Source organism: Podarcis muralis, chromosome 16 (genome assembly GCF_964188315.1).
Source record: "Podarcis muralis chromosome 16, rPodMur119.hap1.1, whole genome shotgun sequence".
NCBI classification, from domain to species: Eukaryota; Metazoa; Chordata; class Lepidosauria; order Squamata; family Lacertidae; genus Podarcis; species Podarcis muralis.
In genome coordinates, this window is record NC_135670.1 from 8,720,803 (window position 1) to 8,861,333 (window position 140,531).

Sequence of the window (140,531 nt, forward strand, 5' to 3'; positions counted from 1 at the left end):
GGGTAGCTACTGCCACAACTGCTCTCATGCATGGCGGTAAACCTTGTTCTGTAGGCGTCAGGCGCTCAGATAGGTATGCCACGGGCTGCTGCCAGCTTCCCAATTTTTGGCATAGCACTCCCTTTGCTGTTCCCTGGTCTTCATCCACAAACAGGGAGAAAGGCTTCTCAGGATTTGGGATGCCCAGCGCTGGTGCTTGCTGCAATGCCTTTTTCAAATCCTTGAAGGCATGCTGTTGCTTTTTCCTAAGTGGCCTCGCCCTCCTCTTCTTCTCCTAACGGTGGACTTCCCGTCTTCAGGGCCATCAACTTCTCTGCCTGGTACTTCTCCTTTTTTCTTCTGGGTCTCTTTTTCTCTCTGATTATAAGTGGTTTGGGCTATTTCTAACATCCATTTCAGGGTGTGGCCCATAAAAACCTTCATTTTTCTTGGTGGATATCGGGCGCTGCCTGGGCTACAAAAGACAGTTTTTATGATAGGGGCATTGGCAGCCTCATCTGGGTCCACAGGGATATACTGGCGGTAGGCTTCCTTCAGCCTCTTTAAGTAGGCTCCAGGGGCCTCCTCTGTCCCTTGTACTATTTCTCTGGCCTCCACGAAGTTGGTGAGTTTTCTGGCTGCCCTCCTCATGCCATTTAAGACATTCTGGCGATAAGTGGTGAGGGTATTTTGCCCTTCAGTGATCTGATAATCCCAATTCAGTGTAGTTTCAGGATATCCTGCTGCAACAGCTTGATCTCCTGCCCCCTGCGCTCTCATGTGTGCTCGGGCTTCAGCATGAATTCGCCTAGCCTCTTCTGTAGCTAGCAGGGCATCCATCAAATATTACACATCATAAAAAGTGGGGTTGTATGTTTTAAAAATTCCCTCAAACAGCTTAATTATTTTGGCAGGGTTTTCTTCAAATGAAGGGTTTTGGTTCCTCCAATTACAAACATCTGCACTAGAGAAGGGACATGTTGAACTGTATGAGTTCTATTGGGCACCACCCCATTAGGTCCCGCGGGGGCCGGAGGGTCATACACTCTATGGAGAGGCATCACTCTGGCCGCGCCCTTCTCCTGTGCTTTATGTGCCCTATGGAGGGTCACTCTTTTCACTGCCTTCCCCACTCTTTCTGCCACTTTCTTCTCTGTTCCCCTATACATCCCGCTGTTTTTAACATATGGGGACTGACGTCCACTTCTCATAAAGTTCCACATACTTTTTCAAACATTCTGCCTGTTCCTCTGTTCATATCTTTCCATCACTTGTCAACTTAATCAATCTTCCTACAAATGCCTCATCCTCATCATCCTCTTCTCGTTCCTCCCTTTCTCCATCTTCGCCCAGGTCTTAACAATGCATTGTCCACGGGATTGGGGCTGGGCCATCTGCTCCCTGTGGCGGGGGTGGTGCCAGGGCTGTTGCCAGGGCATAAGGCGGTGGGGGCATCAAAACTTTTATCTTCTTCCCTCTCTGAATCCTGGAGGACTGGGGGGTTGTCCTCCTGTTTTCCTGACTGAGCAGATACTGCTGCCTGAGACTTTTTGGCAGCATGACTTCAGCCGGGGGGGGGGGGGGGTTCTGTTCCACATTGGTCTTCCATGTGGAAATGTAGGGGATTTGATCAGGGTGGACATTCAAAATGTTCTGATATAATGGATTAATGAGTTGCAAATCAAGGGTCCCGGTGGACGGCCAATTTGTTCTTTTTGGTGGGCCAATCTAATTCACAATGTCCTCATCTTCCCCTCTCATCAGCTTGAATCTCCAAAAGCATTTCAAAGGGGTACTTTTACTTTGGCCAGAACCCATTTCTTCCAGATACTTCGCTACTATTCACAGTAAAAATTCTCTCACACAACAGACCTGCCAGAAAATGCACAACCCTGCAATCACCCAAGGGGAACGCTAAGCCCTGGCCCACACTTCACAATTCAGTCACTAGAGTATCTTGACATGCAACATACAACATACAAAACACACCAATATAATTTCAACATGTAACACACTAAACACACCAAAATAACTTCAGCATGCAATACACAAAACACACCAAAATAACTTCAGCATGCAATACTCAAAACACACCAAAAAAATCACAATATATATATATCCCTCCCTCTTCTGTTCCAAATTTTTGCTGGTGGCACTCTCCTGCACAACCAGTCCCCTTTTTACCAAACCTTACTGGTGGCATAACACTGCCACGCCCTTTTTTCCCTTCCTGGTGGCCCTCTGCACAACCAGGTGAGGCTTGATCAGACCTCGCCCCCCTTTTCCTTGGGGGCCCATGCCCTTTCCCTTGGGCTTACCGTTTTCCGCTGCGGACCTGTCCCCTCGGCGCCGTCCTCTTTGTTTTTCTCCCTCAACAAGATGTCTCCACTGCAGGACAGTGTGGCCGGCTTCCCCCACAAAACAGGCGGGGTGCGCGCTGAAGCCTGCAAACGCTGCTGAGCTGTTCACCTTGGTTGAGCCTGGCCCTCTGGTCCGTATTGGGGAGAGGGCTGATCCCGGACGAGCCCCCAAAGAAATGAAGCCTTATTTACCTAGGGATCCATCAGCCACGCCATCCCCGGACCTTGGAGGGAACAAAAGTACCAGGAAAGCAAAATCTTCTTTGGAGAAAAAGTTTATTAAAATCTGTCCACAGAAACATTCTGTACACAGAGACAGCCAGCTAGATAGCTCCTGAAAATAAACTGGCTGTAAAGAAATACGCATCTACAGACTTCTTATACTCTTCTGAACACTCTCCCCCCTCCCATACCTTCTCAAATTATTCCCTTACATAGCACATCTATATTGCTTGCTAAACACATTTTATTGCTTGCTAAACATTCCCGTCTTTCTGCTAGCTAAGCAATCTCTCCTCTCTCCTTCGTACACGTGTCTTCATCTTTGCATTAGTAAGCATAAGGCAGGAAAAGGGGCCTCTTTAAGCAGCTGGGTAGGAAATGAACTTTTGACCTGCCCGCCAAATTTAGTAGGTCTGGTTAGTTACTGCTAACAGCAGCGGTTTCTTGCTAGCTGACTAGGCAGGAAACGACCTTCTGACCTGTAGCTAACATCAGCAGTTTCAGATAGCTGGTTAGACAGGAAACGGCCTCCTGACCTGTCTGATTTAGACTTTGCAAATAACTGCTGTCTTTGCTAACTGTCTGGCCGAAATTTGCAGAAGTAAGATTAGCTCAGAGATTTACTTAGGAATTTACTTAGGTGCAGATAATATGGTGAACAACTCTTCTTAGGTACAAAGTACAAGGCACAGAAAATATTGAGAGAAACCTTTCCCATCTCCCTTTACATATACTTTATCTTTTCTTACCTATATATAAACCTTGAACTTCTGCTGTATTTATGTTACCTTTTATGTGATTGTTAACCAAAATTCTTATCAAAAATTATTAACAAAAAATATGCTAAGGACTTTGGACTTCCTGTCAATTCCCGTTGTATAATTTTATTTTGATAGTGAATGTACCGACCATTATTACTCTATTCTTTATATATTCTCTAATACATTCTTACAGCTTGTACCATTGATCTTATTTCTCATATGTTTCTTTATCCAAAGTCAATCAAGTGCTGTCATAGACGATAAACCTCCAGCATATTTTTGCAGATATCTCTTATATTTGTCCCATTTTTTCCCTTCCAAATTCTTGTCTTGAATTACCCCTTAAACTGTTGGTCAATTGCGCCATTTCCATATATTCTTGAAGCTTATTCTGCCACTCCATTCAAGTCAGAACATTTTCCCCTTTCCAATTTTTTGCTACTAGTGTTCTGGCTGCTGCCATCGTGGTGTATAAAAATATTTCTCTTAAGTTTTTCGGGATATCTTTACCAACAATACTTAGCAGAAGCGCTTCTGGTTTTTTAAAAAAATGTTATTCCAAAGATTTTTCTTCAGCTCTTCGTATATCAGGCCTCAAAATTCTCTTATTTTTCTACACATCCACCACATGTGGTTCATGTCTCCATTGCTTTCCCCACACCCCACACCTCCAGTAATTGCTCGCAATATCTTTATAAATATTGGAGAGCCTTGACTGTGTGATAAGTATTTTAAGGTCTTATATATGTAATAAATGTTCATAAATGTACCAAGCAAACACGTACATAAATATATAAACCACATGTCTGAAAACCCCACAGAAAAAATTTCCTGAACAAATTGACCTCAATTATTTCTCTGCAAGGTCAAAGTGGGAAACCTCCCCATTGTCTTTTCCCTTCACAAATCCTGTCTTAAGGGCACATTTAAGATATGAATAAGGTGTGAGCCTGTGAGCTGGCTCAGAAACTAAGTATTTATCATTACAAAAGACTGGCCAGGCTCCCCAGGCAATCCAATCAAGTGACAATTAAACAGGTAACCTGTCAGACGAGATAAACAAGTCACTCAGATTTCTGCTGTAGACCGCCTTTTCTGCGATGTAGGTATGATGTATCTGGGGGTTGGTCTTAGGTTACACCCCTTCTGTGATGTATGTATGATGTATGGAGTGGTGGTCTTGAGCTCCAGGGCAGGGAATTTAAAATGTCTATATAAGGCCTTGTGCGCCATTGTTCGGGGTTCCTCCCTCCTGCGTGTGGTGAGTGAGGACCCTGTTGCAAGAGATCAATAAAGATCAAGCTTACTAGCTTTTCTGCTTCTCAATATTCTCTGGTTGGCCTCTGATATTTTCTCCTACCAATAGGGAACCTACGTGAGGGCTCTATATGGGCTCTTGGATACCCCATAAGGGGGAAAAGGGCAAATTTTTGTTTACAGCAACTGTCCTACCAGTCTTAATGAACAGGCTGTGGCTGCCTGCAGAGTCCTGAGCAGGGAGAGGTCTTGGCCAGCCCAGCCCACCGGAGATTCCCTTACCCAGAAATGGATAGTCTCCCTGCTGAATCCACAAGCTTCCCCACAGCTCAATGCATGCAAACTGAACCGACAAATTAACACAGGAATGTCAGGCTGTGTAAATCGGGCCAAGATGCAAAGAGCTGCATGCTTAGCTCTGCCAACACCCAAAGGGTGCTTTGGGGACTCCAGTTCTTGAACCCCCAGCAATGCATGCCGTGTTGCTGAATCGCTCTGGAAACGGCATGGCAGAGGTGCTCATAAAGTTGTTCTGCAAGAGGGCAAAATGGTTAGGAGCAGAACCTCCACAGTAAAGAGCATTCTATCTTTTTTTTAAGGGCAACTGACAAAGGAGGACCCGCTCTTTCTCCATCCCTGAAAACACACACAAACAATTCCATGGGATGTGTACGTAGTTTGCCGAACCCCATCCTTGATTTTCAGAAATCTGTAATTAACTCAGGGTGGAGAAGGACTATCCTGCAAGTCAGGGGCAGACCTGGTTCCTCTCTACTTGGCGACACCTCCTTCTTGTCCCTCCTTTCTACTCCTGCTCGGCAATGAAGATTGGCTGGGGGGAAGGCTTCTACGGAGGCTTTTCTAAAAGCCAAATTGTGGGATGGGCGGAGGGGGCTCCCATTTCAGCCTCTGAACTGCAATACACAGTTGAGCCATGCGACGGCAGCGTTGCCCCAGTTTCAAGGCACTACGAGTGAAGTTTTCCAGTTTGGAAGATTATCGAGCTATTCTCAAAATAAATAAAAAATTCCTTCCAGTAGTACCTTAGAGACCAACTAAGTTTGTTATTGGTATGAGCTTTCGTGTGCATGCACACTTCTTCAGCTACCAATAACAAACTTAGCTGGTCTCTAAGGTGCTACTGGAAGGAATTTTTAAATTTTGTTTCGACTACGGCAGACCAACTCGGCTACCTACCTGTAATTAAAGCTATTCTCAATGACAAATACTGATGTGAATGCAGCAACCCAAATGTGCACCTTATTTTGGTACGTTTAATTTTAATTTAACTGTATCTTTTTTGCTATTTCTGATATGTTCTTGAATTATGTGTTTTTGATAAATATATATATATATATATATATGCAAAATAAGGACAGACTTTGCTTGTGTGCTCAAGACATCGATTCTATAAAACATATTTTGCTGCACTGTGCGAAATATGAGCAAGCCAGGGCTGAACCGATATTACCCTTGCTGGTATATTTCCCGGGAAAATCAGAGGCTCACTATGTCAGGTTCCTATTGGAAGACCGGACAAACGCTAGAACATTAGCAGTGGCGAAGTTTTTATCGGTGGTTGCAAAAACCAACGATCCCTATCTTTAAGTCTGAACAAAATGCTTGTTTAACCTGGAGGTAGGCTGCCTGAATTGTGCATTGCTTTGTAACGATTTGTTGGGTCTCTGGACCGTAATAAAGATTGATGATGAGCAAAATATAAAATAGGTAGTGTATGAACATCAGAGGAGCCTTGCTGGATCAGACCAGAGGTAGACTGCTCCTGGAGATGCAGGTTCCATTCCTATCATGGCTATTAGCACAAGGGAAGCTGAGGTGGGCCTAACCAAAGGGCCATCTAGTCCCAGTATCCTATTTCCCACAGTGAATGAAGCCCACAAGCAGTGGCTAAGAGGCGCAGCCGTCTCGTGCCTGTTGCTTCCCCCGAATGTTACTCAAGAGGTCTGATGCCCTCGTCCATGCAGGTTCTACTTAACATAAGGTTACCAGATTTTTTTCAATGAATCCGGGGACACTTTTCAACTTGAATGGATTTTGAATGGGGACTGATTTGTAAATCCGGGGACTGACCCCGGGAAACGGGGATGTCTGGTAACCTTAACAATCATGACAGCATAGCTTTGAGTGTGCGTATAGGAGCAGTTTTTGAATTCTGGTGCTAGAGGAGACTCTTGAGAGTCCCATGGACTGCAAGAAGATCCAACCTCTCCATTCTGAAGGAAATCAGCCCTGAGTGCTCACTGGAAGGACAGATCCTGAAGCTGAGGCTCCAAGACTTTGGCCACCTCATGAGAAGAGAAGACTCCCCGGAAAAGACCCTGATGTTGGGAAAGATGGAGGGCACAAGGAGAAGGGGACGACAGAGGACGAGATGGTTGGATAGTGTTCTCCAAGCTGCGAACATGAGCTTGACCAAACTGCGGGAGGCAGTGGAAGACAGGAGTGCCTGGCGTGCTCTGGTCCAGGGGGTCACGAAGAGTCAGACACGACTAAACGACTAAACAACAACAACAAATAGGAGCAGGTGGTGGCTTCTTATTTACAACAACCAGGCCGGGGGGGGGGGGGTTGACTGTAAAGATTCCTCTTCCTTCCTCTTGGTGTTGCCCTTGTAGAACTCAGCAAGGAGTACAGCTAATCGGTCTGCTCTGCCTCTCATTGCCTCTGGCGCCCCCTAGTGCCAGTCTCCCTGCCTTCCACCCTACCAGTGTCCAATGGCCACCAACCACTGCTGATGTAAAATGTAAAGGTAAAGGACCCCTGGACGGTTACGTCCAGGCAAAGGTGACTATGGGGTTCCAGCGCTCATCTCGCTTTCAAGTCGAGGGGGCCTGCGTTTGTCCACAGACAGCTTTCCGGGTCATGTGGCCAGCATGACTAAAACACTTCTGGCGCAACGGGACACCGTGACGGAAACCAGAGTGCACGGAAATGCCGTTTACCTTCCCACTGCAGCAGTACCTATTTATCTAGTTGCTCTGGTGTGCTTTCAAACTGCTAGGTTGGCAGGAGCCTGGGACAGAGCAATGGGAACTCACCCCGTTGCGGGGATTCCAACCGCCGACCTTCTGATCGGCAAGCCCAAGAGGCTCAGTGATTTAGACCACAGCGCCACCCCAATGATGTGTTGGTTCCAGGTTTAAGTGGGGACCCTGAGAAAAGCACATTCTGGTGGCAGTCCCTGGAAAGCTTAGCTTGGCAGTGCCTCCTCACTTTGTTAAATCCGTACCCTTCTTTTCCAGGAAATGGCGCTCAGGGAGATCTGCAAAGGAAAGGATCTGAGCTGATGGTTGGGAGGGGATTCCCTTCTCATCCCCTGGGAGATGTCAAGTGTGGCACCTATTTACTGGCATAGGCCCAACTTAGGAAGTGGAACCAGACACTGCGGTCAAGGCGAAAGTGTCCCCAGACGAGATTTCCAGACGGTCGTCACCCTCGTGGAGTGGGGGGTTGCGAGTAGCCGATCTGCCGTCTTGAAAGCCACAAGCACGGCCAACAAACCAGCCAGAGGTTTCACTTGCGAGGGCAAAAAAACAGACCCTGCCCCACGAGCTTCAGTCTGCCCACAGAACTCACCGGGGAGAAGAAGAAGAGTTTGGATTTGATATCCCGCCTTTCACTCCCTTTTAAGGAGTCTCAAAGCGGCTAACATTCTCCTTTCCCTTCCTCCCCCACAACAAACACTCTGTGAGGTGTGTGGGGCTGAGAGACTTCAGAGAAGTGTGACTGGCCCAAGGTCACCCAGCAGCTGCATGTGGAGGAGCAGGGAAGCGAACCCGGTTCACCAGATTACGAGACTACCGCTCTTAACCACTACACCACACTGGAAGACGGGGACAAAACTAGAATTGGTTTGTTTGTTTATTAGATTTCTAGCCCACCTTTTCTTCAAGGAGCTCAAGGTGGCCACATACAAGTGTTTCCCCCTCCCTGTTTCCCCCTCACAACAACCCTATGGGCTGTGTTGATATTTGGTCATCAGATGCATAAAACACTGAGGAAGGGGCACATGACCCCAGGCCCTAAGAACTTAAAAGCAGGATCGGACCAGTTGCCCATCTTAGCCCAGCATCCCCTTCTTGGAGGATGGCACTGGTCTAGATTAAAGGTAAAGGTAAAGGGACCCCTGACCATTATTAGGTCCAGTCGTGACTGACTCTGGGGTTGTGGTGCTCATCTCGCTTTATTGGCCGAGGGAGCCGGCGTACAGCTTCCGGGTCATGTGGCCAGCATGACTAAGCCGCTTCTGGCGAACCAGAGCAGCGCATGGAAACGCCGTTTACCTTCCTGCCAGAGCGGTACCTATTTATCTACTTGCACTTTGAGGTGCTTTCGAACTGCTAGGTTGGCAGGAGCAGGGACTGAGCAACGGGAGCTCACCCCGTCGCGGGGATTCGAACCACCGACCTTCTGATCGGCAAGTCCTAGGCTCTGTGGTTCAACCCACAGCACCACCCACGTCCCACCGGTCTAGATTACGATGCACTAAATTCCTCCCATATGGCTGTGAGTGTGTCTTCCCTCTGTGGAAATGAACGGTAACCATTCATTCATATGGGAGGAAGCAAAAGAGGATCACTGTGGATAATATTGGGGGGGTGGCCGCAGGGGTCCTAAGCTCCCTCCTGCCCCTGTCGACCACAGAATCTGAGACGAGAAGATTCTCTCCCCTCCCCACAGAATCTCAGATCCTTATAACATCCAATAGAACTTAATGGGGGCCCCCGGGGGTCAGCACTGCTGCCGCCACACCCTTTCATCTGCACAGCAGATCGGTCACACTAGATTAGGGGTGGGAAACCAGTGGGGAACTACTGGACTTCAACTCCCATCCTCCTGGATAGCTCGGCTGGTTAAGAGCGTGGGGCTGATAACGCCAAGGTTGTGGGTTCGATTCCCGTACGGGACAGCTGCATAATCCTGCATCGCAGGAATGTGAACCAAGTGATCGTGAGGATCCCTTCCAACTCTATGGTTCCTCCAGGCCCTATCAGCCACACCGGCTGGGAGTCCAACCACATCAGGAAGGCCACTGTTTCCCCCAGCCCTGTGGCAGAATGAATTTATTTATACATAAATTACAGTGCAGAAGGAAAGGAGGGAGGGCCGATCCACAAGAAACAGAAGGTCCTGATCCCAGAGATCTTGGGGGGAGGGAAGTGGGGGGGGGAGGAGTCAATGAGCAGAGAGGGGTAGAATGCGGGGAAGATCCGCTGCTGATCCATGGCTGTTTCACGAGCGTAAAGGTATACCTTCCCCAGTCCAGCGTTTCTCCAGTCAGATCCCAGTTCTGAATCCAGGTGTGTGTACATGGGGATGGGGGAGTCAGGGGGGCGCTAGTGGGTCTTGCTCGGTGTAGCGACTGGGTAGCGCAGCATCATATGCTCAGCCACTTTGAAAGGCAGCTTCTCGCTGGAGTAATAGCACACCACCTCGGGGACGCTGTCAAAGAGGCCGCTGGACTGGTCAAGCGTGTACTTGTGATCCTTGGTCTGGGCCACGATGATGTGGACGCATCCTTGGCTGGTCCTGGGTGTGGAGGGGGACAAAATTGGGTGTGTGTGAACGGGATGCTTGCATTCCCTGCTCCCCTCTCAATCCTTCCTGCTGGGTGCAAAGGCACCTGTGGCTTAGTGCCCCTCCAAGTTGAAACTCCCAGCCCAATTGATATATTCGCATTACAGTCATAAAGTAAAGGTAAAGGGACCCCTGACCATTAGATCCAGTTGCGGACGACTCTGGGGTTGCGGCGCTCATCTCGCTTTATTGGCCGAGGGAGCTGGCATACAGCCTCCGGGTCATGTGGCCAGCATGACTAAGCCGCTTCTGGCAAACCAGAGCAGCACACGGAAACGCCGTTTACCTTCCCACCAGAGTGGTACCTATTTATCTACTTGCACTTTGAGGTGCTTTCGAACTGCTAGGTTGGCAGGAGCAGGGACCGAGCAACGGGAGCTCACCCCGTCATGGGGATTCGAACCGCCGACCTTCTGATCGGCAAGTCCTAGGCTCTGTGATATAACCCACAGCACCACCCACGTCCTATTACAGTCATACCTCGGGTTAAAGTCGCTTCAGGTTGAGCGTTTTCAGGTTGCACTCCACGGTGACCCGGAAGTAACGGAACCTGTTACTTCTGGGTTTTGCCGCTCACGCATGCGCAGACGCTCAAAATGATGTCACATGCATGCGCAGAAGCGGCGAATTGCGACCCGCACATGCGCAGATGCAGGTTGCGTTCTGCTCTGGATGTGAATGAAGCCCCAGAACGGATCCTGTTCGCATGCAGAGATACCACTGTATTCGCGCTTTAAAAAGGAAACGTGCTGACTGTCAGAGAGACTGAAAATGATACAGCCGTACCTTGGTTCTCAAATGTAATCTGTTCCCGAAGTCCGTTCGACTTCTGAAATGTTCGAAAACCAAGGCGCGGCTTCCGATTGGCTGCAGGAGCTTCCTGCACTCAAGCAGACGTCGCACCAGACGTTTGGCTTCCGAAAAACATTTGTAAACCGGAACACTTACTTCCGGATTTTTGGCGTTTGGGAGCCAAAACGTATGAGTACCAAGGCGTTTGAGAACCAAGGTGCGACTGTGTATGTAAGCTGAGTCCCATCAATGGAAAAGGCGGGATATATATACCGTATTTACACAATGCATCAACGAATCTAATGCGCACCTCAGTTTTTAAAACCTTGAGACCCCAAAAAAGTATTTGCTACGTCAGCGGTGCTTTTCAAGCTTGCAATCGAATCTAATGCGACCTGAATATTCGCAATGTAATTTGGCCAAAAAAAGGTGCACATTACATTTGAATAAATATGGTGTGTGTGTGTGTGTGTGTGTGTGTGTGTGTGTGTATTCCTCTCCTATACCTGGGATTTGACGTCATTCTGCCTCATGTGGATGGTTGTGTAGGTCGTTTGGGAATATTATTGACTTCTTACAATAAAAGGGTTGGGGAAAAAATATAAATAAATAAATTCTGATGTGTGCCGATATGGACCACTTTTCTTCTGAAGGAACAAACCAAGCCAATAAAAAAGTGGCTGCAGGTGAGGCCCGGATCCAGAACACAGAATCACTGGGATGAAGGGAGTTGTAGTTCATCAACGTTCTTATAATAATAATAATAATAAATTATTTATTTATTTATTTATATCCCGCCCTCCCCAGCCAAAGCCGGGCTCAAGAGTGGCTCTTGGAGCTCCAGCTGCCATCAGCTCCCAGCCAACGTGGCCAAAGGTCAGGGATGATGGGAATTAGGGTCCAGCAGGATGGCAGTGTTCCATCTCAGCATTCAGCAAAGTATAAAAAAAGGGGGGGAAAGGCCTTTTCTTTTTACGGAACGGAGTCGGGAAATGCAAAGGGGCTCAGGACCCCCAGGAGACCCGGTGCCAGGGGGTCCCTTCTAGGTCCCTGGCCTGCTTCTCGATGCCTTAGCCCTCCCCTGCCACAACCCAACACTTTCCCCCCTCGCCCTCTATTTTCAAATCCCCCTCCCTTCCCAGCTCCGATTGTTTCCAATCCAGGGCCTCAGCATCCTGAGGAAGGAAGTGTGGGCCGCACCCGGCCAGCGATCCTCCGTTGAGGAGCCAGTGCTGGAAAGGGGGGCGGCAGAGCTACACAAGCAAGGTCAGAAAGGCGAAAGGATTCCGGGAATCTGGGTGGGCAGGGTAGAGAACGAGGCAGGGGTGGTTGAATGGATCTCCTTTTCCTCCTTGGTCCTGCAGCCCCCGCTCCCATCTCAGGTTCCCCTCTCTCAATTTTCTTGCAAAATGCAAGGGAGCGTGGCTGTGGCTATTTGGACAGATAAAAAGGTAAAGGTACCCCTGGCCGTACGGGCCAGTCTTGCCAGACTCTGGGGTTGTGCGCCCATCTCACTCAAGAGGCCGGGGGCCAGCGCTGTCCGGAGACACTTCCGGGTCACGTGGCCAGCGTGACAAGCTGCATCTGGCGAGCCAGTGCAGCACACGGAAACGCCGTTTGCCTTCCCGCTAGTAAGCGGTCCCTATTTATCTACTTGCACTTAGGGGTGCTTTCGAACTGCTAGGTTGGCAGGCGCTGGGACCGAACGACGGGAGCGCACCCCGCCGCGGGGATTCGAACCGCCGACCTTTCGATCGGCAAGCCCTAGGCGCGGAGGCTTTTACCCACAGCGCCACCCACGTCCCATTTGTCCCATTTGGACAAATTTGGACAGATGGTGGTGCGTTAACTAGAGGCAGCCATCAATCAGTGGTTCAGGACGCCTGCCCTGCATGCAGAAGGTCACAGGTTAGATCCCCGTCGTCTCCAGGTAGGGCTGGGAATGCCCCTCCATTTTTAAACCCTGCAGAGCTACTGCCAGTCAGTGTAGACAACACTGAGCCAGCGGGATGAGGCCGGTTCCTAAGTCCCTCTTTAAATTAACCCTTTGTTCAGAAGCATGAGGACTAGAACCTTATTATATTCAAGGGAAGGGCTATAGCTCAGTGGTAGAGCATCTGCCTTGCACGCAGAAGGTCCCAGGTTCGATTCCTGGCACCCCCCAAGGAGGCAGAGAGGAATGCTGCTAGCCTGGGCCGACAACACTGACCCAATGGCTTGGCATGGGAGATCTGGGAGTGAGTCGACTTCAGATCAGAGTCCGCTTTGCCCCCATCCAGCCCTCCTGCCTCGGAGAACAGGCACTCACTTGAGGGCGATGGAGTACTTGCTGGTCGCTGTCTCGCTGGTGCGGACCAGGTAGCCGGCTTCTCGGCACGGCTGCAGCCGGCTCTCTGCCTCGGTTCGAGTGATGGCGCCGTGAAACCAGCTGCAGGGAAAGGAGAAGGGTCAGCTTCAGCGTTGCTTCTGAATACCAGTTGATGGAAACCTCAGGAGGGGAGAGACCGAGAGCTCGTGGGCACCTGGTGGGCTATTGTCAGCTCAGTTGGTAGAGCAGGCGACTCCTAATCGCAGGGCTGTGGGTTCGAGTCTCACACTGGGCGAAAGATTCCTGCATTGCAGGAGGTTGGTTCCCAAACTCAATCCGTTCTGGACGTGCCGACTGTCGGAGAGACTGAAAATGGTACAGTCATACCTTGGTTCTCAAACGTAATCTGTTCCGGAAGTCCGTTCGACTTCCAAAATGTTCGCAAACCAAGGCACAGCTTCTGATTGGCTGATTGCCCCCCCCCCAAACAATGCTGACATTGGCTTCCAAAAAGCGTTCGCAAACCAGGACACTTACTTCCGGGTTTGCGACGTTCAGGAGCCGATTTGTTTGGGAGCTAAGCTATTCGGGAACCAAGATATACCAGGTGTTTCTCGTGGTCCCTTCCAATTCTATGAATCTATGATCTGCTCATGAAAGATCAGGATGCCGAACTGGACAGGCCTCTGGCCTGATCCAGCAGGGCTTTGCTTACCACAGAGCAGTGGTTCCCAGTGAGCAAAGTACTACAGACCCCGTTTTTCAAAAGCCAAGCCATGGACCTCCTGCTTCTGAAAACTGCAATAACTCACCCCAGCGCCTCTCAGCAGCCTGAGCAAAGCCAAGCCACACCTCCTACTCACAAGGAGACCCTTCCCAGAGCCCAAAGGGGATCTCCTCGCCGCTGGCTCAAGCCCTGCTGCTTGCCCAGGTGGGCCGCTGACCTGATGCTGTTTTGCATTCTCATCTCCCATCAGCCCCAGCCAGCATGGTCCAACGGTCAGGGATGATGGGAGTTCTAGTTCAAGAGCACCCGGTGGGCACCGGGCTCCCCATTCAGGCGCTTGACAACAGTCAGTGCTCACCAGAATAATGCCTGTTGCCAGAATGTCCATAAATTTATGGAAGTTATTCATCCACACCAGGCATCCCCAAACTCAGCCCTCCAGCTGTTTTGGGACTACAATTCCCATCATCCCTAGCTAACAGGACCAGTGGTCAGGAATGATGGGAATTGTAGTCCCAAAACAGCTGGAGGGCCAAGTTTGGGGATGCCTGATCCACACATATATTTGCATTAGTTTTTTGGGTCTTAAAATAAACAAGAAGGGGAAGAGGAACCTGCTTCTTATCAAACCTCTCTGCCTTGTCGCCTGGACAAATTTCTTAACTCGCCATAAGTGATCAGGCAATGTTGGGACTGCGTTCCAGGTATACTGCTTTTAAACATGGAGGCTTCGCTTTCAGTGGAAAGCCGTCAATAACCCTGTCTATCATGGAGTTTTCCAAAACTGCCCCCTCCCAACCTTGCTCTTTTTAAAGCGCTACTTATCCTAAGTCGCCATAGCAACATCCCATGGCAATTAACTTCGCAGGTTCATTATGCTTTCTCATGAAAAGCTTTCCCCTTCTCCGTCCTTGAAAGCTGCCTGCCAATCAGCCTATTCATGAGATGGACCTGCGCCTCCGTGTTTGGAGAAAGAAGGAAGAACAAAACCCTCCCCAATTCATTTTGCTCTCTGCCTGGGGTCCATCGGTTTATAAAACACTAAGGTGGCTTTTATTGCAGGCTGGGTTTAAAAAATAATAATACCCCCAAAACAGTAGAGCTAAAGCACTGACTGTGTGTCTTCCCTCACCCCATTGAGTTGCATCCTTTTCACACTGCAGGTAGGAGCTCACATGGATTAACTAGAGATTCTTAAGAGTTGGAAAAGGACCCTAGTCATCTAGTCCAGCTCTCTGGACAAGACAGGAATCTTTCAACTTGCAGCGTTCTAGATGGATTCTGCCTAAATCAAAGGGTGGAGAACCTTCAGCCCATGGCCAGGAAATGGAATACTGCTTCCAGCTTCGAGTACAAATGGTCCCATGAGATCAGAGCAAGCCTCTAGTCCACAGTGAGGAACAGCATAGCACTCAGCTGCTTACTAGCTGAGCTGTTCAGATCCTATGATAAATGCGCAAACTTTGCTCAAGATCTTATATAGTGGTACCTCGGGTTACATATGCTTCAGGTTACATACGCTTCTGGTTACAGACTCTGCTAACACGGAAATAGTACCTTGGGTTAAGAACTTTGCTTCAGGATGAGAACAGAAATTGTGCTCTGGCAGCGCGGCAGCAGCAGGAGGCCCCATTAGCTAAAGTGGTGCTTCAGGTTAAGAACAGTTTCAGGTTAAGTACGGACCTCCGGAACGAATTAAGTACTTAACCCAAGGTACCACTGTACATGCTCCATAACCACCAGCGAACTCTGTCAATGTACCTCCTGGTTCTACTCTGGGGGACAGAAACTTACTTTTGTTTTTGTTTTTTTCAAATAAACAAGGGAGATTTTCAGGGCTCTGAATTTAGGTGATGCATTCCAAGGAGGGGCTGTGTAACGCCACGCATAGGAGACCCCCCCCCCCCAAAATCTCGACGTTTTAAAAGGCTGGTAAAAGCAGGGGAGGATAAGACCACACCAAGTGTATTCTGCACAATAAAAGCAGGACATTTTAAATAAAGCATGCCTGTTCGGTACATAATTCCTGAATTTATTCTGTTTCCTCAGTTGGGAAGAACTTGGAACGCATTTGCTGGGAAGGTGGAAGGGAAGGCAAGGAAAATATCCACAGACAGACAGGCTTGGTGAAATTCGCAAGGAATCTTGTGCCACTTAATGAGAACTAGCAACTTGCTTTCTTCTGGTTTTTTTTTTAAATGAATGCTGGGGGATGTTGAACTACATCCCAGACTATCAGATTCTAAGAGGCCTGCAGAGGTAGAGAATATACACAGCTATGGTGCTGAGGCTATCTTTTGGCTGCTGGATACTTACGGCTGTTTCTCCAAGGCAAGAGAAGGATCCACACGGTCCCCATCTGGGTCTGGCTCTGCCACTGCCATAGGCTTCACCATCTTAGAGGGCCAGCTTCGCTGGCGCCGATGCTGCTGTTGCCGCGGCTGTGCTGGAGCCTCATCCTTGGACGATGGGGGTCTCTCTGGCCCGTCAAACTGCACTGGAAGGAAAGGGGAAGAGTCTTCACGGATGCGCCACACATCCACCAATGGGAGTCCAGCGCTGCCAGTGACTTGCAAGTTATTATTAATTGCATCTGTAGATCATCTGGTGTCATAATTATGACCGGCGACTGATGGGTGGGTGCCAAAGTCAGCCCTCTGGAGTAGGCTTATGGAATTTATTCATCTACACATAGATTTACATGAGTTAGGTAAAGGTAAAGGGACCCCTGACCATTAGGTCCAGTCGTGACCGACTCTGAGGTTGTGGCGCTCGTCTCGCTTTATCGGCAGAGGGAGCCGGCGTACAGCTTCCGGGTCATGTGGCCAGCATGACTAAGCCGCTTCTGCCGAACCAGAGCAGTGCACGGAAATGCCGTTTACCTTCCCGCCGGAGTGGTACCTATTTATCTACTTGCACTTTGACGTGCTTTTGAACTGCTAGGTTGGCAGGAGCAGGGACTGAGCAACAGAAGCTAACCCCGTTGCGGGGATTCGAACCGCCAACCTTCTGATCAGCAAGTCCTAGGCTCTGTAGTTTAACCCACAGTGCCACCCGTGTCCCCTTACGTGAGTTATTTGGGTCTTAAACAGAACGGAAGAAGAACAGCTTCTGGTTAAACTTCTCTGCCTGGTCACCTGGACAAATTTCTGAGCTCACCATAGGTGACCAGGCAAATAAACCTGAGACAACGCACCCCACGCCCAACCCTAATCTCCGCATGTGCACACTGTCTCTTACCTGAGAGAGCTTTAACGATTTGATCTTTCTTCCATTCCCAGGGCTGTTCGTACTCAGCTGGCGGCCGCTCGTCATTCTCTGGGAGTCGGGCCTCTGGCTTGGGCCCCGCTTCTGCCGGTTCGTAGGGGGTGTCATAGAGCTGTGGCGGTTTGGCCCCTTGGCGCTTAATAGTTGTAGTTGTAGCAGCAGCAGCAGCAGCAGCAGCAGGGGGGTCTCCTTTGGCCTCCCCCGGCTCATCCAACAGCAGGATGGCTTTGACAAGAGGGTCTTTTGAACCCCGCCTGCGGATTTCTGGGAAGAAAACGGGGTGGAAAGGTCAGGGTTTCTCTGCACCCATCACCGTTTGTGTAAAAGGTACCCATCCCCCCCCCCTGGGTACCACATTTGTGTGTGTGTGTGTGTGTGTGTGTGCAAGCACGCTCTATGCTTAGCATAGAGATCAGAAGGCTGGTGGTTCAAATCCCCACGACAGGGGTGAGCTCCCGTTGCTCTGTCCCAGCTCCTGCCAACCTAGCAGTTTGGAAGCACACAAGTGCAAGTAGATAAATAGGTACCGCTGTGGCGGGAAGGTAAACGGCATTTCCGTGCGCTCTGGCTTCCGTCATGGTGTCCCGTTGCGCCAGAGGCGGTTTAGTCATGCTGGCCACATGACCCAGAAAGCTGTCTGTGGACAAACGCCAGCTTCCTCGGCCTGAAAGCGAGATGAGCACCACAACCCCATAGTCACCTTTGACTGGACTTACCGTATTTTTCGCTCTGTAAGACGCACTTTTTTCCTCCTAAAAAGTAAGGGGAAATGTCTGTGCATCTTATGGAGCGAATGTGTGGTCCCTGGAGCCAACTCGCCGGAGTGCGGCACGCTCCTGGGCTGCTCTTTGCGGGTGGGGAGGGGAGCCACGCTGCTCTGCCGACAGCCTCTGCTTTCCCCTGAAGCCCCGGGAAGGTTTGGGGGCAGCGGGCAGGCTGTGCGCTCCTGGGCTGCTCTTTGGGAGTGGAGAGCAGCAAATTGCTGTCTCTCAGTGCCTCCTAATTCAAAGGCTTGATTGCCTGACTAGATTCTGAGCTCCATTTGAAGTTTAAAAATATTAAGTTTGGGGATTTCTTCAAGCGGCAGTTTTGCGGAAATAGTCATAAATACATGCAAAGCATCTCCACAAACCAGTAATAGTGAGCTCAGCTAAAACCAAGCAGGCATCTGGCTCAGTAACAGTTTAAACTGCAGAGCTATAACCGGACATCCTGTGTGTTTGTGTGTGGACCATGTTCCTAGCAGCTAATCTTTATTGCTGAAAAGAGGCACTGATATTCCACTCCAAATCTATCATTCATTATACAAATTCTTACAAGTACAGTCCACCTATACCAAACCAAAAACATTGTGTTCTCTTGGTATTGAATGGAAGCTATTTATCTGCCCTCTTTTCCTCCTCTGTTCTTTGCTCAGTCACTCCATTTTGAATCTTCCTTTCAAAACAACCATGCCTGTTTTGAGAAAACTTCACAGATTTAGGAACTGGAGCGCAATCATTTGATCTCTTTGCTGTTCCTCTATACTCCAAGCACTTCTCGTTTGCACAGCCCTGGTTTCTCTCCCTGACTATTACCATTCTTGATTAATAACAGCAAAATGCTCAAATTTTAGTTTATGTGACCGCTGCCAATACTGACTTCCAAGTGATAATGAAAAGAGCTACACTGTAATGGAATGTCTATCCTTTCCCCATTCTCTTCATTTGGACAGGAGCCACCCGCTTTGCTGTTTTAAATAGTTTAGTACAACATTTGAGTCAGAATTTTTTTCTTCTTGTTTCCCTGCTCTAAAAACTAGGTGCGTCTTATGGTCAGGTGCGTCTTATGGTGTGAAAAATACAGTAATCATCCAGGGGTCCTTTGCCTTTATTATGCATATGTGTGAGTGCGAGTGAGTGAAAAAGAGCAATTTCTCTGTGTGTATGTACCCCACTCAATCTAATGGGTCCTTTGTTGCCAGTCAAAGTAGACAAAAGTGTTGTTGTTTTTTTAATAAATTTTATAGCAGAGATGCACTTAGTTCCAGGACTGCAGGGTGAACAAGCTAGCAACCCTGTTAGGTTTCTCTTATGCCTAATTCCTCAACATGAAATGGGTTGTGCCGCAGGGAACAGCTAGAACAATGCCTCGTGGGTTGTCATTCCATGATACTTTCCACCCGATTCTGATTTTTCCTAGAACAAACACTGCTTCCGTTTTGTGACCTGTCCACTTATGTACTTTAGTACAGTATTCTAGTAAAGATTTTTGAATTCCTTGCTTCCGATTCATCTGGTTTTCTCCTCAGAACTCAAAACACGGGTGAGGCAAAGTTGAGTTAGAGTCTGACTCAGTATGAGGCAGCTTCCCAAAATCTAGGAAGGGACCCCGAGGGTTATCTAGTCCAACCCCCTGCAATGCAGGAATATTTTGCCCAGCGTGGGGCTTAAACACACCAAGCCTGAGATTAAAAGTCAAGTGAGACAAGCTTCCCACGTTCCTTATTAAACCAACCCTTTATGGGTTTTCTACCCGGACACTGAGGTCCAGCACGGAGGGCCTTCTGGCGGTTTCCTCACTGCAAGAAGCCAAGTTACAGGGAACCAGGCAGAGGGCCTTCTTGGTAGTGGCACCCGCCCTGTGGAACGCCCTCCCACCAGATGTCAAAGAGAACAACAACTACCAGACTTTTAGAAGATGTCTGAAGGCAGCCCTGTTCAGGGAAGTTCTTAATGTTTGATATATTATGGTATTTTAATATTTTTTTGGAAGCCGCCCAGAGTGGCTGGGGAAGCCCAGCCAGATGGGCAGGGTATAAATAATAAATTATTATTATTATAAACGTATTTTTTATTAAAGATTTCCTGGTTTACAAAAGCATGTGCAATGTCTCTTTTTTTCAAGTTACATTTTCTAAAGATCAGTTTCGTTCGTTGAGACGTTAGTGCAGGGCTTGGCAAGGTTTATCATGCCTGGGCCGGTTCACTCCTGCGGAGATCGCTTCGTGCGCCAGATCACATCTGCGCAGACACAATTTTTGGCGTTTGAGTCTGCGCAGATGCGATTTCCGGTGCCGCAGAAGCGAGTCCCTGCTCTGCGCTGCGCCGCTTTAGCACAGCGTGTGGGGACTCACTGAGCGGACGGCTCAGTTTGGGGGTGGCTTGTGGGCCGTTTAAACGACCCCCGAGGGCTGCTTGTGGTCCATGGGCCGCAAGTTGCCGACCCCTGCATTAGTGTTACATTAGGAAGAAAAGGGGGAAAGAGGTGGAGGGGGGAATGGTGAGTGGGTTGGGGTCGGGTGGCAATATTTCTATTTTACTTAATGTATGTGTGGGGTTTGGTGTCAGCGTTGCTCGTGCTGTTCATTTGTGTTTCTTTGGTGGTGAGAGAGGTTGGGGTTGGCCTAGGATGTGGTTGTTTGTTTGTGACCGGCTATGGTGAACTTTGTTTTCCTGTGTGAATGGAGCCCGGTTTTCTGAACGCGAAGGGCGGGGTATAAATAAAAAATTATTATTATTATTTTTGAATCAGGTTAGCCATATTGGATGCTGTTGGTGGGTTCTTGTCGTCGTCTTGTTGGGCTGCGTATGTGATAAAGGGGAGCCATAGGCGTCTTCTTCCATTTGTCCCCATGTCAGTTTAGAGTTTATTGGTTAGTTTTTCTAAGGAGGCTTTTCCCCATACTATTTGGTACCATTGGTCCATGCTGACAGGTCTCTCCAGTGTCTGGCTATGATGTTAAAATCAAGCCTTTATGTGAAGCCATGGGGACTAGAAACTCCTTTTATTTCCAGGGAAAGAGCCATCGTCCAGTGGGAGAGCATCTGCATTGCACGGTCCCGGGTTCAAATCCCGGGAGCATCCCCAGGGAGGGCTGGGAGAGAGAGATAGAGACAGACTCCCTGGCCAAAATCCTGGATAGATGCTGCCAGTCAGTGCACGCAACACTAGTAAGGTGGACCCAGCTTTCAGACTCTGTGCAAATCAGCTTCCTCTGTTCTTGACAGGAAGGGCTGGACTGCCTCCTACCTGGCGGTGGGTCAAAACCAGGAGAGGCGAATGTAGGATCTGGGAAACCCTCTCACTCGAAACCAGCGTCTGAGGTAAAAGCGCCCATATCCTGCGCACGGACGCCACCTCCACCAACAATGCCCCACATCGCCTCCGGCTTCCGGCGCTACCATTTCCTGTTATTCTGTGTCAGCTCCGGGTGGGAACGCCAGGGGCCTGAGAGCCCAGGACAGGCATCCGGCTGGTTGCTAGGCAACCGGCCAGGTTTGAGGCCTGTTTGTTTTTACAAAAAAGGCAGGGGTCCATCAGGGCAGGGCCTGAGGTGGGGTGGGGTGGGTCAGAGGTCCAGGGCCCCACGCGGCAGAATGAGGCCCCTCAGGTGCTAACTGACTAGAGCAAGTTAGAAATAAGGCCCTGAATTACACACTTGAAGCAGTAAATGGCACCGCTTTAAATTGTCATGGCTTCCCCCAGAGGATCCTGGGAAAGGTAGCTTGCGATGGGCGCTGAGAGTTGTGAAGAAATCCTTCTCTCCGCTCACTGCACAGAGCTGCCATTCTCAGCGTGCTTTTAACATACCCTCCAACATTTCTCTGATGAAAATAGGGATGTCCTAGTCTATTATTATTATTATTATTATTATTATTATTATTATTATTATTATTAATACCCCGTCCACTCGGGATGGCTTCCAAAGTATATAAAAACATAATAAAACCTTTATAAACTTCCAATCCCAGAGCTACCATTCTCAGCGTGCTTTTAACATACCCTCCAACATTTCTCTGCTGAAAATAGGGATGTCCTATTCTATTATTATTATTATTATTATTATTTATACCCCGTCCACTCAGGATGGCTTCCAACGTATATAAAAACATAATAAAACCTTTATAAACTTCCAATCCCAGAGCTACCATTCCAGCGTGCTTTTAACATACCCTCCAACGTTTCTCTGATGAAAATAGGGATGTCCTAGTCTATTATTATTATTATTATTATTATTATTATTATTAATACCCCGTCCACTCGGGATGGCTTCCAACGTATATAAAAACATAATAAAACCTTTATAAACTTCCAATCCCAGGGCTACCATTCTCAGCGTGCTTTTAACATACCCTCCAACATTTCTCTGCTGAAAATAGGGATGTCCTATTCTATTATTATTATTATTATTATTATTATTTATACCCCGTCCACTCAGGATGGCTTCCAACGTATATAAAAACATAATAAAACCTTTATAAACTTCCAATCCCAGAGCTACCATTCTCAGCGTGCTTTTAACATACCCTCCAACATTTCTCTGATGAAAATAGGGATGTCCTATTAATAATAATAATAATAATAATAATAATAATAATAATAATAATAATTTTATTATTTATACTCCGTCCATCTGACTGGGTTGCCCCAGCCACTCGGGGCGGCTTCCAACATATATAAAAACATAATAAAACCTTTATAAATTTCCCCATACAGGGCTGCCTTCAGTTTTCTTCTAAAGGTTATATAGTTACTTATCTCCTTGGCTGGGGGGGTTCACATAATTCCATACCCTCCAACATTTCTCTGATGAAAATAGGGATGCCCTAAGGAAAAGGACATTCTGGGATCAAATCTGAAACTGGGACGGCTTCTGTAAATCCGGGACTGTCCCTGGAAAATAGGGGCACTTGGAGGGTTACTCTGAGAGAAGTAAATGACTTTTCTCAGGATTTTCTCCAACATTTTACCAATCAGAATAGACACGTCCCCTCCAACATTTCTCTGATGAAAATAGGGACGTCCTAAGGAAAAGAGGAATATTCTGGGATCAAATCAGAAACTGGGACAGCTTCTATAAATCCGGGACTGCCCCTGGAAAATAGGGACAATTGGAGGGTCTGCTTTAACAAGCAACCCTTCTTCCTTTGGGAATTGTAGTTCTTGGTTAGGGGACCCCCTCTTCCCCTCAATGGAGCTACAATTCCCAGAGTTCGTAGGGGCAAGGTCCCAGTATTCACTGGGAAGGAAACCATGATCTTTAAACGCACGCTGCAGATGCACTCAAAAAGCACCATAATATTCTATCACTCTCTCTGCCCTTGCAAAGCGACCTTGCGAAAAAAGATGACCTGAGATAAAAGTTAGCTACTGTAAAACAAGCATGCTGCTTTTAATTTGAGAAAGCAAATTTTTGGCACAGCTGGGAGACAGGGCACAAATCTGGTGGCGGCTGAGGGGCAGGGGAGGGGGGTGTCTAACGGGAAAAAGAAATCTGGGTCAGGAAACCAGCTCTCTCCTTTCCTGCCTCTCTGCTGGAAGAGATAAGGTTGTGGGGGAGTTGTTTTGTTTTGTTTTAATTTTGGTGGGAAGAGAAAAGGAGCAGCTGGGGTGCGAGTGACCCCCAGCAGGGTGGGTCAAGGGGTCCCAACCTCACACTGACAATGTGGGAAATAGGGGATCGGTGGAGATTCGGGCCGCTTGAAATCTGAATTTAATAACATGAAACCATGCCCACATTGGCTGCTTCCAGGTGCTGTAGTCTGGGAGATTTTTCAGACCTAGGGCCACATTCCCTTCTGGGTGACCTCATGGGGGCCGCATGGCAGTGGTGGGTGGGGCCTGGGGCAAAAGTGGGCGGAGCAAAAGGTTTAAATTTTGTAGAGTAGACTAGCTTCTATACACACCCCCAGGGCCGGATTTAGGTTTGATGAGGCCCTGAGCTACTGAAGGTAATGGGGCCCTTTATATGTCCAGCTGTCCTTTGTCAACAACAAATTGTCACTTTTTTGTGTTGAATATATGCTATATGGTAATTTATGGACCTAATAGGTATCTAAAGCCATTTGCACATAACAAAATATGTATTTTATCAAAGTAATTGATATAGAAATGAGCAAACCAGTGATATTTTAGGGAGCAGGCTAGCAGGCGGGGCCCATTACTTACATCATAGGAGCCTACACAACACAAAACACTGTTGCTGTATGTAGGTTTTATCTTATTTTTTTTATCTTATATTTTGGAAATGTACATCCAGATTTTTTTCCTTTAAATTTTTTTGGGGGCCCCCAAGAGAGTGGGACCCTAAGCTATAGCTTGTTTAGCTTACACATACATCTGTCACTGCACACCCCTGTATCTAAATCATGGCTAAACCACCGCCCCAGCCATTGTAGATGGAACCGCTTCTTCTGCACAGCCAGAGCTTAGCTTGTGGGACTCCCTGCCACAAGATCTGGTAACTGACCAGGCACTCAAATGATGGGAAGTTGGAACGCAGGAAGTGGTACAGTGGTTAATTCCAACTCAGTGGTCTTATGGGATGTGGGTGAGATCTTTAGATCATTGGTAGGAAAACTGAAAACTGGTAGGAAAATTGAAGCTGAGGCTCCAATACTTTGGCCACCTCATGAGAAGAGAAGACTCCCTGGAAAAGACCCTGATGCTGGGAAAGATGGAGGGCACAAGGAGAAGGGGACGACAGAGGACGAGATGGTTGGACAGCATGAGCCACCAGCATGAGTTTGACCAAACTGCAGGAGGCAGTGGAAGACAGGAGTGCTCTGGTCCATGGGGTCATGAAGAGTCGGACACAACTAAACGACAACAACAACACAGGAAAACTGATGGTCAGGGATGATGGGTGCCAGGGTCCCAACCTCCTCCAGAAGGCCATGGGTGCCCCACCTTTGTTCTAGGGTGCAGCCTTTGTCCTCACAGGGAAACTATGAAGGCCAACTTGGTCCTGGCCAAGAACCTGTATGAACCCTAAAGAAAATGTCCCAGAATTCTTGACAACAACCAAGGTTCTCATGACAAACTAGCAAGGATTCCTCAGCAAACGTCGTGGCCGGATTTTCCTCCAGCGAGACACCTCAAAAAACATTGCATTTGACTGATCAGTCAGTCGTGAGTGAGGTGGCGGCGTTGGCGTTGGCATATAAACAACTGGGCTGGCAAACCAAGGCCTGCCAGCTTTCTTTGCCTCCGCCCCTCGGGGTGTCGAGAAAGGAAACGTTAAAAAGATGACCTTTCTTTGGAACAATTAACGGCGGCTCCAGTTTTCCAAACTGCTAAGCTGTCTCACGGTCCGTTCGATGTCGCCAAGAGGGCACGGACAGACAGATGGACTCCAGAAAGGGACATGGGCAGGTGATGCCAACTCTCCCCTTGTCTCGGGATTTTGAGGCTGGCGTGGCCTCCTAATGCCCCCCCCCCCCGGCAGACACGCCCGGACACTTACCGGTGATCATCTGCTGGGCATCGTATGGCTCCATATAGCCGTCATTTTCTCCTAGCCTTTCGGCGTCTCGCTGACCCTTAGTGCGCTTGGCATCGTACGGGTCAGCGTAATCTTCCAGGATAATAACCTTGACAGCAAAGGGAAGTGGTGCAAAGGCAGCGTTAAGCAAGCAGGTGATGCTTATTTCACAGAACTGTCGAGCTGGAAGGGACCCAAAGGCTCATCTAGTCCACCCCCCTGAAATGCGTATTTGTGTGTGGCTCCTCTCATGTGGCCAACATCCCACCCCAGGCCCTGTCTGCACATTACGTTTTAAGCACTACAATAGTACTTTAAACAGCCCTGGCTCCTCCCGCCAAGAATCCTGGGAACTGTAGTTTGTTCAGGGTGCTGAAAATTGGTGACTCCTGCCCTCGTATTTCCTTCCCGGAACTACAATTCCCGGAGTGGTTTAGCCATCCATCCCTCTTCCCAGGAAACTCTCCTGAGGCCACACCTTCTCAGCCACACCCCCTCCCCAAGCCACATCCGCTGGTCTGGGAAAAGGTTGCCCTCTTTTAAAGGACGGCACTATTTTGGTGGTTTCCTTGTTTTTCATTTATGTGTCTTATTGTAAAGCACCCTGTTGTGCAAATGGCAGCGTATAAATCACCTGAATTACAAATAAATCAATAGATAGCGGGGCCTGCAACAAAATGTTGCGGTATAGAGTGTGCTTGTTCTGGGTTCCTGCCAGTCAGCCAGCCATGTCCCCTTTCAGGTGCTCCATTCCATTCCCCCTCATGTTTTCAGGTGGCCACTGAGCATGCTCAGTCCTCATTCAGCAGTTTCTGCCTCTTCCCCACCCTCTTTTTCTAGAGATTATCGTGTCCTTCTGCAAAGCTCGAGACCCCCTTCCAGGTAAACCTGCTGCCACCATCCTGATGTGTGGCTGGTGCTGTTTTGGCTACGTAATGACTGGCACGCTCCCCCGAACATTGTAAGCAGAAGGACCAATGACAATAGTACCCCCCATAAATGATAGGAGCACCTCAGAGTTTAAGTAACAATTTTTACTTAAAGCAGAAGTTCTGGGGAGGTTGCTTATCAAATTATGTATACTGATGGTGCTGTGCAAACAAAGAACGGAACTATTTATATTTCTGTATACGGGATTAAAAACCGCAGGACTTTCTCCTTTCATATAAAGTGCTGTTCGGACGTCCTTCAAAACAGAACCCCAGAAAGCAGATTAATTATTTTAGGCTTTTCGTTTTGCTTTTAAGGAGCCCTTTTATAATTTCCCACCACGTTCTATCTGCAGCCGACAGCCTGAGCCCATCCCTGAACTAAGGGCGCCCTTCTCTTCAGACGCTGGGCAGCTCAAAGAGCCACCCACTCTCTTCCTCGCCTCTTATTCTCACTCTGCATAACAAGAAACATGGTGGTTTTGAGTCCAGCTAAATTAAGCGTAGCATCAAGGCTCTCACAAATCGAGCAATTGCTTATATCTCTCCCCCCCCCCCATGTGATTAATTAGCTGGTGCAGGGAGTGGAAGAGAGGCAAAGGAATTGGAAGCACATCCACCACAGATGAAAGATGCAAGGGCGAGGGGTGCCCGCGAGGTTAATTGGGTAGCAAAACCAAAAGTGGCATTAAGCAGTGTCAAGTTGGTATAGGCAGAGAGTCCTTAGAAGGTCATCTTCTTTTGGCAACTGAGAAAGGGCACGGAGAATGAATGCGGCCTACCCATTATAAGCCTGCCCAATGGGCATACGCTGGCATCACCATGGAAAGGGTATCGGCGTGAGCAGAATCCTTACCGTCTCCTGTTTAGCCTTCTCTGACTCGGGAGCTGCAACCAGGGGGGGACTCGGGGCGCTCCCAGGGTAGTTCTTTCCGTTTTTCTCGTGAGCATCCACTTTGATGAGCCGGTTGATGTAGGTCCCGCAGCCGGCGTTGCCTTTGGGCGCCCCCCGTGCCGGTTCGTCCGCGGGGGCCCCATCCACCCGCGAATTCTTGCGCATCTTCCCCGCGGCAGCTTGCAGCAGGCCCTGGAGGTTGTCCCGCGAAAGCCGGCCGCTTCCGCCATCTTTCCCTGGCAGAAGCAGGGTCCGCTGGCTGCCCAGCTCAGTAGCAGAGTTTTTCCGGTTCTTCCCGGGCAGAGAAGCCGCTGTGCCCGCTTCGGGAGGACCTAGGCTCTTGCGCGAGGCACTGCACAGCTTCCCAAGGTTGGCAGCGCTGCCCGGCTTGGCTCTCTCCGAAACCGTTTTCAGGCTGGACGGAAACTCTTTGAACCACTTGGCGGCCATGGGGGGCAGAGGGCACCAGACGGCAGCAGGGGTCAAGGAAAAGCTGAGTTTGGGGTACCGCTGGGGAAAGGACAGAGGCCTGCGCCAAGGCTGGCACAGGCTGTCTCGGGAGCCTGAGATGGAGGCCTCAAACTGGCCACGCGCCCCCTGACAACCCAGCCACGTAACTCGGAGAAGGGCAGCCAGAGGCGAGCGGAGGCCCAGCGCCCAAAGGATAGGAAAGGCATTCCCTGGGCAAAGGAGGTGAGGAGCTGGCCAGGATTGGGGCCAATACCTGGTCACCTTGTTCCACCCAATTCCTCTTTCTCCCAAGGAATTAAAAGCCACCACTTCCAACTGAATAGTAAAGGGGTTTAAAAGGAAGCAGAACTGGCCAGAGGAGAGGGAAGCAGCAATTTGGGTGGATCGGTAAAACAGTTACACCTACGGAAATATAAAACTCATCCAACAATATGAGCAACTGGGAGAGCGCATGGAGGTGGAGGACCCCTGGGCCCCACTTTTAATGCCTCATTTGCCCAGCTCTGTAGCCCCCCCCAAAAGTGGGTAGACAACTTTCTCTCTCTCTGCCAACAAGGAGGTGAGCTGGGAGTCAAAGTAGTCAGAATTTTAAATTGTAACTAGGAGGGGCTTTGGAAGGAAGGGCAACTAGGGGGTGAGATCAAGCAAGTTATATCTCCTAAACGCTTTGCAGCAGACAGAAAGGGTCTTAAATTTTCATTTTTGGAAAGGCAGAAAGACATAGACTTTTCCTAATAAGAGGCAGGGGAGAAAAATCTTTTGTGGGAGATCCAGCTAGCAGGAAGAATTGGGGCTTCTTGGTCTTGGGGGTGGGAGGGGGCCAGAAAACAAGAGGCGGATGCCTCTCAAGGCTGCCACTATTAGGGGCATGGAAAGGGGTCTTTCCAAGAGGGGGATCCTTTTACACGGCGGGATAGGGGGCGGCAAAGGATCACCCCTCCCTCTCCTTCACCCAGCCCTGGGGTGGGGTCGCTCCATGGCGCCCTCGGGCTCCGCTGTTTGGTTTTGCTTTTACCTGCTTTTGCTCGACGGGACCCCCGGCCGCTGCTTTTCCACGCCGTCCCAAGGCGCCTCTCCCGCCGCTGCTGCCGGACAGGGAAGGCGAGAGGGCGGCTGGCTCTGGCAAGAAGCCTCCCCGCCCAGATCCGGAGGGGGCGGCCTGGCGAGCCGCGAGGGGTCCGGCCTCGGGGCGCGGATGAGAGAGGCGAGGAGCGGAGCCCGGGCGCGCAACTCGCGCGTTTTCACGGGGCTTGTGCGCCAGCTTTTCTTAAAGGTTTAAGGAGCTACAGGCTATGATTGTTATTATTTAGTAAACATGCACTTTACAAAAAAAAGTTGCGTGGTGAATTATAAACATTACTTCTCCATCCTCCCCTTTCTTCCTCCTTTTCTATAGATTGTCTCCAACTCAAAGTAAACCCCTTGAAATTAATGGATCGAGTTAGTCATGCCCATCAGTTTCTTTTCTTATTATATTCATTTATATTCATTTATATTATTTTGCCAGATTTTAACATTTTCGATTTCGACTCCCTTCCCCCTCCTCCTGAGGTTCCTTACATTTTTTTAAATCTTTTCCTGCATGCTCCAAATTATCTTAACTTATTCTTTTATTCGTCTGTTCTGATATATATCATCTATCTATCTATCTATCTATCTATCTATCTATCTGTCTGTCTGTCTGCAGGTTTTTGCAATAATCCTGCCAATGTCTTAATCTGTTTACAACTTGCTTGTAAATACACAATAAACCACTTCCATTCCTTTCTAAAGAGTTTGTTTGTTATCTTTTATTTGTTATTCTTCCAGTAAGTTTCGCCATTTCTGCATACTCCATTAATTTCTGTATCCAATCTTTCGTCGAGACCTCTTCATCTTTCCACTTTTGGGCAAATCACATTCTTGCGGCTGTAGTAGCATGCATAAAAAAACAAACAACTATACTGTTTGGGTAGTTCTAATCCTATAATTCTCAAGAAAATGCCCATCAGTTCCAAGGGGTTTACTCTAAGTAGTTGTAACACGGGAGACAGGTTCTTTCTGTCCATCCACCCATGAATATTCTCATCCATCACTTCATGTACAAATATTCATGTGTTCTTCCATACAGATATATTCCATCCATCCACATATATATTTCATCATTGTCATATATATCTACACTTTCTTCCTTTCGTCTGTCTAAATGCAACATGTCTGCCTCTTCATCAACCACCTGTTTGACTTTCTGTCTATTCACCTGGTCCAGTCATGCTTATACAAGTCTGTCTATCCATCCATGTCCCCCCATGTCCATATCTATCGGTCATCCGTATATGTATCTGTTTGTCTCTCCATCCATCCATGTCTGTGTCCGCACATCCCTCCATGTCCAGGTCTGCCTCTAGCCGTCCTTGTCGAAATTGGTCTGTCCGTCCATGCCCATTGATCGAGGTACAATACCAATTCATCCATCCATCCATAGACAGACAGATTTGTACCTGCCCATCCACCCACATACAAATCTACCTCTCCAGTCTTCCATTTCCATCCATTCAGATGCATGTGTCTGTTTATCCATATGTTGTTTAGTCGTTTAGTCGTGTCCAACTCTTCGTGACCCCATGGACCAGAGCACGCCAGGCACTCCTGTCTTCCACGTTTATCCATATAATAATAACCATTTTATTATTTGTACCCCACTCATCTGACTGGGTTGCCCCAGCTGCTCCAATGTATGCGGGGGGACGGGACAGATTTGTACATGTGTCCACCCATCAACGTACAGATCTGTCTGTCCATCCATCTCCCGGTTCTTAGTCCAACACACTTGAACCACTACACCACAAACGGCTCCCAATATATTGTGTTTGTTTGTTGTTACTTACATATTTGCTTAAACTGGAAATTTTCATTTTTGAAACTGTAGTTTTGCTTGTTTACCTTACGACAGCACGGGCATTTTTGTCTTTTATTGGATCCGTCTTACATGCTATCAAAAGTTTTGCATATTGCCATTCCCACCCCCACCCCAAATTTTTTAATACTTTGTTCCCTGCTCTGGGATTGAAAGGATTCAATGAAGAGCAAGCTATAAATATTGTTTTCTTTTTAAGTCCCTGTCTATACCAGCCTGTTAATCTCTGTAAAAACGCGTCCAGCTCTAGCCATTGATAATCACCATAGTAAAGGGACCAGCATATTAATTTCTTTCCTAAGCACTTCGTGTTTTAAAATATGCATATTTATTCAAAGCATTGTACATATTCATTCTTCCAGGCCGTCGCCACAGACTGTAATGCAGAAAGATAAGAAGGAGGGAGCTTTTGCAAATGAGCCCAGACTGGGGACTCCAAAAGTGCTATTTAAAAACAAAATGTTGCCATCTGCTGCATACATTTAAAGCACACCCGATGCACATTTAAAGGACATGACTCGCCCCCACAGAAACCTGGGAACTGTAGTTTGTTAAGGGTGCTGGGAATGGTAGCTGTTAGGATTTTTTGTGGGAACTCATGCTTATTAAATGCACGTTGAATGCACTTTATACAGAACTTGCTCGCGAGTAAACAAGAGGGACAGGGTGGGTGAAATCTGACACATGTTTTCTTGTTATAAATTCCACCGTGCTGCTGAATTCTGGATCCTGTCTTGGAAAGCCACGATCCTATGCATAGGTTTATTTGGGAAGCTCAATTGGGTTTTGGCACAGCGACGATCTCAGGAGCAAATCCCACTGCCACGCATGAGGCTTACTCCCGAGTAAAAGCATGCACTGACCTGGGACATGCAACCGTCATCTGAGGCCCTTCTTTGTGTGTCTTCTCTGTGAGAGGTCCAGAGAGTGGCAACATGAGAACAGGACCTTTTCTGCAGTGGCTCCCTATATGTGGAATGTTGCCTCCAATGGGGTTCACTTGGCACCTTCATTACATGTCTTTAGGCACCAGGCAAAAACTTTCCTCTTCTCCCAGGCCTTGGGCTGCATAAACAATCTATGGCCTTTTAAACTATGTGTGTGAGGATTATTGTTTTCATTTGTTACTATGGGATGTACAGTATTTTTGTGTTCTTATATTGCAAAGTTCCCTGTGACCCTTGATTGAGGTATAGAAATTATTATTATTATTATTATCCTTTGAGCAGGGCTGGGTTTAGGTTTGATGAGGCCCTAAGCTACTGAAGGTAATGAGGCCCTTTTTATGTCCAGCTGTCCTTTGTCAACAACAAATTGTCACCGTTTTTTGTGTTGCATATATGCTATATGGCAATTTATGGACCTAATAAGTATCTACACAACACAGAACACTGTTGCTGTAAGTAAGTTTTACTTTATTTGTTTTTTATCTTATATTTTGGAAATGTACATCCAGTTTTTTTGCCTTTAAATTTTTTGGGGGCTTCCAAGAGACTTGGGGCCCTAAACCAGGCATGTCCAAAGTCCGTTTTGGGGGCCTAATCTGGATCTGGCTCCTGTGGCATTTATTTCCTGGGGTAAAATCCCCCCCCAAAAAAACCTCAACAACTTCAATCCTTAAAAAAGGTCAAAAACTTTGGTTGGCCGGCCCCCACAGCCCTTCACTTCATCAAGTCTGGCCCTCTTTGAAAAAAGTTTGGACACCACTGTAAGCTATAGCTTGTATAGTTTATACGTAAATCCGGCACTGCCTTTGAGTAAAAAATGTTTGCTCTGGAATTGTGCTCTGCGTGTTTTGCAAGCCAAGCCATTTGTGCACAGCCTTCGCTCGTTTGCTTTGCTTTGCTCGGCTAATTAGAATCGCAGAATTGCAGAGTTGAAAGGGACCCCAAGGGTCATCCAGCCCAACCCCCTGCGAAACAGGAATCTTTTACCCAACATGGGGCTCCAACCCATGAGATTTAAGCGTCTCATGCTTTCCCGGCTGAGCGATCCCAGATCTGCCCCGCGAAATTATTTCACTGGATCCACGGCGCGTTTGCAAAAACCTCCATTTAAGAGTTTGTAAAAGCCACGCGTCCCTCGCGCAAAAAAAATCGAAAATTGCCCTGGCGAGCGGGGAGGGACTTCTTCCTTTTCCTTTTTGCAAGCACGTCTCTCGTTTGCAAACCCCCCCCCCCCCCCGCCTAGTAGCTCTTCCTGCACGAGAAACTCCGGCGCGGAGAAACATTCCCGCCTCTGCAAAATAAAAACCGGCGCACCGCAATCCATTACAGCTGCAAGATCTGTGGCGCCACTATTGAAATTGAATAAAAGGAGCGGCGTGGTGGTGCATTGCATGGCGCGAGTGCTGCAGGTGCGTTTTAGCCAGCAAGGACTGGGGGACCTGCTGGTAAGAGCGCTAAACAGAAACGGCACCCTGGTATCCGGGTTTTGCAACTCTCCCTCTCCAATAAAAGTCCCGCGGGACGGAGGAATGCGGATTGATTCCGGATTCGAAGCGCGCACGGCAGCTGCGTCCGCACGCCGCCCTGCCAGCGTTGCAGCGCGCTCAGGTATGGCCCAGAGAAAGTGTGGGGAGTTTGCCCTAGTCCTTGACGCTGCGGGTTCCTCTTCTCCTGAAATGGCTAGAAATCTTAAGAGGATAGGGACCATCTCTATATTTAATTCGCCTTGGAAGGGGGGCGGTGCGTGTCCTTTTACATGCTGGTGGTGGGGAGGTCATGGGGAATCTTCCTTCCTGCTTCCTGCTCTTTCTCCAGTCCTTCCACCCACCCTATTTTCTTCTCCCTCTGTCTATTGCTTAGGGTGGAGAACCTGTGACCCATTAGAGGTGTTAGGTAAAGGGACCCCTGACCATTCGGTCCAGTCATGGCCGACTCTGGGGTTGCAGTGCTCATCTCGCTCTATAGGCTGAGGGAGCCGGCGTACAGCTTCCGGGTCATGTGGCCAGCATGACTAAGCCGCTTCTGGCGAACCAGAGCAGCACATGGAAATGCCATTTACCTTCCCGCCTGAGCGGTACCTATTTATCTACTTGCACTTTGTCGTGCTTTCGAACTGCTAGGTTGGCAGGAGCAGGGACAGAGCAACGGGAGCTCACCCCGTCGCGGGGATTCGAACTGCCGACCTTCTGATCGGCAAACCCTAGGCTCTGTGGTTTAACCCACAGCGCCACCCGCGTCCCTATTAGAGGTGGTACCGTACTTTAATTTATTGTCCCGTCTTGTCATCCCAAGGCCCCAGAGGGAGCTGCAACACTACAAAGTAAAAATGCAGTTTTGAGCAACAGATTCCTGTTTTGCAGGGGGTTAGACTAATAATAATAATAATAATAATAATAATAATAATAATAATAATAATAATAAAATTATTATTGGGGTCCCTTCCAACAACCATTCTGTTATTCTGCTATTCTAATTAGCTGATCATAAACAAGCATCTGAGCTAAGGCTGTACCCAGATGCTGGGCTTGTAAAATATTAGTACCACGATCGCAGACCAGAGCTTTTTTTACTCAAAAGGATATTATGATTATTTTGATTATTATTATTACAATTTGCAATATAAACACACACACACAGGCCATGCTTCCTGGGGCAGATGGGAATTGTAGTTAATTAACATCTGGATGACCACACAGTCCTCATATCTCTTTCACAACCTGAAAGGTTGTTGTCAGGCAGTTTTGTGGGTTTTCTTTCTTAATACTTGCGAAGCTAAATATTGGGGGTTTTCCCTTTTAAATTTTTGAAACTTTATTGTGACATATTGACTGTTAGTAACCACCACAAGGTTAAATATTTTCACCTAATGAGCCCTTCCCCCATAGTATTTAGAAAATACTATCTTGTTTTTTGGGTGGCTCCATTTTGCTCCCAAAATGATTGGCACTGCGCCACTCACATTTACTCTTGGAAGGGAAAATGATGAAAGGCCATTCCAGTAACTTTATTTCTTCCTGGTGGCTGTTGTTGTTGTTGTTGTTTAAATTGATAATAATTACTTCTGGTCTCCTTTTCAGGTTGATGTCTCCATGGACCCTTTGAAGATGTGAGTATTTGGAGTAGAGGATAAGATGTGGCTCAGAGAAGGCCTTAGATATCCAAGCAATGGCTGAATGTGAGCTAGTATCAGGGATGCGGACTTATAAAAAATATTGGGGGGGCCCGGGAAAGCTCATGAATAATAAATAAGCTCATGAATATGCAAATAAAGTGGCGCCGCCTCCTCGTGAGCGAATAGGGGAGAGCGTGCTGCGCCTATTAATCAGCTCCAAAGGAAATTGGGTGGAGCTTTTGCTCGGGAGGGAGGGCAGGAGGCATGCAGCCCGCCCCTCCCTGTGCATTTTGGGCTGGGGGAGGGGCGGCGATGGCGCTCTGCTGGAGGGGCGCCGGAGATTATTGGGGGGGCGGAGCCCCCCAAACGAATTTTTGAGGGGGCTCGGGCCCCCTCAAGCCCCATGGAGTCGGCGCCTATGGCTAGTATAATTACAAATAAATGTGGATTTTGTTCCTCAGCCTGAAATAAGGAGGTTGGCTGTCATGGCCTTTTTAGTGGTGGCTCCCAGATGGTAGAACGATCTTCCCCAGAGAGGCTCACCTTTTGCCTATGAAGTCCCCCCCCCCCCTTTGGTGTCGAGTGAAGTTTTTAAAAAGAATCCCAGCCCTTTTAACATCATCCTAGGCATAGTTCCATCCTTATTTTCAGACCGTGATATATCAATACATCACAACGTTTAGCCGGTGATATATTGCGATGTGGAAAACCAGATATCGCCCAGCCCTATTACTGAGATGTTAAATTTCTGCCTTTTATGGTGGTTGAGAGTGCAATTTTATTTCTGCGGAGTTTTCCATCTCTCTGTGTGATTGTGTCAGGGCTGAGGAACCTTTGACCCTCCAGCGGCAGCTGGGCTCCATAGGAAGTTGCCTTAGTTGGACCAAAGTTTGTAAGCCAGCAACAATCTATGGTTTCAGTTGATTAAACAAACCACAGTGAAGCTGCTGGGACAGAGTTGAAACATATAATACTGAGCCGTGATTTAATAAACCATGACTCAGGTTGATGTGCAAGACAGGCCAAATTTTGCTGCGATGAATGTGTGTTACCCTATTTCTTTCCCCTTCGGGAATAATTTTTCTATCCAACACGCATGACATCTAAGGTTTCTCTGAACTTGCTTCTCAGGTCAAACCCTGGCAACGAGAGGAATAATGGCAAAACTCTGAAGAAGCATGTCAAAGCAGCTCCACCAAGGCATCCTGGTAGGTTTGTGCTGCTCAGTTTTTGAAAATGTTTGGTTGGGGAGTAATAAACAAATGGCATCTGCAACACAGTGTTGCAGCGTGGAGGATTTCCTTATTTACTGCCTTTGGGTGGCGCTGTGGGTTAAACCACAGAGCCCAGGACTCGCCAATCAGAAGGTCGGCAGTTCGAATCCCCGAGACGAGGTGAGCTCCCATTGCTTGGTCCCTGCTCCTGCCAACCTAGCAGTTCGAAAGCACGTCAAAGTGCAAGTAGATAAATAGGTACCGCTCTGGTGGGAAGGTAAACGGCGTTTCCGTGCACTGCTCTGGTTCACCAGAAGCGGCTTAGTCATTCCGGCCACATGACCCGGAAGCTGTACGCTGGCTTCCTCGGCCAGTAAAGCGAGATGAGCGCCGCAACCCCAGAGTCGGCCACGACTGGACCTAATGGTCAGGGGTCCCTTTACCTTTATAGCCCAGCTCTCCTCCAAGGAGCTCAAGGCGGCATACAGAGTTCTCCTCCCCATGTGACCCTCACAACAACCCTGTGAGGTAGGTTAGGCTGAAAGTGAGTGACTGGCCTGAGGCCCCCCTAATGAACTCCATGTCTGAGTGCGGATTTGAGTCCTGGTCTCTCCAAAGTCCTAATCCGACATTCTAACCACTGTACTGCACCGACCAGAGAATGGTGCAATGTTTAGTGTTCCTTTTAAGGTTGATTCCTGCCAGCCATGCCCTCTGCCAGGATGCTCCATTCCGTCCCCTCTCCCTGACTTCCACTGGCTTCTGAACATAGATAAGTCCTCCCTGGGCTTTTCTGCTTTGCTTTCTTAGCTCCCGGATTCAATCCCCTTAGGTGGGAGATCAATAAAGAGATTTCTCCCTCCCCTCCACTTTAAACAAATAAATTAAATAACAAACTTCCCCCTATGTGTGTGTATGTGTGTATATATATATATATATATATATAAATACAGGGAAGGAAGGGGAAGAAAACACCTTTTACCTTTTCTGCTTTACAGAAACTTTCCTTAACATTTTTATATATTTACAATTTTTTTGACAAAGTAATAATAATTAATTAATTAATGTACAGTCGTACCTTGCAAGTCGAACGGGATCCATTCCGGAAGTCCGTTCAACTTCCAAAGCATTCGAAAACCAAAGCTCGGTTTCTGATTGGCTGCAGGAAGCTCCTGCAGCCAATCGGAAGCCGCATTGGATGTTCGGCTTCCAAAAGAACTGGAACACTCACTTCCGGGTTTGGATCATTTGGGAGCCAAAACGTTCGAGAACTAGGCTGTTCGAAAAGCAGGTATTTAAAAAGCAACTGTATTTAAAAAGAAGGGGCAAGTGCAAATGGGCCAACGTTTGAAATTAATAGGGAAATAATGGAGAATGGGAACAGGAAAGGGTCTGTCTGTATGAGAGGCAGGTCAGAGTGGCTTTTCTCAGGGTGGGAGAAGCTCTCCCAGATGGGAAGTGGGAAGATTCAACTTATCTGTATGTGTGAAGATTAAGATAAAATGGTGACTGAGGGCCACATAGATATATTTATAATTTTGTGTTTTATGTCGATCATTAATGTATTTTACTTTATTTTTTCTTTGGGTTTATCCTGTTAGATCTACCGTATTTTTCGCCCTATAGGACGCACTTTTCCCCCTCCAAAAATGAAGGGGAAATCTGTGTGCGTCCTATGGGGCGAATACAGGCTTTCGCTGAAGCTTGGAGAGCGAAAGGGGTCGGTGCGCACGGACCCCTCTCGCTCTCCAGGCTTCAGGAAGCTATCAGCAAGCCTGGGGAGCCCGCAGGAGTTCCCGCAGGGCTCTCTAGGCTGCGGATAGCAGCCTGCCGCCCGGCGCGCGGGGCGCCCTGAAGCAGAGTGCCCCGCGCACAGGGCAGACATCCGCAGCGTGGGGAGCCCTGCAGGAGTTCCCGCAGGGCTCCCTAGGCTGCGAATAGCAGCCTGCTGCACAGAGCGCGGGGTGCGCTGAAGCAGAGCGCCCCGTGCGCCGGGCAGACATCGGCCAGCCCCACAAGCTTGGGGGACAGCGGGGAGGCAGAGCGCCGTCATACCGCTGTCCCCCAACCTGGTTTCGGGGGGGAAATAAAGGGGAAAAAATTTCCTTTATTTCCCCCCCCAAAAAAACTAGGTGCGTCCTATGGGACGAAAAATACGGTATTTATTATTATTATTCCCGTTTGTTTAGTTTGAATTTTATGGCATCTTCGGTTGAAAACCTTTAATAAAATTGATGCAAAAGAGAGAGAATGTGAAGCTATTAGCATAGTGAAGAGAGATTTGTATGCATTGCCCAATATATTGAACTTCTCTGTCTGGCCCTCGGGACTCCCTCCAGGCTGTGCCCCACACTTCCCTGTTTGCACCCTCCTTAAGACTTTCTGCTGCCTTACCAAACTTTGATAATGCTTCCTGATTTGCCTGGATGGAGGCACATAAGAAAAAAACATTTTGAAAAAATATGGTTCCGGAACTGAAATATTAATAGATAATGTGTAAAATGTGCAGGGGTAAGCAAGGAAATAATAAAAGAATAAATGGAATAATTATTAAACTACAACAACACAACAAGATGGAAGAAGTAAAAAAAATATTGAGATCACACATGGGTGAAGGGGAGTGGGGGGTATAGGGGAATTTATAAAAATTTCCAATATAATATTTCTAATCACATTGCATTTATATACAGTAAAGGGAAGTCTATAGCAATTAGGTATATTTTAATTTAGTCAACTACGCAATAAGCTTATGTTACAAAACGAATATGGATTTTGAATTAGATGTTTGCAATTCTTTTTCAGTTTTGGAATAAAGTTTTAAAAAGAAAAAACATTTTGGTTTCCCTGCAGAGATTTATGCCCCGTTCCCTCCCCCAAACCAATCTGGCTGCAAAATCTTGGGCTGTTTTTAAGGATTGTGTGTGTGTTGTGTGTTTCTTTGGCACCCATTTCAGGAAAACGGGAACCGCGGTGCTCGTTTCTCCTCCCAGCCCTCTCGGCTGGGTTTTCTTTCCACACAATGTGCCTGCAGGCTTCTGAACAGGGCATAATCCTTTACGGCCAAACATTTCTCCCCTCGTTGGGGTCAGAAGTCAGAAAGCCATTGTCCGGTTATTTATAGCTGTGTCCTGTCTCTGAATTATCTTTGTTCGTTTGGGGCAGGCGGGTTGGAAAGCAGCCGACAAGTGGCAGGCAGGCAGGCCGGCTGGAGGTTTTGTGCTTGTGCCGGAGCCATTTTTACTGGGCGAGGGGGTTAGTGCGCTCAGCTGTGCAACATCCAAGTTCTCCACCCCCCACCCACATCCTAGGGGTGGATGGTGGGGCACAAGGCAAGGAGCCCAAATGTGGGTGGAGCGAAAGCTGGCGATTGGTGGAGCCAGAGCCCATCAGAGGAAGTGCCAGTTTAGGCCACATTCACAGCATAATGCGCATTTAGAGCGCATGGCTTCGCCCCAGAGAATCCTGGGAACTGACATTTACCCCTCACAGGGGATTAGGCCAAATCTACTCCTACATCCTTCTGACAGTGACTGACCAGGGCCACGGGTGGCGCTGTGGGTTAAACCACAGAGCCTAGGGCTTGCCGATCAGAAGGTTGGCGGTTCGAATCCCCACGACGGGGTGAGCTCCCGTTGCTCGGTCCCAGCTCCTGCCAACCTAGCAGTTCGAAAGCACAAAGTGCAAGTAGATAAATAGGTACCACTCCGGTGGGAAGGTAAACGGCGTTTCCATGCGCTGCTCTGGTTCGCCAGAAGCGGCTTAGTCATGCTGGCCACATGACCCGGAAGATGTACACCGGCTCTCTCGGCCAATAAAGCGAGATGAGTGCCGCAACCCCACAGTCGTCTGCGACTGGACCTAATGGTCAGGGGTCCAATTACCTTTAATACCACTTAAATGGTCATGGCTTCCCCCAAAGAGTTCTGGGAACTGTAGTTTGTTCAGGGTGCTGAGAGTTGTTAGGAGACCCCCAATTCCCCTGGCACAGCTACAATTCCCAGAGTGGATTAATCAGTCAATCCCTCTTCACGGGGGACTATGGGAATTGTAGCTTGGGGGAGGGAATAGGGGGGCCCCTAACAACTCTCAGCACCCTGAACAAATTGCAGTTTCCCAGGATTCTTTGGGGGAAGCCGCATCTGTTTAAAGCGGTATGATACTGCTTTAAATATGTATACAGTGGTACCTCAGGTTAAGAACTTAATTTGTTCTGGAGGTCTGTTCTCAACCTGAGGTACCACTTTAGCTAATGGGGCCTCCTGCCGCTGCTACACCGCCGCCGCATGATTTCTGTTCTCATCCTGAAGCAAAGTTCTTAACCCGAGGTAATATTTCTGGGTTAGCGGAATCTGTAACCTGAAGTGTATGTAACCTGAAGCATCTGTAACCCGAGATACCACTGTACTGCAGATGGGGCCTTAGGGTGTCAAACCAAACCCCTTATTTGTGGGGAGTGGGAGACATCTCTCAAAAATTCCTCTGGTTTTCTCCTTCCAGGGTCCTTCAAGAAAAAAGAATCTGAACTTTTTGTCGGCAATCTCCCGTTGGATATCAAGGAGGTGAGGCTTGGTGCTTTCTGTTTCGGAATATATTTCTTGCGGACACTTCCGCCGACTGCCTTTGTCTCGTGATGTATATTAAGCCGCGAAAAATGGGTCTGTGATATGGTCTAGATACTCCCATGTTTTGGTTTTCACCTAAGTTGTCTTCTACAACCCTCCTCTTTAAACCAACACCCCCATCATAAATGTGTCTCTCTTACAAGGATGTATATTGGGCAAGGGAAATGTCAGTTCTCTGTCCAGTGAGAAGGTGGGACCTGGGCATGGGTTGCCTCTGTCTACAACCCAGGACATGCGTGGTCATGTGACACGGTCATGTGGCGCAGCTTTGTGGGCATAATCTGGCTCAGAAGGCTCCGCCTTTACCCCTTCTAGCCCGCCTTCACCCCAGTCCATCTGCACTATGTACCGTATTTTTCGCTCTATATGGCGCACCTTTTCCCCTCCAAAAATTAAGGGGAAATGTGTGTGCGTCCTATGGAGTGAATGCAGGCTCCTTGGCTTCAGCAATAGCAACGCAAAGCCTCCGAAGCCCAGAGGGTGTGCTCCCTCTGTGCTCCGGAGGCTTCGTGTTGCTTTCACTGAAGCCTGGATAGCGAGAGGGGTCGGTGCGCACCGACCCCTCTCACTCTCCAGGCTTCAGGGATAGCCACCTGAAGCCTTCGGCGCGCAGCGCGAGTTCCCGCTGCGCTCCGGAGGCTTCGGGTTCCTTTTGCTGAAGCCAGGAGAGCAAGACTCTCCTGGCTTCAGCAGAGAGGGAGAGCTGTGCAGCGCCCCTTCAGCGAAGCAGAAGGAGAAATGGAAGGGGCTCCGTTTCTCCTGCCGCTTCGCTGAAGGGGCGCTGAGCAGAGAGGGGGAGATTTTTTTTTCTTGTTCTCCCCCTCTGAAACTAGGTGCGTCCTATGGTCAGGTGCGTCCTATAGAGCGAAAAATACAGTACTTAACGCACTACCATGCCACATTAAAGGGTCACAGCTTCCCCCAAAGAATCCTGGGAAATGTTGTTGGTTAAGGGTGCTAGACCCCTGTTCCCTTCACAGAACTATACACAACTGAGCTATCACCTGGGATAGCTCAGTTGGTAAAGCAGGAGGCACTTAATGTCAGGGTCGTGGGTTCAAGTTCCACGTTGGCCAGAAAGATTCCTGCATTGCATGTTGTGTGTATATATAAATTTATGATGGTATGTAAAGTAACACAGTAGCTTACAGCTCGGAAGCTAAATAACTCTTCTAGGTGATTGGTAACTTCTTTGTAAAGACTATACAATGTCCAGGCTCTTTATATTCAAAAGAACTCTACTTTCATAAACATATAACCAAGAAGAATACATTTACAATCTGATGCTTATTCACTTTGTTCCTTATCAAGAGCTCCTGTGCAGGTTTCTCCCAATTAACATTTCTGTTTTCTAGCCGTATCACTTGGTCCAGTCCGATGTCCATAGCAATGTATCACAGCCACTTGGTTGGGTGCCCATACTGCATCATGAATGGAGATTGTTTCTACCAACATACGTGTGCAAAACTCGTGAGGCTGAATCCCTGGGAAAGGGGAGGGAAAGAGGACCTGGAAAATAGATATAAACTCTTTGTAAAATGCTTTCAGGTGTGCTTGCTGTGAATCAATCACGCAGGTGCCTTTCTGCTACTCCGGATAGCAGGAATAAAGACTCTTTCTCTGAATTAACCCCTTCCCCGGGAGCAATGCTCTTCCTACCCGTGAGAAAGGCCTTAAAGGCTACAGTTTCACCTCAGACAGATCACACGGACACACACTGTCCTCAGCAGAGCAGCCATTCTCCTCACATACGCACAGAGAGGAGCAGAAAGCAGTTAAAAAAAACGACAGTTACTGGAATAACAGTCACAACGGAACGGAATGCCTCTCATCTCATGTGACTCAGCCAATCACACGAGGGCTACTGCCAAAGGGGAGAAAAAGCCCATGTTAAAAATACACAGTAATTTAACATAAGTAAATATTCCCATTTAAAGAATTTTTTACCATTATCCTTAACGTTGCATTACTGGATAGCTCAGTTGGTTAGAGTGTGGTGCTGGTAACGCCAAGGTTGCAGGTTCGACCCCTGTAAGGGGCAGCTGCATATTCCTGCATTTTGGGGGGTTGGACTAGATGATCCTCGGGGTCCCTTCCAACTCTCCGATTCTGTGAGTAGCCGAGTGATCAGTCCTTCTTCCCAAGGGATTCTGGGAATTGCAGCTGGGGGGGGGCGGTCACCTGGCGCTCAGCCTCTTAAACAAAAGCTCCACCTCCCAGGATTCCTTGGGAGGAAGACATGACTGTTTAAAGTGCTCAGTACTGCTTTAAATTCACCCTGCAGGCGAGGCCTTAAAACTCAGGGACTTGCCTCTAAATGTACCCCTTTGTGTGCTGTAATTCAGTGTTCCCCAACCTTGGGCCTCCAGCTGTTTTTGGACTACAACTCCCATCATCCCTCGCTAGCAAGACCAGTGGTCAAGGATGATGGGAATTGTAGTCCAAAAACAGCTGGAGGCCCAAGGTTGGGGAACACTGCAGTGTAATTCAACTGCAGGGATCTCTCTTGGTTTAACCCGGGAGTGATTTTCAGGGCGGGGTGTCTATCCCATTGAATCTTCCCCTCTTGTTTCTATCTTAGACAGAGTTAGCGCTTGTGTTCCGGGAGTTTGGTGTGAAGACAGTCAAGAAGCACAAGACAACTTTTAACAGGTACACCCTGCGCTAAACGGGAGGTGTTGGAAGAAACCTTTGATGACCCTCCGTTCAGGGATTGGGGAACGTCCGCCCTCCCGCGAGTGAGGAGATTTCACCCCTCCCATATCCAAGAATCTGCTGATGTTCTCTGCTGATTCTCCAGAGAGGAGGGGGGCGGTTTCTGCTCACTACTTATTCCACTCCAGCCTCACATCAAAGAGAGAGAGAGAGAGACTGAGTGTTAGAGAGAGGTCGTGTGTATAGATAAGGTTGCTGCTAAGAGCAGCTGCAGATACTCAGTGCAGTTCAGCATTTTTGCTTAGACCTCATTTAGCTCTAGTTGTGTATTAGGGACGCGGGTGGCGCTGTGGGTAAAAGCCTCAGCGCCTAGGGCTTGCCGATCGAAAGGTTGGCGGTTCGAATCCCCGCGGCGGGGTGCGCTCCCGTTGCTTGGTCCCAGCGCCTGCCAACCTAGCAGTTCGAAAGCACCCCCGGGTGCAAGTAGATAAATAGGGACCGCTTTCTAGCGGGAAGGTAAACGGTGTTTCCGTGTGCGGCTCTGGCTCGCCAGAGCAGCGATGTCACGCTGGCCACGTGACCCGGAAGTGTCTCCGGACAGCGCTGGCCCCCGGCCTCTTGAGTGAGATGGGCGCACAACCCTAGAGTCTGGCAAGACTGGCCCGTACGGGCAGGGGTACCTTTACCTTTACCTTTCTAGTTGTGTATTATAGTTGTAGATAGAATAAAGAAGATATTCTACAGAGCTGCTCTCCGAGTCGTTTATGCTCTGCTATACTCTGCTGTGCGACGACTGTCTACTTGTTGGAGTGAATCCGGTGCTCACAACTCGTAAGCTGTGAGTCCACAGCACTTTGACCTGTTCCTGTGCAGAAGGTGGTCTCTGGAAGTGCTACCCCAGCTCGCCTAGCCCAGTCGGGGCTGAAGTGGATGAGTCCAGTTGGTGGCACTGGCTCAAGGGCGATGCTGACAGCGAGGGAGATCCTCTTTGGCCTTGCAAGGTCTTCCCATTATGGGCGGAGAGCCTGGGGGGCTGAATGCATTCCCTTCCACCTGTGGTGATGTTCAGATGAAGGATGAGGACAGGGAGAGACTATGCCCTGCCTGCTTTGGGGGTCTTTGCCTCCTTTTATCTGGCTCCACCTCCTTTGACTTGGACGCATCCTGCTGCCCCCAGTAGGTTGCTGTTGCCCACTGTCCCCCAAGAGTGGGAGGACTGTGGCCCCCGAGACCGACCGATCTGGCCCTCGCAGCTCTCCCTAGACCACGCCTCTCACTCACCTGCTTCGTACTATCCATGCTTGCTTTTGTCTGGCTGGGACTTGTAAAACCATACAGTCATACCTCGGGTTGAAGTCGCTTCAGGTTAAGCCTTTTCGGGTTGTTCTCTGCGGCGACCTGAAAGTAACAGAGCACATTACTTCCAGGTTTTGCCACATGCGCAGATGCTCAAAATGACGCCACGCGCATGCCTGGAAGCGGTGAATTGCCAAACGCGGGGACGCAGGTTGCGTTCGCTTCAGGATGCGAATGGGGCTCTGGAACGGATCCCATTCGCATCCAGAGGTACCACAGTGGTACCTCAGGTTAAGTACTTAATTCGTTCCGGAGGTCTGTTCTTAACCTGAAACTGTTCTTAACCTGAAGCACCACTTTAGCTAATGGGGCCTCCCGCTGCTGCCGCACAATTTCTGTTCTCATCCTGAAGCAAAGTTCTTAACCCGAGGTAATATTAACCTGGGGTTAGCGGAGTCTGTATGTAACCTGAAGTGTATGTAACCCGAGGCACCACTGTATATACTTGGTGGCCCCTCCCACTTTTGCCTCTGGCCCTGCCCACCACTGGCGTGTGGTTCCGGAAGGGCATGTAGCCCTTTGTCCACTCATGTCCTTAGCCCACGCTGAGCATTTCTCGTTCCCCGGCTCTTTTTTCTGGAGAGATTGAAATGCCAACATGGCCCAACAGCTGACGTCGCTTCTCCTTCTCCGCAGCTTTGGGTTTCTGGAGCTGGCGTCCGCCGACATGGTCAAACTCGCCATCAAGCGGATGAACGGCAGCCTGGTTCACGGGCGACGCATAACAGTGGCCGTTGCGGAGGACAGGAGGCCCCGCGAGCCCACAAACACGGACACAGAGATGCCGGTAAATATTCCTGCCTCACTTTTAGCATCGTCTAGAATGACAAGGTCCCCTGGCCAGAACCCCTCTGACATGATTTTCTATCTCCTCGCAGACACAGATAAGTATGTGACCTGGTGTGTAGCACTCTTTGCAACTGCCGCTCGGAAAATTAGAGCAAATTAGATAGCCAAGGTAGCCACCAACTGTAAAGGAGATGAATTTATTTGACCCTATCTGCATCAAGCTATGGGACGCGGGTGGCGCTGTGGGTTAAATCACAGAGCCTAGGGCTTGCCGATCATAAGGTCAGCGGTTGAATCCCCGCGACGGGGTGAGCTCCCGTTGCTCGGTCCCTGCTCCTGCCAACCTAGCAGTTCGAAAGCATGTCAAGGTGCAAGTAGATAAATAGGTATCACTCCAGCGGGAATGTAAATGGCGTTTCTGAGCGCTGCTCTGGTTCACCAAAAGCGGCATGCTGGCCACATGACTCAGAAGCTGCACGCCGGCTCCCTTGGCCAATAAAGCGAGATGAGCGCCGCAACCCCAGAGTCGGTCATGACTGGACCTAACGGTCAGGGATCCCTTTACCTTTACATCAAGCTACATTTTATCCTTATCGCCAAACTCCGAATATAATTGCGCACTGTATTAATTAACATCATTTTTTAATATATTAGTGGCCATGTGATAATTTTAGCTCATAAATTTTATTGTTTAATGTCTTAATTTGTATATTAAGGTACTTTTAAGTACTTTTAGAGTAGGTAATGTCTTGATAACATAAATGTTTTAAGTTTTTTGTATCAATCCAGTACAGTAGTACCTCGGGTTAAGTATTTAATTTGTTCCGGAGGTCTGTTCTTAACCTGAAACTGTTCTTAACATTAAGCACCACTTTAGCTAATGGGGCCTCCCTCTGCTGCCGCAGCGTTAGTGGAGTCTGTAACCTGAAACGTATGTAACCTGAAACGTATGTAACCCGAGGTATCACTGTATATTTTGTTTTAATTGTTGAATGATTCTGTGTACATTGCAGCAGACTTGGGCTATGTGCAGTAAAACTGAATGACTGGCTGGCATCGTCTACACTGGGCTTCCACAACCTCAGCCCTCCAGATGTTTTGAGACTACAATTCCCATCATCCCTGACCACTGGTCCTGCTTGCTAGGGATCATGGGAGTTGTAGGCCAAAAAAACACCTGGAGGGCTGAGATTGAGGAAGCCTGGTCCACACTGACTGGCAGAAGCTCTCTCCTGGTTTTCAGCCAGGGTCCTTCTCTCCCAGCCCTACCTAGAAATGTCGGGATTTGAACTCGGGACCTGCTGCTCCACCCACTGACCTATAAGCGCTTCCCGATAGGTGTTAGGTGTTTTTCCTTTTCTGGATGACGGGGCTCCAAACCTCACGTTTCATTGCAGGATTTGGAACCAATTCCCTGGGAAGAGACCGGACCCAAGTGTGGTATGTTGCACCCGTGGGGGGGGGGGTTCTCTTTATTTCCTCCCTGCTATATCCTGGGGGCTCAGGGCAGCTTTCCACTCTCTCCCACCCACCCTGCAAAATGACAGTGATTTCCTCGCTGGGCGAAGAAATCAAATTGTCAGGCCAAATGAAATGAGAATGATATTGTAAACGTAAAACCTATTTAACTTAACACACGCTTACCTAGACGCACTTTTTTTACCCTGGCTTTTGACACCTGATGTGTGTGTTTTTAGTACTCACCTCATTTGGAGTATTGTAGTGGGTGGCCCTGTGGGTTAAATCACAGAGCCTAGGGCTTGCCGATCAGAAGGTCGGCGGTGCGAATCCCCGCAATGGGGTGAGCTCCCATTGCTCAGTCCTTGCTCCTGCCCACCTAGCAGTTTGAAAGCACATCAAGTGCAAGTAGATAAATAGGTACCGCTCCAGCGGGAAGATAAACAGCGTTTCCGTGCGCTGCTCTGGTTCGCCAGAAGCGGCTTAGTCCTGCTGGCCACATGACCCAGAAGCTGTACGCTGGCTCCCTCAGCCAATAAAGCAAGATGAGCGCCACAACCCCAGAGTCGTCCACAACTGGACCTAACAGTCAGGGGTCCCTTTACCTTTACCAAGTTGTTTTAAACTGTTTTTAACACCGTGCTTTAATGTTGTGACTCACGCCTGGCACCTTAGGGTGAAGGGGGGGGGAGAGTAATAATAATAATTAATGATAATGGTGTCTTATGGCATCTGTAAAAAAACCCAAACCAACAAATTTAAATATTTATTATTTGTTAAAGCCACTGATTTTTTTCTTTACAAAAGTAACTCAAAGACTCCTGTGCCTTTGAGTTGTTTTTAAAGCTGTTTTTCATTTTAATTGAAGCCGTTTTGCGATAATGTAAGCTGTTTTGAATTGTTGCAGCTTACCCTGGGACCTTAGAGTGAAGGGCATATTGTTGTTGTTTAATAGCAACAGCGATGAATTGGAGCTCACCTTATCAGATGAAGGTCTGTGCTCAGACAGCACACCACACACAAAGGTGTGTGCACCTGCATCTTTTGTAATTTTTTGTTGTGAACTGCCTTGAGATCTACAGATGTAGGGCAGTATATAAATTTAATTAATAATAATTACCGTATTTTTCCATGTATAAGACTCCCCCATGTATAAGACGCCCCCTATTTTTTGGGACTCAAAATTAAGAAAATGCACTATCCGTGTATAAGGCGACCCCTTACTTTAAACTTCAAAAATTTAGGAAAAAATATAGTCTTATACACGGAAAAATACAGTATTATTATATTAGGATCAGACTCGGGCTAAATGTGGCGGGTGGGCGGGGTTGCCCACCTGTCAATCACATGACATCACAATTGCCGTATTTTTTGCTCTATAAGACACACCAGACCATAAGACGCAACTAGTTTTTGGAGGAGGAAAACAAGAAAAAAAATATTCTGAATCCCAAAAGCCAGAACACCAAGAGGGATCTGGCTTCTGAGATAGCCTCTTGCTGTCCTGGCTTATGGGATAGCCGCGCGCAGCCTCTCCCGGGCAGCGGGAGGAAGGCTCCCCCAAGAGCTGCGCTCCCTTTAAAGTGCTTGCGGAGCGTGTGTGCGGCTCTTGGGGGCAGCCCTTCTCCCTCCTCAGGGAAAAGCCCCCAAGAGCCACACACACGTTCCACGCGGCTCTTTAAAGGGAGTGCTGAGCAGAGCCTCCTGCCTGCATTCGCTCTATAAGACGCACACACATTTCCCCTTACTTTTTAGGAGGGGGAAAGTGTGTCTTATAGAGCGAAAAATACGGTACATCACCTTATTGGTTGTCTGTCAAACTCCCTTGCACAGGTTCCCGAATGCTCCTATAGACAGTCGGGGAGAATTTTGCACGGACCCTCAACATTCCACAGCTACTGAGCAGGCTCAGTCCTCATTGGACTGAGTTTCGGGTGGGCCAGTCCTTTTTGGGGAGTTTTTAATGGGGCAGTGTGGTGTTCTTCACCTTGGGATCCCCCTAAACATATTGAGACCAGGCTTTCTTTCTCTCTCTCTCTCTCTCTCTGTTGACTTTGTTCCAGTTCCATTTCTACTGCCAGTCTCAAACTTTGCCTCTTCTTTAATTTCCCCTGATTTCCTGTCTTGTTCTCGGCAGATCTTTCCCCAAAAGCCAACACCCAGACCTTGGACCCTCCGAAGCTGAAGGTCCTTTATGCCATTCCCATGGAAATGAGGTGAGGAGGAATATCTTACAACAACACGAAGTGTCATGAAATGTCATCCGCATTTGGGTGTAAATTTCTACTCGTATGCATATCTTTTTTGCAAAGTGATTTTCCCAGTCGTGTTATTTTCACGATTATATGCACTTCTACGCACGCTTTGCCTCGGCATATTCATTTTTGCATGCATTCACTTGGCTGAAGAACTATATTGTGAAATTCAGAGGAAAACTTGAGAAGTGCACATTTTGGAAGGCTGAACATAAGAAGAGCCCTGTTGGCTCTAGTCCAGGGGTTTCCCAAACTTAAGTCTCCAGCTGTTTTTGGACTACAACTCCCATCATCCTTAGTTAGCAGGGCCAGTGGTCAAAGATGATGGGACCTATAGTCCAAAAACAGCTAGAGACCCAAGTCTGGGAAACCCTCCTCTAGTCCAACATCCTGTTCTTACAGCCAGAAGCCCACAAACAGCTGCTGAGTGCAAGAGCACTTTAGATTCCCAGCAAGTGATACAGTGGTGCCTCGCAAGACGAAATTAATTCGTTCCGCGAGTTTTGTTGTCTTGCGATTTTTTTCGTCTTGCGAAACACGGTGTCGGGAAAGTTTTGGAAAAGCTTCAAAAAGCTCAAAAAGCTTCAAAAACCTCAAAAAAGGCTACCACACCGCGTTCTATGAGTCGCTCCTCGAAGTCAAGTCGCAACTGTATTAACGGTGTTAAGAAAAAGGAAACAAACTTGTAAGACGTTTCCGTCTTGCGAAGCAAGCCCATAGGGAAAATCGTCTTGCGAAGCAGCTCAAAAAACCCTTTCGTCTAGCGAGTTTTTTGTCTTGCGAGGCATTCGTCTTGCGAGGTACCACTGTAATCAGAAAAATAGTAGCAGAAGAACAATAGCCATTGATAATGAATTTGTCCAGTCTTTTAAAGCCATCCAAAGTAGTGGCCATCACTGCCTCCATCATTTATACACCTTTATAATATTTCACCCTGTCTCTTATTTGCCTGTTCTCTGAACAAACAAGCCCAAAACGTTGTAACCCCATTGGACACTTTCTTTGACTCCTTGATCATTTCTTGACTTCTGTGATTGATGTTCTCCTGCTAGGTACCGTATTTTTCGCTCCATAAGGCGCACTGGACCATAAGCGCACCTAGTTTTTAGATGGGGAAATCAAGGGGGGGGGGGAAATCTAATTTTTCCTCCCCAGCCCCAAAGAGCAGCAGCCTGTCTGCTTCCCCCAGAGCTTCTGGGGCTGCCAGAGGAAGCCCGGTCCCCCCCCCCCAGCCCCAAAGAGCAAAGAAGCCAAGACAGTGAGCGGGATCCATCCCACTCGCTGTCTTGGCTTCCTCTTTAGCCGCGCGCAACCTCTCCAGCTGGGAGAGGCTGTGTGCGGCTAAAGAAGGCATAGCCGCGTGCAGCCTCTCCCGGCTGGAGGGGCTGCGCATGGCTATGGCAATACCCCCACCTCCCGCAACAGTCCACAGGAGCCGCACACCCTTTAAGGAGTGCGCGGCTCCTGCGGGCTTTTCTACAAAGAGGGAGAAGGGGCTGACTGGCCGCGTCAGTCCCTTCTCCCTCCTGGGGAAAAGCCCCCAAGAGCCGTGCGGAGCTTGTGTGCGGCGCTTGGGGGCTTTTCCTGCCTGCCTCCCCCCTACATTCGCTCCATAAGACGCACACACATTTCCCCTTACTTTTTAGGAGGGGAAAAGTGCGTCTTATGGAGCAAAAAATGCGGTATTTTTAACTGAGTACCGGAAGAATCTTTTGATCGGTGTTGTGACTTTCCTTCCAGAACTTCGTTCTTGCTGCAGATGTTAGCAGATTGCTTTAAGGATGTGGGCTGGCTGTTCTCCATAGCAAAAGTCGTCGGGAAAGCTGCGCTGCTGGTGTTGGATACCGTTCCGCAGACCCCCTTCTTCTGGGCCATCCATCTCACAGAGGTTGGTGCAAGCCGCAAATTCGTTTTGGTTAAACCGCTTGCCTGTTTGCCCACCGCTTCCCAGGATTGTGGTTCCATAAAGCCTGGGGAAGCGAAGCAGTTTAGTGCCCCCCGTTAGCGGTGAAAGCAACGTAAGCACACAATGTGCTGCAATGCAACAGACGGCGGTTCATTGAGCTCTAACGCACTTTGAATGGCACTGGCCTCGTTCGGGAAAGAGGGCAAATGGTAGAAAGTTGCTTTTGATGGCCTCTGCACACGTGTTGTGAAAGGAATGAGGCTAGAGGAACTGAAATGTTTCTACTTTAAATGGAGCGTCTGCGAGTGGAAATGTGAGGGGAGAGGGATGCTGTGCTGCCCATCAGGCAATGGCTTTTTACACCTGCCTTGCCCCACCCTCCAGCCCTCGGAGCCTTGCCCAGACCATGACTTTGAGAACAGCGGAAGCAGCTGAAAACTGAGCAGTTCAGGGATAGTTTTAAGGGTTGTGTGTCCTTGTTTCTCAGTTTTTCATGGCTTTGTATGTTTTGTGGTATTTTGTGCATTGTGATTTGCTGTTATTTTTCTTGATTATAGTTTAGCACAATGCAATACAAATCTTTATTACGGTCATAAAAAGGTAAAAGGTAAAGGGACCCCTGACCATTAGGTCCAGTCGTGGCCGACTCTGGGGTTACGCGCTCATCTCGCTTTATTGGCCGAGGGAGCCGGTGCACAGCTTCCGGGTCATGTGGCCAGCATGACTAAGCCGCTTCTGGCGAACCAGAGCAGTGCACGGAAACGCCGTTTACCTTCCTGCTGGAGCAGTACCTATTTATCTACTTGCATTTTGACATGCTTTCAAACTGCTAGGTTGGCAGGAGCTGGGTCCGAGCAACGGGAGCTCACCCCGTCGCGGGGATTCAAACCGCTGATCTTCTGATCAGCAAGCCCTAGGCTCTGTGGTTTAACCCACAGCGCCACCCGCGTCCCGTTTAATTATTTGCTGATATTTAATTTTACTGTTCACTATTGTATTCCAATGAATTATTGGATATTGCTTTAATTGATATGTCGATTATTTCAAAGTCATTGGGACTTCTTTGTACAGTGGTACCTCGGGTTACATACGCTTCAGGTTACAGACTCCGCTAACCCAGAAATACTACCTCGGGTTAAGAACTTTGCTTCAGGATGAGAACAGGAATTGTGCAGCAGCAGCAGGCCTCATTAGCTAAAGTGGTGCTTCAGGTTAAGAACAGTTTCAGGTTAAGAAGAGACCTCCAGAACGAATTAAGTACTTAACCCGAGGTACCACTGTATTGGATCAGATTATCAGGCGTGTGTGATCGTTGCTGTTTGTTTTGTTATTTCTTCAGCTTGTATACTGCCTTATGTACAGTGGTGCCTCGCAAGACGAAATTAATCCGTTCCGCGAGTCTCTTCGTCTTGCGGTTTTTTCGTCTTGTGAAGCACGGCGCTTAGCGGCTTAGCGGCTATTAACGGCTTAGCGGCTTTAAGAAAAAGGAAACAAACTCGCAAGAACTCGCAAGACGTTTCGTCTTGCGAAGCAAGCCCATAGGGAAATTCGTCTTGCGGAACGACTCAAAAAACGGAAAACCCTTTCGTCTAGCGAGTTTTTCGTCTTGCGAGGCATTCGTCTTGCGGGGCACCACTGTACAGTAATGCAGAAAGACGGTATGCCGCTTAAAAGTGAAATGAAATGAAATGCTAGAGGACTTTTGCTTGTGTATGTGAATGTTCAACAGGAGCTAAAATACACCGGATACTGTTTTTGCTGTTAAAAATGCAGGAATGCCATCAGGCTATGCGGAAGCTGTTTGGGGCCTTGGCGGAAAGTGAGTCTTGTGCACCCTTTCTGACAAAGCGAGAGGTTCAACAAGGGACACGTTGCTTGGCGGAGTGCATTGTGGGGGATGAAGGCCATGCCTGGAACAGGTGAGGGGATTATGGAAACAAATACATGTTGCGCCTTTGGGGTTGAGAACAAAGCATGTAGTTAAGACAAATGGAGATACCTGCAGGTGGCTGTTAGTTATGATGGCTCAGTTGAGCCTTCCTGTGCCACAGCAGTATACCTTGGGGGTACTGGAGGCTGGGGACTTACAGCAGGGAAGGTCGCGAGCTTCCCAGCGACACCTGGCTGCCCCTCATTGGGAACAGAATACTGGGTGGAAAATTAAAAGCGGAGGTATCTTTTTCTTGTTGCCTTTGTCCATGGAGTTTTCTTGGCAGGGATACTGGAGTGGCTTGCCGGTTCCTGCTCCAGGTGGATCACGTTTGGTCAAAACTCTCCACTATGACCTGTCCATCTTGGGTGGCCCTGCACGGCATAGCTCATAGCTTCTCTGAGTTATTCAAGCCCCTTCGCCACGGCAAGGCAGTGATCCATGCTCACTAGAAGGGATCTATGCTCACTAGAAGGACAGATTGTGAAGCTGAGGCTCCAAGACTTTGGCCACCTCATGAGAAGAGAAGACTCCCTGGAAAAGACCCTGATGTTGGGAAAGATGGAGGGCACAAGGAGAAGGGGACGACAGAGGACGAGATGGTTGGACAGTGTTCTCAAAGCTACCAGCATGAGTCTGACCAAACTGCGGGAGGCAGTGGAAGACAGGAGTGCCTGGCGTGCTCTGGTTCATGGGGTCACGAAGAGTCGGACACAACTAAACAACTAAACAACAATCTTTTTCTCTCTCTCTTTTGCCTCTCTCCCTTTCTCAGGTGCTGGGTTGTGGAAAAGGTGGAGGATCTGGCGGTAGTGTTCTTTGTGGATTTCGGCCGCTCTGCCACCGTCCCGCTTAATTCCCTGCGGAAGCTGGACAGGGATGATTTCTGGGCCATCAAACCTTTGGCGCAGCCGTTTGCGCTCCAGGAAGGCAAGTGAAGGCAAAAGTCGATGGAGCGGTGAACACAAATTTCACCCTTGTGCTGCAGGATAAGCTGCTAACGACGACGCACCCCCCCCCCAATAAAAAATTTAAAAATCCGAAGAGGTTGCCACTGGCCAAATCCAGTAACTGAGTGTCTGGGGGAGACAGAGACAAAACCCAAAACCCTGGAGAAGTGGAATGGAAGGGCATGACTGCCTTTTCAGAACCTGGACAGAGGTTGGATGGCCATCTGTCATGGATGCTTTTAGCTGAGATACCTGCATTGCAGGGGGGAAGAACTTCTCTTCCAACCCTGATTCTAACAGAAGGACACACACTCCATATTGCAGCATTTTTGTTGCAAGTCCCTCTTGTACTGCTTACTGAATAATTCCTTTTGACTCGTACTTTTTTTTTTCTTTTGCAGAGGTTTTCCCACCTCAACTCATGATGAGAAAAATCCTGGAAGGGAAGGTGGTCGGTCCATTGCAGACAGAGGTAGGGACAGAAGCGTCTTGCAACTGTTAACGTGCAGAGGAAATGATTTTTTTTCTCGTCTTCCACACTTTTGATAGCCACAGAACCTCTTCTCTGTCCCCTGAATCGACATGGGTGAATTCTCAAAAGGTTTATTTTGAAAGTGGCCAGAGGATGAGTGCTCTGATTGCATAGGAGAGCCACAAATCGATCCACTAGATGTGCCTCCAAATTGGAAGCTCCAGAACAGCGACTGTACGGAGAATCCCGATTCATATATCACATTAACCAGGGGTGCCCAAACTTTTTTCAAAGAGGGCCAGATTTGATGAAGTGAGCATACATGAGGGCCGACCAAAATTGTTCAGCTTTTTTTAGGATTGGAATTTTAGGAGCTTTTTAAAAGATTTTCCCCCAGGAGATAAACTGCCACAGGGGCTGGATTAAACCCTCCAAAACGGACTTTGGACATGCCTGGATTAAACCATACAGTGGTACCTCTGGTTAAGAACTTAATTCATTCCAGAGGTCCGTTCTTAACCTGAAACTGTTCTTAACCTGAGGTACCACTTTAGATAATGGGGCCTCGCGCTACTGCCGTGCGATTTCTGTTCTCATCCTGAAGCAAAGTTCTTAACCCAAGGTACTATTTCTGGGTTAGCGGAGTCTGTAACCTGAAGTGTCTGTAACCCGAGGTACCACTGTAGTTGAAAATGAACCTGTGGTTTAAGGTGAATTGAAACACATCTTCACCTAACTCTTTGGTTGCTCTCCAAACCAGGGTTTGTTATTGGTTTGCTGCCCATGGTTTGTCAAGAGAGAAACAAACCATAAGCCCAGGTTTGGATAAGAAGAGTCCTGCTGTGTGAGGCTAAAAGCCCACCTCGACCCGCATCCTAGTCTCCCAGTAGGGGAAGCCCACACTGTTAAGGCATTTCCCTATCCTCCCCCTCCCGACTACATATTCACATCACCACCATTAGCACATATGGCTTCGCCTAGAGCAGGCATCCCCAAAGTTGGCCCTCCAGATGTTTTGGGACTACAACTCCCATCATGCCTGACCACTGGTCCTGCTAGCTAGGGATCATGGGAGTTGTAGTCCCAAAACATCTGGAGTGCCGACTTTGGGGGTGCCTGCCCTAGAGAATCGTGGGATCTGCCATTTACAGTTCCTAACACCCTTGACAAAATTAAGAGCCTGGTTGCTAGATCAGGCCATCTAGTCCAGCACAGCCCCTTCTCCCAGTGCCCAACCGGATGATAATAATGATAATTTTATTCTCCATATGCCGCCCATCGGACTGGGTTCCCCCTGCCACTCTGGGCAGCTTCTAACATATATAAAAACACAATAAAACACCAAACATTAAAAACTTCCCTAGACAGGGCTGCCTTCAGATGTCTTCAAAAAGTCAAATAGTTGTCGATTCCCTTGACATCTGATGGGAAGGCATTCCACTGCCGAAAAGGCCCTCTGCCTCGTTCCCTGTGACTTCAGCGAGGGAAATGCCCAAAGACACTCAGAGCTGGATCTCATGTCTCAGCTGGATGAGGGGGTGGAGACGCCCCTTCAGATGCCTCTGGGAAGCCTGCAAGGACCAGAGCACAACAGCAGCTCTCCTCACTTGCAGTTCCCAGCGACTGGTACCCAGAGGCTCCAAGAGTAGAACACAGCCCATCATTGCTACTGGACATTGAGAGTCTTATCCTTCATGTTTTCACCTGCTGGGGGCCATCAGTACATCCTGTGACATCAAATTTGCCCACAAGCTTTGTGGAAGAGCAATCCCTGCGGAAGCGAGTTCCATAGTAACAATGTGCTGCTGGAAGTACTTCCATTTATATTTCCTGAATCTTCCAACACTCAAGCTTAATTGATCTGAGTTATGAGAAAGGGAGAAAAAAAATCTCCCTGTATGCTTTTCTCCAAACCATGCATTATCTTAGACACCTCTTACAATGTTCTCCTACCCCACCCCAAATTAATACTCCCCAAATGTTGTAACCTTTCCTCATGGGAGATCTACTCATGCCAAACTAATTAGCTGGGAGCAGAGTTGGCGTGTAGTGAGAACCTTTCAGTTTTGGGCTCATGTTAAATAAACTCTAGGTTTTTAAAACTGCTGTTTAATGTGACAAGCGAATCATCCAGAGGTGCAACAGGCATCTCTTCCCATGGTGGATAATTCTGCTGAAGCTCTGCAGAACTGGCTGACCCAAAGAAGCAATGCTTTTGATCCCTTACATCCTAGCAGAGGCAAGGCCTGGGTATCATGCAGAGATGCAACGGGCACCTCTATGCTCGCTGGTGCGTTTTAGCTCCCGTGTAGCACACAAAGTTTCGGGAATTACTCACTGGCCGCTTCCTGCATGTTCTGAGGGTCATTGCAAGTTGGAGATCACTCTGCCCTGAATCTAAATTCTGTGCCAAGAGTTCCAAAGGGTCTCTGGAAACCCAGCGATTCTATGTGCAGCTAATGCATTTGGTATTGTTTTAATTCTTCATCTACTAGGCATGAGAAACAGCTTGGGAGTCTCAGTGGGGATTTACCAACACTTTCCAGAGTTTCCCTTTGCATTATGTTAAGTTCTAACAGCTGTTTCTATGAGGAAAAAAAAAACATTTAACCAGCTGGATTACAACTGAACCCAGTGTTTATGTCCAATTCCTAAAAACATCCCCACATGGGCAGCCTGTTAGAAGGGCTGGAGGGTGACAGGAGCTATGGGTCATGATGGGTGTTTGGGAGCGGGAAGATTTGTTTAAAATACACTAATATTTTTTTCTAAGTCTATCTTGGTAACTTTTTACAGCGACACATTTTGAAGTTTGCCATCAAAGATGAGTAGGAGGAGGAAGTTGTTTAAAGAAATTCTGGAGAGAACATCCAACAAGCAAGCTGATGGGCTCTTGGGAAAAAAAAGGATTGTAAATTGTTTTGATGGGAGATGGGGTAAGCGGAAAGACGCTTTGCATTAATTTTCTACACCTTCCTGTTTCTATGCAACCCCCCCCCCCCCGTATCTGTTCAAAACAAGGCAGTTTAACTGTGCCTTCTTGCGGCAGGAAGGAAAAAAATGTCTCTTAATTAAAAACATTTTGCATATTAGTGGTGTTCAAAGATGGAGGGTTTGAAGAGGCAAGGAATGTTGAAATTTTGCCTATTGATTGGGGCCTGTTCTTCCCACCTTGTTTCTGTAGTTTAGTTGATTAAAACCAAATATGTACACCTAAAACTTGGTTGCTTTTTATAAAAGTGATGCTGAGGAGGGAATTGTCTGATTGTCTCTTGCACTCAGGTGAGCTTTTTCCTCTGGAGTCATTTTTGCTGTTGAGTTTCCCCGCTTCTTTGATTCCCCCCCCCCCCCACTCCAAGGTCTGCTGATTTTAAAATATGCCCTACAGCAAGGGCTCCCAAACTGGTGCCCAGACCACCAGTGGCCCATGTGCTCCTTTCAGGTAGTCCATGATGTGCCTGCATTAAGATTTTTAATTGCATTTTTATTGCTCTCTTTCTTTCTTGTACTTTATTGCATTTCAGTTCTAGGCAATTTCAGTTCTAACGGAGCGAAGTACAAAACAAGAAATTTAAAGGAGCAATTGAAACACGAGTAAAAATCACACAGCATTATGAACGCTATAGCTGGCTGAAAAATCAAATCAAATACCCTTGGCAATTTTCAAGTGGTCCACAGGAGCGTAAAGTCAAAGAATAGTGACACTGGAAGTGTGGAAACCTCCTTGCTGCCCTGGTCTGACCTAGGTGTCCTTGGAGCACCAGAAAGCCACAAAGCCCTCACCTAATTGCTAACCCCAAATTTGTATCCTAGCAAGCTGTTGGGTTCCTACTTCCCAATTCTGAAAAACCAAGTGTGCACAAGGAGTTAACACAACAGGACTGTGAGGATTCAAAAGCAACCATCCTCACGACTACTAAGCAGAGTTGGTCCTGGTTGAAAAACAAAATCACAGTGCAGATATTGTGTCAGGATCATAGGGAACGTCACACAGATGCAATATAAATCTAGCAAGTTATGACAATTCCACGAGCCTGAGGATCTTTAGGAACTGATTTTAAAGTTTCTAGACCTCATGGATTTGTGGTTGGTTTTTTTCCTCTTGGGAAGGCAACACCCTTTAACCTACCCTGAGTTGCCACCTTCTTTGCAGACAGAGAGGTAAGACTAGTTCCCCTTCAAATTAACAAATGTAATTGTTCTCCAAAGAAGATACATTCCCCCCCCATACACATCCATCATACACTGTAACCAAAAAGGAAAAAGGAAAAAAAAAAGCAGTGTACATGAAAATAAGAAAATAAATTAAATCCGTAGCAGAGGGAAGAGGCAGAGGTGCTCTAGACTGCAGCGGAGCTGGGAGCTTCCAGCGATAACAAGAGAATCAAAGAGTTTTGCTGTTTTGTTTTGTTTTCGTGTGTGTGTGGTTTTTAATAAGAGTGACTGCCAGCTTGCCTGCTAGCGCGGGTCCAAGCCAGTAGCCAGAGCAGAGCAGAGGGAGGGCCCGGCTGCTCGCAAGTGTTTATAATTCCGTAAGAGTCCCCCGCTGGAGCCGCTCACTAAAATCGCCTTGCAAGTACGGGTGGTGGAGAAAGAGGGAGGGAGGAGGGTGTGAGTGTCCTGTCCTAGGAGGAGGAGGAGGAGGAGGAAGAGCAGGCATCCTTGCGATCCAAATGCAGCAGCGTTCAGCAGGGAAGTCGAGGCCGGTCTGAGCCTGTCCAGGGTGACCGTCTCCATGCTTAGCCATCTTCCTTAGGGGGCGTGTACCAGCCTGAGAGCAAAGTAAAAGGTTGTGAGGAAAGGTGGAAGGGGGGGGGGTTAGGCGAACAGACGCCGTTTCTGTAGATCAAGGCTGGGAAACTTTTGCTGGTGGGCAACCTACATATTCTTAACCTCTTCACCCTTGTGGGGGCCCCCCCCCGCCCTCCCGTCAATCACCAGATGCCATCCTCACATCAGGCAACGCTGCGTCCTGATTGTCAGGAATGCAAAAGCACAGATATTTGGAAACTGCTTTGTGCTGCTCTTCAAACCCCTGCTTTTCAGAAGGGCTGTTTGAAAGTCCTTTTGCAAACAGCTGAGCTTTAGCTGGGCCTGCCTGTTTTGCAGCATACAGCCAGCACAGAATTAAACCCACCACCCAGTTTTCTTCTGTTTTTTTAAACTACATCACAGGCCAGCAATTCCCCACCCCTGCCTCACATGGAGCTGGTCTAGCCAGCAAAATACTCTTCTTTCTTGGGTGCTCAGAGGCTCATTCCCAGGCCCAGATTCTCCTCTAGAACTGGAAGAGCAGGGGGGCTTTTTGCATAGAAATCGTACACTCTGCCACTGAGCTAGGGGCCATCCTCTCCAGGGGGATGGGAATCCTGTGGGTCTCTCCAGATCTTGCTGGATTCCAACTCCCGTCACTCCTGATCCAGAGACCTTGCTGGGGGTAAGTTGCAGCCACCCTCCCAACAACAGCTGGAGGGCACCAGGCAACCCACCCGTGCCCTACAAGGATTGCCATGGGATGATGGTTTTCAAACTGGTGGCAGCCTCAGTCGGGAATAGGTGGTCAGTTATGGCAGACAAGCTTTCTGGAGTGGAAAGCTCTGCTGCTACCCATCTTCCACTGCAACGAGACTCTTCAGTATAGACAGAAAGCCCCTAGGAAAAGGGGATGAGGGCAGAAGGTAGGAGGTTCTGAGCTCCCCTCCCACAGTTGTTTAACAATCGCAACACCACCCCTCTCTCCCTCGATTAGGCTGTTGCTTGTAATAACTCGGGTGTAGTTTTGTACTTGTAAATGCAAGTTATTGCGGCATGGCGTCACTGACTCCACCCCCTGTGACCTCATTTTACACTTGGCTCCTCCTATTTTATCTTGCACCTGGCACCAGTTGCCATGGGTGTACAGAATGGAACTTGCTGAGTACTGTTGTTATCGTTAATGGCTTTACTGTTTGGCTCTCGCAGAATTTCTGGGCTCAACTCAAATTGCTGGTTAAAAACCTTATAAAGCCCACCTGTGGGGTTCCACCTGTTCCTCTCTAAGCCTGGAAGTCCCTTAAGGTGAGGATAAGAAAAAGTGGCCAACAACGTAGGTCGGCTCCTCAGCCTTCCACCGGATGCGCTTCAACCAAGGGGCTAGTCCTTACCATTCTTCTCGTGAATCTGGACCAGGGACTTGTACGACTGCTGCGCTCTTGTCAAACTGTACTGGTTCTGCGGGGGGAGAACGGAGAATGGCTTTTAATTTTAAGAAGGCTGCCCTCTCTGCACCCTTCTGTCATCACCCACAATGGGTGCAATGGCAATATATCGTGAATCATGATGTGTGTGCTATAGAAAAATCAAAACTTGGGAAACACAGCGAAGCCAGCCAATGCCTCAACACAGTTCCATCCTTATTTCAGACATTGTGATATATCTGTATGTCGCAATGTTTAGGTGGCAATATATCGCGAAGCTGAAAGCCAGCTATTGCCCAGCCATGGGTACCCTAGAGGCTCCTGCCTCTAAATCACAGAAACACGATTACCCTGAAAAGCCACATACCCGTGAAAGGAAGTGTTACACTCCTAGAGGCAACTTTGCCAGATTATATCTCCCACATTGCTCCAACCACAAAACACTCACTGTGCTGAATATCTTGCAAGTGGTGGTTTTTGGTTTTTTTTTAATGCAATCAGGCATTTTAGGACAAGCATGGTGTGACCATAGGAACCTGGCCCCCCATTTTTTTTACATCCTGTATTTTAAGGCAGTGGACATAGTTCTCCCCCGTTTTATTCTTGCAACAAGCCTGAGGGCTGAAAGAGAGAAAAGGTCTGCGGCTCATTCAAGGTCACCTAGGTCAGTGTTCTTCAATCTCAGGTCCCCAGATGTTGCAGGACTACAACTCCCATGATCCACCTCTAGCTTAGCCCAACGGCCAGGGATGATGGGAGTTGTAGTCTTGCAACAGCTGGAGACCCAAGACTGACCTAGGCCACATTGTACATCACACACCATTTAAAGCACCATGACATCACTTTGAACAGTCACGGTTCTCCCCCGCCCCCACACAAAAAAAAATATTCTGGGAGCTGCTGTTTGTTCAGGGTGCTGAGATTGCCCACAATTCCCTTTCCAGAGTTCTCTGCAAAGAAGGATTGTCAAAGCACTTGGGGAGTTGTAACTCTTTAAAGCTTTGCCGGCTCTCTTCTGCCAGAGGCTCTTCTGGCAGCCGACTCCTCTACAGCACCAGCGCAGGGGAATTGGGGCAGAGGACACGTCGACCCTAATCCCAGGTTACCTTGTTGGCGCCAAACTGGACCCTGGCTTTGCCTTTCACAAGTGTGGCACTGATCTGCATGATCACGGACTCCACCGAGTAAGCACTGCTCCAGCCCTGGGGAAAAGGAGGGGAGGGAAAAGGAAATCTTCATAGAACTGTAGAGTTGGGAGCGACCACCAGCGTGATCTAGTCCAGCCCTCTGCAATGCAGGGACCTTTTTGCCCCAGGTGCGGCTCGAACCTGCAACCCTGAGATTAAGAGTCTCGTGCTCTACCGACTGAGCTATCCCAGGGAGCAGCAGGCCAGCCGAACACCCCAGCCCAACTGCTGCAGAAGTGGGACTTGGACCTGGCCCCAAATGGGAGTCCTCCCAGCCGCTCACCTGTTTCGTTAGAAGCTCCATGCAGATAGCTCCTCCGCCCAGGACATACCTTGGGAGAGAAGGACAGAGGGAAATCCATTGTTAGCCAAAGAGCCTGTGTGTGTGTGTGTGTGTGTGTGTGTAAATTCATTTAAAAGGGGAGCAGTAACCCAGTTCCTCACAATCAAAGCCCTTCCCTAATGGCAGATCCTAATGTATAAAATTATTAATGTGCCTCCTGCCCCACAACCAACCCTGCTGCTCAGCTAAGATGGCCTGTCCTTGGGGTGGGGAAAGGAGAAAGGTGGAAGCTGGCTCTACATCTATCGATGGAGCAGGCAGAATGTGGCCGTCTCTGATTTTCTTCAGAAGCAAGGAACACCCGATGAGTCTGTCCGGCAGTAGAACTAGGGTCCAAATACTGTTGCCTCTGGGGAGCAGGGCATCCAGCAGCACAGCTGGATGGGGCAAGGCCTTCAACCGGGCTTTAATTCCATGTCCTGTAAGAATTTGGGGGCAGAACATCCCCATTGCAGGCAGAAGATCACAGGTTCAATCCCTGGCATCTCCAGGTAGGGGCTGGGAATGTCCCCCTGCCTGAAACCCAGTGACGTGCCGGTCAGTGTAGACAATACTGAGATAGATGACCAAGGATCTGGGCTCAGTATGAGGTAGTTTCCTAGGTCCTGGCTGTCTGAGATCCTCAGAAGGGAGGTTATATAGATTTAAATAATACAGATTTTTATTTTTTATTTTGGACATGACTTGTCTTCTCAAAAACAACCTTTATTCAGATTTACAGTTTTAACGTTTATGTCCACAAACCTGTACAGACTTCTCTAAAAAGGTAAACACGATTTTTATATAGTTAATGTAGATGGGTATTGACAGTTATTAAAATATTATAAAAATAAATCAACTTCACTAAAGCCTCTTATTTATTATTATTACTATCCTCTGACATTTTCATGCAACGTGGATAAGGAAAAAAAATACAGTCTGCCAGGAACTGCTAGTTGCATATGAGCACAGCATGCACAACTGGAGCAGCGGAATGCTCTCATGCAAGCCCATTTTGTTTCAAATGAGGTTTGGGCAACAGAAATTCCAAGTGGACTGAGCCAGGTGTGTAAATAATCATCAAGAGGGATACAGCAAAATAAGCAAGGCAAAATACAACAGCAATAATAATACTGATTTAAAACAGCATGGTTTTACATGGGTTGTTGTCCTCGCCCTTGATAGGAAACTGAGTTACTAATAGCAGCCACCCAAATCCCACTGGTGGGCATCGTCAGGCACTTACCCTCCCGACAGCACAGGAGACACGACTCTTACGAAGGGCGGGTCAAAGGGAAAGTTGTCCTGAAAGGAGAAGAGAGAAGCTGAGCTGGCTGCCGGGCAGCCCTCCCTTTCCCTCCCACCCTGGCCATCAGCAGCTGCCACTGCTGCCACCACCTCCTCCCTCCACCAGCCTGACCTTAAAGGTGAAGTTGAGGAGGATGAAGTCTGCCCCCTCTTTCTCTTTGAGGATCTGCAGGTCGCTGTGCAAGGCGCTGTCCTCGTCCACCCTGGGAGAGAGAGAGGGAGGCAAGCTGAGCCCAGGCCAAAGGAAGGCCCCTCGCCCACCATATAGTTAGAGGGTCCCTTTTAGAAGTTTGGAATAGGAAGAAAAATTTGATTGAACAAAGTACCCCTTGGTGGCTTTCACCTGTGGACATCATTAAGATAAAGAAATTAAACATGATAGGCAAAAGATGGACGTATGAGGATCTTCTAATTAAATCAGAAGAAGGGTGGAAGTTAAGATCGTTGGATGAATTGAAAGAGGAAATTAAGGACTGGTTTTACCTGCACCAAATTAATGCATTATGGAGTGAGCATAAGAAAATAGGCATGGGGGCAAATAAATCTAGATTTCAAGTGGAGATTCTGGAAAGTAATAACAAACTACTCTCCAAAATGTATAAACAATTACTGGAAAGTGAAAATAAGGAAGAGTTGATTAAAGAGGTAATGATTAAATGGAATAAAGATTTAGGATATGAGTTAGGATACGACAAATGGCAAACTCTGTGGAAGAAGGGTATGAGATTTACTGCGTGTGCTGACCTATGTGAGAACTTATATAAGATGATGTATCGTTGGTACTTGACCCCGGCAAGATTAGGTAGAATGTATAGAACAGTAGACAACACTTGCTGGAGGTGTAAAGATAAGGTAGGGACCTTTCTCCATATTTGGTGGACCTGTGAGGAAGTGAAGGGCTTCTGGGGACAAATTTATGAGGAATTAAAGAAAATTTTGAAGTACAACTTCCCCAAGAAACCAGAAGCGTTTCTCTTAGGGATGATTGGGGAGGAAATAAAAAAGACAGAGCAGACCTTCTTCCAATACGCCACCACTGCAGCGAGGATTTTAATAGCAAAGAAATGGAAATCCCAAGAAGTACCCACAAAGAGAGAATGGCAGGTAAAACTGTATCAATACTTGGAATTGGCGAGGCTTACACAATATATCAGGAGGGATAATCCCGTTAAAAAGAAAGAAGACTGGTCCAAATTTTTAAGTTATCTTGAGACCAATTTGGGAATTAATAACTTAACAGTAGATGATGCTTAACTCCTACGACATGTAAAGATAAAATGAAAATAACTGCAGAAGACTTATGTAGAATATTTAATCCAAAGCTGAGGTTAATGGAAGTCAAATGTTTGTAAGGGTATGATTGGAAATTTTTCTTTTCGTTTTTTTTTTCTTTCCTTTTTTCTTTTCTTTAGATGTATGTGTCTTTTCTCAATGTTTGTTTTGTACTTTCGATTATACAATTTTTTCTTTTTTGTATGTGTAATTTTAAGTGCTTGTAATAAAGTATTTTAAAACATTTAAAAAAAAAAAAAGGAAGGCCCCTCGCCCCTCCCCAGGTCAGAGTTCCTGCTTTGGGGGTCACATGCTGGGCTGGACGAGAAGCCAAAGCGGGTGGAGAAACAAATGCAATTTTTTCCCTCCCACTTTTGTACAATGGGGTAGTTTCTCTGCACCGTCACGACACACACCTCTGCCCAGGCAAGCGAGATGCACAGCCTGAGTTCAAGGAAACGCCCCAGCCAGGCGAAAACACTCGTGGAAGGTGCATAGAGGTTTGCCTGAGGTGTCGCCTGGGGAAGAGTCCCAAGGGCCAGATGGAGCACACTGGAGGTCCACATTTGGGTCAGAGATTTCCTACCCTTGGCCTAGATTAACCTCTCCATCCACCAAAGCACTAGCTAACTTCATGAGAAGAACCCGAGGGCAAGGACTATCTTATCCCCAGCACGTGTGAACAGCTCTGGGAGCCTTTGCTGTCGTTGCTGGAAGAGCTGCAATAAAAATGCTGGCTATGAATCAATAAAGCAGGCTCAGATAAGCCTTTGTTAATTTTTTTCAGCTTGGCTGGAAGCGGCCCACTGCAAGGTGCTCTGCCCCAGCCTCTCTCTCTGGTGGAGAAAGAGGGGCAGGAAAATCCCTTTGCCAATCTACCGGCCTGGGAGAAAAAGCAGAGCAGGCGTCTTCAAGTGTGTGTGAAGTCCCGATTCATACTGGAATGGAGGGTGCAGCACACACACACACACACACACACACACACACACACGGGACCAGTCAGACCCTTACCTCAGGAGTTTGACATTCCAGTCGTACAGGCTGTCGTTCACTAGTTCAACTGCATAGTTTCCTGTGGGAAATAGAAAGAAGCAGTTGGTATTGCAGGAGAAAGGAAAGGAATAATGGCTATATACACAAACACAAACACACAAACCTTAAAGTAACCAACAAAGCAGAATTAAATTCCTACCGCAAACCATCACGGCTTCCACAATATATATAGGCGACTCTCCATTCACAAAGGGGTCACGTTCCAGGCCCCATGTGTATAAATGAAATGCCCCTAAGTGGGGAGCACCCTAGAGAGTCCTTGTGGCTCTCCGGGAGACCCCAGAACCTGAAGAGGATGTCCTCTTTGGGCCCCGGGGTCTCATTGCAAGCCACAAGGACTCTCTAGGGTGGTCCCCACTTCTGGGTTCCCAGTGCCGCATGTGTGTGTGCCGTCGCATGCAAGTAGATCGCGTACAAGTGGGGAGTTGCCTGTATACATACAAATACAGTGGTACCACGGGTTACATACGCTTCAGGTTACAGACGCTTCAGGTTACAGACCCCGCTAACCCAGAAATAGTACCTCGGGATAAGAACTTTGCTTCAGGATGATGCTTCAGGTTAAGAACAGTTTTACGTTAAGAACTGACCTCCGGAACGAATTAAGTACTTCACCCGAGGTACCACTGTATATGTAAGGCTGTCATTGTGCAGTCCCCATTTGCAGTGGCACATGAGAATCCTGGGAAAGGAAGGCTCCAGGTTAATGGGGTAATTATGTTTTTATATACGCTGGAAGCCGCCCAGAATGACAGGGTTACCCCAGCCACATGGGTGGGGTACAAATAATAAAAGTATTATTATTATTATTATTATTATTATTATTATTATTATTATTATTGGTTAGGGTTGGCAAGCAGCATGAGCAAGGACACAGCCCACAGTGTATATATCTACCTAAACAAACCACGAACAAAACAATTGCTCCATCATCTACACCCCACTGAAAAGACCAATGCAACACAAAAATACGAACAGGGGTGACAAAATAAATTTCAAATTCTGCATTATAGGCATCAGTATACATCAGGCACACAACCACAAGAAAATAACGCATCACATTACCTACCAACTCAGTTTACTTATTACAATCCAGGTTTCTCAACAGTCCTGCCCCCCCTCTTCCTGACCGATGACAACCACTTCCCCAAAAAGCAGAGACAAGGCCAGGCTCCCAGTCCTCGGCCCCTCCCCGCCCCCGGCCTCGGGGCTTTCCCAGGCTAGATACTCACCACCCTTGAAACTTGCCGATCGGTAAATATCCCTGAGCTCCTTCATTAGCCGGTCGGTGGCCTGCACAGACCCAGACACTGCCCCCTGAGAGAGGGCGAGAGGGAGGAGGAATTTCACTGTTACACCCATGTTGCTAGCAAAACGGGCTGCCCAGCCCCAGGCTACTCCATCCCCCCCCCCCCCCCCCAGAACGGAGACAAGTTATCGCCCAGGCTCAGGGCTGGCCTGGTGCTCTCCTGGCAAGGTGAACTCCAACCCCCACCAGCCCCCAGGGAGTGCAGCCAACAGCCAGGGCTCATGGAAGCCACAAGCCAACCATGTGCCACTCCCAGCATCAAAGAGGGAGAGGCAGGCTTTGAAACGTCAGCTGGGCGACCCTCCTCTCCCTCTCCACCCCCAACCCGCCCCCCATTTCCCCGCCTTGCCCTCCCGCCTGGCGACACGTACATTTAAGTAATCTTGCCTCTGGTTCTTTTTTATTTTCTCGAGGATGGCCAGGTTCTCTTTGCCAATGCCGTCGTCTTCCGCCTTCTTCCCTTCCGCCGGCTCCTCCTCTTTCATCTCGTAGTGATCGAGTTCTTCTGTGTCCTTGGGGGCGAGAAGAGAGCCACAGAATGGTGAAGTTGGAAGGGACCCAAGGGCCACCTAGTCCAACCCCCCTGCGACGCAAGAAGACAGAGCTCATGACATATTCCTGACTCGCGACAGCTTTGAATTCTCTTTTTTTCTCTCCTTGGAAATCAAAAGCTGCACAAGCCACGTGGAACTATTCAAGAATTGTTGCATGCTAAATAGGAAGGGACGCGGGTGGCGCTGTGGGTAAAAGCCTCAGCGCCTAGGGCTGCAAATCGAAAGGTCGGCGGTTCGAATCCCCGCCGCGGGGTGCACTCCCGCTGCTCGGTCCCAGCGCCTGCCAACCTAGCAGTTCGAAAGCACCCCCGGGTGCAAGTAGATAAATAGGGATCGCTTACCAGCGGGAAGGTAAACGGCGTTCTGTGTGCTGCGCTGGCTCGCCAGATGCAGCTTGTCACGCTGGCCACGTGACCCGGAAGTGTCTGCGGACAGCGCTGGCCCCCAGCCTCTTGAGTGAGATGGGCGCACAACCCCAGAGTCTGTCAAGACTGGCCCGTACGGGCAGGGGTACCTTTACTTTAAATAGGAAGGGTGCTCTATGTCTCCAAAATGTATCTCCATAGACCTTTTAACATAAGGCTTCTGTAGCCCATTTTTAAGGCTGTTGTGGATTTGGATGTGTCTGTTATTTACCACTGATGGATGTATCCAAATCCTTGCTCGCTATCGCATTAAAATCTCCAGTCCACATGGCGGGCAGGGTATAAGTTATAAAATTATTCTTATTGCCCCTGTCCTGAACATTTCTGAAGGAACAGGAACGGCTGTGGAATTGAGGTGGCTGAGCAAACAGGAGTTGGGGAATTTTTAAAGGAATGCACCCCTTACCTCTGGCATCTCCTCGTCTTCCTCTTCAGAGGACACTTCTTCCTGTGTGCTCTATGGAACAAAACAGGAGGGCAGGTGCATGGAGTTATACTAGAAAACACTGCCGTAAGGCCACGCTTGCAACCTATGTTTAAATTGCAATGATGTCATGGTGTTCCCAGTTCCTGGAACTGTAGTTTGTTAAGAGCGCTGGGAGCTGTTAGGTGACACCTGATCCCCACCCAGAGTTCCCTGGGAAGAGGGACAGACTGCTAAACTGCTCTGGGAGTTGTAGCTCAGTGAGAGAAATAGAGACCTCCCAACAACTCTCAGCTTCCTTAAGCTAGGCTGACTCTACTCCTGAAAACAAGCTGTTTAGAGGTTTTATAAAAAGTGACTGCATTCAGACAACCATCTCTCATCTTAATATGTCAAAATATGAATGAGCCTTTCACAGGCAAACTTTGTGTGACCAAACCAGGACGTTTCCATTAACACTACACAGGCTGCAATCCCAACTACCCAGGAGTAAGCCCAGTGGAATTCAATAGGATGTAGACTTATGAGTCGATGTAGTTGGGAAAGGGCTGCGGCTCAGCGACAGAACATCTGCTTTGGGTGCAGAGGGTCCCAGGTTCAAACCCCGGAAACTCCACAGAGAGTCCCTGCCGGTCAGTGTAGACAAAACTGAGCTGGGTGGGCCAATTGTCTGACTCAATATAAGGCCGCTTCCTGCATTCCTATGAACTGCACTGCAAGGAACTAAAACAAGTTTGAACTATATTTTAATATTGCGGCTCATTCCAGAGCTGTTAGTCATAGTTTCTTGGCTTGGGCAAAAGGTTAAACAGAAGATTCTCATGTTTGTTTCTGAGTTTCCTTGATTTCTGAAAATCAAGAGGATAAAAACTTTATGAAAGAATGGGGGGGGGGAATAACTTGTAGTTATTTAGGAGACCACCATAAGCAGATGGACACACTTGTAGTGTAAAAAATATCATGGATAATATGGTTTGATATAATAACTGGAGCACAAATGAATATGCAGTTGTAGATGTTTTAACACAAGACTTCATGGACGGGATGGGGGGAAGTCGCGAGAATCGGAGAATCTCCACATACAGTGTTACTTTATCAATGTGTGTTTATTTGAATTTTTTTATTTGCAAAATTAATAAAATATATTTTAAAAGAAGAAGATTCTAATGTTTGTTTGCCGGATTGCACACAGGAGGTCACTGCTTCAATTCTCAGCATCCCCAGCTAAGGCTGGGAAAGATTCCCATCTGAAACCCTGGACTGCTGCTGCAGGTCAGTACAGACAATATGGAACTCATCATAAAGCACAGCCCACCGCCCCTTCTGTCATGGAGTGAAGTTTTATGTATTTGCAGAAGCTGCCAATAAAAGCTGGAACATGCTTGTGCGTTCTAGCAGGTCTGTAACTTTCCATTCGGCTCAAAGCAAGCAGCTGTTGTTTTGAACAGTGTGCCTTATCTTAGTACCAAGGCCACGGGAAAGCGTATTATCTGCAGCCCAGTGAGCAGTCTTTCTCCTCCTCCTTTTTCTTCATTCTTCAACTGACTTCTTTTACCTTTATATTTTTGCATTTATATTTGTGTGGTGTCTTTTTAGGCTGAAACTGGATATTTATTTTTTGCTCTAAGAGGAGCTATGCTGTATTTGGACTCTTGACAAAGAACTTATGCCTTAGTAAACGTCTATGAATGATTTTTCCTGTGTGTTGTGTTTCCTTGTAATCCCACGTCTACCAGAGTCCCACTACTCTGCTACTTTGCTGCGTAGGCAGCAGTCAGGAGTGTCCTGGGGCATTGATTCCTAACACCTTCCTATATTGAACCTATTTTAGTACACTTGTGACTGGTGTTCGGGTGGATTTCTTTGTTCCTTTGCTTGCTGATGTAAATAAATGCTGTTAGATAGAAAGAGCAGTGTGTGGACTTTTCCTTCTCCTTACACGGAAGCAACTGCTGTGAACTCTGCTACTGCCTGAAGAGGTTTTGCACAGAGGAAACGTGCCGGACAGGCAGAAATAAACACAGAACCAATTGTGCCCGTTCAAGCAGCCTCCATACAGCAGAATGCCACCTGGCCCAGGAGCCTTGCTTACCTGCTCAGCAGGCAGAGGCTGGTCCAGCATTTCAACGTCCGGATGCTGGGGAAGGTTGTAGAGTTTGCAGAGATCGGAAATGATCCGCTTCAGGTGCTGCAGAAGCTACCCAAGAAGGAAGCCAACGACAACAAAAGTTATAGAAAAAGGAGGAATGCTGATCACCACCCCTGCCTCCTCCAGCTCAATCTCTCCCCCTCCTTCCCCCAAAGACATGGCCCTTCCTCCGCCTCACCAACGTATTTCCTTTCTTCACGTCTGCTAGCCGCTCCAGGATCGCCGCCAGGTTGGGATCGTCCGATTCCACGGACCATATTGGGGGGACAGCTGGATAAGACTCCTAGAGAAGGCGGGGAAACCGAGGGGGGTTAGCATCTCACAGAGATAACCAGATATGACAATGTTGTTCTGCTCCAGTCCTCTGCAACTTCCTGTCACAGGCCCATTATGCTAGTGATGAGGACGCTATGGTCCTCCAGATGTCACTGGACTACAACTCCCATCACCCATGCTGGCTGAGGCTGATGGGAATTGGAGTCCAATGATACCTTGAGGGCACCAGATTCTCCAGTCTTGATCTAAATACCTTGACTTCAGCTCCCATGGGCTAGCAATGTTATTCTACCTGCCAGGGTTCTTGTGGCCCTCTGAACATTAAAGCCATGCAGCTAGGGACTAACTCGATGCCATAATGAAGTCTGCCAGTCCAATCTCAAGGGGTCTCAAGTCTAAGGTCTTAGTTGAGATAACAACCCTCCCTGCTTTTTGACCCAGGCATCTGTTATTCCAGAGCTGGAGATCCTTCAGGTCCCTACAGATACTGTTGGCCTCCCAACACACATCAGCTGCAGCCAAGATGCCCAATGGTCAGGGCTGAGGGGCTACACATTCCCCAGATCTCTGAAGTGGTATTTCCAGTCTAAACCACTAAGAAGGTCAACAGGGCTGAAGATCTGAGTCGTAAAAGCAAAATAGTGACACCTCTTCGCCTGATCCTTTCCCATCTTTTTCCACCTAGGCCACTGGAGCACCTGGGCTGTCCTGCATCTCTGCTTCCATGCCACAGCCTGCACCCCTTTTTGGCTACATGCTGCACACTGTGTTACCCTGGCAGCTGCCCCATATAAATCACACCTCCCCTGCTAAATCAAGGCTGGTCTCCCATAAGAACAACCCTGCTGGATTAGGCTCAAAGGCCAATCTGTCCTGGCATCCTGTCCTCATGGTGGAGAACCAGGTGCCCCTGGGAAACCCGCAAGTAGGACTCAGGCACAACAGCAGCTGGCAATTCAGAGGCGAAAGGACAGGGAAAGGAGAATATAGCCATGGTGACTAGCCTTGATGGCCTTTTCCTCCACAAACCTGTCCAATTCTCTTTTCAAGTCATCCAGTTTGGTGTCCGTATTACATCCCATCGTTTGCACACTGTGTGAAGAACTACTTTCTTTTGTCTGTCCAACATTTGGCTTACCGGGTGGCCCCGCTGGGTTCTCATGTTGCGGAAGTGTTCAAGATGGGAAACCCCCTGCCTCCCAGCTGCCTGCATTGTGCTTAAGCCTCAGGATGGTCACCAGAGGCGAGCAGAAATTCCATGCAGGCGAGTGAGTAGGTTGGCAGGAGGAGGATCCCTCCAACCCTCCTCTGCCAACCCACTGGGTTTCTGTCCCAGTTGCAAAGGCAGGGCAAGTCTTTGCTTTTGCTTGGAAGTGGGCTGGCAGAGGGTGAGCGGCTTAGATCATGCCATGTTGACCTGGAAGCTACGTGGCACTGATGGAAGATGGGGCTTCCGCCTCCCCTGCAGCCAGCGTGTTAACACAGGGTACCATGATATGCCAAGTTTGCAACTTTCGTAGGTTTGCACAGGGGCTTTCCATGATCCCTCTTGTACCTTGCCAACTACCCCCACCCACGGCCCGCCTTAGGCCCCGCCCTCCAAGCCCCGCCCACACACGCCCCGCCCCTCTCAGAAAACGCCCCGCCCCACCTCTGCAAGCCCCGCCCCGGTTCCACACGCCCCGCCCCGGTTCCACACGCCCCGCCCCATCACCCCACTCTCCTCCAAGCCCCGCCCCCGAGGGAGGGCGAGGGTCTCCCGCTCAATTGAAGGCGCCCCCCCCCACCCGGGGACTCACCGTGATGTTGCCATGGATACGGACGGGCCCCCCGCCGCCCGGGCCGGGCAGGAACTCGCAGCCCAGCTCGTCCGGGCAGGCGCGGGCGATGCGGAAGCGCTCGTGGCCGCGGTGGAAGATGGACTCGAGGAGCCGCAGCTCCCGCCTCAGCAGCGCGCGCCCCGGCCCCGCCCCCAGCGCGGCGCCAGGCCCCGCCCCCAGCACGGCGCCAGGCCCCGCCCCGCCCGGCCCCGTCCGCTGCATCTTCCCATCGAGCGGCCCGCCGCGGCCCCCGGGCCCCCCGCGTCCCCCCACACCGCAAGATGGCGGCCGGGAAGGGCCCGCAGTCGGAAGTGACGACCCGCATCCTGCTCCTCCCCCCATCGGCGCGCGGGCGGGGGAGGAGGAGGAGGAAGAGGAGGAGCCACGCCGGCAGGAGGTGACGGCGGAGGCCCGCGCGGGCGCACGCACGGCGCCGTCGTCATGGAGACGGGCGCTTCCGGGCCCGAGCGGAAGTGGAATCCCGATGCCCGGTTCTATCGCTACCTTCGGTGACAGAGGTGGTGAGCCCTAGAGCGACGCCGTAGGGGCCAGAATGTCGTGTTTCCAATATGCTTCACAGAAGTATCAGCTGCTCCTCCTTTGGGTGACTTGGGGAGCTTTATTAAGAAAATGATCCTTCTACCATAGAGATTGTAAGGTATAGAGCGGCACCAAGAGCGGCCGTAGAGAAAAGCCTCCGGTTTTGCCTAGAGCGGCTTTACGCTACTCCATACGCAGCTCGAGAATTAAAATGACTTCCAAAGTCCACCGGAAGTTCCGGTGTTGTTGGACTCGAATGTTACTCGCACAGGAACAAACACCCATGGGCGGGTCTTATATGTATTGACAGGAAGCGGAAGTTGTGTCAAGGAAACGGGCGGAAATTTATGAGAAATAGCTCTTGCCCTGAAGTGGGATGGAAAAAGCGGGGTGGGGGGGGCGCAGTTTGGAATCCTGGAAAACTTCCCTCGCAATTGGCTGCTGTCCAATGTGACGCAAGAAGATGTACCTCCCAGGAAATATGGGGGAGGGTGACGAACAGCTATTTGGTGACGTCAGGGCACGAGTGGCCAATGGCATGGCGAGAATCCCTAGGTGTTAATACCCTCAATCCTCACGGTGACGTCATAGCGAGGGATTACCACAGGGTGTGCTATTTATTTTTGGAGCATATGAGGCCCTCCTGTTATCAGGCCTGGTTACCTCCTTCTTTATTGCCGCCTTCCAAAGAAGCTGGTAGACTGCCTCTAGTCAGGAAGGCTCCATTACTCATTCATGTATAATAGACGGCTCTTCCTATAGACAGTTTCTAGAGCAGGGTTTCCTTGCAAATCAATAATACTGTGTGCACTGTTCAAAACAAAATAAAGACACTTAGAAGGTGCTATCAACCTTGTGAGAAGGAAGAATTGTGAGGGAGGAAGGTGCAGGGCCTGGTGGTCCACTCAGAATGCCCTCTCCCAAATTCCTTTTCCTTTTCTCCAGGTCTTCTTGGTTTTATAATCTTGCTCCTAATGGCGTTTATCTGTCTGCTGTGTAATAAATGAAAACTTATTTTCAGCTGTTTAAAATATCATACTTTGTTTTTTTCTAATGTTATTGTGCACACCTATCTCTCTGCTTGGCTACTCCAAACGAAGCCCCTCTGAAATCCGTAGGATTTGCATTACTACCTAGGAGGTACAGTTAGCATTGCAGTCTACGCATGTTTACCTAGAAGTAAGTGCCTTGAGCTCAACGGGACCTTCTCTTGAGACAGCAGGCATAAGATTGCACTGTAAACTGTTTCTCCTCTTTTGTACCTTAGCAAGAGTTTACAAAGAGAATGTGAATGTGGAAAAATTCGTATATCAACTTTGTCTTCTGTTAGATTAAAGCTACAGCAGGTTTTATTTCAGGGGGTTGACTGGATGACCTTTGGGGGTCCCTTCCCAGCCCTAGAATTCTATGCTAGTTGCTTAGAAATGCTCAAGGCCTTTGGAGGCCTTCTTATCTCACCAGCTGCATTCCTGCTGAAGGAGGAGGGGCAGGAGGGCCCCCCCCCCCCGCCTTTTTAATGAATCAGCAGAAAAACAAGTAGCCTGCAGAAGAAATCCAGCTCAGACCAGTTTTGCAGTTCGGTTGTGCTGAAGCAGCTACGGATGTTACATTCGGAATTGTACGTGGGATTTGCTTTGCTGAACTGTATAAGAGCGCTTTGGACAATAATGCAAGCAAGCCACCTTACTTTTCGGCACGAGCCAAGGTTTGGGGTTCTGTTAAGCTAAACCAAACCTGTCTTGTGCCTTCCTCTTGTGAGTCTTTTTCCCTTTCTCTAGGACAGGGGTTGTCAACCTGGTTCCTACTGCCCAATAGTGGGCGTTTCTGGATTCTAGGTGGGCGGTAGAGGGTTCTACAGCACAAGCTGAATCCTCCTTCCATAGAGCACTGGTGGGCGGAAAGGAAATTTTACCATCAAGAAAGTTGCATTGTTATTGTTTAGTCGTTTAGTCGTGTCCGACTCTTCGTGACCCCATGGACCAGAGCACGCCAGGCACTCCTGTCCTCCACTGCCTCCCGCAGTTTGATCAAATTCATGCTGGTAGCTTCAAGAACACCATCCTACCATCTCATCCTCTGTCGTCCCCTTCTCCTTGTGCCTTTCCCAACATCAGGGTCTTTTCCAGGGAGTCTTCTCTTCTCATGAGGTGGCCAAAGTATTAGAGCCTCAGCTTCACGATCTGTCCTTCCAGTGAGCACTCAGGGCTGATTTCCTTCAGAATGGAGAGGTCTGATCTTCTTGCCGTCCATGGGACTCTCAAGAGTCTCCTCCAGCACCATAATTCAAAAGCGTAGGTATAAAACGGTTGACTACTCCTGCTCTCGGAGGACATTTGGATTCCCTCCAGGGAAAGAACATATTTTTTAACACTCCCTTGATGACTGTAAAATAGTAACAACAACAACAACAACAATAATAATAATACAGACTATTGTTACGGAAAAATCTAGGTGTGAGGCTGCTCAGTCACCCAGCTCGTCGTCACCCAGCTCAGTCACCTGCGGGATAAAGGAAGGAGTCCAGCCAAACGGAGCAAATAGCTGTAGACCAAAGTTTATTGCGCAATTTGAACCCCGAGGATGGGGTGACAAAGACTTTTAAAACTTTCCCACCATATCCCAGAATACAGTTCGTACAGCATCATTGCTACATCATTGCTACATCACTGACATGTCACAAAAGGGGATGGCTTAATCTTGGCAAACATGTCCAGACAAGTCCTTGGTACAAGATTAGCATAAGCAGACATGGCAGGGCAAGACTCAGGTATAAGATTATCATAGACAAATATGTCTTAAGTACCCACCACCCAAAAGTACAATAGAAGTTCCTTTGCATGTCTGGAGGCTGAGGCGAGTCAGGTGATGAGATTTGGCTTCCTTTGGCTAACAATGAGCCCAACAATTGTCACCACTGGGAACTTCCTGGAGTCCTTTTTCAAGGGGAAAATAGCTTTGGAATGGAGGAAACTGGGAAAGGAGATGATTTTATATTATTTTTAAAGCTAGGTAACTTCCCTGAGCTGTCAAGTTGAAAGGATACATTCAGGCATAATATTTGTAATATTTAACTTTAAAGATGTCCCCCCCCCCCGGTAATTTCCGTAACACTATGTAATGAGGAAATAGGTGGAGTCTAAGCTCAGAGGAAGTGGGTTGTTAAACCAGAGCAGCTGAATGGCTCACATGTAAAGCCTGGCAACTAAGCAGACCTTTGCAAGACCTAAGTAGCTTTGGAAATGGAGAGCAGCAATGCTGAACCTGATCTGTGAGGGAGCTCCAACTAGAAACAGCATCTTTTCCCCTCAGCGCTTGGCAAATACATCTGAGGGCATGGAGGAAGATGCAAGCGGCTAGCTCATTCCCAGGGAAAACTTGGCCACCAAAGACGGTGAACAGGATGTGGCAATCAAGCCAGACGCTGGGTCCTTTAGCCTCGGGCCTTGCTGAAAGAGATGCAGCCTCTTTCGCCACCCTGAAGTGCCCTTGGCGAGAGGTGAAGGAGGGTGTCTGCTCCAGCTGTTTTTGCTGCTCACAAGCCAGGTGTCTGCTTGTGTGCATGGAGTCTGTTGAAAAATGCATGTGGTGGTTCAGTGGGGGACTCTCTGGACCAGTTGCCATGGATACCAAGGACGGAGATTCCTCCCTCATCACCGTTGGTGCTTCGAGAGAAAGGCCACTTCCTCACTGAGGCGACAAACACTGTAACCACAGCGTTTTCTAGCGAGCACTTCAACTGTCCAAATGCTCCTTTGTGTGCACTGAAGGGGAGCTTTTTGCTATAGTTTTTGAACCTTGCAATTTTAAAGTAATATACAAACAAGTGAAAACAGGACATTGGAACATGGTTTGACACCTGAAAGTCACATTTGCACTATCCAGAGGGTATCCTGAATGGGGTAACTGTGCCCTGAAGGTCCAGGTGCGCAGCCTGGGAGTCATTTTGGACTCACAGCTGTCCATGGAGGCACAGGTCAAATCCGTGTCCAGGGCAGCTGTCTACCAGCTCCACCTGGTACGCAGGCTGAGACCCTATCTGCCTACGGACTGTCTCTCCAGAGTGGTGCATGCTCTGGTTATCTCCCGCTTGGACTACAGCAATGCGCTCTACGTGGGGCTACCTTTGAAGGTGACCCGGAAACTGCAATTAATCCAGAATGCGGCAGCCAGACTGGTGACTGGGAGCGGCTGCCGAGACCATATAACTCCGGTCTTGAAAGACCTACGTTGGCTCCCAGTACGTTTCCGAGCACAATTCAAAGTGCTGATGCTGACCTTTAAAGCCCTAAATGGCCTCAGTCCAGTATACCTGAAGGAGCGTCTCCACCTCCATCCTTCTGCCCGGACACTGAGGTCCAGCACCAAGGGCCTTCTGGCAGTTCCCTCGCTGCGAGAAGCCAAGTTACAGGGAACCAGGCAGAGGGCCTTCTCGGTAGTGGCACCCGCCCTGTGGAACGCCCTCCCACCAGATGTCAAAGAGAACAACAACTACCAGACTTTTAGAAGACATCTGAAGGCAGCCCTGTTTAGGGAAGCTTTTAATGTTTGATGCATTACAGTATTTTAATATTTTTTTGGAAGCCGCCCAGAGTGGCTGGGGAAGCCCAGCCAGATGGGTGGGGTATAAATAATAAATTATTATTATTATTATTATTATTATTATTATTATTATTATTACTATTATTATTATTATTATCCATTTAAAGCACATGGCTTCCCCCAAAGAATTCTGGGACCTGTAGTTTGCTTGGGGTGCTGAGAACAGTAGCCCTGCAAAGGGGCAAGCTACAGTTCCCAGAATTTTTTAGGGGGAAGCAATGTGCATTAAAGGGATGGTGTGTTTGGGACTAAAGCATTAATGCATATGTGCTGGGTTGCCACCTACAGTGCATCATTCTCAACAGAAGGTGAACAAACCTCATATTTCTGTTCTTCACACTCAAGCTGCTAGCTTGCCCACTCAGGTAGGGTGTGAAAATGGGTAGTACATTGCTGCAAGGTGGGGGACAGCTTCCTCTTCCAGGGTCAACGCATAATGTGCACATGGCTGATCTGTAGTGCACACCAAGTGCTCCTTTGCAAGAAACAGCAACAACCCTGCGCGTAGAAATCTAGTGTGCCCAGGAGGAGAGTTGGGTCTTTCCCTGATGTGCTGGCTTTCTAGGGGCAGGGAATTGGTTGGAGTGGAGGAGCCTGACGTCTGAGATGGCAAAGCCCAGGCCCAGATTCCTTACTGCAGGAAAGGCTAGGTTAGAGAAAGCAAGTGAGAGAGAAATATATATTATTAAATATTGTTATTCATCATTATTGAGTAAAGGTAAAGGGACCCCTGACCATTAGGTCCAGTCGTGGCCGACTCTGGGGTTGCGGCGCTCATCTCGCTTTGTTGGCCAAGGGAGCCGGCGTACAGCTTCCGGGTCATGTGGCCAGCATGACTAAGCAGCTTCTGGCGAACCAGAGCAGCGAACGGAAACGCCGTTTACCTTCCCGCCAGAGTGGTACCTATTTATCTACTTGCACTTTGACGTGCTTTCGAACTGCTAGGTTGGCAGGGGCAGGGACCGAGCAACGGGAGCTCACCATGGGGATTCAAACTGCCGACCTTCTGATCAGCAAGTCCTAGGCTCTGTGATTTAACCCACAGTGCTACCCGCATCCCATTCATTATTGAATAGGACGTCCCTATTTTCATCAGAGAGAAGTTGGAGGGTTTGGGCTAGTGAGGGGTGTGACCTGGGGGTTTGTCACTAAGGAAGAATCCCAAGGGGCAAGGAGAGAGGCACCCCTGTCCAAAGCGAATAAGAACAGCCCCCCCATCCCGTTCCCTACACTGCTACTCTTCTACAGATGGCGAAATGACGAGAACCTGTCAACGCATCAATTCTTCCTTCCTTGCCATAATCAAACTAATGACATCTCCCACATCTGCCAGCCTCTAGAACATGTTTCTAGGCCACTGAGGAGGCTTCCCTGGTGAATCAATCCTGGAGACGCGAAATTTGCTGTTGTCGTCCTTTGAAACGCCTTAGCGGAAAGGCACACTCCAAAAGTGCTTCCCTGGGCCCCATTCTCTTCCCCCCTCCTCCAAGGGCCCTGCGCATTTGCCCTCAAACATGGAAACTCCATTACCAAAGTAGGCAGCTGGCACAGAACAGTGTGACCTTTACAGATGCCAACAAGGTTGTGGTACTGTGGCTGATTCACAATATGCTGGAGGGATGTTAATTGGAAGAGGGGGAGGGGGAGCAGAGGAGAACAGACCCCCACCCCAGAGACACTACGCAATCATTTGCAGCCAGGCTGAAGCTTGCAAGCTACATGCACAGTCTTCGTAATACAGCGGTACCCCTAGTTAAGTACTCAATTCGTTCCGGAGGTCCGTTCTTAACCTGAAACTGTTCTTAACCTGAAGCACCACTTTAGCTAATGGGGGTCTCCTGCTGTCGCCGTGCCAATGGAGCACGATTTCTGTTCTCATCCTGAAGCAAAGTTGTTAACCCGAGGTACTATTTCTGGGTTAGCGGAGTCTGTAACCTGAAGCGTATGCAACCCGAGGTACCACTGTACTAGAAGAAAGGGTTCCTTTTCCTGTTAGGCAAAGATCATAAGACGACTCGGATGGTCGCCAGATTCTGTGTACAGATCTGGAGGCGCAGACCATCCCCCGACTCAAACTAGTTTGTTAAGAAAACCCCCAAACTCGGTTCCATGGGTGACTCTGGGTCATCTCTCTGCAGTAGCTTATCTTAAAGTTTTAAGTGTCTTAACGCTTATCGCATTTATAAATGTTAAATATATTGTTGTACATTGTTTTAAATGTTTGTTTTCCTTCTGGGATTGTACCCCCAAGTGTGTTTTATAAGCTGGTCTCTGACTGTAATAAATTATATCTATCTATCTATCATCTATCTATCTATCTATCTATCTATCTATCTATCTATCTATCTATCTATCTATCTATCATCTATCTATCATCTATCTATCTATCTCTATCATCTATCTATCTTTCTAAAAGGGGGGGGGGAATAAGTCACTCTCACCCTCCTGGAGATTCAGGCCTTCCTCCTGCCACCTGGATGGGGTGAGATAAAACTGGAGACTTCAGGTCAGCCTTGGGGATCTGGCCACCCTGATTGTGTTGAGGGCCCCCAGTGGACTCGTAATCTGGTGAACCGGGTTCGATTCCCCACTCCTCCATATGCAGCTGCTGGGTGACCTTGGGCTAGTCACACTTCTCTGAAGTCTCTCAGCCCCACTCACCTCACAGAGTGTTTGTTGTGGGGGAGGAAGGGAAAGGAGAATGTTAGCCGCTTTGAGACTCCTTCGGGTAGTGATAAAGCGGGATATCAAATCCAAACTCCTCCTCCTCCTCCTCCTCTTCTTCTTCTTCTTCTTCTTCTTCTTCTTCTTCTTCTTCTTCTTCTTCTTCTTCTCTCTCTCTCTCTCTCTCTCTCTCTCTCTCTCTCTCTGTGTGTGTGTGTGTGTGTGTGTCTCAAACACACAGAGGGAAATTTGCAGGAGAGGCACCAGACAAAAATATTGGGGTGCGGGGAATCACATCCCAAGGTCAAACTGTGTTTGGGGGAGAGATCTGCCCGCACAGTCTGAGAGGACTGTGTGGAAGGAGCTGTCCTGCCCTCTCAGCCTCAACATGGTCTCCTGCCCTGCTCTTGGATCCGGTGTTTGAAGAAGAGACTTCAGGGAAGGAACTGCTCTTCATCAAGGGCCAGAAGAAAACACAATAAGGGTGCAAACCAAACACAATAAGGGTGGGGTTGGAGGGAGGACGCGGTGGAGAGAGGAGGAGGACAACATTTGTATTCCTTGCAATGTCCCCACCACTTCTTTTATTAGACTTGACTCATCATCCAGCTCCCGCTTCCCAGGCTAAATGCTCGTCTCACTCTCGGGCGATTGTGAATTATTAAAGGCAGGGATGCTGAATCATCAGAGCACCGTGGTTGGCGGGAAAAGGATACAAATGAGTGTATATCGCACACACAGAGAGAGTCAGCGGCGGCTGTTGCGACTGGTAGGGCAGAAGGCAGGGAGGCCAACACTAGGTGGTGCTAGAGCTCCCTGTTGAGTTCTACAGTGGCAACACTTGAGTCTGTGTACACATTACTCTGGCTCCAGTGCGTTCCTGTTGCCCGTATGCGACGCCATGTACACATGACATGAGCCACACTATGCCATAGTTTCTTGAGAATTGTTGTTAAAATAAAATACCACCCTTCATCCCTAGATCTCAGGGTGGTTCACAACATAAAATTATACAAAACACAAAATACATAATAAAAACAAACCAAGAATTTCCCCCCTCCCACAACACATTTAAAAGGGTACCAGCCAAAGGGCTTGTTGAAGAGGAGCGTTCTCTCCTGGTGCCTAAAGGTGTATAACGAAGGTGCCAGCCGAACCTCCCCGGGAAGAGCATTCCACAAATGGGGAGCCACTGCAGAAAAGGCCCCGTTCTCGGGTTGCCAAACTCAACGTGGAGGAGGTACACAAAGAAGAGCCTCACAGGGTGATCTCAGGGTCTAGGTTGGTTCACATGGAGAGAGTCGGTCCTTGAGGCACTGCGGTCCTCTTGACCCACTTGGAGCGTTTCCCCCTCAAACCAGCTTCCACTTGGTTTGAAAACACACACCGCAGTCGCTTCCCAGGTGCGGATATTTGAGACAGCTGTTGCGCTTGCACAGATGTCAGCAGATGTCGTACCAGAACTCCAGGGAATGAACCTGGGACCTTCTACAGGCAAAGCAGATGTTCTGCGGCTGAACTATGGCCCTTCTCCAAAAAAAAAGGGGGACGTAGGATACTGCCTTAAAGGTAAAGGTAAAGGGACCCCTGACCATTAGGTCCAGTTGTGGCCGACTCTGGGGTTGCGGCGCTCATCTCACTTTATTGGCCGAGGGAGCCAGCGTTCAGCTTCCGGGTCATGTGGCCAGCATGACTAAGCCGCTTCTGGCGAACCAGAGCAGTGCACAGAAACACCTTTTACCTTCCCGCCGGAGCGGTACCTATTTATCTACTTGCGCTTTGACGTTCTTTTGAACTGCTAGGTTGGCAGGAGCAGGGACCGAGCAATGGGAGCTCACCCCGTCGCAGGGATTCAAACCGCCGACCTTCTGATTGGGAAGTCCTAGGCTCTGTGGTTTAACCCACAGCGCCACCTGCATCCCATGGGATACTGCCTTAAAAAGCATCAAACCGTTGGCTCATCGAACTCAACACCGCCTACACTGACTGGCAGCAGTTCTCCGGGGTTTCAGGCAGGGGGCATTCCCAGCTCTACCTGGCGACGCCAAGGGTTGGACCTGGGATATTCTGCGTGCAAAGCAGGTGAGTTAGAGGCCGCCTCTCGGTTCCTACAGCTGACTACAGACAAAGCCATTAGTCCAGCTAACTAGGAGAGCGCTGTCTTCTCTTCCAGCTCCCCTCACCCCCTGTGCAGCCTGCCTTTCTGTTCCATAGGCTCTTCACGCATGGACAGGCATTCTGGCCCAGAGCATCACGCCTGGCTAGAACAGAAGAGCAAATGCCAGACACCATCTGCATGGCTGCCCTTGCGCCTGCCTTTCCTGACCTCCTGACTTTCCGATGAGGGAGGGGAGCTGTTTGAATGGGGTGGGGAGGGGGGCGAGCAGGGAAGGAACTTGAGAAACACGGCTGTTGACCTTGCTATTGAAACCAAAGGGAACCTTCAAATATCCCGCAAAACATTGCCATTGTGTAATATTTCCATTTGGGGGGGAAATACCATGGTTCTGTTAAACGTAGGATTTGAAGTATAGCAAAAGATGAGAATCTGTAGTTTAACCATTTGGAATTAACGTATATAATGGATGCTGATGCTGATTATACCCTGCCCATCTGGCTAGGTTTACCCAGCCACTCTGGGCGGCTTCCAACACATATAAAAACATCGTAAAATGTCAAACATTAAAACAAAAGCCCTTCCCATTACAGGGCTGCCTTCAGATGTCTTCTAAAAGTTGTGTAGTTCTTTCATCTCCTTGATGGATAAAATGTAAGCAACATAGCAGCTTTATCAGGGAATAAAACAACACCATGGAAGGTTGGATTGGAAATCAACGGGTAGGAGAGATTTGTTGTGATTGTGTTTTTAAAAGAATTCGTAAATTTGAAAATTTTATTTAAAAAGATTATTTAAAAAAAAAATGAAACCAAAAGAAACAAGGAATGTAAAATGTGGAGACAGCTTCTCTTGGACTTGGTGGGACCATGCTGTGGGTTTATTGATTTATTCAAATTTAAAGCATTTACAAACTGCTTCTTATTGTGACATACCGCCCCAATCTGCAAGCAGTGAGAAACTCCAGCTGTTCCAGCACCTGCCCAGGGTTCAGTTTCTTTGGAACAAGAGGAGACCGTGATGCATTTGGGATAGGTAGATAGATCTACATACAACCTGAGCGTAGGGTGGAGGGGCTCACAGCATTAACACCTCAGCAGATCTTGCTGTTCCATTGGTCACAGTTTTAGATCCAGGACAGACTCTCTGTCTGCAGCTTCTAGCGTTCCACTTTTCAGCTCTCACACACAACGCTGGCAAGTTCATGAAGCAGGGCGGGGGGTGGAAGCCCACTGAGTTGTTTTATGGCAACAGAGCGACTTCTTTGGGGATGTTAAATCGTGGCACTTAACTAGCCAGCCGTTAACTTGATAATGGACCTGGTTTGGCAAGCTTGCTCTCGTATATTGGAAGAGGACCCCAGATGATATCCGGACTGAGCCCCAACCTCACCCACAAAACACATAACAATCATTTTTTATTTTTGAAAAATCTCAAAGATGTGTACACAGCATAAAAACGGGGTCAAGAATATTGTTAAAACTAAAACAGAAATACAGCATGAAACATTGAAAACAGTAGTGTAAAAATACAAGCTTACAAAATGGGCGTTCATATGAATTTATTTAAAAAAAATATTTGGGGCCCGGGGAAGCTTGAGCAAAGAAGATTGCAAAATCGAAGAAATCACAGCTAGCTAAATGCAGGAATCACATTCATATGCATCACAGCTTTTGAAGAACTAGAGATCACTTCATCAGATGCATTATAATTACATTTTGGTAATGCTTTCATGAAGAAATGGACATTTCTTCTTGTGAACTGCCCTGGGGTGTATTTGTATGAAGGTGTGTAGATGCTTCCGATAAACTGAATGAAAACAAAGACCAGGCTGTTCATCTGGGCGGCTTCTTGTGTCCTGCCTACCCCCCCCCCCTCCAGCAGCCAGCCCCCTCCCCAGGCATCCATCAGGCCTTGTTTGTGGGTTAAGCCCTGACTGACCTAAATGGAGCCTGCTTTGAATTTGGCTGGTTTCAGTCTAGCCCCCCCCCCCCACATTCCTCTTCCTGGCCAAACCCTAGGTGGTTTGGGGGGCAGAGCTGAGTGCAATGCGTTCCAGTCGCCTGCTCAGTCAGAAAGGCTTCGTGTTTGTAAACAAGACAGCACGCAAAATGGTATATGTGCGCCAGGGAAGCGCACTGAGAGATTAAATGCACTGTTCTGCTGTCACGGTGTGTGTGTGTTAGGGATGTGCGACCATGTCAATTTTTGTTTCAGTTTCTCCTTTCTCCAATCGGTTCTCCACAAAAAAGCATATGGAGTCAACTAAACACACAGTCCCTGCTCCTGCCAACTAAACACATGGTCCCTGCTCCTGCCAACCTAGCAGTTCAAAAGCACCTCAAAGTGCAAGTAGATAAATAGGTACCGCTCCAGCAGGAAGGTAAACGGCATTTCCGTGCACTGCTCTGGTTCGTCAGAAGCGGCTTAGTCCTGCTGGCCACATGACCCGGAAGCTGTACGCCGGCTCCCTCGACCAGTAAAGCGAGATGAGCGCCGCAACCCCAGAGTCTGCCACGACTGGACCTAATGGTCAGGGGTCCCTTTACCTTTAACTTAAAAACACAGACATACCCGTGTGCAGCTAACGCCACACAAAGGCTCGCACAACTCAAACACATACACTCTCTCACACTTAAAGTCATACAGTGGTACCTCGGGTTAAGTACTTAATTCATTCCGGAGGTTCGTTCTTAACCTGAAACTGTTCTTAACCTGAAGCAACACTTTAGCCAATGGGGCCTCCTGCTGCCGCCACGGCGCCAGGGCACGATTTCTGTTCTCATCCTGAAGCAAAGTTCTTAACCCGAGGTAATATTTCTGGGTTAGTGGAGTCTGTAACCTGAAGCATCTGTAACCCAAGGTACCACTCTTGAGTTCCCACACCAGAAGCGCAGCCATACAGTACAGGAAAGGAGTGTTGATACAGATTGTACAACCGTGGCTTATTCACTCATAAGAAGAACCCCACTGAATCAGTCCAATGACCAGTCTACTCCAGCATCCTGTTCTTACAATGGCCAGCAAGATGCTCCATTGGGAATCACACAAGCAGGACCTGAATCACTCTGCCTGTGATCCTCCAGCACCTGGCATTCAGAGGCATGAAGCCTCCAACAGAGGAATGACCACTGGCCAGTAGCTGCTGATAGCCCTCTCCTCCATGAATTTGTCAAATCTTTTAAAGCCATCCAAGTTGGTGCCCATCACTGCCTCCTGCCAGAGGGAATCCCATAGTTTAACTACAAAAATAAGTTCTTTCTTTTCTTCTGAATTTTCCAACATCCAGTATCAATGGATGGAAGGATGATGCACACAGAACTATCATCCTGTTACACACACTCTCTCTTTCACACACACAGATAACGATGCATGTAAGCTTCAGGAATTATTGTGCAGGTACCCAGAATCACACTCATGGAACCTCTTGCACATGATCAAAACAATACACTCACGCATGCCTCCTGTACATTTTTGTTGTTGTTGTTTAGTCGTTTAGTTGTGTCCGACTCTTGGTGACCCCCTGGACCAGAGCACGCCAGGCCCTCCTGTCTTCCACTGCCTCCCGCAGTTTGGTCAAACTCATGCTGGTAGCTTCGAGAACACTATGCAACCATCTCGTCCTCTGTCATCCCCTTCTCCTTGTGCCCTCCATCTTTCCCAACATCAGGGTCTTTTCCAGGGAGTCTTCTCTTCTCATGAGGTGGCCAAAGTACTGGAGCCTCAGCTTCAGGATCTGTCCTTCCAGTGAGCACTCGGGTCTGATTTCCTTCAGAATGGATAGGTTTGTTCTACATACTTGACCACAATGAATACCTTTTCCTACAATAAACAGGGAGGGGATCTCTCCCCTTCCACCCCCACTTTCTGGCTCTCACATACTACAAGGTGGGAAGTATATAATTCTCTCCAGTGCTTGCTTCTGCTTACATACTATATATGCACACACATATATATATCCACTCGCTGGATCATCTGACAACTGGAAAACACTGGCCTGTGAGTGCTCCAGTTGGAGAACAGCCTTTACCAATGGTGTCATGGGCTTTGAAGACACTCGAACTCAGGACGCAAGGGAGAAACGTGGTAGGAGGAAGGCACGCTTGGCAAATCCACACCGTGATCAGCTCCCGCCCGGAAACCAATGTCCCCACTGTGGAAGGACGTGTGGATCCAGAACTGGCCTCCACAGTCACTTACGGACTCATTGTTAAAACTGTGTTTATGGAAGACAATCTCACTCGGCTACGAGTGATCGCCAAAGAAGAAGAAGATATGCACATACTGTAACAGATCTGTCTGTAGCTGGGTGGTAGAGTGTTTGCACTACATGCAGGTTCAGTCTCCAGTATCTGCAACTAGGGCTGGGAATGAGCTGCTATCAGTTGGAGCGGAGTAGACACTACTCACCTAGAGAGACCAGTGGTCTGGCACAGTATAACTGAGTGTCCCATCAGTGAAGGGCCTTGGTTTAGTGTTAGAGCATCTGTTTGGCATGTAGAAGGTTCCAGGTTCAATCCCCGGCATCTCCAGGTAGGGCTGGAAACATCCCCTGGGGAGCCCTTGGAGAGCGGCTGCTGGTCATTGTAGACTATTGGACTACTTGGATATTGCTCAACTGCCTTGGTGTATCACGTCATGAAATTTCTGCCCATTGAAGCAATTGAAATGGGCTGTGCTAGTTGATTTCTAATTGTATCTCAGAATTAAAATGGTAAGGCAATAGAATACAATACAATAAATTTAAAAAGCAAGCTGGTTTTTTAAAAAAGCCTTATTTATAGCCACATCAGATAACTGACCCACCCACTCCAGGTTCTCAGAGGGTAAGCACACTCTTTGAACTGTCTACTGTAGTGGGTTTTTGTAGCTTACTTAATGACACAGTCACACGGATGGCAAATGCCATTCAAATACAATTTCATCCGGCGCTCTTTTTGATTATATGAGTTTTTGATCTGCTGTTTATGTCTTATCTTGTGATGCTGCCGTGTTGCCTCTTCTGTACAAGTTTCTTCAGGTATTTTTCTTTATACCTTTCATCTCCTTACCTTATACCTGAGCGTGCTCAGTTCCTTCCGTCTTTTGTTGACTCATTGGAATACCCTGCCTGTCTTGTTTATTATACATTTAATAAGATAATTTTAAGAAGGAAGGAAGGAAGGAAGGAAGGAAGGAAGGAAGGAAGGAAGGAAGGAAGGAAGGAAGAAGCAGTAAAAAGGCAATTTGAAACTCAATATGCCTATTTAATGCAGCAATGCCTCGGATCCCCTGAACAAAGCCTGCTAACCTTTGGCAGTGCAAAAATCACAGCTTGGGAGCCCCTGATGTAGACAACACTGAACCGGATAGACCAGTGGTCTGACTCAGTATAAGTCGGCTTCCTCCGTCTCTTTCCCTCGTGTACCCATTTTTCTTTATCTCTCTCTCCCCCCTGGAAGGAGTCTCCCCCCCCCCTTCTCCCATACTCATCCAGACTTGCACAAGGCGGGGCAGAGGGTCTTTACAGAGCATTAAGACTTTGTCTCTCCCACTCCCCATAGCCGTACCTTTATGTCTGCGCGACAAAGAAAATAACACACACAAAGAGAGAGCCATCTAAATACAAGCAAATATCTTAGCCCTTTCTCCCATCCTTCAGATTTCTACTCTACTCCATATCCTGAATATATACCAAGCAATGCGCTCCATCAGGAGGACTCGGTATAGGCCAGTCCTGAGGATGCCGGCGTGGTCCTGTCCATCTTCATCTCCGAGCTTCTGAGGCGCTCGCTTCCGCTCCCCTGCGCTGGGAAAAGGGCAGCCACCTCCCCCCCTTCCCCGTCCTCCGCCTCTAGCGGCAGACGGCGGATGGGTCCCCGCGGACCTGGATCGGCCCGTGTGTTCCGGGGACGTAAGAGCCAGCGCTCGCCAGCTCCTCAGGGGTGGCCTCTGCGTCAAGGGGAGCAGCCGGAGCCAAGGCGCTGGAGAGAGAGAGAGAGGACGCCAAATGTAGAGAGAGCCTGGAGCATCCTGGCACTTGCCTCTCTCTCTCTCCCCCCCCCCCCGCCCTCCTGAGCATCATCTCGCCTCGGCCCCTTCACAGGTTCTCCTGCGCATCGCCTTGGCGAGCCAGGCGAGGTCGAGGCGTGGGTAGGTGGGTGAGTGAGTGAATGGGGGCTCCCGGGTTTTTGCGCATGGCTCTCCGGCGGGGCTGACTGTCCTGTTCAGCACCAGGGACAGCGGCAAAGCGCTCCAGCACCACGGAGAGCGCGCCGTTGCCCCAAGAGAGGAAGCGCCGGCTTGGACTTCAGCACCACGGACAGCGGCCGAAAGGTGGGGGGCGACTTAGAAGGAACTTGGGCTGGGTTAGAGATTGCGGTGCCCCCCCCCCCCCAAAACAACTCAGAGAAGCCTCCATTCTCTGCAGTCTCCCCACCTCCACACACACACACACCTCATTCAATCCTAGGAGCTGCCGGAACCGCCTGCACCACTTGGATTGTAAACCCCCCCCATATTGGAGGGGGTGTGTGGAACGCGTAAGGACAGAGGCAATGTCTTTATTTTGAGGGAGAAGATTCCTCGCCCACCCGCTTCAATGGCTCTTCTGATCTGCCTCTGTCTCCTTGGGATCCTAAGAAGTAAGTGTGACCCCCCCTCCTTTCCCTATAGCGTTTAGGGCTCCCTTTCCCCCAAGACTAGCATCCTACTCTAAATGAAAGCAGAGGCTTTGTTTAGAATCAGACAGTGCGCCCTTTCCTCCTCTCGGCTTCCTAGGGAGGGGAGCCGCTGCCGGTCGCGAGTACGAGCTTCTATTTTTATTGTGTCTCCAAATGATGCTCTTGAAAAATACGTCAGTTACTCAGCTGGGCAGAGATTTGACAGGCCGCCGATGGCTTAGCGGGGAAGCCAGATCGCCCCGTGCAGCTCCTGCCTAACCAGTACTCAGGGTGGGCAAGGCGACTTCCATCTCAACAGGCCAACTCATGCTGAAGTTTCCTCAAAAAGAAAAAAGGAAAGGGGGAAAAACGGGAGGGGGGGGAATCTGGGAAGGTCATTTATCTGCCCATCCTCCATCCGAGGAACCGCGCTAGGCAAGGCGAAAGAGGCTGGGGAGTGGGGCAGCAGGATGGGGGCTGAGATTAGGTTCCCCTTAGGCACCGACTGTTTACAGCTGGAGGATAGCCCCAGGGAAACTCCATGGGACTGGCTCTGTCTGACAGTCCAGCGAGCTCCATCTGTCCTCCAGCAAGGGGCAGCTGCAGGAGCTCGAAAGTTCATAACCCCAGGCACGATGACGATGAGAGAGAGAGAAGGAAACAAGGAGAGAGGGAGAGGGAGAAGGGGAGAACCCGCAAACGCCGGAGGACCTTCTGAGTGATATGAGGATGGAGGCGCGGTTGATAGGAGCACTAGATGGTTATCTGGGGGTTAATGACTTTGGTGGCTGGTGCTCATTGGGGCTGGTGGGGCGGAAGGCAGGGAGCCCGGCAGTAGGCGGAGCCAGAGTCAATGACAGGCAGAGCTAACTGATTATAGTTTTGTCCCCATCCTCCTCTTCCCTGCTGAGTTCTGCAAGGGGCATCGCTGAGACTAAGGGTGCCGACAGGCAGGGCCAACCCTGGCCTGGTTATGAGTCAAAAGGCAGGCAGATGGGGGCACATTAAGCTTGGTGGGGCAGTGCCCCAATGGACTAGCCTCCACTGGGTATTGGGTTCTTGCAAGACTTCTATGACAGGACAGTTGTAAGGCAGTTGCAGACAGTATTGAATAGGGAATGGGAGTTTGCAGTCCTCCTGGAATCACTGGACTCCAGCTCCCATCATCCCTGACCAGCCTGGCTGATGGGAATCATTGTCCAACCAAGCCTTGATGGGCACAGGCTCCCCACTCCTGTTGCAGAAGGGGCCCTTTACGAAGTATCTGAATGGTGCAGATGCACAAGCTGGGCCTTACAGGCCTCGAATAATTTGGCTGTTGCTGTGACGGGTTTCTTTTAATACATAATGTTTACTTGTGTGTTTTTTAATTGCAAGCTGTTTTGGGGTGAATTGCAGGGGGAGTGAGATATTTATTAAAAACAAAAACCACCCCACAATATTTAAAATGAGGGATCGTCCAGAGAGGGCAGAGTCCCTCAAGGAAGCAGGTTTAACATCTGGGTATTCTGCAGCTTCCAGTAGATAAATTAGATGCCTTGCATTTAGGTTCTTGCTGTTTTGTGTTGACCTGTAGATTCCCTCCCCTTATAGATGCCTTACACACAACATTTTCTAGCTAATGACATGCCTAAAGTCCTGTTCTCCATGAACACGATCCATCTCCTATTGTGGAGTAGAGCAACCTTGACACTGCATTCAACAGAGAAGAACCCTGTGTGTCCATCAAACTGTCTTAAACAAAGCCACAGGGCAGAATTCTATAGGTTATTTATTAGATCAGGAATGGGGAATGTCTGGTTCTTCATACATTCTTGGATTCCAACTATCTAGCATGGCCAATGGTCAGGAATGATGATGAGCTGGAGTCGAGCAACATCAGGAGGGCCAGAAGCTACCAGCCTATTTCCTAGACACATGTCCCAACCTGCCAGGGATCACATATTAAATGCACATGCGGCCATCCAGATGTCGTCGGACTCCAACTCCCATCAGTGCCAGGCAGCATGGCCAATGGTCAGGAATGATGGGAGTTGAAGACCAGAAACACCTGGAGGGCTGCAGGTTCCCCCTACCTGCTCTAAAAGGAAATCCAGCCATTTCTCTAACAGGAAATGATGACCTAGCTCATTTCAAGGGATAGTGCTTTGAGGGAGGCGTGGTGGAAGCAGAGAGAGAGAAGGAGAGAGAGAGAGAGAGAGAGAGAGAGAGAAACATTTCATACTACATTCTCTTCAACATCACATCACTCCTGATCTTATAAACTTCTGTCACATTCCTGAGGAGGATCAGATGATGCTCACGCAAGCAGAACTTTATAAACATTGTGTAGGTAATTTCGAATTTGCAATGCCTGTTCTGGCAGGCAAATCCATTCCGTCTGTGCATTGTAGAAGGGCAACTTAACATCCTTTCTTCTCTCATGCATGTCAAGAGGAATCACAGTTAATCATGTAGTTGGGTGTATGTGTGTGCGCTGTATGTATCGTTAACTCTCAGAGGGAATTCCAGCCCTGTCGCGCAGGAGAGCTGCACAGAGCAGCAGCAGCAGTGAGGAAGATGGATGAACCACAGTTACTTGCGAGTTACTGCTAGCCTCCAGCATCCAGACTCCAAAGGACTCCAGGGTCCCTGGTGGCTAAGCAGCTGAGTCCATTGCCAGCTCATCCACAGGTACCATTCCCCATCTCTCTGCTTCAGCACCGCCCCTCCCACCTTTCAATTAGGGGAAATAACATTTTCCCTAGTCTGCCCTGCAAGACTGTCATAAGGATTGCTTTAGGTATGCAACAGACTTTCCCATGTGAAATATTCTATACATGTACAGTGCTACCTCAGGTTAAGTACTTAATTCGTTCCAGAGGTCCGTACTTAACCTGAAACTGTTCTTAACCTGAAGCACCACTTTAGCTAATGGGGCCTCCTGCTGCCGCCGGAGCACGATTTCTGTTCTTATCCTGAAGCAAAGTTCTTAACCCGAGGTACTATTTCTGGGTTAGTGGAGTCTGTAACATGAAGCGTATGTAACCTGAAGCGTATGTAACCTGAGGTACCACTGTACTAAGCAACAGTAAGCATCATTATTGCAATGTTTACCCAATCAGTCCAGTGTTGGGTAGCCTTTGTCCTTCCCAATGTTGCTGAACTCCCCATCAGTGCCATCCTGCCTGACCAGTGGTCAGGGATGATGGAAACCGGAGTCCAGTGGCGTCTAGAAGGCCACAGTTTCTATGTAACTACATTTTAAAACGTGGCTGGTTTTAACCAATGACCAGTAGGTGAGTGTCTTCATAGACACACTTCTCTGTCCTCTGTTCAGCAAAGAAGAAGCATTATCAGAGGTCAAGGATACATTATTTGTTGTTGTTGTTGTTTAGTCGTTTAGTCGTGTCCGACTCTTCGTGACCCCATGGACCAGAGCACGCCAGGCACTCTTGTCTTCCACTGCCTCCCGCAGTTTGGTCAAACTCATGCTGGTAGCTTCGAGAACACTATCCAACCATCTCGTCCTCTGTCGTCCCCTTCTCCTTGGGCCCTCCATCTTTCCCAACATCAGGGTCTTTTCCAGGGAGTCTTCTCTTCTCATGAGGTGGCCAAAGTCTTGGAGCCTTAGCGTCACGATCTGTTCTTCCAGTGAGCACTCAGGGCTGATTTCCTTCAGAATGGAGAGGTTTGATCTTCTTGCAGTCCATGGGACTCTCAAGAGTCTCCTCCAGCACCAGAATTCAAAAGCATCAATTCTTCGGCGATCAGCCTTCTTTATGGTCCAGCTCTCACTTCCATACATCACTACTGGGAAAACCATAGCACATTATAGCCAGGGGGAAAACCCCAAGCCAAGCAGGGTGATTGAGGGGTGTGGCATGGGAGGGTGTGCAGGTTGAGGAGGGTCTCAGAGAAGCCCCGAGGGATGCGTATGGCCCCTGAGCCCATAGTTCCCAACCTCTGCTTTAGAGGAGACTCGCTCCTGAAGACAAGAGGTCTTTACAACTCTTCTTTCTCTCTTTTGCAGAGATGGGGAAGTTGGGGCCATCTGGACTCCATCTCCCATCAGGCCAAGGTAGTCTGGGATGATGGAAGCTGTAGTACAGCAACATCTGGAGGTCCTCAGTTTCCTCATTTCCTATGTTAAAGAGAAAGAAATATTGTATTCACATGTAGAGCAATGAAAGGAGAGAAGGGTGCTGAGTGACAGGCAGGTCTTCTGTGAGCCTTGAGGGGTCTGGGCTGCTCTTGCATGACCTTCCAAGCCCCACTGCTGAAATCCCATAAACATTCAATATTTACATTATCGTCCCTTTCCATATGATTCTTCGGATCTCTTTCTACCTCCCTTCTTTCCCCCACCCACCAAACCCCAGTCCCTACGCAGCAGCAACTCATGACTTCATGGGCAAGCTTGCACCATTCATTATGCATTGGGTGTGATGTGTTATGAAAGGAAGCAACATATGAATCATGGACCACACACCCAGTGGTTCCCCCCACAGCTCCCATCTTCCAGGCACAAAACACTGCACTCTCATTTCTCTGTTCTTGTTGCTTCTGCTGCCAATGTTCTATGAGTGCCATCGCTCAGTGGTACAGCATCTACCTCTTGCAGAAGGTCCCGGGTCCAATACTCCAGGTAGGGTGGAAGAAGGCCCCCTGCCTGAAATCCGGGAGAGCTACTGCCAGTCAGTGTAAACAGTATTGAGCTAAGGTGAATCCAATGGTCTGACTTGGTATAAGACAGCTTCCTCTGTCCCTATGTATTAGGGAAGGGCCATAGCTCAGTAAAGAGTCACATCCATGGTTCTGCCCAATTTTCTCTTCGGCTCTAGTCATGGTCCTCTCTGCCCCAAAGGCTACCCAGTAGGGAATTGCAATCCTTGAGTTGACGAGCATTTCCTTCTCTCTCCGTTTAAACCAGGGTTGGGGAACATTCAACCCTCCAGATGTTATTAGACTCATTATCCCTGACTATTGGCCATGCTGGGACATGGGTGGCGCTGTGGGTTAAACCACAGAGCCTAGGACTTGCTGATCAGAAGGTTGGCGGTTTGAATCCCTGTGAAGGGGTGAGCTCCCGTTGCTCGGTCCCTGCTCCTGCCAACCTAGCAGTTCGAAAGCACGTCAAAGTGCAAGTAGATAAATAGGTACCACTCCGGCAGGAAGGTAAACGGCATTTCCGTGCGCTGCTCTGGTTTGCCAGAAGCGGCTTAGTCATGCTGGCCACATGACCCAGAAGCTGTACACCGGCTCCCTTGGCCAATAAAGCGAGATGAGCGCCGCAACCCCAGAGTCAGCCACGACTGGACCTAATGGTCAGGGGTCCCCTTACCTTTTATTGGCCATGCTAGGGATGATGAGAGTAGACCACCCAGTTGGTTTAAACTAACCAGTGTTTCCCTAAGTTCTGGCATAACAAGGAACTCTGGCTAGTTTAAAAGCAGAGGTGGCACCTTCTCCACCCCAGAGGCACCGCAAGAGGGAGGGAGACAGGAGCCTCTAGCTCACGCCAGCTCACGCCAGAAGCATTTAGCATTGCATTGGAAAGTGCCCAAAAGGTTCAGGTGTAAAAAACAAAAGCAAGCCTTGTTTTGGGTGTGATGCTTGAATCTAGCCAAAACTGTCAAGCTGTCTGCCAAGAATAGAAGAAGCAGAGGCAGATTCCACCTTGCCAAGGCAAAGCTAGCATGGTTTGCCAGAGTGACTGGTCATGCCCGCTTGCTGCCATCTGACACAAGTAACAAAAATGGGGGGGGGGAGGGGAGAGAGAGAGAGAGAGAGAGGTGAGCTCTTCCCTGCCCCATGAATTATAAGATACAAGTGATAGGCTGCGATCAGCTTGGCAGGGTGTCACAATTGTGTGGGCTTTGTGTTGCAGTGGTACCTTGGTTCTCAAACTTAATCCGTCCCGGAAGTCCATTCCAAAACCAAAGCATTCCAAAACCAAGGCACGCTTTCCCATAGTAATGCAAAACAGCTTAATCCGTTCCAGACTTTTAAACACAACCCCTAAAACAGCAATTTAACATGAATTTTACTATCTAACAAGACCATGGATCCATCAAATGGAAGCAATAATCAATGTACTGTACTATAAAATAAATAAGACAGTATTGTAGGTGGTAAAAATTAAAATCATTATTTTTTCTTACCTGCACCGATGATAGTCATTGTTTGGACGGGGGGCTTTTATCCATGTCTGCTGTCACACAGATCAGTCAATCAGTAGCTGAACTGGGTTCCACACAGCCACAAAAACAAATTAACCAAAAAAGCCACAAAAACAAAAACGCAAAATAAGTAGCAAAAACCAAAGTGCCAGACTTAGTCCATTCCAGAAGTCCGTTTGACTTCCAAAATGTTCAAAAAGCAAGACGCAGCTTCTGATTGGTGCAGGCGCCCCAGAAACAATAGCCGGCAACCGGATTGGATGTTTGGCTTCCGGAAAACATTCGAAAACCGGAACATTTACTTCCAGGTTTTCGGCGTTTGAGAACCAAGGCATTTGAGAACCAAGGCATTTGAGAACCAGCTGTGATGGGGAACCTCTGGCCCGCCTGATATCTTTGGACCCATCAGCCCCAGCCAGCTTGCCTAATGGCCAGGGATGATAAACGTAGTTGTAAATGATGGTTAGTTCAAAAGCTGGAATAATAAAGTATAGTTTGATCCTGGCTTAATAGTTTTTAATATTTAATTTTCAACTGCCGGGAGCTGTCCTGGGACCTGATGGTGAAAAGTAGGCAATAAGTTTAAATCATCATCGTAGAATTGTAGAGTTGGAAGGGACCCTGAGAAAGGGACGCGGGTGGCGCTGTGGGTTAAACCACAGAGCCTAGGACTTGCTGATCAGAAGGTCGGCAGTTCGAATCCCCATGACGGGGTGAGCTCCCATTGCTCAGTCCCTGCTCCTGCCAACCTAGCAGTCCGAAAGCACGTCAAAGTGCAAGTAGAGAAATAGGTACCGCTCCAGCGGGAAGGTAAACTGCGTTTCCGTGCGCTGCTCTGGTTCGCCAGAAGCGGCTTCGTCATGCTGGCCACATGACCCGGAAGCTGTACGCTGGCTCCCTCGGCAATAAAGCAAGATGAGCGCCGCAACCCCAGAGTCGGTCACGACTGGACCTAATGGTCAGGGGTCCCTTTACCTTTACCTTTAAGGGACCCTGAGAATCATAAGTAGTCCAAACCCCTCCAGTGCCGGAATATGCAGCTGTCCGATTTGGGGATTGAACCTACAAACTTGGTATTATCAGCACCATGCTCTAACCAACTGATCTATTAATAATAATAATAATAATAATAATACATTTGGAGGGCTGCAGGTTCCCCATCCCAACAGAATTGGTGTTAAAGGACAATTAAATTGAGTTTTTCAAAGTAAAATCATAGAGCTGGGACCCCATGGGTCATCTAGTCCAACCCCCTTGCAAGGAAAGATTCACAGCTAAATAATCTCTGACAGATGGCCATCCAACCTCTGTTAAAAAACTTCCAACGATGTAGTCTGTTTCCTCTGTCAAATGGCTCTCACCATCAGAAAGGGAAACGCGATGCCCTGGGCTCAAGGGTACCCTTCCTCCAAGAATATCTTCATCCTCATCTTCATCCTTCCCCCGAGTGATGCTGCCTGCCTGAGCCATGCTGTTGCAAGGACAAAGTTGGCACAGAGATCTGCGGCCAACTAAACATGCGCTCTCTCTCTCTCTCTCCCGCCCCTTGCCGTAAAATATATTTTCTGTACAGTAGTACATTATCCCCTCGCTCTCTCCCTCCTTCGATCGATCCTCCCAACGACCTCTTTACTCAAGTCAGGCTTCTTGTTTTCCAACGCCTGTCAGCCACTTCCCAAAATTGCAATTAAGCTGTCAAGGGAGCGAGCAGAAGCGTTTGCAATTCACAGCCTCGGCAGGAAAGGAAGGAAGGTGGGCAGGTCCGGATCGCAATGCGCTGGGACAGAAAGCTAAGGAGTTACACTTTTTTTTCCCCGGACCTCCCCAGCCCCGCCAGGGACGCGGGTGGTGCTGTGGGTTAAACTACAGAGCCTAGGACTTGCCGATCAGAAGGTCGGCGGTTCGAATCCCCGCGACGAAGTGAGCTCCCGTTGCTTGGTCCCTGCTCCTGCCAACCTAGCAGTTCAAAAGCACATAATAGTGTAAGTAGATAAATAGGTACCGCTCCAGCGGGAAGGTAAACGGCGTTTCCGTGCGCTGCACTGGTTCGCCAGAAGCAGCTTAGTCATGCTGGCCACATGACCCGGAAGCGGTACACCGGCTCCCTCGGCCAATAAAGCGAGATGAGACCGCAACCCCAGAGTTGGTCACGACTGGACCTAATGGTCAGGGACCCGCATCTCAGTTGGACTCCCTTAGAGCGGTTGGACTCCCTTTTTAAGCCAAAGGGCTTGCAGAGCAGTTTGTGGACTACAAATTAAAACAAGGCCTTCCCTGCCCGCAGGCCTAAAAGCGGTGGCACAAAAGGAAAAGGCAACAAGCAGGGAAGAGGAAAGAAATAAGCTCAGGCACCATTTCTTAAAGTGATACAGGAACTCTTATCATGAGGAGCTGGAATGGAAGCAGCTCAGAGCTGGCCTTTCAGCTGATGGCCTTTCTCGTCTCTCCCACTGACGTAGCCTGCTGGAATGACTGCTACCTGGTGGCAGCTGAGGGAGAGGAGGCCAGATGCAGCTGGCCTTTCAAATTCTATTTATACTGCCGTTTTAATGTATTTCTGATGGCTTCCTTTTAGCTGTGCTCATCCTTACGGCGTGTGGTGGTTTTTAAGTGGTCTTTGTGCGTGAGGCTAAAAGGGCTTTCAGAGTTAAAAGGCACACACACTCAACTCACCAAAACCCTGAACAACACCAAGTGTGGGGATATAGGCGCACATACAGGAACGACAAGAATATTACCGTGTTGAAGAAGGAGGTGCAGAGGAGAGTTAGGAACGAGATTTTTGAAACAGGCCTCCTTCGTGACATCTGGGAAGAAAATTTGGCTGGTGGCCCTTGCTGTGTACCACCACACCAGGTCCAGCTTGAACTGTTGGCTTTCAGCCTGTTATCCAGCAGCCAAAGGCAAAAGGAGCCCAGGAAGAAAGAAACAAAAAGAGTTGATAATCATAGGTGGGACGTGACTCAGATAATGCTGCAGCCACGATGAAGGCTGGTCGATTCAGGCTTTACCTCAAGAACTTCTGCCTGCCTTCAGTCAACTCCCCACCTGGCTGCCTTCCCACTTACTCCCAGTTCATGGGGTGACACGGTCCGTCACCTTCCTCCTCCCTAGTCTTAGGAGGAGGGTAAAGGGGGCAAAATTCGAGCAAGCTGGCTCCACTTACCATTGGCTCTGGTAAGGTAAAGGGACCCCTGACCGTTAGGTCCAGTCGTGGCCGACTCTGGGGTTGCAGCGCTCATCTCGCTTTATTGGCCGAGGGAGCCGGCGTACAGCTTCCGGGTCATGTGGCCAGCATGACTAAGCCACTTCTGACGAACCAGAGCAGCACACGGAAACGCCGTTTACCTTCCTGCCAGAGCGGTACCTATTTATCTACTTGCACTTTGATGTGCTTTCGAACTGCTAGGTTGGCAGGAGTTATGTACAGTAGGTTTAGACAAATGTGTGAAAGATCAGGTAAAGGCTACAGTCAGAGGTGGCAATGCTACTGAATGCCAGCTGCTTGGAATTACAAGGGCATAAAGGTAAAGGGACCCCTGACCATTAGGTCCAGTCGTGACCAACTCTCGGGTTGCGGTGTTCATCCCGCTTTATTGGCGAGGGAGCCGGCGTACAGCTTCCGGGTCATGTGGCCAGCATGACTAAGCCGCTTCTGGCGAACCAGAGCAGCGCAAGGAAACGCCGTTTACCTTCCCGCCAGAGCAGTACCTATTTATCTACTTGCACTTTGACGTGCTTTCGAACAGCTAGGTTAGCAGGAGCAGGGACTGAGCAATGGGAGCTCACCCCGTCGCGGGGATTCGATCCGATGACCTTCTGATCGGCAAGCCCTAGGCTCTGTGATTTAACCCACAGGGCCACCCGCGTCCCTATTGTCCTCTGGTGCCATGCAAGGATTCGGAGACAGGAAGAGCAAGACACACACAGCCTCCATGTCTACTCAGCTGCAGCCTTGGCTCTGCTCAAGGGCTGCTGGATCAGGGCAGGCCGTAATTCTGAGCAAGCTAAGAGCCAGTGACATTTTAACAGCCTGCCAAAATGGGCTCATGAATGCCTGGGGATTAGCTATCCATCAGGAAGCTGGCTTGGAAACGAGCCTGCTTGAGAGGCTGTTGCTTGTGGTCAGGGGAGCTCCTTGTGGAGAGGAGAGAGAGAGAGAGATTCAGGACGGGCCCCTGAATCCCTCCTCAAAATAGTGCTTTTTCGTACAAATGTTCATTGGCTTAGGGCCGTTTCTGTCACAAGATGTGACCGAAAGGTGTCTTGAGGAAAAGGAAGCTAGTGTTTCCCAGACTCGAGTCTCCAGCTGGTTTTGGACTACAACTCCCATCATCCCTAGCCACTGGTCCTGCTAGCTAGGGATGATGGGAGCTGTAGTCCAACAACAGCTGGCGGCCCAAGTTGGGGAAACACTGAACTAGAAGAAGAGATGGAACTAGAAGAGGAAGTCCCTACCAGAGAAGGACGGCAGAACAAGTTGATGGATTGTGTGGAAATGGCTAAAATGACCGGAAGAATAAGAAATCAGGAAGACCAAAATTTTAATAAGGAATGGGGGAAATTTATACCCTATCTTTTACATTGTTTTAAATGTTTGTTTTCCTTCTCGGATTGTACCCCCAAGTGTGTTTTATAAGCTGGTCTCCAACCATAATAAATTATATATCTATCTAACCTATCTTAAAAAACATTGTAAACACTTAAAATTGTTACTAGGATTGGAATATCACTTCTTGTTTAAGGGAGAATTTTGGACACAATGGAGATGTAAAAGATGTAGATTGTCATAAAAGATGCAGGAGGAAATGATTAACAACAGGACCCACAAAGGGGAGGAGGGAAGTCCAGGAGATTCCTTGGAATCCTATTTCCATCTTGTACGTTCGATATGTGAATGTAAAGTTTTTATCTTAAAAATAAATAAAAGTTTTTTAAAAAGAGGAGACACTAAACGAGAGGGAGGCTCGCTGATATTTAATACAGCCACGGTAGCTCAACGAAACCTGCATATTAATAGGCAGTCAGTGTCTGAATACCAATCACTGAACAACCTGATTTAGGAAGCTGTATGGCGCTGTGGGTAAAAGCCTCAGCGCCTAGGGCTTGCCGATCGGAAGGTCGGCGGTTCGAATCCCCGCGGCAGGGTGCGCTCCCGCTGCTCGGTCCCAGCGCCTGCCAACCTAGCAGTTCGAAAGAACCCCCGGGTGCAAGTAGATAAATAGGGACCGCTTTATAGCGGGAAGGTAAACGGCGTTTCCGTGTGGGGCTCTGGCTCGCCAGATGCAGCTTGTCACGCTGGCCACGTGACCCGGAAGTGTCTCCGGACAGCGCTGGCCCACGGCCTCTTGAGATGGGCGCACAACCCTAGAGTCTGTCAAGACTGGCCCGTACGGGCAGGGGTACCTTTACCTTTACCTTTATGGCTCACTGGTGAAAAGAGATAGGTAGGAATGTCTGCCTTGTTGTGCATATGTTCTGTGTTCGTTCTGGACGGTGTTTGCTTTACTCTGCCTGCTTCCTTCTCCGCCACCGCGCAGGGACCCTGGGCACAGACACGGAAGAGCGGCTTGTAGAACATCTCCTGGATCCGTCACGGTACAACAAGCTGATCCGCCCGGCCACCAATGGATCCGAGTTGGTCACTGTGCAGCTGATGGTATCATTGGCCCAGCTCATCAGCGTGGTATGTACCCAAGATGGGGGAAGTGGGTTACAATTGCTTTTCAAATAGTTCATATACTTCTTCCAATCTTCTGCAAATCTCTGGTCCCGCAGGTTTCGAATCCTTCCTGTCATTTTGTCCAATTCTGCATAGTCCATTAATTTCGTCTGCCATTCTTCTTTCGTCGGAATTTCTTCTTGCTTCCGTTTCTGGGCTAACAATACTCTTGCCACTGTTGTTGCATATAAGAACAGTTTGACATCTTGTCTATTAATGCCTAGGACTACAAGAAGTTTTGTGAGGAGAAATATATGAAGTGTTACAAAGTAGAAAAAGATAGATATATTGGTTGTGAGTTTGGAATGTCATAGGGAAAATAAGAAATGCATACTAAGAGATTAGATTGGGAAATTTTCAGACAGGACTGATGGAAGTCAAACAAATTGAATATGATGTCAAAGTATGTTTAATTACTGTTGAAAATGATATGTTAAAAAACTAATTAAATTAGATAGATAGATAGATGATAGATAGATAGATGATGATAGATGATAGATGATAGATAGATAGATAGATAGATAGATAGATAGATAGATAGATGATAGATAGATAGATAGATAGATAGATAGATAGATAGATAGATAGATGATAGATAGATAGATAGATGATAGATAGATAGATAGATGATAGATAGATAGATAGATAGATAGATAGATAGATAGATAGATAGATATAGATAGATAGATAGATATAGATGGGGAAGTGGGAACTGCCAAACGGGTCAAATGCTGCTCAAAGCAGAGGTCTTCTGTAAGTCTGGAGAAAGCTTCCTCCCTGGAGCTGACCTTTTAGAATCATAGAACTGCAGAGTTCGAAGGGACCCCAACGGTCATTGAGTCCAGTCCTCTACAAGGTGGGCATTACAGCGAAGGAATCCCCAACAGATGGTCATCCAATCTCTGTTTGAAAGGAGAGTCCGCCTTCTGAGGGAGCCTGCTCCACACCTGAACAGTTCTCACCTTGATACTCTGCAAATTTGGTATCAGGTATGAGGGAACGTGGTGTCATCCCCCCAAAGCATTTGGTACTACAATTCCCACCACCTCTGACCATTGGCCATGCTGGCTGCCGGGAGCTGGAGCTTGCATTCAAAGAAGATTGGACAGGAGCTATCAGTAGCTACTGCCTGCAATGCCTCCACGACCGAAGGCAGCAATGCTGCTGAGAACCAGTTGCTGGAAGCTGCAGGAGCAGAGATGGCCCTTGTGCTCAGGAGCTGCACGCATCTGTTTGGCCACTGTGAGAACAGGACGCTGGACTAGCCATTGGCTTGACCCAGTGGGCTCTTCTCGTGTTCTTCACGTCAATTCAAAGTGTTGGTGCTGACCTTTAAAGCCCTAAACAGCCTCGGTCCAGTATATCTGAAGGAGCGTGTCCACCCCCATTGTTCTGCCCGGACACTGAGGTCCAGCTCCGAGGGCCTTCTGGCGCTTCCCTCGCTACGAGAAGCCAAGTTACAGGGAACCAAGCAGAGGGCCTTCTCGGTATTGGCACCCGCCCTGTGGAACGCCCTCCCACAAGATGTCAAAGAGAAAAACAACTACCAGACTTTTAGATGACATCTGAAGGCAGCCCTGTTTAGGGAAGCTTTTAATGTTTGATGCATTACGGTATTTTAATACAGTGGTACCCCGGGTTACATACTCTTCAGGCTACATATGCTTCAGGTTACAGACTCCGCTAACCCAGAAATAGTACCTCGGGTTAAGAAATTTGCTTCAGGATGAGAACAGAAATTGTGCAGCGGAGGTGCGGCGGCAGCAGGAGGCCCCATTAGATAAAGTGGTGCTTCAGGTTAAGAACAATTTCAGGTTAAGAAGGGACCTCCAGAACGAATTAAGTACTTAACCCGAGGTACCACTGTGTTTTGTTGGAAGCCGCCCAGAGTGGCTGGGGAAGCCCAGCCAGATGGGCAGCGTATAAATAAATAAATCATCATCATCATCATTCTGATGCCTTTTCTTTTGCTTCTGTTGACAGCACGAGCGGGAGCAGATCATGACCACCAACGTGTGGCTGACCCAGGTAAGTCGCCTGCCACCACCCCTCTCTTTATTTATTTACTCATAAATAGAACCAATGTGCCCCTTTTCAATAATAGTGGTTTGCTTAACCTCCTACCTTCTGCTGCAGTCAGAAGCAGGAAGGGGGAAATGAGCACTATGTGGGACACTATCTAGACCAGAAGCTCCAGCTGTTGCAAAATGCTGCAGGGAGACTGTTGATGGAGACAATCACCAGTGCATCATCCATCAATCATCAGTGCTCCAAAGCTTGCACTGGCTGCCCATACACTGCCACGCCTGATTCAAAGGTCTTGCATTAATTTACAAGCCCCATAACAACCAGGGTTCAAGATATCTGAAGGACCAGTCTGATTTCTCAAATCACTGCCCGGTCACTGTGGTATTTCGGGGAGTCACTGTTAGAGGTCCCCCATAACTCAGGTGCACAGGCCCAAGGAATCCTGGGGATAGTAGCTTGTTAAAGGTGTCAAGAATTCTTACCAGCTCCATCTGGTACACTGGTTGAGACTCTACCTGCCTGCAGACTGTCTCGCCAGAGTGGTACATGCAGTGCTTTTTTTCCTCTTCTAAAAAAATGTTTAGGGGTACTCTCATTTTCCTACTCATATTGAAATACTGCCCCTCAATGGGGCCAAACTTAGATTCGCAAAATGTTTAGGGGTATGCGTACCCCTGCGTCCCCCCAGAAAAAAGCACTGGCTACATGATCTGGTTAAACAGGCATGTGACACACAACAGTCATACCTGTTTCTTTTAAGGTGGAACGGAACTATATCCTAACAGAACCTTGCAAGCCACCTGCACAGTCTTTTTAATACTAATTTTTTTTTAAAAAAATTAGCCACTCTCACCCAGCTGAAGATTCAGGCCCTCCCCCTGCCAACTGGAAGGGGTGAGGTAGAACTGGAGACTTCAGGTCAGACTTGGGGCCATCCTGATTGTGTCGAGCCCCCCCCCCATCTCTCTTTCTCTCTCTCTCTCTCCCCATTGCAGGAATGGGAGGATTATCGCCTTACGTGGAACCCAGAGGAGTTTGATGACATGAAGAAGGTGCGGCTGCCATCCAAACACATCTGGCTTCCAGATGTTGTGCTCTACAACAAGTAGGTGCATCTCGGCATTCTTTGTCCTGGGTCTAACGCTTGCGGATCTGGGACGACAATAGCGAACGTGCAGTTCATGGGCCGTATTAGGACTGCAGAACCACCTGGAGGGGCCCGCCTGGCCCCACCTTCCTCCTTGTCACAATGCCGCGGTGTCAGGAGAGCTTTCAAAGCCAGGCGTAGGGGACCTTTGGCCTTCCAAACGTTGCTGGACTACAACTCCCATCAGCCCCAGCAAGCATGGCTAATGGGCAGCGACGATGGGAGGCGTAGCTCAGCAACATTGGGAGGGTCATAGGTCCCCTACACTTGTTTTAAACCTTGCCTGCTGCTAGATAGGGATTGAGGTGGTGTAAAGGCAGGTTAGGAAGGCAATGGCAACGGCGCCCACCTGAGAGGTGCTGGAACTGAGTTCCGGCTGAAACAAAAGCCCTGGTTTCCACGTGGAACTGTAGAGTTAGAAAGGATCACGAGGGTTGCCCAGTCCAACATGAAATAGTTTTTAATTGTTTTTATATACGGAAGCACTTTTATAGACCAATTTTCTTCTTTTCATTGTTTCGGCTGTGGAGATTTCTACTGTGAAAGCGCTTCAAACTATGTTATGGGCCACAATTCATAAACAGAATCAAACAAATAAAAAGGCAGGCCCGGGTGGCCTGCATTATGATGAACGTGTGGATGGCATGGGTAGGGCTGTGCACATGGTGCGTGAGCTCTGATCTGTGCAACTGCACCGTCAGGCTTCGGAGAATCGGATCCCTCCCCTGGTTGCAGTGAATAAGCAGATCAAATGGAAGGAGCATTCTTACCAGTTAGTTTCTTTAATAAACACAGCGAGAGACAAAGGAATGCATCTCTCTCTAGAAATGGCGGTGCTCCCAGTAAAGGTTTTCACCTCCTTTGTCCCCATTAATCTCTGCCACTCCTACGTCAGGTAACCTGAGCTCGTTGCTGCTGCGCTCTCTGTTCTATCACTCTTGGAGCCCTTCTAGTCCTAGGCGAAGGGGGGTCAGGAATGCTGTCCAAGGACACTGAATCTGCCAGATGTCTCCCTCCTGGTGTTTCCTCTTCTAGCTGTTCCTCATCCAGTATTTCCCAGCTTTCCCCCTCTGGACTGTGCCCCTCTGCAAACCACTGTTCTAACTCAATACTGTCCTCCTGCCCTTGGGAAGGTTCAGGAGAAGGGGGCGGCGGCTCCCACCATTCCTCCTCAGTCCAAGCCTGTGACATGCACCTTCTAGACCAGGGGTAGGCAACCTAAGGCCCGGGGGCCGGAACTGGCCCAATTGCCTTCTCAACCTGGCGGACGGACGGTCCGGGAATCAGCATGTTTTCACATGAGTAGAATGTGTCCTTTTATTTAAAATGCATCTCTGGGTTATTTGTGGGGCATAGGAATTCGTTCTTTCCCCCCTCCCCTAACAAAATATAGTCCGGCCCACTACATGGTTTGAGGGGCGGTGGACTGGCCCACGGCTGAAAAAGGTTGCTGACCCCTGTTCTAGACCAACAATGAGCATTGCTTCCCCTTCTTCTCCCCTCCCCCAGCGCCGACGGGATGTACGAGGTGTCCTTCTACTCCAACGCCGTGGTCTCCTACGACGGCAGCATCTTCTGGCTCCCTCCGGCCATCTACAAGAGTGCCTGCAAAATCGAGGTGAAGCACTTCCCCTTCGACCAGCAGAACTGCACCATGAAGTTCCGCTCGTGGACCTACGACCGGACGGAAATTGACCTGGTGCTGAAGAGCGAGGTGGCCAGCTTGGACGACTTCACCCCCAGCGGGGAGTGGGACATCATCGCCCTGCCGGGACGGCGCAACGAGAACCCCAACGACTCCACCTACGTGGACATCACCTACGACTTCATCATCCGCCGCAAGCCACTGTTCTACACCATCAACCTCATCATCCCTTGTATCCTCATCACCTCCTTAGCCATCCTGGTCTTCTACCTGCCTTCCGACTGCGGCGAGAAGATGACCCTCTGCATCTCGGTCCTCTTGGCCCTCACCGTCTTCCTGCTTCTGATCTCCAAGATCGTGCCGCCCACCTCGCTGGACGTGCCGCTGGTGGGCAAGTACCTGATGTTCACCATGGTCTTGGTCACCTTCTCCATCGTCACCAGCGTCTGCGTGTTGAACGTCCACCACCGCTCGCCCACCACCCACACCATGCCGCCCTGGGTGAAGGTGGTCTTCCTGGACAAGCTGCCCACCCTCCTCTTCATGAAGCAGCCCCGGCAGAACTGCGCCCGCCAGAGGCTGCGCCAGAAGCGGCAGAACCAGGAGCGGACGACCGGGAGCTTCTTCCTCCGCGAAGGAGCTAGGTCCTGCACTTGCTACGTCAACCCGTCCACGGTCAAGAAGTTTGGGACGGGGAGCGGCGGTGATGGCGGGGGAAGGCCCTTTACGGAAACGTCGGAGCCGGGAGTCAACGGTTACCGGGACAGGCCGGGTCAAACGGTGCCACCGCCAGGCCCCTGTTGCTGCGGCCTGGAGGAGGCTGTGGACGGAGTACGCTTCATCGCAGATCATATGAAGAGCGAAGACGACGACCAGAGTGTGAGTGTCTGGAAGGGAAGGGGCTTGGGGGCAGGGTGAGGGTGGGGGGGCTTTGTGGCCTTAAGTCAGTCTTGTAAATAACATACCCGCCCACATTTTTCTGAAGGAGCGTCTCCACCCCCATTGTTCAGCCTGGACACTGAGGTCCAGCGCCAAGGGCCTTCTGGTGGTTCCCTCACTGCAAGAAGTGAGGTTACAGGGAACCAGGCAGAGGGCCTTCTCGGTAGTGGCACCCACCCATGAGATGTCAAGGAAATAAACAACTGTTTGACTGCAATCCAGGAATCTCAGCTAAAACTTCCATGACAGCATCCTTTAGTCCCAAGACGCATGATGGGACTTGCTTTCTAATTTATTTCTTTACCACATATACATACAGTGGCAATGATCTCTGGGTGAAAACCAATCTGCCGGTCTTTGATATAAAGACTTAAGAAGAGCCCCTGCTGGACCAAGCTAATCCCCCATCAGATGGGCGGGGTATAAATAATAAGATTATTATTATTATCTAATCCTGCATCCTGTTCCCTAGGGAGCTCTGAGAACTGTAGCCATGTGAGGGTCACAGGAGTTTCCTAACAGCTCTCAGCACCCTTAAACTACAGTTCCCAGGATTCTTTGCAAGGGGCGGAGCCATGAGCTTTTAACGTGGTACAGTGGTACCTCGGGTTACAGCCGCTTCAGGTTACAGACTCTGCTAACCCAGAAATAGTACCTCGGGTTAAGAACTTTGCTTCAGGATGAGAACAGAAATTGTGCGGAAGCAACGGGAGGCCCCATTAGCTCAAGTGGTACCTCAGGTTAAGAACAGTTTCAGGTTAAGAACGGACCTCTAGAATGAATTAAGTTCTTAACCTGAGGTACCACTGTATTGCAATTGCTTTCAATGTGTGGGCTTGGGCTAAGGTTACCAGATCTTTTTCAATGAATCTGGGGACATTTTTTCAACTTCCTATTGAATAGATGGATTTCGGCAGGGGACTGATTTGTAAATCCGGGGACTGTCCCCAGGAAACAGGGACGTCTGGTAACCTTACCTAGGTAGCTATGTAGAACTTCCTTGTTCAGGCAAAGTCTACCTCTGAATTCCAGTAGCTGGGGAACAAACTCAGTGGTTGCCTTTAAGGGTTCGATTTGGACACTTCTGCCTGAACACATTACAGTGGTACCTCGGGTTAAGAACTTAATTCGTTCCGGAGGTCCGTTCTTAACCTGAAACTGTTCTTAACCTGAGGTACCACTTTAGCTAATGGGGCCTCCCGCTGCCGCCGCGCCGCTGGAGCACGATTTCTGTTCTCATCCTGAAGCAAAGTTCTTAACCCGAGGTACTATTTCTGGGTTAGCAGAGTCTGTAACCTGAAGCGTCTGTAACCTGAAGCATCTCTAACCCGAGGAACCACTGTATAACTCGACGCTTCGTTCTGATCAGTCAGGGCACTTCTTACAAAGCTTTCCCACCATATCTCGAATCATCACCTCCTGAAACATGATGCACTGTTTGTTTGGGTTTTTTTTAGAAAAAGGCTGTGGCAATTTCCCATCCCCTGGATGTTTCCTGGGGGAGACACAGCTCTTCCTTGCTTCCTCCCCATCTCCCTGCCGCCTCTCCTTTGCCAAGCCATGAGTCAGAATACCCTGTCCTTTACTGACCTGTTCCCCACCTCCGAGCGCAGGGCAGCTGTGTTCTCCAACTGAGACACCGCCGGGCTCCAGAATCAATATTTCCCTTCTGCTCGGCTGGATCCCTGTGCTGAAGGCGCATGAAAAATTCATGTGCAGTGAGATATGGATGTAAGGGAGGGAGAGACAGAGAGAGAGAAGTCGGGAGAAACAGACTTTTAATTCTTGGAGGTCTGCTGCTTTGCTGGTGTAATAATAATAATAATAATAATAATAATAATAATAATACAGTGGTACCTCAGGTTACATACGCTTCAGGTTACAGACTCCGCTAACCCAGAAATATTACCTCGTTAAGAACTTTGCTTCAGGATGAGAACGGAAATTGTGTGGTGGCAGCATAACGGCAGCAGGAGGCCCCATTAGCTAAAGTGGTGCTTCAGGTTAAGAACAGTTTCAGGTTAAGAACAGACCTCCAGAACGAATTAAGTACTTAACCCAAGGTACCACTGTAATAATAATAATAATAATAATAATAATAATAATAATTTGTACGCTGCCCAACTGACTGGGTTGCCCCAGCCACTCTGGGCAGCCTCCAACATACATAAAAACATAATAAAACATTACAAGGGTTGCTGGGGCTGTTTCAGGCATTTGTCCAAGTCCTTCCCCCATCCATCTGTGGTCAGAGAGCAATGGGTCAAAGCTAGCCCCGCCTTCCTCACCAAAGCAAATCATTCATCTGATCTGGTAGCCTTGCCAGAAACTATTTGCAGAAGGACAAGCTCTATGCCCACTGGACCAGGGAAGTGTCAGGTATGAAGCAGTTGCCATAGGAACCGAGAGGAAGGGGAACCTGGAACGGCAGCAGAGTGATGTCGCTGCCCCAGGCTGCGCTCTGAGGCTGCAGGTTTGGGGCCAAGCCAGCTGAGCACTGATTGGGGGGTGGGGGGAGGAGGCCGGAGAGACACTCCCTTCGTCACCCTCAGTCGAAGGCAGGAGTGCTTCTGAATACCAGTTGCTGGAGGGATGCGGGTGGCGCTGTGGGTTAAACCACAGAGCCTAGGAGTTGCCGATCAGAAGGTCGGCGGTTCGAATCCCCGCGACGGGGCGAGCTCCCATTGCTCGGTCCCTGCTCCTGCCAACCTAGCAGTTTGAAAGCACGTCAAAGTGCAAGTTGATAAATAGGTACCGATCTGGCGGGAAGGTAAACGGCGTTTCCGTGCTCTGCTCTGGTTCGCCAGAAGTGGCTTAGTCATGCTGACCACATGACCCGGAAGCTGTACGCTGGCTCCCTCGGCCAATAAAGCGAGATGAGCGCCGCAACCCCAGAGTCGGCCACAACTGGACCTAATGGTCAGGGGTCCCTTTAACTTTACCTAACACAACTGTAAGGGGTTCAATCAACACAGGCAACTCTATTGTCATTTTTCTTTAATGGTTACTTTACTATTCTGCTTTTCACCATTGGTTTGAAGGCAGGTTGCGAAATTAGCAAATGAAAAAAAGCTTCCTAAAACAAAAGCAGTAATTAAAACCAGCATTACAGAAAAGAAAGAAAGTGGAGGGGAACCCGAGCTGAAACCATTTTTAAAAGCAGGCTAAACAGTCTGCTCTTTAAAATATTTAAGCAGGTCTTGCCTCTCCCCAGGAACAGGTTCAGCAGAAGGAAGGGAAGGAGGCTAAAAATCACAAAAGGAGAATTAGCAATGTACACCCCACTTAGGATTCTCTGAGGGTTGGGGAGGGGCGTGCAACATTTGAAATTGTAAAAAAATTAATAAACCCCGCTAATAATTTTGGTGGCTGGTACTCATTGGGGCTGTTAGGGCAGCGGACCAAAAATAAAAGTAGTATAGACACCAACAATTGGGAAACACTGACCTGCAGGTGCTCCGATTGGAGAACAGCCTTTGCCAAAGGTGGTCATGGACTTTGAAGACACTCGAACCCAGGACAAAAGGGAGAAATGTGCTAAGAGGAAGGCACGTTTGGCAAACCCTCACCGTGATGAACTCGTGCCTGGGAACTTATGTCCCCCCTGTAGAAGGATGTGTGGATCCAGAATTGGCCTCCACAGTCACTTACGGACTCACTGTTAAAACCGTGTTTATGGAAGGCAATCTTACTCAGCTGTGAGTGATCGCCAAGGAAGAAGAAAGAAGAAGATCAACAGCAGGTGGCGCCAGAGCCAATGGCAGGCAAGGCCAATTGCTTCTGCTCTTCCTTCCTGCTCCGTTCAAAAGGGCAAAACTGAGACTCAGAAGGAGAAAGCTAACAGCCAGGGCTATTGAAATATACCGTATTTTTCGCACGATTGGACGCACCGGACCATAGGACGCACCTAGTTTTTTTGGGGAGAAATAAAGGAAAAAATTTTTCCCTTTATTTCCCCCCCAAAAGCAGGTCAGGGAAACCGAACCAGGTCGAGGAACAGCGGGATAGTGGCGCTGCGCCTCCCTGCTGTCCCCCGAGCTTGTGGGGCTGGCTGATGTCTGCCTAGCGTGTGGGGCGCTCTGCTTCAGGGCGCCTCACCCGCCGGGCGGCAGGCTGCTATCCGCAGCTTGGGGAGCCTTGCGGGGAACTGCTGCAGGGCTCCCCACGCTGCGGATGTATGCCTGGCGCGAGGGGCGCTCTACTTCAGGGCGCCCCTCGCGCCTGGCGGCAGGCTGCTATCCGCAGCGTGGGGAGCCTTGCGGGGAACTCCTGCAAGGCTCTCCACGCAGCGGATGTGTTCCCGAAGCGCGGGCGCTCTGCTTTCAGGGCGCCCGACGCTCCGGGAAGCAGGCTGCTATCCGCAGCGTGGGGAGCCTTGCGGGGAACTCCTGCAAGGCTCTCCACGCAGCGGATGTGTTCCCGAAGTGCCGGGCGCTCTGCTTTCAGGGCGCCCGACGCTCCGGGAAGCAGGCTGCTGTCCGCAGCTTGGGGAGCCTTGCGGGGAACTGCTGCAGGGCTCTCCACGCTGCGGATGTATGCCTGGTGCGAGGGGCGCTCTGCTTCAGGGCGCCCCTTGCGCCGGGCGGCAGGCTGCTATCCGCAGCGTGGGGAGCCTTGCGGGGAACTCCTGCAAGGCGCTCCACGCTGTGGGTGTGTTCCCGAAGCGCGGGCGCTCTGCTTTCAGGGCGCCCGACGCTCCGGGAAGCAGGCTGCTATCCGCAGCGTGGGGAGCCTTGCGGGGAACTCCTGCAAGGCTCTCCACGCTGCGGGTGTGTTCCCGAAGCGCGGGCGCTCTGCTTTCAGGGCGCCCGACGCTCCGGGAAGCAGGCTGCTATCCGCAGCGTGGGGAGCCTTGCGGGGAACTCCTGCAAGGCTCTCCGCGCTGCGGGTGTGTTCCCGAAGCGCGGGCGCTCTGCTTTCAGGGTGCCCGACGCTCGGGGAAGCAGGCTGCTATCCGCAGCCTAGACACGGCTAGCGGAGCGCTAATCCCGAAGCTTGGGGCGTGCAGAGCTCAGCGCGCCCCAAGCTTCTGGGTGCCGGCAAGGTCTCCGCTAACTGGGTCTCCCACGGCTAGCGGATAGCTTCCTGAAGCCTGGAGAGCGAGAGGGGTCCGTGCGCACCGACCCCTCTCACTCTCCAGGCTTCAGCGAAAGCCTGCATTCGCTCCATAGGACGCACACACATTTTCCCTTGCTTTTTAGGAGGGAAAAAGTGCGTCCTATGGTGCGAAAAATACGGTACTCAGAGTCGCTAAGTGATTTCATGCTCTTTATTCAGCTCATAGTGGTGAGGAGGAATGAATGAATGTCCCCTCAAAGTATCTGCTTTATATACATTATTTACACAATGGGCTGCACATGATTGGCTCATTCCGGAATTCTACTGTAAGCCAATCAGGTTGTGGATTCACTTCTATCTGGAAGTGGGTAGTTCCTGCCAACCAATCATACTGCTGCATTGTTCTAGGACCAACCAGACTGCTGCATTCTGAATCCTATTGTTCTAGGACCAATCAGACTGCTGCCTTTTGGATCCTATTGTTCTAGGACCAATCAGACTGCTGCCTTTTGGATCATATTGTTCTAGGACCAATCAGACTGCTGCAGTTTGGATCCTATTCAACTCAGTACATAACAGCTATCCATTGGACTGGCTGTAAGGAAGCAGGCAGGGGCCTGACCAGGAGTGTGGTGGCAAATTGAGAAGTCCAGGGTCCCTTCAAGGTAGTCACAGAAATGCCCCCTCATACGCCCCTAAGATTAGACAACGATCATATAATTACAGTGGTGCCTCGGGTTAAGTACTTAATTCGTTCCAGAGGTCCGTTCTTAACCTGAAACTGTTCTTAACCTGAAGCACCACTTTAGCTAATGGAGCCTCCTACTGCTGCCACGCCGCTGGAGCATGATTTCTGTTCTCATCCTGAAGCAAGGTTCTTAACCTGAAGCACTATTTCTGGGTTAGCAGAGTCTGTAACCTGAAGCGTCTGTAACCCGAAGTACCACTGTATAAAAAGGTAAAGGGACCCCTGACCATTAGGTCCAGTCGTGGACGACTCTGGGGTTGGGGCGCTCACCTTGCTTTATTGGCCGAGGGAGCCGGCGTACAGTTTCTGGGTCATGTGGCCAGCAGGACTAAGCCGCTTCTGGCGAACCAGAGCAGCGCACGGAAATGCCGTTTACCTTCCTGCCAGAGCGATACCTATTTATCTACTTGCACTTTGACGTGCTTTCGAACTGCTAGGTTGGCAGGAGCAGGGACCGAGCAATGGGAGCTCACCCCGTCGCGGGGATTCGAACCGCCGACCTTCTGATCAGCAAGCCCTAGGCTCTGTGGTTTAACCCACAGCGCCACCCGCGTCCCTACCACTGTATACAATTATGCAATAATTCTGGGCAACTGGGGGGGAGGGGCACTGGGTGGATCTTTGCACCCCGGCACTGCATATGCTTAAGACAGCCCTGACTGGGCTTTCTGTGCAGTGTTTTGTTTTGTTTTGCTTTTATTATTTTGTTTTATTTTACCTAGATCTGGCACCCTTTTGGTCGGAAGCGGGCCCACGCACGACAGGTGCTTGCCAAGCCAAAAAGGGTTCCAGCTGACAGGTGCTAACGCCCCGTCTCCTTGCCCTTTCCCCAGGTGAGCGAGGACTGGAAGTACGTTGCCATGGTGATCGACCGCCTCTTCCTGTGGATCTTCGTCTTCGTCTGCGTCTTTGGCACCATCGGCATGTTCCTGCAGCCTCTCTTCCAGAACTATGCCACCAACTCCCTCTTGCAGATCAACCACGGTGGTTCCGGCTCCAATTAGCGTCTGGGCTCGCCCTTCTCCTTGGCCAAGCTTTTCGGAGCGAGCGAAGAGAGGCAGGCCAAGGAAGATTAAAGAGAGAGGGAGGGAGGAGGGAGGGAGATGGAGCGGGACAGAGAGACACCCTACCTGATCCCTACTTTTACGGACGCCGGCCTGAGGCGCGCTCAGTAAGGGACTGCAGGCCCTTTCCCCTGCTGTCTGCCATCGCCCCGGCTCAAGCTTCAGTACTGAAAACAGAGCCTTGCTTGCAGAGAAGCAGACCAGAGCCAAAATGACAATACTGGAATAGGTTGGTTTCTTCCGGGCTGCCAGAATGATATGGTAGCTCAACAGTAGAGCACCTGCTTTGCATGCGGAAGGTCGTAGGTTCGATCCCCGGCTTCCCCACTTAAAAAAAATAATGGGTGGTGGTGGTGGAAAAGGTTGCAGCAGGGTCAAGCCTGGCTGTCTTATCCACTTATTTTAGGCAGCTTCCTCCATTCCCATTGATGGGAGGTGTCAGTTCCAAGCAGCCAGGAGGAGTCAGTTCCTTCCAAGAGGCTGAGGTCAAGTTCCTGGATGCGTTATGGGGCACAGGGGGCAGTGAGTCTTGCAGCCTCAAGGGCATTTTGGATACGGACGACAGCTTTCTCCCTGCCCCCCCCACCCCATACCCCCTGGCTTGTGCCAATTACGGGGAACCAGCTCCCAACTCAGGGAAAAATCATCATCATCTATGTGTCTATATATAATTAAATACCCACATCTACACCCTCCATCTCTGAGGAGCAGCTGCAGATTGGAAGGCCACCCTGGGGCGCAACCCTCGGCGGGGAGAGGTGTGGGGTGGGGAGTGCCTGACAGGGGAAAAAACGACATTTCGCAGGGGGGATTCCATGAGATTTGACCAATTCATCCACAAGGTCAGGTGGTAACCCTGCGCGAAGAAGGGACTCTCAGGATCTCTCAGGACAGACTGATGCCAGGACCAGCTCCCCTAACCATATGTGTGTTTGTGGCCGGAGGAGATGGAGCGTAGACTGGTGCTCCAGCCACCCAGGGTCCGCTTCAGGCGGGGTCTTCCACTCTGGGCCATCACCAGCAGCCTCGGTAGAGAGACCAGTGTCCCCCCCACAGAGCCATTGGGTGTGTCTTCCTGGGCCCCTCCTCCTCTGCTCCTGAAAAGCTAAACGCTGACACCGCAATACCAATAAAATAGGTCACATAGATGGGAGAGATTCCTTCTTTCAGTTCAGCTGTGTGCGAGTGGTTGTTTTTTAAGCGCATTTCAAGGTTAGGGTTGCTGCTATCATGCAATTTCTGTTCTCAACCTGAAGCACCACTTTAGCTAATGGGGCCTCCCGCTACCGCCGCGCCGCCAGAGCACGATTTCTTTTTCTTATCCTGAAGCAAAGATCTTAACCCGAGGTACTATTTCTGGGTTAGCGGAGTCTGTAACCTGAAGCGTCTGTAACCTGAGGTTCCACTGTAGTAACAACAGTAACAACAACAACAATTTATTTGTACCCCACCCATCTGGCTGGGTTTCCACAGCCGTTCTGGGCGGCTTCCAACGAAAAATATTAAATACATTAAAATGTCAAAACAAAAAAATATTCCTTCCAGTAGCACCTTAAAGACCAACTAAGTTAGTTCTTGGTATGAGCTTTCGTGTGCATGCGCACTTCTTCAGATACACAGATAAAATGTCAGACATTAAAAACTTCCCTAAACAGGGCTGCCTTCAGATGTCTTCTAAACTGTAAAGGCCAAACCAACATCCTGTTTAATCTACAGATAATAGTAATGCGGGCTACCTTTGAAGGTGACCCGGAAACTACAACTAATCCAGAATACGGCAGCTAGACTGGGGACTGGGAGCGGCCGCCAAGACCATATATAAAACTGTCCTGAAAGACCTACACTGGCTCCCAGTATGTTTCTGAGCACAATTCAAAGTGTTGGTGCTGACCTTTAAAGCCCTAAACGGCCTTGGTCCTATATATATGAAGAAGCGTCTCCACCCCCATTGTCCAGCCCGGACACTGAGGTCCAGCGCCGAGGGCCATCTGCCATTTCCCTCATTGCGAGAAGTGAGGTTATAGGGAACCAGGCAGAGGACCTTCTCGGCAGTGGCGTAGTGTGGGGAGTGCAGAGGGAGCTGGCCGCACTGGGCACAACATCTGGGGGGGCACGCTCGCACTCGCAGCTCTCTGCCCCTACCTGGTTAGGGGGCGCAAATTACTTGCCTTGCCCCGGGTGCTGACAACCCACGCGACGCCACTGCTTCTCGGTAGTGGCACCCGCCCTGTGGAACGCCCTCCTATCAGATGTCAAGGAAATAAACAACTGTTTGATTTTTAGAAGACATCTGACAGCAGCCCTGTTTAAGGAAGTTTTCAATGTTTGATGTTTTATCGTGTTTTTAATATTCTGTTGGGAGCCGCCCAGAGTGGCTGGGGAAACCTAGCCAAATGGGTGGGGTATGAATGAATGAATGAATTAATAATAATAATAATAATAATAATAATAATAATAATAATAATAATTACCCCACCCATCTTGCTGGGTTTTCCAGGCCACTCCGGGCAGCTTCCAGCAGAATATAAATTCAATCCAATCCAGATCCACATTGAGCTTTTAAATAAGCAAAGAACCTGCAGAAGTCCCTAGTCCTCAGCATAGTGACAAAATACTGGAAAATATAGGGTGGGGAAGAGAGGGTGGGTTCTGTTAAGTCACCGCAGTGGAATGACAGTTTAGAGTGGCACCAAAGTGCTTTGAATGTATGGTGTCTAAAAGCATCAATAATAGCTAGATAATGATAACGATAAATGGCCTTGGTCCAGTATATCTGAAGGAGCGTCTCCACCTCCATCGTTCTGCCCAGACACTGAGGTCCAGCGCCAAGGGCCTTCTGGCGGTTCCCTCGCTGCAAGAAGCCAAGTTACAGGGAACCAGGCAGAGGGCCTTCTCTGTAGTGGCGCCCTGTGGAACGCCCTCCCACCAGATGTCAAAGAGAACAACAACTACCAGACTTTTAGATGACATCTGAAGGCAGCCCTGTTTAGGGAAGCTTTTAATGTTTGATGTATTATAGTATTTTAATATTTTTTTTGGAAGCGGCCCAGAGTGGCTGGGGAAGCCCAGCCAGATGGGCGGGGTATAAATAATAATAATAAATAATAATAATAATAATAATAATAATAATAATAATAATAATAATATTTATACGCCACCCATCTCTCTGGGTTTCCCAGTCTGATCCATTCAGCAACTCCCCCCCCCCCCACTGCTGTCCTGCAAACCAAAATATGCTGAACTCTCTCCTGTTCTTTCTGAGTCTCCGGCTGCTGCATTGCTCCCTTCCTTCCAGCTGGATCTGCGTACATCATCCCCAAACGCTTAACACGTGGCCGGCTCTGCCAGGCTGCCTGGATGGTGTCCCGCTGTGCCCGCTTTTCATCCTCAAGACAAGGCAGAAAGAAGCTCGCTGCAGAAGCACAATCTCCTAGCTCCCTCTGACCCGCAGCAGATGGCAGGCCGGCAAGACGGCTTTCCACTTCAGTTCCACCGGCTCAAAACTCCACCTGCCACGGTGACCCAGCCGCAACCAGGCCGGCCGATCTGTTTAGCTGAGAGCCGAGAGACAGGGACACAAGGCTCTGAGTAGCATAGCAGAAGCACCAGCCTTTAGGAAGGGCGGCAGCAGAGCGATGGAGACCCTGCAGAATGTCCCACCTTCGATCCCCAACATCTCCAGGCAGGGCTGGGGAAAACCTCCCTGTCTGAAACCCTGGGGAGCTGCTGCCAGTCAGTGCAGACACCACTGAACTAGATAGGCCAGTGGTCTGCCTCAGTGTAAGGTAGCTTCTTCTGTTCAGCATTAGACACATGGAAGCCAGGCGATGATAGCTCACCACCACCAACAGCAAACAAACAAATAAAAACCTCTGTGTAGAAAGCAGTCTACCTTTCAGGACCAGCGGCTGGCAGCAACAGGAGAGAGGCCAGCTGCTCTCATGTCTTGCGTGTGGAAAACAGGATGTTGGGTTAGGATTCAGTGGGACTCTTCTCCCAACAACCGTGGAAGTGTAAGCCTACAAGAGGTGTAAAGGTAAAGGTAAAGGGACCCCTGACCATTAGGTCCAGTCGTGACTGACTCTGGGGTTGCGGCGCTCATCTCGCTTTATTGGCCGAGGGAGCCAGCATACAGCTTCCAGGTCATGTGGCCAGCATGACTAAGCTGCTTCTGGTGAACCAGAGCAGCGCACGGAAACGCCGTTTACCTTCCCGCTGGAGCGGTACCTATTTATCAACTTGCACTTTGACATGCTTTTGAACTGGTAGGTTGGCAGGAGCAGGGACCGAGCAACAGGAGCTCACCCCCGTCGAGGGGATCTGAACTGCCGACCTGGCAAGTCCTAGGCTCTGTGGTTTAAACCACAGCGCCACCTGCGTCCCACCCTACAAGAGGTGTAAACCACCTTTAAAAGCTGTAGGGAAAGATGTGGGCCCATTGACGATGAACCAAAAATCAAAGCACAATAGGTTTAAAGGTAAAAGGTAAAGGGATCCCTGACCATTAGGTCCAGTTGTGGCCGACTCTGGGGTTGCGGCGCTCATCTCACTTTATTGGACGAGGGAGCCGGCTTACAGCTTCCAGGTCATGCGGCCAGCATGACTAAGCCGCTTCTGGCAAACCAGAGCAGCGCACGGAAACACCGTTTACCTTCCCGCCGGAGAAGTACCTATTTATCTACTTGCACTCTGACGTGCTTTCGAACTGCTAGGTTGGCAGGAGCAGGGACCGAGCAACGGGAGCTCACCCCATCGCGGGGATTCGAACCGCCGACCTTCTGATCGGCAAGTCCCAGGCTCTGTGGTTTAACCCACTGCGCCACCCGCGTCCCTAACAATAGGTTTAACATGCAATATTTATCTTCAGGATGGGGAAACCTTTGCAGATTCAGGGCCTTCTCAGCAGCCTCCCAGGGTCCTCATCCCAGGGGCAAATGGGGCCAAAGGAAAAAGTCGGCAGGGCAGAGAACGCAGAACTAGGCTAGTTGCTACACAGACACACACTTCTCCCTCTCTTAGCTTTGTCTAGTCAAGCTAAAGTCATGATCAGAGTTCAAAGACATATCCCAGCCAGGCAAAAACACTCCTGGAGGATGCAGAGCAGGACCTGTGAGGGGGTGTGGCTTGCTGAGCAAAGGGGTGTGGCCTCTTGAAAATTCCAAGGGCCAAATCAGAGGGCTGCGTTTAGCTCCCACCCCCTTCCTCCATTTATACCTCCTGTCTTTCTGTGTGAGGTCGGCAAGGCAGCTGCTGCAAAAATTAATACACCATCAGACTATCTTGAAAAGAATGATTTATGATGATTTGATGAGTTTGGAGGCGGGGGGTGGGGAGGGAGAGACACAGATGTTCAAAAAATTGTGGGCAGGGGGGAGATGGAAGGAGAGAAAATTGATGCTGGGTTTGCTGGAAGGCCTGCATTGCATTTCGTTAAACGGAGGGGGAGAAGGTTATGGTGTAGTTTTTGGTTATCAGACCCCCCTCCCCTCAACAATTCATTTGAAAAGTACAGGTGTGCGGCAGGTGGCCGTCTCCCTCATTTCCCCCTCTGTTCTGCAAATCAAAGCACAGACTTGTATTTTAATAACTGTGAGCCTTGCCTTCCTAATGGAACAGGGGGGCTTCCTTTGGTAAGCAAAGTCCTTTGAACGCCGCTGTAACATCCTGTCCGTTTCAGCCTCCGATAACGGACAGCATTCCAGCATCCAGCCTGCCTGTTTCTGTCTTTGGACCCAGGAGCAAAATCCTGGCTTCTACCAGCACCGTATGATGAAAATCGCAGGCTCCAGGCCAGGTTTCTGCCAGTCTCTGTTTTGATCATCTGAGCCTTGGTCAAAAAGGCCTCAATCTCCGCCATCAGAAACAATAAATCTAAGGCAGAGATGCATGACAGATACTCTTGACTGTTCTGCAGCCTCGCTGGGAACTACCTTAATATGGGTTGCCATATGTCCTGGAAAACCAGGACGTGCCCTCCTTTTTGGCGGGCCAACATGTCCATCTGGGCGGATTTTTGCATTTTTAAGGAAATGTCCGGGTTTGGGTTTTTTTTAATTATTTTGGGGTGGGGTAGGCTTCTTTTGGTTTTTGGGGGGTGGCATGCACCTGCTTGCGAGGGCGCTATTCGAATCCTGGTCTTTCCTTGGGCCCTAGTCCGACACTCTAACCACTGCACCACCAGCGCCTCTGGATCCATCTCTTTGCAAAGTATATTTGGACCCCAAGACATTCTGGCTGGTTTATCACCGATGGGTTCCCTCTAACTTAAGCCAGTTTTACAAAACCACAGAAGTCGTGCATAAGGGCAATTCCTTTATTAAGCCAAAAGATCGCAAAATATATCGCGAGAGGTTTCGAGCTCTCCAGAACGCTTAACAAGGTTCTCATTCATATACTTTCCCAAAACGAATGTCTTTTTTTTAAAAAAAGAGATGGAACCTGGTGTCAACATTTTTATAAGAACCTGCATTTAAAAACAAAAAACCTGCAACCTATCTAATTTGGAGGCATTATTCTAAAGGTCAAGCCCAGTTTTTAAGAGCTAATTCAATGCAACCACTCCTTGCTTCTCCTTAAAACCCTCCCATTCCTCATTCATTTATACAAAACCATCATATTCCCCTCCAATCTTATTTGCCAGAACTGGATTTTCCTTACTACACTTTGAAAGCACAATGCAAACAAATAAATGCTTTATCAGCTCCTCCGACCCCTGGGCCTCATTTTTGACCCTGCTGGGTAAACGCAAGTGGCGCACTCAAGTTTAACCAGGAATTGGCGCTTCCGATTATGACCCAGGGCTCAAAAACCTTACCAAGCTATCGTTTCTTTCACCAACAGCATGGCAGAGCGAGCCTCGATTATGTGCCCAACACAAGCCTATCCCAGGCAGATAAACAAGAGGACGGGCAACGAGAGGGGCCAGAGCTGGCAGTGAGGAGGGTACCGCTTCTTTCTCTTTCTCTCTGCCACCTTTCTTCCCTTCCAGCCTCGCCCCACCCAAGGTGGCTGCTATAATAATAATAATAATAATAATAATAATAATAATAATAATAATAATAATAATTTATTATTTATACCCTGCCTGGGCGGCTTCCAACAGAACACTAAAATACAATAACCTATTAAACATTAAAAGCTTCCCTAAACAGGGCTGCCTTCAGATGTCTTCTAAAAGTTTGGTACCGTATTTTCCGGCATATAAGAAGACCCCCCCAACTTTTCCAGTTAAAATATAGAGTTTGGGATATACTCGCCGTATAAGACTACCCCTCTTCCAACGCACACCAAATAAATTTAAAAAAACAGTCTCCAGTCCGGCTTGGAAATCCGCTCCACTTCCCAGTGGCCGGGGGCTTCTGGGGCCAATTTTCAAGCGTATTTCTGCTTCATCTAGATAGCTTGGCGTCCTCTGATTTAATTTGCTGCTGTTTTATCCTTTGGTGGGGAGTTGCTGCAGGAGCTGCTGTTGTAGCCAGCGTATAAGACAAACCCCCGACTTTTGAGAAGGTTTTCCTGGATTAAAAAGTAGTCTTATACGCCAGAAAATACAGTAGTTGTTTTTCTCTTTGACATCTGGTGGGAGGGCGTTCCACAGGGCGGGTGCCACCACCGAGAAGGCCCTCTGCCTGGTTCCCTGTAACTTGGCTTCTTGCAGCGAGGGAACCGCCAGAAGGCCCTTGGCGCTGGACCTCAGTGTCTGGGCAGAATGATGGGGGTGGAGACGCTCCTTCAGGGAAAAGGCTGCTCCTGCCTGAGTAACAGAGCGATTGCTTGCAGAGGTCTTGGCTCCCCTCGCTCTCCTCCCCACAGCCATTTCAGCTTCTTCCCTCACCCTCCTTCCCAAATGCATGAAATTAAGCACACAGATCCCTCCTCCCGCCTTAGAAAATCTCATGGGAGATGGTGCTCCACCCCTCCCAAAAGAGGAACAAAAAAAACAAAAAGATGCTTGCTTTGCCCCCCCCCCCCGGGAAAAGGAAAAGAATCACACCAGCGAAACCAATACAGAAAACCTTTTTATTATTATTATTATTATTTTCAGGCGGAATGTGATGACTTCAGTTGTCAAACGATGGTATCTAGAGGGGCAATTAAAAGCAGACTTGCCAAAAAAAGGGGGAGGGGAGGAAATAACCTGAATTACAATAGTGGTGGGAGAAGGATCAAGATTTGCCTTGAATAAATTTACATCTGTTTTTTATTATTATTTGCTCGCCAGCGCCTTCGCGACTAAGGAAGGAAATGAACTGTGCGTCATGAGGGACAAAGTGGGGAGATGAGGGACGGAGGAGAGGCTGCCGCCTTTCGACAGAAAAAGAGTTTGCATAAAGAGAGCTCCCCCCAGTTAATTCCACTACAGCAACTGCCCAGACGTAACTGATGGGGAGGAGAAAAGCTGGAGGGGGCAAAAAAAAAAAAAATCCCAAAAGCCTCTCCTGGCTGGGATCCTTTGCATTTCAAATGCACCTTTAGAAAACGGAAAAACAAAGGCTGCTTGGAATATCAGGGGGAAGGATTCCACAAATAAGACAAACCACTGCCGACTCTATAGCAGCCAACACCTTGGAACTGGAGTCTTATATACATATATTTAAAAATTGAGGACTAGTAACTTAAAAGAAAGGGGGAGCGTGGGAATTTGGAGGTGTTAGAAGGAATCAAGTGATGACCCCATATTTAAACATTCATAGAGACCCGGTGGTATGTTTCTAGGCTGGGCCGCCACAGAGACTACAGCTAGGATATACTTGCTTGAGTGACTGCTCCTCTGTGCCTTTTAATATTAAAAATTAAGGTGAGTGGCTGGCTCTTACAACAGCAGGTGTCAACACAGAACAGGGAGGAAAGGAGTTTGGGAGAATGTGGGGGAGCTGTGCGGTTTTAGCTTAGAATGACCTCAGAAAGGCTGGCCTGTCTCGCTGGGAACAAGGTGAATTCAACAGCATTCCAAAGATTCGGGGAAAGGGGAAATTATCACACATACACTCCCCCCCCAATTAAAAAAACCCCCGAAATTATACCATAACCTGGCGGTGCGATGGGTAAATGTTGTAGTGGCTCCAAAGGCAGAATTCTGAATTAAACAGAAAGGTAAGAGGAGGGGTTGGGTTATATATATATCAGAAAATTAAATTCAAGTGAGGGGAAATCTCTGTGATGTTCCTAGAGTTCACCTTTATGCAAATCCATGGAGAGACATAACTGCTGTGGAAAAGACAGTGTGTGCATAATTCCTCAATTCACAGCTTTTAAAAATAAAATAAAAGGAGGGGTTCAAAGAATTGATTTTTTTTTTAAAGAAAAGAGAGGACAAGGAAGGCGGCCTTTTGACTAACCAGAAGGGGACAGAGATGGGGAGAGGGTGTTGTCACAAGACGAGCGTTGATGCTGGTGGATCTCTCTCTTTCTCTCTCTCTCTCAGGTTTGCACACTCGGATCATGTCTTTGCAATGTTCGTTGATAAGGGGGTGGGGGAATTAAAGGGGAGGGAGGCTCCCCCCTGCTCCTTCCCCAATGCTGCCAATTTAAATCGGAAGGAAGGAAGGCCTCGCGGCAAATCCATAACCCTAAGTTAACATTCCTGCTTCCATTTTTAAAAAAAGAATACACACAACCTATGTTAATAAAAAAAATACCCCTTTCCTTTCACCCCTCCCCCCGCAGCCAAAAAAAAAAGTAAAATAAAATAAAATAATAAAAATGCACAGCTTGCTAGACTTCGGACGGGCCAAAGGTCTTCTCCTCTTGGGGTTTGCAGATCCAGCTCCCGTAGCCCATCTCCTGCAGGGCCCAGAAGAATTGCCGCTTGGCACTCTGGTATGTGACGGCCGCTTCCTTGGCCTCCGAGTACACGGTCAGTTTCTGCAGGGCCTTGCGATCCATCTTGGCACAGAGCGATTGGAAGAGTGCAAACAGGTTCCTCTTGGAGACCCGGGACACGTCCAGTTTTGGTCTGAGGAAGGAAGGAACGTAAAAGAAAAGGACTCCAGGAGGGAGCTTAAGTGTTTCGTTGTCCTCCTGGCTTTCCCACGACGGTCGCCAGTGCTAGCAATTCAAACTGGGCGACAGAAAGATAAGAATGTGCTTATCTTTCGTAAGAATGTGTCAAAACTGTTGGGCCGTCCAGCTCGTATTACCTACACCAGTGACAGCCAAACTTGGCCCTCCAGCTGTTTTGGGACTACAGTTCCCACCATCCCTGCCCACTGGTCCTGTTAGCTAGGGATGATGGGAGTTGCAGTCCAAAAACAGCTAGAGGGCCAGGTTTGGCCACCACTGACCTACACTGAAAGTATGTGCAAGGTTGGGTGTGTTCTCTGCTCTGCCTGGAGATGCCTGGGACCATCTTTGTGCAAAGGAAGTGTGCCCCCCCCATCCACACCAGGCGGTGCCCCCCCCCCCAATTACTCACTTTTCTTATATCTCATCCAGTGTCAGTTTCGTTGCTGGCCCCGAGCATGTGGATGGAATATGCATGAAAACAAAGGCAGCCAAAAATCTGCTTCCCACACCCACTGGAAGCAGCGACCCAACCATGCCTGATGTTATGGTTACCCCTCTACGCCTCCCCTCTGATAGCTGTGCCCCACTCTTACCCATCTACTTTGCCTTTTGTGCCATCCAGGACTTCGACTTCAGAGTCATCAGGGAGGCACCAGTTGACGCTGGATTCCTTTGTCTTCCCCGTCTGCCTTGCGGAGTCGTAGACGCTGACTCTGCCAACCTGTGTTGGCAGAGAGAGAGAGAGATAGCAAAGTTGAATATTCTGTGTGTGTGTGTAAAGGTAAAGGTACCCCTGACCGCCCGGTCCAGTGGCGAACGACTCTGGGGTTGTAGAGCTCATCTTGCTCTATAAGCCGAGAGAGCCGGCGTTTGTCCGCAGACAGCTTCCAGGTCATGTGGCCACTTCTGGCGAACCAGTGCAGCGCCCGGAAACGCCGTTTACCTTCCCACCGGTGTGGTACCTATTTATCTACTTGCACTTTGATGTGCTTCCGAACTGCTAGGTGGGCAGGAGCAGGGACCAAACAACGGGAGCTCTCTCTCTCTCTATAAAACAGTGTATCCAGTGGTTTTCACCAGGACCGGGTTTCAACACTGCGATATATCGCCAGCTAAATGTCATGTTAAGAGTCATATATCACGATCTCTGAAATAAGGGTGGACCTAGGTAGAGGCACTGGCTGGCACTTTGCCTCCAACAGCATAGGTAAGAACATGCCCTAGCAGTCATTGACAGCCTTATCCTTCACGCATGTGTTAATTCTCTTTTAAAGCCATTCAATCTGGTGGCTATTCCAAAGCAATCGTCTTCCAAAGCAACAACTCTATTCCAAACTTAAAAATGGAAAGCGTAATGCTGGTGGTCAACAAAAGAGGTTTAAAGACTGTCTCAAGGCAAATTTTAAAAAATGTAGTATAAACACCAACGGTTGGGAAACACTTGCCTGCGAGCGCTCCAGTTGGAGAACAGCCTTTACCAAAGGTGTCATGGGCTTTGAAGACACTTGAACTCAGGGTGCAAGGGAGAAACGTGCTAAGAGGAAGGCACGCTTGGCAAATCCACACTGTGACCAACTTGTGCCCAGAAACAAATGTCCCCACTGTGTAAGGACATGTGGATCCAGAATTGGCCTCCACAGTCACTTACGGACTCATTGTTAAAACCGTGTTTATGGAAGACAATCTTACTTGGCTACGAGTGATTGCCAAAGAAGAAGAAGATTCTGCCACATCTTGCAACAGCAAACTCAGCAGTCCATGGTGCAGAAGTACCTTATTTTGCCTGTCCTGAATCTTCCAACGTTCAGGTTTGTTGGATGGGCCCAGAGTCTCCCTCCCATCAATCCAATTTCTCCACAGCAGGCTTTGTTTTGTATACTTCTATAATGTCCTTGAAGGGACGCGGGTGGCGCTGTGGGTAAAAGCCTCAGCGCCTAGGGCTTGCCGATCAAAAGGTCGGCGCTTCAAATCCCCGCGGCAGGGTGCGCTCCCGCTGCTCGGTCCCAGCGCCTGCCAACCTAGCAGTTCGAAAGCATCCCCAGGTGCAAGTAGATAAATAGGGACCGCTTACTGGCGGGAAGGTAAACGGCGTTCCGTGTGCTGCGCTGGCTCGCCAGATGCAGCTTTGTCACGCTGGCCACGTGACCCCGAAGTGTCTCCGGACAGCGCTGGCCCCCGGCCTCTTGAGTGAGATGGGCGCACAACCCCAGAGTCTGTCAAGACTGGCCCGTACGGGCAGGGGTACCTTTACCTTTTTATAATGTCCTGCACTTACTTGCTTTCCCTCCTCCAAACTAGAATTATAGAATTGTAGCGTTGGAGAGCCATTCCCTGAGGGTTGTCTAGTCCAAACCCCGGCAACGCAGGAATCTCAGCTAGACCATATGCGACAAATATCGCAGCCGCATAGAGAAAAGGTCCAGACACCTACGCTTTGAACTGAACTATGGGAAGGTGGCATACAAATAATTGATGATGAAGACAAGGAATTAAAGCCGCAACGGGAATCAAACAGCGGTTACCTCCGGGTGATTGACAAAATACGGCTCGGGGAGTCCGGACTGGAATGTGTTGCCGTCTCTTGACATGCGGCAGCAGATGGCACGCGTCAAGTGACCTTGACTGTACAAGTAGCCTGGAAAGAGAACACAAAATGAGGTTGGTGGCGCAGGCGTATTTATTTTTGAAAAAAAAGGAGCACAGATCAGCTGCTTCATCAACATGAAGGGCACCACCTTCTTTGGAAGGGCTAGCGGCAGCTGCATCTCGACAGGAAGGACAGAGGTTTAACACAAGCCTTGAGTACTTTGCTGCCTTTAAGACATTTATAGCCGGGGCCTGCTGTGTCCTTGTCATGAGACGGGGGCTTCCAAGGTCCCAAAAGGAGGAGGAGGAGGAGGGGAAAAACACCCAAATGAACATGCAGCAAAATCCCAACTGCCTCTTTTGCTTCCTATAGAGCAGGGATGCGAAAACTGGGCTATGTGGATGTTCTTGGGTTCCAGTTCCCATCAGCCCCCAGCCAGCAAGGCTAATGGGTGATGGGAGTTGTAGTACAGCACCTTCTGGAGAGCCCCGCATGTTCCTCAACCCCTGCCCTAAGGCGAGTCATTTGTGGCAGAATTGCACCTCTGTGCTCTCGAGTCTTCTCACCGATTGTGCCCATTTTTTTTATGATGACTGCTAATCAGATATTTTACTTGTGCTTTGCCATGCCAGGGCAGGTTACAACAGTTTAAATGTGCAGCATTAAAACTGGTTAAACCAAAGATTTTTTGGGGGGTGTCTCTCTCTCTCTATATATATGGACCCCCCCCCAAAAAAAATTATACACCACTTAATTTTGATTATCTCTAGGCAGTGTATACCAAGCCCAACAAATACAATCAAGATAAAACCAGTTAACCAACTGTAAAATCAGAACGGTGAAAGAATGGCTGCTGGGATTTATTATTATTAATTATTATTATTATTATTATTATTATTATTATTATTATTATTATTATTATTATTATTATTTATTATTATTATTATTATCATCATCATTATTATTATTAAAGTCTCCAGCAGACGCCTAAAAGTTCAACAGGGAAGGGACATCTCTGATCTCAGCCAGGAGGAAGTCCTGCAGAACTGGGTCCACCATACGGAACGTGCAGCGACTTCTCCAAAAACCTAAGTGGCCAGGCAGCGATAGAAGGAATCAAGCACTCCTAAGCTATTCTGGACCCAAGTCATTAAGGATGCTGAAATTAATGTAGGAACCTTGAACTCAGCTTGGCAGCATCCTGGCAGCCAGGGCAAGGTTTTTGAGCAACGCACTGGCGACAGTCTGCCCCATCAACAATAGGAAATGTTTCTCTGGTGTCAAAGCTGCTGGGGGGGGGGGCAGGGCGGGGCGGAGAGAGAGAGGGGTGTGCCTTTTGTGTACACGGAAAGCTACACAGTCAAGGTACCAGGGCGCCTCTGCTGGGAGGGAATTCTACCACATGGGGCTGACACAGAGAAGGCTCCCCCCTCTCCCAGGCCAACACTGCCCTTCCCCTGCTGATCTTAACACCCAAGAGCATGGGTAGGCAAACTAAGGCCCAGGGGCTGGATCAAGCCCAATTCCCTTCTAAATCTGGCCTGTGGACGGTCCAGGAATCAGCATGTTTTTACATGAGTAGAATGTGCCCTTTTATTTAAAATGCACCCCAGGGTTATTTGTGGGGCCTGCCCAGTGTTTTTACATGAGTAGAACGTGTGCTTTTATTTAAAATGCATCTCTGGGTTATTTGTGGGGCATAGGAATTCGTTCATTATTATTTTTTTCAAAATATAGTCCGGCCCCCCACGAGGTCTGAGGGACAGTGGACCGGCCCCCTGCTGGAAAAGTTTACTGACCCTTGGTTAGAGGGTCTGCATCTCTTTAGCGAAGGAAGTGGCCTTTCAGACATCTTGGAATGGAATGGGGTAAAGCAATAGGTACTTTTGGGGGGTTATAGCTGATAAGGCAGGAGAAAAGAGAGATACGAGACCCCCACACCCAGCAACAAGGAGGATGGAGAGATCCCTTACCAAGCGTGACTGAGCGGAGATAAACAGGCTGCAGGAAGTGGGAGAGCAGCGCCCCCTGCAGGCCCAGCACATTCCAGCGCAGGATCTTGTCGCTGCAGGACATGGTGCGGAGACGCTCGCCGTGCTGGATCCCGTCCCACGTTGGCACGATGTCGCTGGACTCCACCGGGATAGTGCCTTCCCCTGCAGGAAGAGAGGGAGCCAGTCGGGAGCTGCCTTTGCTGGAATGGCCCAAAGGCCACACAAACACCCATACTAGAGTCCAAGGGTGGCAGTCTCCAGCTGCTGCCGCCGGACAGATGCTGCTGGGTCCTCAGAGAGGAGGGCATGGGGGCCCCTTCCAGCACCTGATGTGTTCAAAAGGTATGCCGCCTCTGCACAGAGAGGTTCCATTCAGCTGTTACCGCAGCATAAAACAGGGGTGGGCCTGTAAGCCCCAGATGCACACCTGCAGGGCACTGCATCGGACTTTCAGAACACCCTCCCTGCCGCTCACCCAAGGACACCCCCCCCCCCAGAGTTTCCTTGAGCATTTCAGCCTGGCTGAAATAGTGTCCTGGGCAGAGGGGCAGCGGGGCAGCCAGGGCAGCCTCACAATGCCAGTAGCAAAAGCAAACAACTATATAAATACAGTGGTACCTCGGGTTACATACGCTTCAGGTTACAGACTCTGCTAACCCAGAAATAGTACCTCGGGTTAAGAACTTTGCTTCTGGATGAGAACAGAAATTGTGCTCTGGCGGTGCAGCAGCAGCAGCAGGAGGCCCCATTAGCTAAAGTGGTGCTTCAGGTTAAGAACAGTTTCAGGTTAAGAACGGAACTCCGGAATGAATTAAGTACTTAACCCGAAGTAGCACTGTACAGTGGCACCTCTGCTTTTGAAAGGGATCCGTTCCGGAGGCCCGTTCGCAACCTGAAAAGCCCGCAACCTGAAGCGCTGTATCTGCGCAGGTGTGCAGCGTGATTTGGCGCTTCTGCGCATGCGCAAGCGGCAAAACCTGGAAGTAACCCTTTCCGGTACTTCCGGGTCGCCGCGGGACGCAACCTGAAAAAACGTAACATGAAGCAAACGTAACATGAGGTATGGCTGAAAGGCGCCTGCCCACGAGACACTGACGCAAAAACCATGCACAAACTACGCAACAGAATGAAAAGACCACTATTCCCCCAGCCTTTTCCCTCCCCCCTCCCCAGAATTGAAGGTGGAGATGCTATATGTACCTCTCCTTGCTTATCTGTATCACAAAAAACTTTAATTAAGCAACCAATTTCAAAAAAGAAGAGAAAAGGAACAAGCCTGTAGCTCAAAAGTGAAATTGCCGTTCATCCCCCTTCTGTATTGCAACGGGCATTGGGATGCATACAATGAAAAGAAGTTATTGCTGCTACTGGATGGACTGACTGACTCACTCAGTATAAAGCAATTAGAAGGCTGGAAACTGTTATCCTAAAAAACCACGTACCAGAATACCCGGCTGCACGTGTAAAAGCTGAAAAAGGGAAGCAACAAGACCCCGGTCGCTGGGCTCAGATCCCCTGGCACTCACCGTTTTCAACTTTTGTGCGCAGCTTCCCCTGCTTGGGATTCTCGAAGAGCGGCTGGTGCTGGCCTTCCCCGACTGTGTTGGCCTGGTCGGTGCAGGATTTGTCAAAGAGAGCCCCGTCCCCGCAAGGTGCCGTGCTAGGGGGCAGAAGAACAAGGCACACCCTGAACCCGAGAGGCTATTAAGAAATCTGCGTGGGCTGCTTTTCAGCAGGTCCCCCTGAAACAGCACTCAAGCAAATCCTTAAAACGGCAATTTAAAAGGCATTGCGCTAAATGGCCCTTCTAGCCCAAGGAGAGAGCAGCTCAGGTCATATGGCCAAATGCAGAACTGCAGGCCTCTCTATCTGACCCTTGGGCAGTTCCACCTCCCTCACAGAGCTTGCTGCGGGGAAGCAGCCTTGAACAGGGCCTTTTCTGCGGCAGCCCCCAAGCTGCGGAATTCCCTCCCGAGAGAGGTGCGCCTGTCACCTTCACTAACATGGTTTTCATTGTGTGCTGAAGACACACCACTTTGCCCTGTCCTTTTGACACTTGAACTGTGTGTTTGGGGGGAACCCACCCTGCGACTGCAATTTGTTCTGAACTGCTGTTTAAATGGTTGCGACTTGCCCTGGGACCTTAAGGGGAGGGGTAGGAAATAAAATCAACGTCACACTATCTGCCAACTCTCCCCTTTGCTGTTTTTTGGTTTCCCCGATAGCTCTTGCCCCGCTTTGCAGTCAACATCCCCTGCAAAACACAGCACAATCAGGCACACACACACCCCTCAGCCACCTTGCACCGCTGCACGCAGGTCAGGCCCCGGCTGGTGCTCACCTGATATACAGGTGAAAAGTGATGTCGTCTTTGATCTTCAGCTTGCCATCCTCCAGGGGCTGGAAGATGCTGTCTTCGGGTGCCGAGGGGTCAAACTTCATGAGCTCTGTGTAGAGGAACCTGGAATAATGTGAAGCAGTGCCTGGGTCAACCTTCTTGGCCTTGGGACCCCATTCTGCACACATTTACAGTGGTACCTTGGGTTAACTACCGTATTTTTTGCTCTATTAAGACACATTTTTCCCCCTCCTAAAAAGGGGGAATGTGTGTGCGTCTTATGGAGAGAATGCAGGCTGCGCAGCTATCCCAGAAGCCAGAACAGCAAGAGGGATCGCTGCTTTCGCTGCGCAGTGATCCCTCTTGCTGTTCTGGCTTCTGGGATTCAGAATATATTTTTTTTCTTGTTTTCCTCCTCCTAAAACTAGGTGCGTTTTATGGTCTGGTGCATCTTATAGAGTGAAAAATACGGCACTTAATTCATTCTGGAGGTCTGTTTTAACCTGAACCTGTTTTCAACCTGAAGCACCACTTTAGCTAATGGGGCCTCCTGCTGCCGCCATAGCACAATTTCTGTTCTCATCCTGAAGCAAAGTTCTTAACCCGAGGTACTATTACTGGGTTAGCTGAGTCTGTAACCTGAAGCATCTGTAACCAGAAGGGTATGTAACCTGAGGTACCACTGTACTTGGCCGTAAAGCCCCCCACAGCAAGGCTGCCCCCCCCCCAAGTAGGACTGCAATGTTTAATCAATCAGTTGTTTGGCTTTCCTTTCCCCCTCCTGCTCCTTGTTTAACTGCTTTTTAAACAGGTTTGTCGTTTTAGAATTTTAATGCAGGCTTTGGGAGGCTCTGCTGGCCTCGAAAGTGGGATGTGTTAAAATCTAAATAAATGATGAAAAGGTGCTTCAAGCCACCAGGAAGCAGTTTATAAAACACGTGTGCACACGGTGTTAGGGTTTTACTGTATATTTCATCATTTTAAGGTATCATTATTCATACCTGCCAGTCACCACCCTGTAAAGAGGGGTAGACAGTGAAAGAGAAAAGGGGGTGCCTCACCCTCCACCAGCCTCTCTGTCCCCTCCCAAAATATTATATCTCTCAACAGAAAAAAAAAAACAAGTTCCCCGCCCCTGTGTGATACAGATAAAGGTTGCCTTCTTTAAATACTCCGTTCATTCACAGTATCGCTCACAGCCACCTGCAAGGTAGGACCAGTGCCTAGTATTCTCTCCTTGAACAGGGGCTGGGCACTCAACACATGCCCCATTCTGGGCAGAGCTCTGCTGAATGGCCTTACTTGGCTTCCCGCTTCCGCCTCCTCACCTTATGAAACCCCTCCTGGAAATGATCTCCGCATGACAGTCATTGACCGTCTCGCCTTTCAGGCTCAGCTCCTCCCCTTTCACACAGCGGTTCCCTGAGAGGCAAGGAGGAGAAAGAAAGCGGTCAGGAAAACAGTGCATTAACAGACCCCGCGCGAAGGGCTTGGTGTGGACAAAAGGAGAGCCGAATTGGCCCTCCAGGTTGTTGTTGTGTGGGGGGCTTTTTAACAGCAGACCAAGGAGTCCTTGGCGGTTTGCTGGGACAAAGAGTTGTCACTCGCAAGCCATCACTGAATATGAGCCTGCTGTAGAACCTGATGCTGTGCTGCAGTTTACGTAACGGACTCCACAAATCCATCTTGAAAAGCTGCACGATATGGACTGTGCTTGCAAAGCTGTGTTTTACAACGAGAGCAAATCTATACGGATTGGCCTTCTGCAGCAGCTGAATTGCATTCCGATTGTTCTAGCCCCCTTGATTACTTACTTGTTTATTAAACGAAAAGACAGCTGAGACTAGTTTCCATTTTCATTCTGGGTTTGATTTTAAAAACCCTCTTCGTGGAAGGAAAACCACCCAAAACGTAGGGCACTTATTCCCAGAGGAAGAGGCAGCCAGTGGTTTGTACAGGGTTTTCCCTGGCACCCATTAGCCCTTCCATGCTCTGCCCCTGTGGTCGCGAGGAGATGAGCGCGGCTGCCCTTTCCTCCACTGAAAAGCACATGGAGCTGAAGGAGGAAGTTGGAAGAGTGATAACTCTTCCCCATTTCCTCTTTCAGCTTTATGGGCTTTTCTAAGCTCATATTAATTCTGCTGGATCTGATTTCACTCAAGATTCCATTAATAGAACAGGAACAAGAAGGCGGGATGTCTGCTTACTCCATTTCCACCTGGCTTTTTTGGGGGGTGGGGGGGGTGTGGAGAACGAAGTGACCTGAGTGGGTGGTGTCCAAAAATAATCGGCTGCCCATGGCCTTTTTTTTTTTTTTTTTAAGTATTTGTTTAGAGCAGGATTTCCCAAACTTGGGTCTCCAGCGGTTTTTGGACTACAATCCCCATCGTCCCTAGTTAGAAGGAATCAGTGGTCAGGGATGATTGGAATTGTAGTCCCCAAACTGCTGGAGACCCAAGTTTGGGAAACACCAGTTTAGAGTCACTTAGGTAAAGGTAAAGGGACCCCTGACCATTAGGTCAAGTCGCAGACAACTCTGGGGTTGCGGCGCTCATCTCGCTTTATTGGCCAAGGGAGCCGGTGTACAGCTTCTGGGTCATGTGGCCAGCATGACTAAGCCGCTTCTGGCGAACCAGAGCAGCACCCGGAAATGCCGTTTACCTTCCCGCCGGAGTGGTACCTATTTATCTACTTGCACTTTGATGTGCTTTCGAACTGCTAGGTTGGCAGGAGCAGGGACCAAGCAATGGGAACTCACCCTGTCACGGGGATTCAACCTTCTGATCGGCAAGCCCTAGGCTCTGTGGTTTAACCCACAGTGCCACCCGCGTCCCTTACGAGTCACTTAGCCATGGGTAAACGGAGCTTTTAAGCGAGATTCTTCCCAGCTCCGATATGAGCAATCCCCCTGCCTGGTCCAGCCGAGTCTCTTACCTGTTCCGATGCTCACCACGACCCCCAGGCCCTCTTGCCCTCGCCTCATGATGATGGCGGCCAGGATCTTGCGCCCCAGCAAGCTGTGCTGGATACGTGCGGTCAGGGTGTTGAACCGCTGGTGGCTCAGCATAGCGATCTGGTCGTGGAGCGTGCTTCCGCTCACGGGGAGCTGCGAGGTGGAAGAAGAAGAAGGGGAGGCCGGGTGTTTTCACAGCCGAAGAACAAGGCCCAGGTGAGGGGGCAGAGAAGGAAACTGCAAGGAAGCCCCTCTGGACATCGCTGGACTACAACTCCCATCAGCCCCAGCAAGAATGACCAATGGCTCGGGGTGATGGGAGAGGTAGTTCAGCAACGCCTATGGGTCCAAGGTCTTCCCATATGGCCCATTAACAGTGAAAGGAGAGGCAAGCGAGGGTGGCAGTGTTACCTCTGTGATGGTCAGCCCTTCGGAGTTCTCCGCCTTCTCCGTCTCCCCGATCAGAACCCGGAGCGCCGCGTCGGCAGCCTCCTGCTTGCCTTGCTTCTTGCTGTGCGCCGTGACGGCCGGGAACCAGCGGCCGCCCACTTTGGCTTGGAAGACGAATCTGCCGGGAGGAAGAAAGCCAGGGGAAGGTGCAGGTTCAGTAACCGAGGGGCCCTGGGTGAGGTTGGCGCTATAAAATCAAGAGCCCCAGCGGGAAAACTATGCACAGGCAGAGAGCTTGAGAGAGTTGGAAAGGTCAGAAAAAAAAGGCAGCAAGCTTGAGTAAAGCCCGAAAAGTGACTGGCTGGGTCCTACCCCCCCCCACCTTGTTCTGTTTTTAAGATTAGCCTGCTAAGAGGCTGCTGGACTTCCACCAAGCAGGCTGGATCGCTGCATCTCTCCGAAGGGAACACCTGAGGCCGTCCAGGTGTGGCTGGGTTCCCAATGGCCAAGCCGATTGGGACGGACAGGTGTGGGAAGCCGGACCTCGTCTGGAGGGCCTCAACAGGTGCCCCATCCTCAGCTTACAGTCCAGGGCAACCATGTGGTAAATGACAATCGTAATAATAATAATTCAATTTCTTGCCATAAGGTCCCAGGGCAGGTTACAACGATTTAAAATACAATATTAAAAACAGTTTGGGAACAAATTATAGCCACAAGGACAGAGCAGGGCATATTAACAGGAGAGAGCGGATCGAGAAACGTTTTTTCTCCCTCTCTTGTAACAGGGACATCCTAGAAAGCTGGTCGTAAAAGGACTTCTTCAGGCAGCAGTGACAGAACTTGCTTCTGCAGGAGGGGGTGACGGCCACTGACTTGGATGGCTTTAAGCGAGGATTGGACAAATTAATGCAGGATAAGGTTATCAAAGACCACGATGGCTATTCTCTGCCTCCACAGAGGCACCAGCTGCTGAAAACCACAAGAGAGGGTTCCCCCCTTCCTTTCTTTCCATTTCCCTCTTTTTCCTTCCGTTCCTTTTTAGATTTAGATTTTTAAAAGCGTTTCTTTCATTCTGGTGCATTATAAAAACACACCTTGCATTGAGTATGAACTTCCATATATCTCTGGACAAGTATCCAGAAAATAGAAGATGATGATGATGATAATACAAGTCATACCTCGAGTTACAGACACTTCAGGTTGTGTTTTTTCATGTTATGGACGTGCTGAAACCTGGAAGTACCAGAACGGGTTACTACTAGGTTTCAGCGGTCACGCAGAAGCGCTAAATTGCGCTTTGCACAGAAGTGGTGAATCGCAACCTGTGCGTGCGCAGACGCAGCGCTGTGGGTTGCGAACGCTGAAGGTTCTGAACATGCCTCCCACGTGGATCACGTTCACAACCCTAGCGTCCACTGTAATAATAATGAAAACCACAAGAGAGTTTCTCTTGTGCTTGGGTGCTGCTTTCGGGCTTTCCCTTGTGGCGTACGGCTGACCACTGTGAGAACAGGAGGCTGGATGAGCAGAGCTGCTGGCCTGATGCTGCAGCGAGAATCTCCTTATGTTTAATGGCCATCCTGCCTAGGGCAGTTCCCTAGTGGACCAGGAGGACTTATCAGCGATGCAGGAGAGTCCTTTCCGATACAGAAGTTCTGTAGCTCAGCAGCGGAGCTCCTGCTCTGCACACAGGACTCCAGTTCTCCCCGGGGTCTCTCTGATTAAGAGAGATTAAGCAGCAGGGCTTGGGAAAGACCTTTAGACAGAACAGCCCCTGCCAGCCAGAAGATGACAATCGAATTGGAGACTAAGGGCCTGGGCTTTGTTTTCTATCTTCTGCAAGCAACACAAGGAAAGAACCCTCTGGCTGGCTGGGCAGAGCGCCGCTGCGCCTACTCACTTGGGGTCGTGGGGTGGCCCAGTCTGATTGATCAGCTTGAATTCAGCAGCAAAGCCATTGGCCCGGGCGTACTCCAGGAGGCCACTGACTGGGTTGGAGTTCAGGTACTTAATCAGCTCGCCGACACCCTTAGCGCTCGCGGCTTTTGCCTCTTCCACAGTTGCAGGCTGGACACCAGGCACATCGGCAGGCTGGTCGCCCTGGGCCTCTGTCTGAAAAAGTCGCCAAGGAAACAGAGAGAGAAAGAGGCTGATGAGGAGGCTGGAACGAGGCCAGGGAGCGCGGCGCACAGAGGAGGCCAGGAGGTGATAGACTACATGGGATTGGCAGAAATGACGGGCATTATCCGAAACCAGGGAAGAGAAACAGCGGAAGAAGACTGGAAAAAATTTAAGGACTATCTAAAGAAATACTGTAAAATTAATGAATGTTGGAATGACGCTGGATCAGAATATATGTGGTTATTAGCGGTAATGGATAAGTTAAGAAGAAAAGAAAGGTCAAAATTAAGTGAAAAATAAGGGAAGGATTTGCTGAATAATAAACTAGAAATTGGAATACAGAAAGGGGAGGTATGAGGAAGTCGGGGAAGTAAGTTATAAGAAAATAAGGGTTGAAATTATACTTGTTTTTTATATTTTTTGTTTGTCAGATTTATTGTATTGTTTTGTATTGTTTTGTTGTTATAAAAAACTTTTGAAACTTTAATAAAAAAATTATTTAAAAAAAACAGAGGAGGCCGGGAGACCTGTCTCCATTCTCATGACGTACTGAGAGTTTTTCATATTGCGATTTTACGTTGCGAACCGCCCTGAGATCTATGGGTATGGGGCGGTCTATACCGTTAGGAAACAATAAGCAACAAGGATACCTGTTCAGGTAAGGTGCTGGTGTCCCCAGTGAGGCCCCTCATGGCGGCCTCGGCGGCCATCTGCTTCGCTCCCTTCTTGCTGTTCGATACCACGGCAGGGAAGACGCGTTCGCCCACTTTCACGCAGTACTTGAACCTGATCGAAGGAAAGGGGGAAAACAGAGAGTTTATGGGCTTATTGAGACTGAAGGTAGATCACACAGAAAGTGGTTGCAGCAGGAAGGCAGGTGGGGCCTGGGTCATTTCCGGAATCCCCACGCCCTTTGAACAGAAAAAGGAGAGGAAGCCTGCCCTCCGCAAAAAAAAACATGTTTCTTGATTTCAGTTCCTTTTAGACAGACAAGCCACTTTAGACGAGACAGAGCCAATATCTTCCTCTGCATTTTGTGCAGAGCCCAGCACACTGCTGAATACTATAACCTAGACCAAGCTAGTCAAATATTATAAGCTAGACTGTCCCCCTTTGAGATAAGGTACAGGTAAAGGTACCCCTGCCCGTACGGGCCAGTCTTGCCAGACTCTGGGGTTGTGCGCCCATCTCACTCAAGAGTTGTCCGGAGACACTTCCGGGTCACGTGGCCAGCGTGACATCGCTGCTCTGGCGAGCCAGAGCCGCACACGGAAATGCCGTTTACCTTCCCGCTAGTAAGCGGTCCCTATTTATCTACTTGCTCCCGGGGGTGCTTTCGAACTGCTAGGTTGGCAGGCGCTGGGACCGAGCAACGGGAGCGCACCCCGCCGCGGGGATTCGAACCGCCGACCTTTCGATCGGCAAGCCCTAGGCGCTGAGGCTTTTACCCACAGCGCCACCCGCGTCCCCCCCTTTGAGATAACTGTTTTTTTTGGGGGGGGGGGAGCAAAGGCAAGGCTGATTCCAACCTACCTCAACCTGTGGCCCTCCACAACTACCATCATCCATGACCTGTTTGCCACGCTAGCTGGCACTGATGGGAGTTGGAGTACAAAAGACCTGGAGGGCACCCGGTTGACGAAAGCTGGTTAGTGGGCTGGGTGCTCTCATAACCTTTGGGCTCCAGATGTGGCTGAGTTACAGTCCCCATCATCCCTGACCACGAGTCATGCTGGCTAGAGCTGATAAGAACTGTGACACAGCCACATCTGGAGGGCCAAAGGCTTCCCTAGTGAATGAAGGGGCTCAGGAGAGGCAATTAAAAGAGATTTAGTCAGGCCTCTTGAAGCAAGACCTCCAATAATGTTTTTGATCTTTAGCAGTGAGCCTTGAGAGCTTTGTCTTTTGCACAGTCAAGAAACAGAACCCAGGGCAAAAAAACCAGAAGCATTTTTGTTAGGGATTGTAGGACAAGACCTGCCAAGAAAAATGAAGAACTTATTTATGTATGCTACAACAGCGGCAAGAGTTTTGTTAGCACAAGGATGGAAGAATGAGGAAATCCCAACGAAAGAACAGTGGCAAGGAAAATTGATGAGCTATGCGGAACTGGCAAAATTGACATATAAACTGCGTGAAAAGGGCAACAGTGACTTCAAGGAAGAACGGGAACTTTTTACAAATTACTTTAAAAGACAACAAAATGGTCTGGACTCCTTGGCAGGTTTTGAATAGACAGCTACAAATTTATTAGTTAAAGACATGATAGGTAAAGCAAGGATATGTGCGATTTTATAATATGCAGAGAATAATATGTGCAAAAAAAAAATCAGAGAGAGGAGCTGAGGGAACTCCTTGGTAGGGGGGAAATAATGTGATTATGTGGATTGATATTTTGTTATGCTGAAATTGTTTAATAAAAATGCTTTAGAAAAAGAAATAAACAGAACCCAGGGCACTGCTGAGCCTCAACCTGCACTGGCTGCGGCCGAGAGCAGCAGGCAGCAGAAGAAGACCCCACATGGCCATGTCTTGGCTTGCCTTTCACTTGGAGCACAAGGAGAAACGAGAAGTTTTCCCGGTGGTGATGATGTGCGTGCGCGAACATCCTCAGGGACTCTTGCAATAAATAAACAAGCCCTCCCTACATCCTCACCCACCCCCATAAAGGAAGCTGGTGCCTGTGTCCTGGTCCAGTGTTCCCCAACCTTGGGCCTCCAGCTGTTTTTGGACTACAATTCCCATCATCCTTGACCACTGGTCTTGCTAGCGAGGGATGATGGGAGTTGTAGTCCAAAAACAGCTGGAGGCCCAAGGTTGGGGAACACTGTACCTGGTCTATTCCCCAGAGAGAAACAGCAGCCCAGGGCCCCGCCATGCTGAGAGCTTCACACGCTTCTGAACGCAAGTCGCGACCTACTTGGGATCGTGGGGAGGGCCGTCCTGAGAGAGCAGCTGGAACTCGCAGACGCTCCCCGACTTCTGTGCGTATTCCATCAGGGCGCTGACGGGATTCTTCCCAGAAAGCACGTTCATCTGTTGCGTTGTAGACAAAGACTCTGACTCTGTCTGCTCAGGCTGGAGAGGGAAGGAAGGAAGGAAGGAAGGAAGGAAGGAAGAGAGGAAATAAAGAAGGGGCTGTACCAGGACGCTGCAGAGTGGGGCTCTTTCTGCTGTTTTGTTTCAGTATCTCTCTCACTGAAGCGCCATGTTGGTTTGGCAACTGGGGGGGGGGGCACCAATGGGAAATTATGCTCCTGGTGCCCAGAAGAGGAAAATAATAATAATAATAATAATAATAATAATAATAATAATAATAATAATAATAATTTTATTTATACCCCTCCCTCCCCGGCTAGAGCCGGGCGACTAACACCAGTAAAATTACAGCAAAACAAAACAAAACAAACAAAAAACCCCAATTTAAAATACAGGTTAAAATGCAATTTAAAATGCAAATGAAAGGATGGCTGTAAAAGCCAGCTGACCACCACCCTCAACAAATCTTCCACTGACCCCCAACTTCTCCCCAGAGGCAAAACTTTGGCTCACAGGGCTGCAGTTTCGGGCACCCTAGCCTGGGGGGGACCCTCCCCCACTGACTAGCCTGGTGCAGAACCCCAGGGGCTTGTGGATAATTTCCCAGGGGGTGGGGGAGAGACTACAGCAGGGGCGGGCAGACATCAGGCAAGACAGATCTACTTTGCTGCTTACTACAACCCCACGGTCTGCCAAGCAGAGTCAGGTGCGAAAGACCAGCAGTGAAGAATTAAAAGGACAGGGTGCCTCTGACCTCATGCTCATGACCTAAGGATCTATTTTCAACAGTACTGAACTCGGCTCAAAATCCTTTCACACCTGAGTCCATACCTGGCTAGCTTTCTTCATTTTTGCAGCCTAATTTAAGGAGGTGGTGGGGGGAAATCATTTTGCTATTTTTTATTTTTTTACCAATTAAACTTTTTATTGCACTAGCCATAGGCCATGGCATCATTCAGAAGGAGAATAAAAAACAAACAAACCCCAAAAAACCCCCAAAACATAAAAATCATCAGACACCACAAATACAATAAAACCACAGCCACAGTTACTAAAATTATTTGTTGCATTAAATAGAACAGAATAGCAGAACATTCTCAGGTAAAGGTAAAGGGACCCCTGCCCATTAGGTCCAGTTGTGGCCGACTCTGGGGTTGCAGTGCTCATCTTGCTTTATTGGCCAAGGGAGCCGGCGTACAGCTTCTGGGTCATGTGGCCAGAATGACTAAGCCGCTTCTGGCGAACCAGAGCAGCGCACGGAAACGCCATTTACCTTCCCAACAGAGCGGTACCTATTTATCTACTTGCACTTTTGTGCTTTCGAACTGCTAGGCTGGCAGGAGCAGGGACCGAGCAACGGGAGCTCACCCCGTCGCGGGGA

The 140,531-nt window shown here is 49.0% G+C and overlaps 5 protein-coding genes and 1 non-coding gene across 17 annotated transcripts in view; 3 read left to right on the forward strand and 3 right to left on the reverse strand.

Annotated features, from left to right (window-relative positions):
* Positions 1-9,635: 9,635 nt before the first annotated feature.
* SHE (Src homology 2 domain containing E) lies at positions 9,636-28,206 on the reverse strand. Its single transcript, XM_028709080.2, has 6 exons — positions 27,302-28,206; positions 25,499-25,625; positions 17,245-17,535; positions 16,321-16,501; positions 13,278-13,397; positions 9,636-10,129 (listed from the first exon to the last, which is right to left on the reverse strand). The coding sequence occupies exons 1-6, from the start codon at positions 27,788-27,790 to the stop codon at positions 9,937-9,939; spliced, it is 1,401 nt and encodes a 466-aa protein (XP_028564913.2). The 5' UTR covers positions 27,791-28,206; the 3' UTR covers positions 9,636-9,936.
* TRNAA-UGC (transfer RNA alanine (anticodon UGC)) lies at positions 13,057-13,133 on the forward strand. The gene has a single exon. It is a non-coding gene; the product is annotated as a tRNA-Ala (tRNA).
* TDRD10 (tudor domain containing 10) lies at positions 20,410-58,397 on the forward strand. Of its 6 annotated transcripts, none has more exons than XM_028709070.2 (14): positions 20,410-20,532; positions 21,261-21,356; positions 34,732-34,760; positions 35,898-35,974; positions 40,478-40,539; positions 43,184-43,254; positions 45,250-45,400; positions 46,800-46,842; positions 48,998-49,076; positions 50,856-51,003; positions 52,795-52,940; positions 53,727-53,881; positions 54,303-54,373; positions 57,170-58,397. In XM_028709070.2, the coding sequence occupies exons 1-14, from the start codon at positions 20,530-20,532 to the stop codon at positions 57,203-57,205; spliced, it is 1,167 nt and encodes a 388-aa protein (XP_028564903.2). In that variant the 5' UTR covers positions 20,410-20,529; the 3' UTR covers positions 57,206-58,397. The 6 variants fall into 6 exon arrangements, with proteins under 6 accessions (XP_028564903.2, XP_077776156.1, XP_028564905.2 ...); XM_077920030.1 differs by lacking the exon at positions 20,410-20,532 and adding an exon at positions 20,607-20,746; XM_028709072.2 differs by lacking the exons at positions 20,410-20,532; positions 21,261-21,356 and adding an exon at positions 32,897-33,099.
* Positions 58,398-58,550: 153 nt separating this feature from the next.
* UBE2Q1 (ubiquitin conjugating enzyme E2 Q1) lies at positions 58,551-73,005 on the reverse strand. Its single transcript, XM_028709068.2, has 13 exons — positions 72,628-73,005; positions 70,731-70,835; positions 70,496-70,600; positions 68,386-68,436; positions 67,372-67,512; positions 66,924-67,008; positions 65,650-65,710; positions 63,479-63,569; positions 63,305-63,363; positions 62,020-62,068; positions 61,656-61,751; positions 60,517-60,583; positions 58,551-59,144 (listed from the first exon to the last, which is right to left on the reverse strand). Exons 1-13 carry the CDS (start codon positions 72,988-72,990, stop codon positions 59,113-59,115), a joined length of 1,305 nt encoding a protein of 434 aa, XP_028564901.2. The 5' UTR covers positions 72,991-73,005; the 3' UTR covers positions 58,551-59,112.
* A 15,388-nt stretch (positions 73,006-88,393) lies between these two features.
* Positions 88,394-114,868, forward strand: CHRNB2 (cholinergic receptor nicotinic beta 2 subunit). Its single transcript, XM_028710582.2, has 6 exons — positions 88,394-89,190; positions 100,910-101,055; positions 103,075-103,119; positions 104,115-104,224; positions 105,776-106,790; positions 113,490-114,868. The coding sequence occupies exons 1-6, from the start codon at positions 89,148-89,150 to the stop codon at positions 113,658-113,660; spliced, it is 1,530 nt and encodes a 509-aa protein (XP_028566415.2). The 5' UTR covers positions 88,394-89,147; the 3' UTR covers positions 113,661-114,868.
* A 6,857-nt stretch (positions 114,869-121,725) lies between these two features.
* The window catches only part of ADAR (adenosine deaminase RNA specific), a 42,184-nt gene continuing 23,378 nt past the window's right edge, over positions 121,726-140,531 (reverse strand). For 6 of the 7 annotated variants that reach the window (XM_077920590.1, XM_028709024.2, XM_028709026.2 and 3 more), the window contains exons 4-15: positions 139,032-139,189; positions 136,762-136,897; positions 135,891-136,102; positions 134,009-134,165; positions 133,579-133,750; positions 131,973-132,066; positions 130,648-130,767; positions 129,833-129,966; positions 128,286-128,468; positions 126,248-126,360; positions 124,319-124,446; positions 121,726-123,675 (exon numbers count right to left, since the gene is read on the reverse strand). In XM_077920590.1, the coding sequence (XP_077776716.1) occupies positions 123,435-123,675; positions 124,319-124,446; positions 126,248-126,360; positions 128,286-128,468; positions 129,833-129,966; positions 130,648-130,767; positions 131,973-132,066; positions 133,579-133,750; positions 134,009-134,165; positions 135,891-136,102; positions 136,762-136,897; positions 139,032-139,189 (1,848 nt within the window). In that variant the 3' untranslated portion in view covers positions 121,726-123,434. The remainder of the gene's footprint in view (positions 123,676-124,318; positions 124,447-126,247; positions 126,361-128,285; positions 128,469-129,832; positions 129,967-130,647; positions 130,768-131,972; positions 132,067-133,578; positions 133,751-134,008; positions 134,166-135,890; positions 136,103-136,761; positions 136,898-139,031; positions 139,190-140,531) is intronic. The other variant, XM_077920591.1, reaches the window with a different exon arrangement.

What these genes read in the sequence shown, in the direction of transcription:
- SHE (XM_028709080.2), bottom strand. Translation starts at nt 27,790, where the DNA reads ATGGCCGCCAAGTGGTTCAAAGAGTTTCCGTCCAGCCTGAAAACGGTT. An exon ending in CTTGCCTTGGAGAAACAGCC is followed by an intron (nt 13,398 to 16,320) that starts GTAAGTATCCAG and finishes CTTTCCCTGCAG; the next exon opens with CTGGTTTCACGGCGCCATCA. An exon ending in AAGTACTCCATCGCCCTCAA is followed by an intron (nt 10,130 to 13,277) that starts GTGAGTGCCTGT and finishes CTCCACACCCAG; the next exon opens with GACCAGCCAAGGATGCGTCC.
- UBE2Q1 (XM_028709068.2), bottom strand. Translation starts at nt 72,990, where the DNA reads ATGGGGGGAGGAGCAGGATGCGGGTCGTCACTTCCGACTGCGGGCCCT. An exon ending in TCTCCTGTGCTGTCGGGAGG is followed by an intron (nt 62,069 to 63,304) that starts GTAAGTGCCTGA and finishes TTCTCTCCCAAG; the next exon opens with GTATGTCCTGGGCGGAGGAG. An exon ending in TCCAGTTTGGCGCCAACAAG is followed by an intron (nt 60,584 to 61,655) that starts GTAACCTGGGAT and finishes CTCCCCCCGCAG; the next exon opens with AACCAGTACAGTTTGACAAG.
- CHRNB2 (XM_028710582.2), top strand. Translation starts at nt 89,148, where the DNA reads ATGGCTCTTCTGATCTGCCTCTGTCTCCTTGGGATCCTAAGAA. An exon ending in CCAACGTGTGGCTGACCCAG is followed by an intron (nt 103,120 to 104,114) that starts GTAAGTCGCCTG and finishes TCCCCATTGCAG; the next exon opens with GAATGGGAGGATTATCGCCT. An exon ending in GCGAAGACGACGACCAGAGT is followed by an intron (nt 106,791 to 113,489) that starts GTGAGTGTCTGG and finishes CCCTTTCCCCAG; the next exon opens with GTGAGCGAGGACTGGAAGTA.
- TDRD10 (XM_077920030.1), top strand. Translation starts at nt 20,714, where the DNA reads ATGGAGCCCGGTTTTCTGAACGCGAAGGGCGGG. An exon ending in ACTCGAAACCAGCGTCTGAG is followed by an intron (nt 21,357 to 34,731) that starts GTAAAAGCGCCC and finishes TCTCCTTTTCAG; the next exon opens with GTTGATGTCTCCATGGACCC. An exon ending in CACAAGACAACTTTTAACAG is followed by an intron (nt 43,255 to 45,249) that starts GTACACCCTGCG and finishes CCTTCTCCGCAG; the next exon opens with CTTTGGGTTTCTGGAGCTGG.